This window comes from Lontra canadensis, unplaced genomic scaffold (genome assembly GCF_010015895.1).
Source record: "Lontra canadensis isolate GAN:19392208 unplaced genomic scaffold, GSC_riverotter_1.0 scaffold126, whole genome shotgun sequence".
Classification (NCBI taxonomy): Eukaryota; Metazoa; Chordata; class Mammalia; order Carnivora; family Mustelidae; genus Lontra; species Lontra canadensis.
The window spans coordinates 390134-534312 of NW_022631120.1; the positions used below are offsets into that span (position 1 = coordinate 390134).

The following is a 144179-nucleotide window of genomic DNA, read 5'->3' on the forward strand; positions in this document are numbered from 1 at the left end:
AGCAACCGGTATGGCCTGCCGCTGCTGCTAGGGCAGCTGCTTGCGCTTATGGGCCATGGGGGTGCCTTCTACCTCGAGGTCCGCGAGCTGGAAGAGAAGTGCTTCATCCAGGAGATCCCCGATGGTACCGTGGTCATAGGTGCGCGCGCCGGCCTTTCCGGCCTTGCCCTCCCTGCACCCAGTGTCCTGAGAGGGGAGGGGAATAGGGCTCCGTGGCACCAGCTCAGACCCCACCTCCCCTCCCCTGCCGGGGGCGGGGGTGGGCTCGGGGGTAATGGGTGGACAGTAGTCTGGCCAAGGCATCCTCTCTCTTGCCTGTGCGGGGGCCGGGGGGCACCGAGTCTGATGCAGACTCTAACGAGGGCAGAGAAGTGGTGCTGGAGAAGGGAGGAGAGGCAGAGGGCCGTGGTCAGGCTCCTCAGACTCGAGATCTTCCTGTCCCCCCACCCCCACCCCGGACCACCAAGTCTGAGTCAGGGGGATGGATGGGAATGCACCTCTGTTGCCTCTCCATTAGGTAACTACAAGACTGAGCTATACGACCCTGCTATGGAAAAGTACCAGCCCTCCCCACAGTGGATCAATTTGTTCGTGTTTGTGAAGGACCCCGAGAACAAGGTGAGGCAGGCCTTTACTCCTTGCAGCACCCCCAAGGTCCCAGCATCAATGTGTGGCCTTCTCTGGTCCCTCATTTTTCACAGAAGGATGTTTCCTGACAGGCACGCTAGCTCAAGGAGGGCCATGGTCTTTGCAATCCTGTATTCTGTATTAACGTTGGCATATGGGAATTTCCAGCCAAACCGATCCCATTTCCCTTACACCCACCCCTCTGGCCTGCGGGGATCTGCACCTGGGATTTTCCTGAAATCTCCTGGAAGCAGGTACACGGCTAACTTGTGCTCACTGAAGGCTGCTTCCTCTAGAACCTCCTGGCCCGGCAGTACGGCCCTCAGGGAAGCTTCACCTTCACCTCTCAGTCTCCAGGAGAGCACCAGATCTGCCTCCACCTCGAGTCCATCCGGTTCGCCCTCTTCTATGATGGCAAGCTGGTGAGTGTGGCAGGTGGGAGGTCACCGTCCCCAGGTGTTCCCTTTCTCAGCCTCTATAGAGTGAGAAGGCTGTGGTGGGTGGTTGCCTATTGAGTAGGGCTGGGACTTTACCTCAAGTACGCATCCCAAGAACCTGTCCTGAGGATGAAAGGAGACCTGAGGAGGGAGTTACTCAGACTTAAAATGCTCCCTTGGCTCCAGGCCATAGGATAAAGACCAGGCTTCGTAACAGGAGGTTTAGAGCTATTCTGCATCTGAGCGCTTCTGGGCTCTCCAATGTCACCTCCCAATTCAAAACTTTTAGTAAACTGCCTGGTTCAGAGTCACAGCTCTATTTCTCTGCACATGTTGTCCCATCATTTGTGTTCTGAATATAGAACTCCACACAAGCCAGGTCCTGGTCTGGTGTCTGGACCCCCAGAGCACGGCCAGTCACCGAGTCAGTGTGTAAGGAATGGAACTCCCAGTGTCAGGCCCAGCTGGGGATGTAGAAGCTAGATTTCCGGTAGGTTCATGGAGCTGAGCTCCCTGACTACCCACTCCTGGGTTCCCCATTCCAGGCCATTCACTTGGACATGCAGTTGGGCGAACACACCAATGATTATGCAGAATTTGCGGCCAAGGACAAGCTGACCCAGCTGCATCTGCGCCTACAGCAGCTTGTGGAACAGGTGGAGTTGATCCAGAAGGAGCAGGAGTACCAGAGGGTGAGGGGCTGGGTTGGCCCAGCTGGGATAGGGTACGATGTGTGACCTCCTGGGAAGTGGCTCTTCCAGCTCTGCCCCCAGAGGGCGCTCTAGACAGGCATCTTTTCCCTTCTCTTCTCCCACAGTGGCGAGAGGAGCGCTTCCGGCAGACAAGCGAGAGCACCAACCAACAGGTGCTGTGGTGGTCCATTATGCAGACCCTCATCCTGGTTGCCACCGGTGTCTGGCAGATGCGGCACCTCAAGAGTTTCTTTAAAGCCAAGAAGCTGGTGTAGGTGGGCCCCAGAAACCTAGCCCGAACTCATTCCCTTTCTCTTAACTGATGGCAAGTGGCCTGGCCTGGTGTACTTCCTGGCTTCGGATTCCCACAACCCCACGGGGGTTGGGGTGGGGGTGACGGAGGACCTCTTTGAACTGGTTTCTCAGCTGGCACTTGGGAGAGGATGGGTTCCCTGCCAGATGCTTGGCTGGGGAGCTGCAGGATTCTCTGGGCTGCTGAGGAGGAAGGGGAGGGTGCCCCCACCCGCTATGGCTAACCTCGATGAACTGTCCCAAGATGGAGAGAATTAAGAGTGTCTATAAACTGCCAACTTTCTGACCTGAACATTTATTGCCTCCCACTCTGCAATTCATTCTGGTGTTTTGTTTCTAACCAGATATTAACATTAAGGCTCTGCATGCATTTGGTGGGGACTGATCCCAAAATGGATGGGGTGAAGAAAGCTTGTTCTCCAAAAGCCTTAGCAACTTGTGGAGCCCTTTCGAGAGAAGTTCAATTTGGGCCCATCTTATGGGTAACCTGAGTGCTTGTGCTAATCCTGTGCCTCTTTGTGGGGCTCTGGTCCCCACATGTGCTCTTTTGCTGGTTTTTTCCAGGCAGTCGGACAGGCACCTCTGTTTTCATACTACTCTTCAACCAACCTGTGTCTCTCTTTATGATGTCCCAGGTTGACTTTTTTTCAGGAGATGCTTTCTTTCTTTTTTTTAAATAGGATTTCAAGTAACTGTTTCCATTAGAGTCAGCATCTTGTTAACTCAACCGTCACAGGTGCACACAGGTGTAGATAACCAGGCATCTAGGTACCCAGTGCTTCTGCCTCATCTGAACTCTGTTGGTTGCCCTGTTGGGAGAGTCATCTCACATGTGAATCTGACATTTTCTGTGATAAGGAAATTCACTGGCTGGCACCCTCAACAAAATGAAGTCCAACTCCTCAAGGCTAAGGACGTCAATAAAGGGAGACTCCCCATAAGGAGGGGGATAGGGCAACAGCCCAAGCACTTGGCCCCAGAGACAGACACATCCTCCCCTAGGATACGCTTGAGGAACACTGCAAGCCTTGGGTATTTGCTCATTTGTGGGTGTGGTCCTGACTGGCTTCTGGAAAGTATGAGTGGACTAAACTGAAGGCTGGGGGTGGGGGGAACCACTGGAGAGTAATCTCAGACCAAGTATGTGATCTTAGGGTCCATTACCCTTATCTGAAAGGATGTGTGTGTGAGTGGGGGGGGGGGGGTGCTCTGCTCTCTTTCATAGAAAAAGCAAAATGATCCAGAAAGGCACATTCTCGCACATGTCTGATACCAAATGAGGCAGGGCTCAAACAACAGGTAAAGGTAGTGTGTGCTTCTGAGAAGGATATGCGCCAAAAATGACATGATATAGTGCTGGCCTAGTCTAGATGGTCAGAGAAGGGTGCTTTTTAGAATTGCATTTGTGATGAGGAAGCAGCTGGGGGGAAGTGTGTTCTGGCCAGAAGGAATGGCACATATTGAAGCCCTAAAGCTTATTCCGATCTGGAATAAAAGGCAATTTGAGAAACCAAAAGAAAGTCACTCTATCATAATCCGGACTCTAAGAGAGACCACAGGACAGATCTGGTATTTGCTGGGGGTATGGGAGGTGCAAATGAACCTGCCTTCAGAGCCATACTGCCCACCCAGCATGACCTAGGAAAGGGGGCTTCAGCAAGTGTTACCGGGGGATGAGGCTGGAAGGAAACAGGGCTTCACGCTCTCAGTGCCTAAAAGTTGGCAAACAGAGTCCTAAGCACCTCCAGCACGACAAGGTCCAGAGAGCTGCTCTGTAGCAGTTGCCAAAAGCCTGTCTGAGAACTTTCTGGGGCAGGCGTGAAGGGTCTGAGACGGAGCTGACACGTGACTGCTCTTGGGAAGGGCTCTTTATTCGGAGCTCCTGCCATTTCCGCTCTTTTGGTCTGGTTCTTTGAAATGAAAGGTGACAACTAAGGATTTTTGTTTTTCTTTGGCTTTAATATCCTTACTTGTCGAAATTAAAAGCTGCTCACTCGGTTTGGGAAGCACCCCGTTCTGGGAAATCCTCAAGTCTAGATGTCACAGCATCACAGTGACCGGAATTCTCTGACGGCCAGCACCACAATTAATCCACCAACCACGCCTACCAGACCGGTGACTTTCCATCTCGCAGGCCAGGAAAACCGCGGCGGCTCGGGGCGGGGAAGGGGCTCGGCCGAGTCGGGCAGCAGTCGGGAAGGAGCTGAGAGGAGCCGCTAGCCAGCCCCGCAGCGGCCCAACTGTGGCCTCGAGCGCAAGTCCGGGATTTTCTCCCCAGCACCCAGCTATGCCCAGCAGTGGAGCGGCTGCGGCGAGCAGGAGGGGAAGAACCAGCACCTGCCGGGTCTGGCGGGGAAGGGCAGAGCGGAGGGCTCGGCGGGGCTCAGGGGCCGGCTCACCTTGTCCTCTGGGTCCTTCACCTCCACGAACATGCCAAGGCCGGGGGTGGCCGGCTGGTACTCCTCCCGCTGCTTGTCATACAGCTGCGTCCGGTAGTTTCCTGGAGGAAGTGCGGCGAACCCAGGTCAGAGGAGCGCGAGGTGGTGTGGAGTCGGGCCCCGCCAGGACGCGGCGAGATCCGCTGCTCCCGCGCCCCCCGCCCCCCGCCCCAAGACCAAGGTCTTGTTCCAAACTCCCCCCTTCCACCCGCACCTATAACCATGGTCTGGTCCGGAATCTCCTCAATAAAGCACTTCTTTTCGGTCTCCCCGAAGTGGAAGAAAAGCGCGCCTCCGCGGGCCGCAAAACACCCCTCCCAGACCAGCTTTGCAGCTGCCCTGCATTTGTCACCAGAGCCGAAGGCGGCGGCAGCACGTGACCTTGACGCAGCCGCTGGGCCTGCCGGGATGACGAGTTCCACCGGCTGGACTACAAGTCCCGAGATGCCCTCGGCTCCAGCGAAACAGTACCTGATTAGTGGGCGGATTACGCTCGCAATAGAGTTAGGGCCCTAGAATTGAAAGCTTTCCATTGATTGTCGTGGTGGCCGGCGAATGGTAGTGATTATTAGCTTTTTACGGATGCTGGAAGTATGTTTGTGTCGTATATTATGCTGTATGTTTGTGGTGGCAGAGTGAATTATGGGCAAATACAGACTTAAAACCGAGGATCCCAGACTTTCCTCCACGTGTCTGCATTTAAACTTGGGGCTTGCTTGCATTTAAAAAAACTGAGCTTTGAGGGGGTCTGAGTAGCTCAGTGGGTTAAGCGTCAGGCTCTTGATTTCAGCTCAGGTTTTGACCTCCCAGGTCCTGAGTTTGAAAAAGCAAAATGCAGGGGCGCCTAGATGGCTTCCTCAATTAAGCATCCCCCTCCCGATTTCTGCTGAGGTCATGATCTCAGGGTCATAGGATTGAGCACTCGTCCCACAGGGGTTCCAGGCGGAGTCCGCTTGAGATTCCCTTTCTATCTCATTCTGCCTTCCCCCCGCCGCCCGGCGCCAAGTTCGCGCGAGCTTTCTCTCTCTAGGATAAACAAATCAATCTTAAAAAAAAAAAAAAAGAAAAGAAAAGAAAAGAAAAGAAAAAACAAAACAAAAAAACCCCTGAACTTTGAAAAAGTGACACAAATGGTGCGCCAACTTACTTTGGCGGGAGGAAAAAAAAAAAAAAAAAAAAAAAGCCAAGGAGACTCCCTTTACCTTTTTTGCTCTCCAAAACCCATCCACTCCTAGATCTGGTCTGTATCGTCCCAGGCATCCCCGCACAGCATCAGCACCAGACATCATCCACGTGGGCTTTGCTGCAGGTGCTGGGCGGTGGTGGCTCCTCTCCAGGCTGGGTTTTGTGCCGTAGTGGCCCGCAGGTAAAGGAGTATTGGTGGGGGTCTTGGGGACAGTCGCCTGTTTTGGAGGGCTCTGTGCTCAGTGTGAGATCAACAGAGGGTCTGTGTCTGCCCTTCCAGGATTTTATCCAAATTCCAGTGTATTTGGCAGCTCTTGGAACTTAGCAGTTTCTGACTGTGCCACCTAAAGGCTTCAGAAAAATTGGAGGTTTTCTTTATAATATGGGTTCTCTTTGTTGTTTTGTTTGGTCTTAGGGAGTGACGTTTAATGAGAATGTGTTGACATCCCCCCCTTATTGGAAGTCTTTACCTTTTTCCTAACAGTAACAATAAAACATCATCTTGGTTCATAGAGCACCTTATTTTTAACCATTCCTGAGATGAAAATGGTTAAGATTTCTTTCCCCCAATTATTTTTTTCAGTGATCCGTCTGTTTATTTTGGGGAGAGAGAGAGAGAGAGAGAGAGAGAGAAGACGTGTGCGTGGGTGCGCACAGGCAGGTGAGGGGCTGAGGAAGAAAAGAAGGTTAAGCAGACTCCCTGCTGAGCACAGAGCACAATGTGGAGCTCCATCTCACTACCCTGATGTCACAACCTGAGCTGAAACCAAGAGTCAGTGGCTTAACTGTGCCACCTAGGCACCCCACACCTCATTATTTGCTCTTAAGTATATTACTGCAATAACAATTTGTGTTCATTTTCCAAAAATGCATTACTGTAGGACATGTGGGACTCTGATAAGAGAACACAAAATTCCCCTTTCACAATTTGTACCAATTATAGTTTCACCAGCAGTGTACTATAGTGCTTAATTTCCACACTTTGGTCAAATATTCTCCACCTTTTTAATCTTTGCAAAAGATTAAGTCTTTTGCAAATCTTCAAAAGATTTAAACTTTTAACAGACTCTTTAAAAGAGTTTATCTTTTGCAAAGATTAAAAAGTGTATGAAAAGTTGTATTTCCTTTTATTTTTCCATTTATTTCCTTTCCTTCCTATCCTTTTCATTTTTATCTCCTCAGATGCTGAGGGTTTCTTCTTGGTCATTTGATTTCTTCTGTGAATTGCTGGTTGTGTTGTTCTTTTTTTCTCTTTTTTTCTTAAGATTTTTATTTATTTATTTCAGAGAGGGAGAGTGAGAGGGAGAAGCAGACTCTGCTATGTAGAGAGCCTGACCCCATCTCAGGACCCTGAGATCACGACCTGAGCTAAGGCAGACACTTAACTGACTGAGCCACCCAGGCACCCCTGGTTGTGTTTTTCTTTTCTTTTCTTTTTTAAAAAGATTTTATTTATTTGACAGAGAGAGACAGTGAGAGAGGGAATACAAGCAGAGGGAGTGGGAGAGGGAGAAGCAGGCTTCCCGCCGAGCAGGGAGCCCCATATGGGGCTCCATCCCAGGACCCTGGGATCATGACCTGAGTTGAAGGCAGACTCTTAACCAACTGAGCCACCCAGGAGTTCCTGGTTGTGTTTTTCTTAGTGCTATTATAACTACATGCTGATGTCACCACGATTCAGAATTAACAAATGGCTCCAGAATTAATAAATGATAACATTTTATAATAGAAGTTTCTAGTATTTTTAAACTTGAACTTTTTTTTTTTTTTTAAAGATTTTATTTATTTATTTGATAGACAGAGATCAGAAGTAGGCAGAGAGGCAGGCAGAGAGAGAGAGAGGAAGGGAAGCAGGCTCGCCGCTGAGCAGAGAGCCCGATGCGGGGATCGATCCCAGGACCCTGGGATCATGACCTGAGCCGAAGGCAGAGGCTTAACCCACTGAGCCACCCAGGCGCCCCTAAACTTGAACTTTTTATGTTGAGATAATTATAGATTCACATGCAGTTGTAAGAAACAATGCAGAGACTCAGTGTACCCATTATGTTTCCCCTATGGTAACATCTTGCCCGCATATAATACAATATCACAACCAGACTATTGACATTGATACAGTCAAGACACAGGACATTCCATCACCACAGGGACCCCTCATGTTGACTTATTATACCCACTCTTTACCTCCCCGTTCCTTTACTCCATCTTTCACCCTAGACAGCAAGTAATCTGTGCTCTTCGTTTCTATAACTTTGTCATTTCAAGAATGTTATATAAGTGTAATCACTCAGTATGCAACCTTTTGAGATTCGCTTTTTCCATTCAGTATAATTCTCTGGATATTTATGCAATTTACTGAGTGTTTCCACAGCTTCTTTTTATAGTAAGGAGTAACTATTGCACACAATATATAGAGATATAATTCTGAGATACCCACAACTAAAAGGGTAACAACTGAGCTGTTAAAGGAGCAGAGATTTTGGGTTTTACTGAAGGTAAACTGGTATAAATTCAGATTAGTGTGATATAACTGTAAGATGGTAGATATCATTCCTATAGTAACCACATAGAAAATAACCATAGGGGGTGCCTGGGTGGCTCAGTGGGTTAAGTGTCTGTTTCAGCTCAGGTCATGATCTCAGGGTCCTGGGATCGAGCCCCGTGTTGGGCTCTCTGCTCAGCAGGGAGCCTTCTTCCCCCTCTCTCTTTGCCTGCCTCTCTGCCTACTTGTGATCTGTCTGCCAGATGAATAAATAAAATCTTAAAAAAAAAGAAAATAGCCACAGAATATATACTAAAGGAAATGAGAAAGGAACTTAAATGTTTCACTACTAAAAAATTAACTAAATGCAAGAAGACAGTAAAGGCAAGACATGAGGGACAAAAAAAGCTATAAAGCAAACAGAAAACTAATAGCAAAATGACAGAAGTAAGTCCCTCCTTATCAGTAATTACTTTAAATGTAAATGGATTAAACTCTCCAGTGAAAAGGTAAAGATTGGCAAAATTGGTAAAAGCCATGACCCAAGAATATGTTGTCTATGTACGGGAGACTTGCTTTAGATCCAGACATATAAGTGAAAGAATGGAAAAGGCTATTCCACACAAACAGTAACCAGAAGAGAGCAGGGAGATTATACTAGTATCAGACAAAATAGACTTTAAATCAGAAAAGCTTACAAGATATGGTAATGGCACAAAGAGAGACACATTAATCTATGGAACAGGATAGAGAGCCCAGAAATAAACCCCACTTATATGGTCATTTAATCTACAACAAAGGAAGCAAGAATATATAATGGGGAAAAGACAGTCTTTTCAATAAATGGTATTGGGATAACTGGCAGCTATAGGCAAAAAAAGAAACTGGATCATTTTCTTACACCATACACAAAATAAACTCAAATTGGATTAAAGACCTAAATATAAGACCTAAAATCATAAAATTTCTAAAAGATAATATAGGCAGTAATCTCTTGGGCATTGGCCTTGGAAACATATTTATGGAAGGGAACGGAAGGTAAAGGAAACAAAAGCAATAATGAACTGCTGGGACCATTTCAAACTAAAAAGTTTTTTGCACATCAGAGGAAACCATCAACAAAATGCACAGGCAACCTACTGAATAGGAGGAAACATTTATGAATGATATATCTCATAAGGGGTTGATTTCCAAAATACATGAAGAACTCATACAATTCAACAACAACAAAAAAAACCCAAAACCAAAGCACCCCCCCAAACAATCTGATTAAAAAATAGAGAACCTGAATAGACATTTTTCCAAAGAAGTCACACAGATGGGCAACAGACTCATGAAAAGATGTTCAACGTTATTCAAGATCTAGGAAATACAAAACAAAATCACAATGACATATCACCTCACAGCAGTCAGAATGGCTAGATTCAAAAAGACAAGAAAAAACAAATGTTGGTGAGGATGTGGAGAAAAAGGAACTCTTGTGCACTGTTGGAGGGAATGTAAATTGATGCACCACTGTGGAAAACAGTATGGAGTTTCCTCAAAAAATTAAAAATAAGACTGCCATACAGTCCAGGGGTACCTGGGTGGCTCAGTTGGTTAAGCATCTGAATTTGGCTCAGGTCATGGTCCCAGGGTCCTGGGATTGAGCCTGCGCTGGGTTTCCTGCTCAGCCAGGAATCTCCTTGTCCCTCTTCCTTTCCCTCTCCCCCTCTCCTTGTTTGTACACACATGTTCTCCTTCTCTCTCTCAAATAAATAAATAAAATCTCAAAAAGAAAAAAAAAAAGAAAGAACTTACCATGCAGTCCAGTAATTCCATTGCTGGGTGCCCAAAGAAAATGAAAACACTTTTTTGAAAAGATATACGTACCTCTGTATTCATCAAACTGTTATGTATAATGCCAAGACATGGAGGCAACCTGTGTCCGTTGATAGACAATGGATAAAGAAGAAATGGTATCTATCTATCTATCTATCTATCTATCTTCATATATATTCATATATATGTGAATATCACTCAGCCTTAAAAAAGAATGCAATTTGTGATAACATAGATGGATCTAGAGGATATTACGCTAAGTGAGGTAAGTCAGACAGAGAAAGATACCATATGATTTCACTTATATGTGGAATCTTTTGTTAAAAAAAGATTTTATTTATGTATTTATTTGAGAGAGAGATAGAGAGAAAGAGAGAGCATGAGTGGGGGGAAAGGCAGAGGGAGAGGGAAAAGCAGACTCCTTGCTGAGTGGGGAGCCCGATGTGGGGCTCGATCCCAGGACCCTGTGATCATGACCTGAGCCAAAGGCAGACGATCCACCAATGAGCCATTCAGGCGTCCCTTAAAGATTTTATTTATCAGAGAGAGAGAGAGAGAGAGAGATCTTGTGCATGAGTTGGGGAGGGGCAGAGGGAGAGGGAGAGTGAGAATCCCAAGGAGGCTTTATGCCCAACATGGAGTCTGACTCAGGGCTTGATCTCACAATGCTGAGATCATGACCTGAGCCGAAATCAAGACTTAGAGATGCTTGATTGATTGAGTCACCCAGGTGTCCCTGTAATAAGTCTTTAAATCAGGTAGTGTTGGTCCTCAAACTTTTTTTCTGTTTCCATGTTCTTTTGGACATTCTAGTGCATTTCAGTGTGAAGCATCAACTTGTTAATTAAAAAAAAACCTGCTGGGGGATGCCTGGGGGGCTCAGTCCATTAAGTGTCTGACTCTTGATTTCGGTTCAGGTCATGATCTCAGAGGTCTGAGATTGAGCCTTCCTTATCCATTGTCTATCGATAGACACAGGTTGCTTCCATGTCTTAGCATTGTACATAACGGTTTGATGAATCAGAGGTACGTGTCAGGCTCTGTGCTCAGTGGGGAGTCAGTTCGAGGATTCTCTCTCTCTCTCTCCCCCTGCCCCTGCTCTCTCTCTCTCTCTGAAATAACTAAATCTTTAAAAAAAAGGAGAGAGAAAAAATATGCTGGGATTCTGATAGGGATTGTGTTAAATTTGTAGGTGAGGAAAACTGATATCTTTTTTTTAATTTTTAGAAGATTTTATTTATTTGAGAGAGAGAGAGCGCGAGTGAGCGAGCATGAGTGGGGTGGGGGAGGGGTAGAGGGAGAGGGAGAAGTAGGCTACCCAATGAGCATGGAGCCCGATGAAGGACTTGATCCCTGAACCCTGGAATCATGACCTGAGCGGAAGGCAGACATTTAACCAACTGTGCCATCCAGGCACTAACAACTGATATCTTAACGTTGAGTTTTCTGGTTTCTGAATACTGTATACCTTTTTGTTCATGTAGATCTTTAATTTTTCTGAGCATGTTCTTATGTAGTTTTTGGTTTTTAAATCAATCAATTAGCATCAGATAATTCAGTTTCTTTTTTTTTAATTTTTAACAGATTTTCTTTATTTATTTGACAGAGATCACAAGTAGGCAGAGAGGCAGGCAGAGAGAGAGGAGGAAGCAGGCTCCCTGCTGAGCAGAGAGTCCAATGCGGGGCTTGATCCCATGACCCTGGGATCATGACCTGAGCTGAAGGCAGAGGCTTTAACCCACTGAGCCACCCAGGCGCCCCAGATAATTCAGTTTCTTTATTGTACATGTTTTGCTACTTATTTGCGTTTAATTACAGTGAAAAGTGGAGCCAACAGGAAAATGACACATACCATTTCAACTCACTACGCATTTGCCAGAGCTAATGGTATGTTCCCACCCAGCTCTAAGGGGGCCGGAAAATACAATTCTGTTACCCATCTGGAAAGGAAGAAAACCAGAAATATTGGGTGACCATCACTGAAGACTATCATAACACCCTTTGTGGCCTACCCAATAGCCGTTCTCCATCCTTTATTACTTGCTAAGAGAATCCCAGTCCTGTCTACTCTCTTCTGGATGATATCTGCTTTAGGAAAGATGGGACCTTTCATGGCAATCCCATTCCTCCCTTTTTGGGACTAGGGCATTAACCATGTTCTGGGTAAGAGATATAAGGATGTCTATTTCTGGAACTTCTGGGAAGGTTTTTTTCTCTCCCTTAAAAGAGGACATCAGACAATGAGCACTTATCTTTCATGCCTTGGTGGCGAGTTATGATGTGATTACTTTAGAGCTGCAACCAAGAGGGGGAGTGGTGGACACTAAAGATGACAGAATGGTGAGCTGGACAGATGCTGGATGATTAAAGGCATTGGTGTGCCATGTTGAAATGATTGGTCCTGGAACCACCCTACCGGTAGACTTCTTGTTAGAAGGCAAGAAATGTCTTTCCTTTGGCCTTTTCTGGGCTTGGGTTTTCTGTCAGGTGAAGGTGAGAAGCATCTAAATATACCAGACAGCTGAGTCATGAGTTGGGAATTGTGGTAAGGACTTCATCTGCGTAAAAGTAATGTAATCTCATTTCATTCCCATAAGAACACTGTGCCCTAGGTGTTATCATATCCTTTTTGTAGGTAGAGAGATTAAATCATTGCATGAGGCCACACAACTCTAAGTGGTAAAAAGAAGGACGAAAGCTTTTGGTCTAGTCTATGCAAAGGATAACTTGACATCATTTGTGAATATTCTATACCTTCCCTACTTTCATTTTTCTCTGAAGCTTATGTAAAAAGTAGAATTGCAGTGTTTCACCCTAAGAACTCAGAAATTTCCAGGGGCATGGGAAAATACCAGAGAATGTAGAGCTGATTAACCTTATGATTTATTGTTATCTAACTTTAGGCAAGTATTCTCTTTTTTTTAAAAGATTTTATTCATTTATTTGAGAGAGATAGCGAGAGAGAGAGAGCATGAGTTGGAGGGGGAGTTGTGGGGAGAGGGAGAAGCAGGATCACCACTGAGCAGGGAGCCTAATGTGTGGCTCAATCCCTGGACCCTGATATCACCACCAAAGCTACGGCAGACGTCCCATGGACTGAGCCACGCAGGTGCCCCAAGTATTCTTTTTTTTTTTTTTAATTTGGATGAATGTGTTCTATATTCTTACTAGGCATCAGCAATAAAAGCATTTAGTTATTCATTCAAAAGGAAAGGAAATGAATGATAGGGTGCCTGGTGGCTCAGTCAGTAGCTGCAATTCTTGATCTTGGGATTGGGAGTTCAAGCCCCATGTTGGGTGTAGAGATTACTGAGAAAAATAAATAGACCTTAAAAAAAAAAAAAGAAAGAAAGGAAAGAGTGAAAAAAGGAACACAGCATGAAGTCAATGCTTGATACTTACATATTATGTCATAGTCACAACCATCCTATGAGTATTTTTTTTTTAAGATTTTATTTATTAGGGAATGAGAGTGAGAGAGCACAAGCAGGGTGAGAGGCAGAGAGAGAGGGAGAAGCAGACTCTCTTCTGAGCAGGGAGCCTGACGTGAGACTCCATACCACAACCCTGGGATCATGACCTGAGCCAAAGGCAGATGCTTAACCATCTGAGCAACCCAGGCATCCCCATCCTAAGAGTATTAAATATATCTATTTACAGAGGGGAAATCTGAAGGTTAGAGTAAGTGGTCAAGCCAATAATTGGTGGAACTCTGATGTTTTGGGATAAGATTGAAAACAGTTATGTGCCTGACCCCTTATAAAATGTTTTCTCACTACATACTTGGTATGCTCGGATATTATCTACTATCTGTGGTTTGTCTCGGAATGAAGCTGGGCTTCATCATAGCCTGGGCCAGCTTTCTATCTCTACCTCATTCGTTACTAGTAGCATGGCCTTGGGTCAGTTATTTTATTTTATTATTATTTTTAAAAGATTTTATTTATTTATTTGACAGAAAAAGAGATCACAAGTAGGCAGAGAGGCAGGCAGAGAGAGAAGGGGAAGCAGGCTCCCCACCGAGCAGAGAGCCCAATGCGGGGCTCAATCCCAGGACCCTGCAACCATGACCCGAGCCGAAGGCAGAGGCCACCCAGGCACCCAGGTCAGTTATTTTAATCTCATGCAGCCTGCTTCTTCGTCTGTATTATCTGTATCACGAGGTGATATAACTACTTCATATGGTTTTGTGAAGCTTGGGAAAATAAAGACAGTGCCCCGGGCTCTTAATTAGTGACAGGTATTATATTGGCACAGCTAAGGAAATTATGAAACACAGAGATCAAGGTAGTAGTAAATGTTCACGCAGTTCAGTGATATATCTATGCTGGGGCCAGAATATAAACCTATTTCTGCAACGGGAAGAAGACATGAACAGATATTTTTTTCAAGGAAGACATCCAGATGTTGAACAGACAGGTGAAAAAAATGCTCAGTATCACTCATCACCAGGGAACTACAAGTCAAAACCCCCCTCGGGGGCTCGGTTGGTTGAGTGTCGCACTCTTGATTTTGGCTCAGGTCATGCTCTCAGGATAGTGGGATCGAGCCCAGCCTCAGGCTCTGTGCTGTGTGTGGAGCCTGCTTGGGATTCTCTCTCCCTTTGCTGCCCCAAAGAGATTAGGAGCTCAAGGATTACGAAGTAAGTTTTTAGAGGGTGGAGATGATCAGTCCTGATTCCAGATTCTAAAATATGGCCAACCTATGAATATTTGTTTTTGTGTCTCTGCAGTTTTAGCTGCTGATGAAACCGACAAACAAGATACAAAAGGTTCTGGCTCTTGAGTTTATAATCTAGTGAAAAGAGCAAATTATAAATAAATAAACAAAATAATTTCAAGCAGTGGTAAATCATAATGGATTGATGTGAGAAAGCCTGTCTAGGTAAGGGATAGAATCCTGTCTTAAATGATGAGGAAGTACTGGCAGGAATATTGTCTGGGCAGGAGGAAACTATGCAACTGGAAAGTTCCCTTGATGGTAATGAACTTGGGTGTGTTCATGAGAGAAAGAAAACAGAGCATTTGAGCACTGAAAGTGGGGATGAGAGTGGCGGGAGATGAGATTTCGGGAGGTAGGGCAGAGGCCTGCTCAGTAGGGTCTTGAGGGTCATGGTAAAAAATTGTGGGTTTTTAGGGCGCCTAGGGGGCTCAGTCCATTAAGCATCTGGGGCACCTGGGTGACTCAGTGGGTTAAAGCCTCTGCCTTCAGCTCAGTCATGATCCCAGGGTCCTGGGATCGAGCCCCACATTGGGCTCTCCGCTCCACGGGAAGCCTGCTTTCTCCTCTCTCTCTGCCTGCTTGTGATCTCTGTCTGTCAAATAAATAAATAAAATCTAAGCATCTGCCTTAGGCTCAGGTCATGATTCCAGGGTCTTGAGATGGAGCCCTGCTTTGTGGGGAACCTGCTTCTTCCTCTCCCTCTGCTGCTCCCCCTTCTTGTGCTTGCACACTCTGTCAAATAAATAAACAAAATCTAAAAAAAAAAAAAAAAAAGAGGTGGGTTTTTAGTAGTTGGAATAGGGCGTTACTGGAGGGCTTTATGTAGGAGTGTTAGCCTACCTGGCTTATATTTTTATCTTTTTTGGATTTTATTTATTTTGAGGGGCGCCTGGGTGGCTCAGTGGGTCAAGCCTCTGCCTTCGGCTCAGGTCATGATCCAGGGTCCTGGGATGGAGTCCCGCATCGGGCTCTCTGCTTGGTGGGGAGACTGCTTCCCCCTCTCTCCCTGCTGCCTCTTTGCCTACTTGTGATCTCTCTCTGCGTCAAATAAATAAAATCTTGGGAAAAAACTTTTTATTTATTTTGAGAGAGAGGAAGAGAACATGAGCAGGGGAGAGGGGCAGGAGGGGAGGGAGAAGCAGACTCCTTGCTGAGCATGGAACCTGATGTGGGGCTCAATCCCAGGACCCTGGGATCAGGGCCTTAGCTAAAGGCAGGAGCTTAACCCACTAAACCACCCAGCTGCCCCTATCAGGCTTATATTTTTGGAAGGATCACCCTGGTTGCTCTTTGCAGAAGAGCAAAGACCAGAGTCTTTGGATCATGGAAAGACCAGAGTGGAAGCAGTTAGGGTGGCTGGGATTAGGTTTATGTCTGGAACTGTACGCAAGGAAGAGCAAATTCTCATAATCCTCTTTGACTTCCCAAACAAAAGAGTCCCCCATTTAGGGTCGCCACATAAAATACAGGTGCTCTGTTAAGCTTGCATTTCAGTAGAAAAAGGTGTTTTTTTTTTTTTTTAACTACGTGTTCCCAAATATTGCATAGGAAATTCTGAAAACCTATTCGTTATCTGAACGCAAATAAAAGGGGCATCCTGCCTTTTTACGTGCTACACCTGGCAACTCTACCCCCAGGAGAATGTGAACTCCTTGACGGCAGAACCCGCGTCAGTCTTGTCCCACACCTACGTGGTGGCGTAGTGCCTGCCGGGCACACAGCGGGAGCCCGCACAGACTCACCGAAAGAATTGATGAAGGATTTAGGGAAAGAATAAAAGGAGTCACGGGAGCCCCTTGGTGCGGAGGTGCGGACGGGGGAAGTCGGAGAGAATGGGCTGCGTGGGGGCCGCGACACTGGCAGGCAACTTCGCGGAGGCGAGAAGCGGCCGACGCGCTGAGGTCACCCGCGCCCGCTGCCCTGGTGACGTCATCACGCCCGCGCTCTCTACTTCCCCGGGGCTCTCCGTGGCGCAGGCGCCTCCTCTGCTGTTGTGGTGACGCGGGGGTTTCTGCTGACCCCGGCCCCGCTCAGGCCGCCTGCGGAGCGGTCCAGTCCCGGCAGCGGCCGTCCGTCCCTGTCATTGACCGAACGCCCGCAGGCCTGGCCGCTCCCCCGCGGGGAGAACTTCTCAGGGCCATGTCCAGGCCGAGCAGCGTCTCCCCGCGGCCGCCCGCTCCTGGCGGCGGCGGGGGCGGCCCAGCTCAGTGCGGCCCTGGGGGCGGGGGCCGGGCGAGGGGGCTGAAGGACATTCGTATAGACGAGGAGGTGAAGATCGCGGTCAATATCGCTCTGGAGCGCTTCCGATACGGGGACCAGAGAGGTGAGGTTCCCGACGGGGACCCCGCCGGCTGCCCCGTCTCCCCCACGCCGGGACCCACCGTGTAAAGGGGCCGCCTCAGAGCGGGGCGGGAAGGCTCGGGCCGTCCTCCGGCCTGCGGCGCACTGGAGCCGGCCTCCGCGGTGGGCCCGGGGCGCGATTCGTAGCGCTGGGTGGGAGGCACGGCGTCCTGCATATCCGCCGGGTTGAAGCACTTACCTGGCGTGAGTCAGAAGGTGGAAAGAGGCTCGTTGCTCCCCTGCAGGACACGTTTCTTTCCCCCAGAGAGAGGCCTTCAAGCAGGCAGCTTGGGGGCGTCGAAGCCACAGTTTTTAGGTATTGATCCCTCCCCCCCTTTTTAAAAGGAGATTATGGTAGCCTTAGCTGAGGCACGTTTAAGCTACAGCAGGAGAGCAGAGGACATCAGACGAATAAATGCATTGGCAATATGTAGTGTTTGGTTGAAATCCCGAAAGCATCACGCTTAAACACCGAAAAAAATTAAACCGGTTTTGGTGGATGAAACGTCTTTCATACCCCTTAAGGATAGAAAGCTCCTTGCCTTGGGTCGTCGCGTGAAGAACCCACAGCCCACCCGCGGTGATCTGTACAACATAGTGTCCATTCCGATTTGCTGGCCTAGGTGGAGGCCCTTGACTTTGGAACCTTACAGTCCAGAACAGGCAGGGACTTGAGCAGAGTCCGTTTGCCGTAAACAAAGCCTCAGCAATAGGAAAGCAACACGTCCCCTCTACGATAGTGAAATATTAATTCTAGACAGTTTTGAAAGCAAAGACAATGGAGTTTGACATTGAGCATTTATAATGCTTGAGCATCGCTCATCGCAGAAGGAAACGAACCTTTTGCGAATTAAGCAGGTCAGGACTCAACTAAGTTAAAATAGCAAAATAGGTTCATCAGTTAGTCATCTTACCAAATTGAAGATTCCAGTACAAATAAGAGGAGTAATCTTTGGTGATTAAATTTAGATTTAATATTTATTAATATGGTAACTCTGGTAGACATTCAGCAGTTAATTGAATTAATCACGACTTCACACATAAAATGACCTTTTCACAGAATGTGAAAATGACTTTTCACATAAAATCACATATGCTTAAAGGATTTTTTTTTTTTTTTTTAAGAATGCTTTGGGGAGGGGAAGAGAGAGGGAGAGAGAGAATCTGAAGCCGACTCTATGCCCAGTGTGGAGCCCCACTTGGAGCTCAGTCTCACAACCCTGAGATCATGACTAGAGCAGAAGTCAAGAGTCATGTGCTCAACTGACTGAGCCACCCGGGCGCCCATTTTTTTCACATTTTATATCTGTATGTTTATTGAAGCACCTTTATAGAAAATTGTGTATTCCCAAATGGTCCTTTGTGTGTGTGTGTGTATGGTTTTGTTTTTTTTTTTTCCATGTAGAAATGGAATTTCCTTCCTCTTTGACCAGCACTGAAAGAGCCTTTATTCATCGATTGAGTCAATCTCTTGGTTTGGTCTCTAAAAGTAAAGGGTAAGCTGATAGCTTTTCTTATTTAAACATAATTATTTACCAAAAAAGAGAAATGTTCCTGACTCCATTTAAGTAGTTACTACTGTTTTAGATTCACATCCTTAATTATATTGTAGATAAACTGATTCATGTCTGTACCAAACTCAGCTCTTTGCGTTTTCTGTTAGGGGGTTTAAAAAAAAAAAGTAAAATTTAAAGTGTAAGAAAAATAGTTTAAAAGTTGAAGTTGCTTGCTGGAAGAAAGTGTTTTCTTTTTTCGTAGAAACTAGTCTCCTTTTTAAAAAAGAATGGATGGACTAAAGATAATAAGTACAATTATTTACAGAACTATTTCTTTTAATGTTACTATACTGTAATGGTAACTTTAGAATACATAATCATTGTTTTCTTTCCTATCAGCTTAAGAATCTGGTGATTAAAAATGACTAAATAGGGGTGCCCGGGTGGCTCAGTGGGTTAAAGCCTCTGCCTTCGGCTCGGGTCATGATCTCAGGGTCCTGGGATCGAGCCCCATATGGGCTCTCTGCTGGGCAGGGAGCCTGCTTACCCCTTTCTCTCTCCCTGCCTCTCTGCCTACTTGTGATCTCTGTCTGTCAAATAAATAAAATTAAAAAAAAATTGACTAAATAAAATGGTCCTATATTTGAGGACCACTGACCACAGAGAGAAAAAGTCATTTGAACTATCCAATTTGAAGGGCTCAATTTTAAAATTACATGGAACAATTTCATTTTGGGGATAAGAATGATGGGATTGCTATATATAGCAGGGTTTCTCAATATTGGCACTACTAACATTTCAAACTGGATAATTTGGAGGGCTGCCTTGTGTATTGTAGCATATCTAACCTTACCCAGGAGCAACTCCACTCACCGTTTTAACAACCCAACATGCCTCTAGACAGTGCCAGAGTGTTCCTTAGGGCGCAGAATGACCTCTTGTTAAGAACCAGGGATGGGGAAGAAAGATAAAATTTCAGCTTACCAGGGTTTAGGTTAAGAAGAGAGAAAACAAAAGATTATGAGGTCAATATTTGTAACAAACAGCAGGACAAGTCCTAAGAGGAAAGTGATGTAGGAATGTCTGGTTTTTGAATGCCCACAATGCTACATTAGAGGAAGATGGGCTTTAGCTTAGGTGAACGTGCATTTTGAACATCACTAAGGCCAGGGCTGGAAAACAATGGTAGATTTTGGGCATGCCCATATCATAGTCCTCTGGATGAGTTAAATACTGCACTTGCAGATGAAAAGAGTACAGAGCCATAATCCTTTATCCAAAAACACTTGGAACAAGTGGATTTTGAGATTCAGATTTTAGGGTATATTTGAAATGTGTTATGTAATACCCCTCATAAGGTACAGGCATTACATTTAATCACAATATTTCTTCTGGTAACCATGGATGTTCACAGTAAGATAAATAAATACTAGAAATAGACTCATGTCCATGTAGTCAGGCTTTCCTGACAAATGTAGTTGCTGTCTTTAACCTTAGAAATAAAACTGCCAGTTACTTTGCGAGCAAGAGGTGGGTTTCTTTGGAAGTAGGGGGTTGCAGGCTGGGACAAGCAAGCTACTACAAAACCATCTGCAAGTCCAACAAACAAAAGAGAGGAGCATGATTTTGTGGAGAAGGAGGAAGTTGGGAGGGGTTGTTCTGAACAAAAGTTAGAGAGAAGCCAGAAGGGTGATGACAGTTTCTCATTGGCTGGGTTTCAGGGATGGTTGATTTCTTGTAGAAGAAGAAGCAATATAAAGCTTTCCTGTTGGGGCCCGTAGTAGAAGCTCCTTTTCTTTCCTTTTTTTTCCCCCCAGAGTGGGAGGGAAAGGGGTAGAGGCAAAGGGAGAGGGAGATAGAGAATCTTAAGCAGGCTCAACACCCAGCATGGAGCTCGACACAGGGCTTGATCCCACAACCCCTGAGATCATGGCCTGAGCTGAAATCAGGAGTCAGATTAAATCTTAACCAGACTTAACCAACTGAGCTACCCAGGTGCCCCCAAGTTTCTTTCCTCTTGAGGCTCCTCAGCTGGGTCTGTAATAGACAATTCTTCCTGTAACTGACATGAGTAGTTGGGCTTGTCCTACCAGTCTCCCTTGCTCATGTCCCCTTTCCACTAGTGTGTTTCCACTTAGTGAGGTTTCCCTTTATTAATTTTCACAATGCAGACTTACAGAAATCTTCCAGTTTTCATTGTTGTTTGGGTTAAGAGTTGCTGCTAAAAGGTTGTCTGAAAGCATTTGTTGTAAAGGCACAGTTCTGTAGCTCCATCATTTCTGTGGTCGAATGGGTTGTGAATTCTGAACAGTTAACATGGAAATGACCTTTAGAAATTACCCTTAGAATAGCAGTCCCTTAGAATGGATGACATCTGCTTCTGTCCAGAAGCACGATTGTTTAAGGGATGGTCCCAAATGGAGAAACCTGGGGCAGGGGAGAGTTCAAGATAGAAGTTATCAGGACAAAAAAAGGTGGATGAGGAAACACTGAAAGGAGAGAGGAAAAAAGATGCTGAGGGAAGCCAGCCAACCCTGCCTTCTCATCTAGACTCTAGTCACTATTCCTCGTGCTCTACAAACCCTCTAGGGAATGTCCTAGCTCTTTCCCTCCCCTTTTTATCTTTGATTAAAGGTAGTACAATGTTTATCTAGTGGTCCTTGTGATTTTCAAATGCCTTTTCTTCTTTTCACATATATGAAGAACTTTGAATGTGGTTCTTGTATCCTTTCTTTTCACTTACATGAGAATTTGTACCTGACTTACATTTTTATGTTTTTTTTTTTCTTAGATTTTTAAAATTTATTTGACAGGGAGATGGAGAGCGAACACAAGTAGGCAGAGTGGCAGGCAGAGGGAGAGGGAGAAGCAGGCTCCCTGCTGAACAGGGAGCCCGATGTGGGACTCAACCCCAGGACCCTGGGATCATGACCTGAGCCGAAGGCAGCCGCTTAACCGCTTAACCACCCAGGCACCTGTTTTTATGGGTTCTTTTGTTCACCATTGAGTAGAGGATTTTTTCCCCCACTTCCTTAGTTTTTCTGCCTTTTTTCCCCCCTTTTGCACCTGATATCATGGTTTCTTAATATGTATTTGAGAGAAAGCCTGGTGTGGAGGAAGAGGCAGGAAAGTTGGATTTGACTCCTTGTGTCTTACTGCCTCTTTCTCCAGCTTTGGTCATGGCCCTTAACTTTCAGGGCCCGTTTTCTTAAATGTAAAGTATGAAGGAGTTAAGTCTCTTTGTTTTTAGTTCAGATTCTGTAGTTTATTTTGAGCATCTTACAAGGTCTGAGAATAGATTCTAGGCTTACTGTGTGAAAGTTGACACTTATTTTTTCTCATCACTTTCTCCTTTTTTGCTCTCCTTTCTTTCAAAATTCAACCATGTGTGCTGGATTTTGTTTTTCCTTTCCTCCTGAAGAGTTGGATAGATTTTGCAATTGATTACTTGTTGTGGATTACTTTTTATAATTGCTCATCTTTGGGTGAAAATTCTCTTGTTGGAGTAATGTCCTCATATTGTGCTCTTTAGTGTAGCCTAAAGTTTTGTTTGAAATTGTTGGCAAGCTTCTCCATACTGAAATTTCACCTCCTTATAATTTGTTTCCGTTTTTCCCCAACTGAAATCTGAGTTTTCGTTTTAAGAGCACACTTTTCTGAGTCTCTTACTTGCTCATGAGCAGAACAGAATTTTTTTTCCTATTCTTTCTAGTCTTAGTTACACAAAATGAAATTTACCAAATGAATTCTGTTAAAGACTTGTGGAAAGAGAAACTATGAAGTACGTGGAAATAGGTTTTCCAGGTACAGGTTTCTTACCCTGTGATTGCTGACATTCCTGCTTCCTAGGTATCCATGTGTTCTAGTCACCCTGACTGCAGGTCTCTACCCTGTAAGAAAGCCCCCCTTTTCAGATTCAGGTTCCCACCTCCATCGCCTCTTGCCTGGGAAGATTATGTACTGCACTTTTCTTTTCTGCCCCTACTTCAAATAGGAAAAATTGGTTAAAGGTTACTTAAGTGTCTTACTGACTTTCTGGGCATCCATTGAAAAGAAACAGCCTACGATGCCCAATAGTAATAATAGTGACAATTCATGTTCATTAAGTACTCTTATGCAGCAGGCCTGGTGCTGGAGGCTTTAAGTAGATTAGTTGATGCTGACCATAGTCTTAATCAGTAGATTCTATTAATAACATCCGGTATCTGTCTAATAGGTGAGGCAGTTCGGGGTTGGAGACATTAAGTAATTTTCCCAAGATCACATAGCTAGCAAGGGGCAGAGCCAGGATTTGAACATAGTTAATGTTTCATTACTTTTTGATTGTTTATAGGGGCACAGTAATGTCCTAGGAGCTGTGAGAAGTTAAAATGGAAATATTAGGTAGATCTCGCCTTTAAGTTGTTCATAGTCCAAAGTCACAGAATGAACCAGTGTGCCACCATCATAGTGTCCATGACATGAGAGCAACTTTGTTTAGTGACAGAGTTGATGGATTGGTTTATTAATTTCCACATAATCACAAAAGAAAGTACAAATTAGTGTGATATAAACTTCAATAAATTCACAATTCTAGGGGTGCCTGGGTGGCTCAGTGGGTTAAAGCCTCTGCCTTCGGCTCAGGTCGTGATCCCAGGGTCCTGGGATCAAGCCCCACATCGGGCTCTCTGCTCAGCAAGGAGCCTGCTTCCTCCTCTCTCTCTCTGCCTGCCTCTCTGCCTACTTGTAATCTCTGCCTGTCAAATAAAATAAATAAAATCTTTAAAAAAAAATTCACAATTCTATTCTACAGTATTGGGAAGAAAATGGTTTGGAGTTAGGTTTTTGCATCTTTCTGCCTTAAGGAAGTATAAATTAAGGAAATAGGAAATGATGCATCTGTAAGGCATCGTGTGAATGTGGATTATTTTTTGAGACATTTAGCTCCTTGGTGGCTGTGAGCTTCTTACATTGTCATCTCAGATTTTGGCTCTTTAGCTTATTTTTTTTTAAGAAAAGGATTATTAGAGAGTGTGTGTGGGTGCGTGGACGAGGGGCAGAGGGAGGGGTAGAGTGTGCGTGTGCATGTGCATGTGCATGAGCAGGGGGTAAGGGGAGGGGCAGAGGGAGAGAGAGAATCTCAAGCAGACTCCATGCCCAGCACGGAGCCCCATTGAGGGGCTCAGTCTCATGACCCTGAGATTATGACCTGAACTGGAACCAAGAGTTGGGCACTTAACCTACTGTGCCACCCAGGTGCCCCCTAGCTGATTTTTTCAATTGTTTACAGATTAGGAGAGTGGAGAATAGTAAGGCATATGGTTCTATTCGAGGTAAATGTTCAGTAACATGCTGTATAAATTGACAAGTTAATATTAAAATTGCATCAAATTTGATGAGTTAATAGTTTTTTTTTTAAAAAGGAAGAAGCCATGGAAATGCCAAACTTCCTGATAGCATGTATTGATTACTTTTACACTTTGAAAGTTAGATGTTATGTTCTTGCCTGTAATATTAGCACATTTATGTTTAAAAATCACACGTGGAGCTTGCATTTTATTTTGAAAAAATTGTGACATTAATTTATTTAGCATTGTGCAGCTAGTTTCTAGTTAATTTTGCTTTGAAAAGGAGTCTCTTAACGGTTTTCTTCAAAGAGTAGTGCCACTTCGGAATGAAAACATAATGAGATTTCAGTGTGTTAGTTTACAAAGTAGGACAAATCTCTGGTGTGTTGAATGTTTTCATCCTCACAACAAGATAAATATTTTATTGAACATTTCACTAATCTTTATCATTTACCGGTGTCACTGGTGCTGAATGTGGCAGGAATGAGAGCACTAGGAGCCACAAGTAGAATCTTCCTAAAATATAAAAACTATCGAGTTTTCTACCCTACCATCTGTGTGCAAAATGAATTCAGTAAATTTTAAATGGTAGTGGCCAAGTACTCACACATGCTTACTTTGAAGTTATTTTTGTACTTAAATGCTGTATTATTAGTAGGCAGCTTATGTTAGGAAAGTTTGAATCTGACCCATTTTAATTGTGAGCTTGTGAGGAGAGTATATTCTACTCAACTTTGTAATCCCAGCTTCTAGCATAGTGCCTGTCATACAGTAGGTGCTCAATATATGATGAATGATTGAATGAATGAATGAAATATAATTAGCTAAAGGTGAAATACGGCAGAACTTTCCAGAGACAGTTTTCAAGAAAATTAAAGCCTCTTGGAGCTGATAGATACAGCAGAGATTTTTAAATTAACTTGTGTATGGTGTGAGAGGAATAAAATTTTTTTTTTTTTAAGATTTTATTTATTTATTTGAGAGAGAGGCAGTGAGAGAGAGCATGAGCGAGGAGAAGGTCAGAGGGAGAAGCAGACTCCCCATGGAGCCGGGAGCCCGATGCGGGACTCGATCCCGGGACTCCGGGATCATGACCTGAGCCGAAGGCAGTCGTCCAGCCAACTGAGCCACCCAGGCGTCCCGAGAGGAATAAAATTTTTGATCACATAGCTAGTTAGTTGAACACAAGACTCCTGGCTCTTGGCTCTAGTGCTCATTCATTCCAGGACACTTCCTGCCTTCTGTAGTTGAAAGTTTTATGAAATAAATGGCACAGGAGGGGAGTGAATGATTGTGTCTATAATGACTGTGCTGAGTTTTTAGAAAGGTCCATGGGAGAAGAATCTACTGCAGAAATCATCTCTAGAATCCAGTAATTCTTATTTACCATAGAAATAACCAAAATTCTTAGATCAGGTTAAATTTAGTTATTTCACCTTTATCTCGTAATTTAAAATCACTAAGAGCTTGTTAAGGAATAGATTAGATAGTTCTGAACACTTAATAATTCATTAAAGCCTTCTATAAAGAGTTTCTAGAAATTAAAAATCTTGGTAACTCAAAAGTCTCACTTAAGGCTTAGACAGCTCAAACTGGTAACTGGTTAATCTCCAGTTCGATATTGTTTTTGCTATGAAAACATTGTTAAAAATTTTAAATCTAATGAAAATTAGGAAAAGTGTACATGTACTTTTCATTGTATTTGTGGTTTTGTTGCTGACTTCTGTAATGTGATAGTGACAGTAACAAGTGGTAGAATGTTTTATGAAATATTTTGGGTAACTTTTAAAAATAAGATTTTTTTTTCCAGACTATGTAATAATGGCTTTCATTCATTTAATACTTACTTTGTAACAGATTTTGCCGTTTATATGCATTATCTTATATAGTCATGAGTAATCCTTTGGGGCAGGTATTATTATTATCTTAGGGTCAGAGCTATTAAATAATTTGTTTATAGTCCCATAGCTGATAAGTAGTGGAGCTAGGATTCAAATCCACGTTGGTATGCTTTTAGAGCCTGAGTGCTTTACGAGTACTCTATTGTATTAGATTATGAACATGCATTTCTAAATCAGTCAAAACGCATTTGAGGATTTCCTGTGTGTGTAACATTGTACCTGAAACTCTTGGAGCTACCCAAGTCATAGAAGACATCGTCAGTCCTGGACCAATTGAAGCAACAAATACACTTACATCAAATAATTTGATAACAGTTATAAAGATGTATCAGGTAATGACTTTGTAACTGAAGGCGAGAGCCCAAAGCTTTGAAAAATTTCTTTTTCCCAAGATGCATGTGAAAATACTTATCAGTAATGTTGATTTATGCTTTTTTGGTCCAGCCACTAAGCTTGGTTCTCAACAGGTTTTCATGGGATGTGACATTACCAGCATACTATGGAAACATTCAGCGGGCTATGAAATGTACCTTTATTAGTGTTTTTAGATTCTGTTGTTCAGATTGGTTTTCTCCCTCTGTATGCTTCCAACTGGTGATGTTTCATCCACCATGAAGTCTGCTAAGTCAGACTTTAACATTTGTGGGTAAGTAAGCCACTTGGGAGGTTTAAAATCTGGATTTGCTGCAGTTTGAAATTTTAACTGAATATGGTCTTGTGGCCACTTCAGCACCAAACCCCCTTCTTACAGCCTTTTTTGGGATTTTCAGCATCTTTTTCCAAAGCATTTTGATTTTTTTCAATGTTTTACTTGAGACATGTTTTCTAAGTAGGCATACATCATTTGTGAACAAATTGACTCTATGTAGTAAATAAATGATTTTTATTAATATTCAGAAAGGGAGCAAATAGATACCTAACTGTGAAGAAGAAAGATGGATCAGAAACAGCTCATGCAATGATGACCTGTAATTTGACTCATAATACAAAACATGCTGTTAGGAGCCTAATTCAGAGATTTCCTGTCACCAATAAAGAGCGTACTGAACTTCTACCTAAAACAGAAAGAGGAAATGTGTTTGCAGTTGAAGCTGGTATGTATTTTCTGGGGAGCTTCCTTGTCTATCCTATTACTTGATGACTATTCTTTTACCATTTTAAATTTATTATTTTTTTTTAAAAACTAAGATGTAGTAAGATTTCTCAGTTTGAATCGTTTGTTAGAAATGAGAAAGAACTGTGGAAGTTTTGGAATTACATGCAGTGTTAAGGTGTGTGATGAAGTTAGACAGTCTTTAAGCGTCACAGTGACAGCTGTCTATTGAGCACCCGTTGTGTGCTAGACAATGTGATAAACTCTTTATATAGGGCCTCATAGAACCTTCCAAGGCCAGAATTTTCTCTATTTCAGGGGTGATTAAATGGGTTCAGAGCAGTTAAGTAATTTACTCAAGGCTACTCAACTAGCCACTAAACTGCAGAGCTGGGATTTGACTCCACAGTCTGGACTTTCCTATGTTACACTGCTGAGACATGCTAATCGGTGAGCTTTTGAATTTGGGCTTTAGCTTCTGGTAAGAGGACAGAGTCTTCAGTACACTAACTTGCCAGAAGGTAGATAAATAATATTTTTAGGTTATAAAATGAAGTTTTAATTTTATTATTTGGAAAAATAACTTCTTAGAAAATTATTATTTACCTAAAGTGACAAGTACACATTATTTCCATTGTTGGAGTAGGTTTGCAGAGTGTAGAAAATACATAGTCCTAGGTAGCAAGGAATTTAAGTTCTAAATACATGGCCACAAAAATGTTTTTGAGTTAAAGAAAATGTTTTGAGTTATGTGAAGAATATAAAACACATCATGCCTCTTTTTTATTCCTGTCTACTTATTAATTAAATGTAGATGCTGACTCAAATTCTTCATAAGGAAATTTGTTAAGATTAGGACCTTATATTTATATGTATTCTATATGATCACATAGTCTTACATATTTAACTTTACACATACAGACTATTACTCTTTTCACAAAACCACATGTGTTTTCATATTGTGCATAAAAGACTTGTTATGCACGTTGTTTCCCATTTTAGTTTTTTGTGTCATTATTGATAGAAGCAAGCATGAAAACTCTTTTACGATATCAGAATCCTGTTATATTTTTAGTGGTTACAGAGTGATTGATTTTTGTTCATTTGTAAACATTATGCACCAGAAATACTTTTAGAAATTGGCTTTTTGATTGATAACCGAAATTTGTAACTTGTTTTTAAAGAGTATTAAGCGTAGGAGTACAGCAGTGGTGCATTGCTCGCTAACTTTATGTAGACTGAGTAGAGAAGAAACATTCGAATGGAATTACATTGGAAATTACTTATCTTTGTTTTCTACACTTTTTAAACATTGCTGACCATATTGTTTTTTTGTTCTTTTATTCATTTTCAAAGAAAACCGGGAAATGAGCAAAACAAGTGGGCGACTAAACAATGGCATACCTCAGATTCCAGTGAAAAGAGGGGAATCGGAATTTGATTCTTTCAGGCAGTCTCTGCCTGTGTTTGAGAAACAAGAAGAAATTGTTAAAATTATTAAAGAAAATAAAGTAGTTTTGATTGTAGGAGAAACTGGGTCTGGAAAGACTACGCAGGTTTGTTTCTTCTTTTTTATGGAAAACAATATTTTATCCCACAGGATAGTTTTATATCAAATTTGTACTGAATGTATTTTAACCAAAAAAGCCCCTTTTGGTTACTTAGTGGTTATTTTAGAAATACTGCTGGGAGTGCACTTTGAGAGTTTATAGAAAGGAAATGTTTTAAAAATAATACTTTTAAGCTAGCACATTGGGGCTTCGTTTAAATAGACGAGGGGGGTGGGCGCCTGGGTGGCTCAGTGGGTAAAACCGCTGCCTTAGGCTCAGGTCATGATCTCAGGGTCCTGGAATCGAGTCCTGCATTGGGCTCTCTGCTCGGCAGGGAGCCTGCTTCCTCCTCTCTCTCTCTGCCTGGCTCTCTGCCTACTTGTGATCTCTGTCTGTTCAATGAATAAATAAAATCTTAAAAAAAAATAGACATGGGGCATATGATTGGGCATAAAGGGATATGGACGAGGCTAGTCTTATAACCTCCGTGAGCCAGAGCCCACATTTGTAAAATGGAGCTAATAATTGCTCCCATTTACGGTGAAGTTTAGAGATGTCTGTAATGAGCCTACCAATGTTTTGTATGTAGCAGCTAAATTAACAGCAGTATTAACAATGATGTGTTAATATAAAGTCTACTGTAGACATTGAGGCCTGCGCAGGTCCCAACCTGTTTGTGGTTTGGGGTTGCTATCCGTCTCATAAAACGAAGTAGAGGGTTTGTCTTCTAGGAAAGACAAAGTCGTCTTCTCCTCTGAGAAAGCCTCCTACATCGTTGGCTTCGGCATCTCCCGTGAATAGGGAGGCAGGGATCGAGGCCTCAGGAGTCTGGGTTTTCAGCTGAGGTAGAGAGAGAAGACAGTGCTTATAACCAGAAAGTCCAGAGTCGTGTGTAATTACCTCCAGGACTCATCCCTGTTAACCCAGCCTGGGCTTTGTGACAGGTGTAGAAGGAGATTCCTTAATATTAATGATACAGTGTTAAAAAAATAAAGTTGGCTCGGGGCGCGTGGGTGGCTCAGTGGGTTAAGCCGCTGCCTTCGGCTCAGGTCATGATCCCAGAGTCCTGGGATCAAGCCCCGCATCGGGCTCTCTGCACAGCGGGGAGCCTGCTTCCCTTCCTCTCTCTGCTTGCCTCTCTGCCTACTTGTGATCTCTGCCTGTCAAATAAATAAATAAAAAATCTAAAAAAAAAAAAAAAAGTTGGCTCTAGAATGGAATTAGTATGACAGGTTTGACTTGGATGTTTAGTATCAAAGTGCTTCAGTATGCAATTTCCCTCACTGGGTGATGGATTGGAAGTAAGTATGGTATAGTGATTTGACCTTGTTTATGTTCTTTTCATGTTCACATGTTAAAATAGTAAAATTACCTTGATTTTGATAGATTCAGATAGAATAGTCAATATAAATTTTACATTTTTTTCCTCTTCTTTTATGGACACATAAATTTGCTTTTGACAATCACTTAACATTTCCTATGGTCATATCGGTTGGCGTAATAAGCCTAGTCCATAGGTAAGGTAAGGGGGTAGAGGCAAAGTTGACTATAAAGTTTACCACTTACTCACTTGAAGGACTTAGCCATTTTTACAGAGGTGTAACTATGCCTAAAACATGAACCTCTAAAGCTGGTTAATGAAAAACATGATGAAATTTTTACCTGAGCACAATGTATAAGATTTTTCTTTAGCGTGAGTCCTTTTATGATTAATTGGAATTCCATGGAGTCATTCCAGAGAATCGGTTCAGTTGTTGATTTAGTATTAGAGTAAGTTTTGCCAGTAGGTTTTAATTGTACTCATTCTAATTATATTGAGGAGGGATTACGAGAGCTCACTTTGGCAGCACATATACTGAAGGGAGATTATGAAAGTTTTGACAAATATAATAAGTTTATGTTTTCATTTAAATTATTTGAATATCCTTGCTAAATGATCTTTGTATATGGGCATTAGGTATGCTTATTTTCACAATTATGTGTATCATTATATTAGGTATGATGATACTTGAGAATTTAATTAGAAATGGATTATTTGATTATGGCTTTTCAAGAAGAAACTATTTTGCTAATTTATGGGAGTAGTTTCATAGGGTAAGTTCCTAGGAGTGGAAATGCTTGGTCAAGAATGTGGCAGTTAAATTTTAGTAGCTAGATTAGCTAGTTATTGTATGATAACTCAAAAGAGAGTTGTATTATAATAAAATTGAAGATATTGAAGGTTCCCATTTCTTCGAAGCTTGGGCAGCAATGATTTACCTTTATTAATCTGATAAACAAGAAATAATGTTTTAATTTGTATTTCCTTTCTTAGTTGAGTATCTTTTCATTTTTGCTTGTTCTGTAGGTTGCTTATTTATACCTCATTTTTTGTTTGGCTTAATCATTTTAGTTTATTTTTAATCATTTTAGTTTAATTTTAATCCAGATTAGAAATTTGGATTATTTTTAATCATTTTGGTTTTATTTTTAAATTTTCGTTTATTTAGTATTTTTTTATTTTTTATTTTTTATTTTTTTATTTTTTTAAAGATTTTATTTATTTATTTGACAGACAGAGATCACAAGTAGGCAGAGGCAGGCAGAGAGAGAGGAAGGGAAGCAGGCTCCCTGCTGAGCAGAGAGCCCGATGTGGGGCTCGATCCCAGGACTCCGGGATCATGACCTGAGCTGAAGGCAGAGGCTTTAACCCACTGAGCCACCCAGGCGTCCCTATTTAGTATTTTTTTTAAATGAACCCCATCTTAAGGGAGGTTTGTGGTAGTTAGGACTATGGGACAGTGCCGGCAGAAGTTAGATATTCAGTATATCTGAATTCTTTTTTTAAGATTTTATTTATTTACTTGAGAGAGAAAGAGAGAGTGAGAGAGAGCATGAAAGGGGAGAAGGTCAGAGGGAGAAGCAGACTCCCCATGGAGCTGGGAACCCGATGTGGGACTCAATCCCAGGACTCTGGGATCATGACCTGAGCTGAAGGCAGTCGCTTAACCTACTGAGCCACCCAGGTGCCCTATTTTTGGTTTATTTTTAACTGTTTAATATATGTTTTATATGTTTTGGGTACATGTCTTTATATATTATGGGTACATGTCCGTTGCCTGTTGAGAGATCCTAAAAATGATTTTGTCAGTTTTTGTTTGTGTTTTTAGCTTTGCTTGTGGTATTCTTTGTATTAGTTTCACATTTTTATTTAGTCCAACCTGTCAGTCATTTTTTAGGGCTTTGAGCCATGCTAAGAAAGGCATTTACTACCCCAGGATTAAAAAAACACTTTCCTATAAATATTTTATTCTAGTATTTTTGTACTAAAGTTTTAAAAAGTCCATCTGGAACTTATAATATCATATCAGGTAGGAATCTCACTGTTTTCCTCATGTTATTATTTAGTTGTTCCAATGTAATTTTTATTTAATTATTCTTTCCCCTTTTAGTTAGGGTACCACTTTTGATCAAATACTATGTTTCTATAGTACCTGGGTCCGTTTCTGGAATTTTTTTTTTTTTTTAAAGATTTTATTTATTTTTTTGACAGCGATCACAAGTAGGCAGAGAGACAGGCAGAGAGAGAGGGGGAAGCAGGCTTCCCACTGAGCAGAGAGCCCGATGCGGGGCTTGATCCCAGGACTCTGGGATCATGACCTGAGCCAAAGGCAGAGGCTTAACCCACTGAGCCACCCAGGCGCCCCTGGAATTTTTTGTTTTATCTTTAATTATCTATTTTTGTTCCAAGATCCCTCTTTTTACTTTTTGTAGTTTTATAATGTGTAGCATAGTATTCCTCTTTACTATCTTCTTTTTTTAAACATTTCTTAATTTGGGTTCCTTTGCATTTCTGGATAAACTAGTCAAGTTAAAAAAGATCCTAGAGGCCAAGACGTGCATAAAATGAAGTTCTCTCTCACTCACTGTTAAAGAGATGAAATAAAAAAGAACAATTAAAATTTTCAACTATCATGGGGCGCCTGGGTGGCTTAGCGGGTTAAGCCTCTGCCTTCGGCTCAGGTCATGATCTCAGGGTTCTGTAATCAAGCCCCACATCGGGCTCTCTGCTCAACAGGGAGCCTGCTTCCCCTCTCTTTCTGCCTGCCTCTCTGCCTACTTGTGATCTCTCTCTGTCAAATAAATAACTAAAATCTTAAAAAAAATTTTTTTTTCAACTATCAGATTGGCAGGAATTAAAAGGTTGATGATATTCAATATTTGAGTAGGTGTTGGGGAAACAGCATCTTCTGTTTTATGGGTCTAAGTATAAATTATTTTGGAAGGGCACTTTGGTGATGCTTCTGTCCAAATTAAATTTATATACTCTTTCACTTGACACACATATATATAACGTATATGCAAATGTTTGTGAAGATAGGTATTCACCGCAGCACTTTTTAAAATAACAAGCATCAGTAATAACCTAAAAAACTGGAGATAATTTAACATGATACTTGTTAAATTACAGCACATCTGTAGGATGGAATATGCAGCTATTAGAGTGGAGTGGGTAGATCTGCATGTTAAGGGAAATCTGCAAATTATAAACATTAAATACAGTAATCACTTTATGTGAATAAAAACCTGTTTATATACACAAATACTTTAAATTGTGTGAATACTTTCCCGCCAAAAGCATTCGTAAGAAATAGTAGTTACTTTTTTGGAGACTACTGATAGTGGTAGGGTGGGAAAGACTTGACTTTTTAAGTCTTTCTGACCTGTTTGAATTGAGTGTAGAAAGGTTCCTACAATCCCAGTATTAGGCCATTTTGGTTTTCTTTAGGCTTTTCACTATTTAAAAAATTCCAATGGAATTTGGATTGTTGTTTCATTCATTTCATAGATAATTTGGGGAGAATTGACATTTTTGCAATTACTGATTATTTCCACTCAAGATTGTCTCATATTTCTTTATTCAATTCATGTCTTTTAGTTGTAATTTATTGTCTTCTTTGTGCAAGAGTTAACTGTTTTTATATGAATTTTTAAAATTTTATTTTAGAGTGAGAGGGTGGGGCAGGGGCAGAGGGAGAGAGAGAGAATCTTAAGCAGACTCTACCCCTAGGGCACAGCCCGACAAGAGTGCTGGGTTTTATGCCTCAGATCATGACCTGAGCCGAAATCAAAGTCAAAAGTTGAACGCTTAACCAAGCCACCCAGGTGCTCTGTATATAAATTTGTTTTTAATATTTTAGTTTCTCTTGTAAATAAGATCTTTTAAAACTATATTTTCTAGTTGATTATTAGAAGTTATATCAAAGTTGTTGATTTTATGATTATTTTATGTTAGGACATGTTACAGAACTTCTTTTTTAGTTCCAGTAGTTTTTCCACTGGACTTTCTGGGTGTACAATCATGTTATCTTATAAGACTTTAAAACTTTCATTTCAGATTCCTCAGTTCCTTTTAGATGATTGCTTTAAAAATGGTATCCCCTGCCGTATATTTTGTACCCAGCCAAGACGGTTAGCCGCAATTGCTGTGGCCGAAAGAGTTGCTGCAGAGAGAAGAGAAAGGATTGGTCAAACAATTGGATATCAGATCCGATTAGAAAGCAGGTAATGCGGGTTCTCCGATAGCCTATCTTTGATCGTTCTTCAAAAAGACTAATGTTTATATTTCACTAAATACAGGGGATATGTCGGTTAAAAAATTAGATGATCATTTTACTTCAAGAAAGTCTTTGATAAGATATTGAGGTCATGACTGAACTTAGTAAGGTTTTGAATACATAGGTTAAAAAAGAGTTGGGCCATAGTTACAAATCCTGTTTCATAGTTCTATGATCAAATACTAGTTAAATTCACCTCTTTGAACCTCAGTTTTCTCATCTATAAAATGGGGCCAGTAAAAGCAGCTAGAGCCCAGGTTTGATGTGAAATTTATAGTAAATAATAAATGATAGTAATGGAATTAGTTATTAGAAGTGGTACTAGTAGTACCTTCTTGATCAGTGTACTGTTTCTTTGCTCTCTGTAGTTTGGATGTAGTAATTCAAAAAGCTGCTCATTTATGATATACTTTTTTCCTCTGAGCAAAAAGTGTTAAAGGTTTTTAAAAAAATCTATTTATGGTTCCTTAACAAAATAATCAATTAATTAAAGGCTGTTAATAAAAATTTTGTAAGATTATCAGGTATAAAAGACATATTTCACGTAACTTGGGTCATAAAGCATGCATACCAGTTTGCCATTATATTAGTAACCTTAAGTAACCCTTATTAAAGTACATATGAGACTAACATTTAATGTGATTATGTTTTCATTACATGTAAGAGTTGTAATTGCACGCTTTATTTTTATTTTTTTTTAAAGGGTTTCTCCAAAGACACTTCTGACATTTTGCACTAATGGGGTATTGCTTCGTACGTTGATGGCAGGAGATAGTACATTGTCAACTGTGACACATGTTATTGTGGTAAGAATATTGCCAGGTTTGCCATATACAACTCAGATTGCTTAGAATGTTGAATATGTAATGACATTTTTAGGATAGAATATGCGTGAGAACCAATTCTTTTAAACAGCTGTTATAATCAGGTTGCTTTCTATTGCCTGTAATTGTTAGACATAAATACTTGTATTAAGTGAGATATTCTTACTATCAGTAAGAATTTAGGTTTTATGTAAGTAAGGTTTTATGAGGGCAAATAAAGTAAGTAGGAAAGTTTTTCCAAAGTGCTTTTTGTATGAGAAAATGATACATGTGTTTAGCATTTCCCAGAATGGTGAAAGTTTCCTTTTCCCTGTGTGCTTAGTCATCTGATTCCTCCTTTAGCTAGTGTGTATTTCCTAGTCTTGGAGTACACTTTTTTTTTAAAAAGTTTTTATTGATTTATTGGACAGAGAGCGAGAGAGGGAGCACAAGCAGGGGGAGTGGGAGAGGGAGAAGAAGGCTCCTTGCTAAGCAGGGAGCCCGATGTGGGGCTTTGGGGTACACTTTGGAGTCCTTTAACTTCATAATTAAGCTGCTAAATTAAGTAGCTACTGATGAAGTGGATGAATTACCACCTTATTAAAAAATTCTAAAAAAAAAATAAAATTCTAAGTTTTTATCCAGTTTGTCAGAAAAACATTAGATTAAGTTGTATAGGGTTGCAGTAAGCAGCTTTTGGAAACTTACTAGTTGTGTGCATTCAAACCAAAGGGTGCACCTATCCCCCAATGCTAATGGAAGCTTATTTATTTATTTATTTATCTAAAAGATTTTATTTATTTATTTATTTGTCAGAGAGAGAGAGCGAGCGAGAGCGCACAAGCAGGCAGAGTGGCAGGCTGAGGTGGAGAGAGAAGCAGGTTTCCTGCTGAGCAAGGAGCCTGATGTGGGACTTGATCCCAGGACCCTGGGATCATGACTGAGCTGAAGGCAGCGGCTTAACCGACTGAGCCACCCAGGCATGCCTGGAAGCATATTTAAATACATTTTCTATGTATTAAAAATACATTAGGCTCCAGTACTTCAGAATTTGTTGTAGTTTGTCCTTTATATCCTCTAGGAGGTGGTGCTTTGTTACCCATGGTGGTTGTTGATGTCTTATTATTTCTGCATTATCCATAATACAAAATTTTCATGAATACTGATTGGACTTATTCACATTAAATTTGAATTATTATGAAACCTAGTGGCTCTGTACTTTTAAAGACTTCGTCATCCATAATGTTTTAACTATTCCATGGTTTTATTTGTTTATTGCAGGATGAAGTACACGAAAGAGATCGATTTAGTGATTTTTTACTTACAAAGTTAAGAGATCTGTTGCAAAAGCACCCAACTTTGAAACTTATTCTTTCTAGTGCCGCCTTGGATGTAAATCTTTTTATAAGATATTTTGGAAGTTGTCCAGTGATACATAGTAAGTTAAATGATCAGATTTCTTCTAGGATTTTTATAAAAGTACACTTTTTTGGCCTGATTATATTTATTGTAATAGGAGCTGGGGAATGATCTGAGGTAGGAGCATACATTTCTGTTTTCTGTGAAGTATGCCTCAAAATCTCTCTAGATTTTTGTCTTCTCCTTTTCCATCCACACTCTGTGGGACTGTTGTGAGGGCAGTTCTCTAGTCAAAAAGACATGTGCTTTATTTTGGTCCTTTATCCTCCTTTAATTCTGTCCTCCCGTTTCCCCTTTGTTGCTAGACTCCTTGAAAGAGTAGTCTGTGTTCCCATGTTTACTTCCTGTGTACTTCAACATAGACTGCCTTTTCACTTTTGTCCTGTCCTTTAATCCGAACTGGTTTTGACACCAATCTTTAAAAAAAAATTATTAAATTCCTCCTTAAAAATTGAATAAGTTATATGTGTTTACCTCAGTGATATAGTACAAGTATATATAGGAGAGAGGTTCAAAATTGCCCCATCCTCTTTCCAGTTTATGGCCTACTTTGCTGATATTACTTGAGGTTAAAGCCTCGTGTATGTCCTTTCTTATGCTCCCCATGCTCATAACATATGCAGACACATCCATGTACATGTGTCTAAACTGGTTTTAGAGAAATGAGCACATGCCTTCTACATTATTTTGCAATTTGCTTTATTCATATGACGTTACATCCTGAAAAGCCCTCCAGTGTCATAGCTGCAGATGTCGTTCATTATTTGAAGCAGCTGCTTTAATATTTCACAATACGAATGTACCATGATTTATTTAACCATTTATCTTTGGACACAGATTGGTCCTAACTCTCCTCTCCCGCCGACCATAAATAGTGTTGTAATAAACATCCTTGCGTGTATATCCTTATATACTGGTGCTCTTAATCCTAGGGAGAGATTCCTGAAAGTAACATTGTTGGGTAAAAAGAGTGTATCTGTTTTTAATTTTCACAGAATTTGCCACTGTACTTTTTCAGAAGAGCTGAAATGATTTATATGTATTTCTGTAGTGCATGGGGCTGTTCATTTGTATTCTTACAGGTGTTGTTTGATACTGATTTAATTGTCAATCCTACTATTTCAGTTTTACACAAAGATCTTGAGTTTTGTGTATTTCTCATGGTTGGCTTCCCCCTTTTTTGTGTGTGAAATGCTCTCATCCCATAATTTACTTGACAGTACTGCCTCCTAAGTCTTGTATTCTGCATTAGGGTCCATACTTTCATGGTCTCCTTTGTGTGCTTGTATGTTGGTATTTTATTGGCATTCTTACCTTGACCCATTTTTTTTCGCTTCCTTACTCACCTTCCCTTCTTTTCTTTCTTTTGTTTTTCCTCTTTTTTCCTGCTCTGTACTCCTAGGTACTGGAGACACACCAGTGCTTTCCCTGGAAGCTCTCATTCATGCCCTTGGCTTCTGCTTTCTTTGTCAAACTCATGACTCCTAAATCCTCATTTCCAATTGAAGCTGTTCTCCAGAGCTTTGGGTTTAGATGTCTTATAAGCAGAACATTTTTTAATAAGTTCCAAGCTAAATATTTAATCTGTTCTACAAAATCTACTTCTCATGTGTTGCCCGTTTTAGTAAATCATACCATCAACCTAGTCACCTAAGTCACAAACTTGTCTTTCTTCTCATAATGTTCTTAGATGATGAGACACATAAAGTGTGTGTGTCTGCTAACTGAAAGCTCATTTTGGCGTCTCATGTTTGACACATCTGAAACCAAACTCCCAACTCTGACCGGCCAACCTGTTGCTTTCAGCTTGTCTTGTTACCTCAGAGAATGACCTTGTCATCTACCCAGTTTTGTGAGCCAGACATCGAAGAAACATGGTTGACGCTTCGTATTGATCCCTCACATCCAATTTAGTGCTGAGTTTGTGGATTTTACTTCCTGACTATCTCTAGAGTCTGTCTCATGTTCATTTTTATCATCACCAGTTTCATTCAAATGTTGTTCTCTTTCATATGAATTATTGGAATGATAACCCAGTCTGTTCCATCCCTTCTGCTCTCTTTTAAATCTTTGCTCTCCATTGCAGCTAGAGTGGTCTTTTCTGACATGGAATTCTGAGAATGTTGAACACTTTCTTGATCTGAAGACTTTGGATAACTTTTACCTCAGGATGAAGACCTAAATCCTTAATAAAACTTACCTGTTCGGGGCACCTGGGTGGCTCAGTGGGTTAAACCTCTGCCTTCAGCTCAGGTCATGGTCTCAGGGTCCTGCGATCGAGCCCCACATCGGGCTCTCTGCTCGGCGGGGAGCCTGCTTCCCGCCCCCCTCTGCCTGCCTCTCTGCCTACTTGTGATCGATCTCTCTCTGTCAAATAAATAAATAAAATACTTAAAAAAAACAACAACAACTTACCTGTTCATCCTGCCTCATCTAAAATTGCAGTCCCTTCTTTACTCCCTGTCTGCCGCCATGTTCCAACTAGCTTGGCTGTTTAGTTTCTTTCTCAACATAGGATGTTTGTGTGTGCTTTTGTTTTCCTCATTGTACACCCTTTCCTCTCCTGTTAGTTCAGTATTTTGTTTACCCTTTCTTTTGGTCCTCATCTTCTCTAAGAGGATGATTTTCTTAACTCCTTCAGGCCCCCCTTTATGTCATGGTATCTTGTCCTTCTCTCTGAGAGGACTTATTACAACTCTGTTTTTACATTTATATTCTGGATTTTTGGATTGATGTTTGTCTCCTTTGCTAGCATGTAAGCTTTAGGAGATTCGGAGGCAGCTGTCATTCTTACGATTTGTATTCCTGGTGCCTAGCATGATGGCAGACACATACGCCCTGGAAGAAATGAACAAATGATCAGTTCTGTAACATAAAAATCAGAATTAGGTTTAAAGGACAATATCATGAGGATCACTTGCCCTGTGGAATTGCTTTTGGATTTTATACTCAGGTTCATTAACTCAGGATTTTCATGTTTTTGTGTGCATTATCTCTAAGATGCAAATTGACTCTTTAAAGTATTCCTGTCGTTTAGTACAGGGAAGACCATTTGAAGTGAAAGAAATGTTTCTGGAAGACATCTTAAGAACTACTGGATACACAAACAAAGAGATGTTAAAGTACAAAAAGGAAAAACAACGAGGTAAGCTTTTTATCAAACAAATACTAAAGTACTATTGATACAGTTTTTAGAGTCTTAGACTGTGGAGGTGCAAGGACACTTGAAAGTGTTTTTCCTTTGTATATAATCGTATAACAGTATATTAGAATTCTGTCGCAAGTGTACTTACTACATTGTGGTTTATGCCCATAAATTGTAATCTGTGGAGAGGAATTGACAGTGGATGCCAGGGTTGAGGAGGAGGGTGTCTGTATTCAGAAATGCAACCAATGTTGTAAGGAGGCAGAAGGGTAGGTGCTGCCCCATCTGTGATGGGCCACGGGAGGTTAAGAGTGCAGTATGCCATGGTAGAGCTCATGGGATGGGAGTGGGGAGTGGGCGGGAAGGATAGAAAAGGATAGCATGTGAGTAATGACAGTCTCATCTTTCATACAAATGTCAAGTCTTCAAATCTTGATTTTTTTTTTTTTTTTTTTTTCTGAGAGAGTGATCCTTAGTGAGGGGGCGGAGGCTGTGGAGGGGCAGAGGAAGAGGGAGAGAGAGAATCCCAAGCAGGCTCCACACCCAGGTTGATATCTCACAACCCTGAGATCATGACCTGAGTGGACATTGAGAGTCAGATGCTTAACCAACTGAGCTACCCAGGCGCCCCTCCATTTTGTTGAGTTGCATCTGAACTTAGAATTTAGCATCATTTGTCCATTCATACATCTCTTCCCATGACTTAATAGTATCTCTCAGCTTTTGAGTTAGGGTGAGATTCCTCTTTTGCCAACTTGTAACTACATTAGTCATGATAGAAGATTTGGCTTCAAGCTTCGATTCCTTTGTTTAGTCTGTATGACCTTGGCCAGATATCTTAAGTTCTTTGGATTCTCCACCTGAAAAATGCAGTTAGCAGTGCCCGTTTCACAGAGCAGTGCTGAAGTAGTAATATGCAGATCGTGAAACTAGTAGTTCTCTAAATTTTTGAAGGTGAAGACGGTGGATAACTTTTATCTCAAGCAACTGGCATGGTGTAGAAGTTCAGTAAACTGGTTTTCACAAAGTGCTGTATGAATGTTAGTTGCTGATTTAAGCAGTATTTAGTGTATGGCTAATACCGTTATTTGAATTTGGACTCACTTAGGAGTAAACTTCTCACTAATAACGTGAACTAGATGTTTTGAAGCAGTTTCATGTGTCCTTAAGGATCAGCGTGACAAATTTTACTAAATGTTTCTTGTTAATGTATTTTGAAAAAGTAACTTCAAAATTAGGCCAACGTTTAAGTATTTTTCAAATTCACTTAATTTTTTTTTTTTAAAGATTGTATTTATTTATTTGACAGAGAGAGATCACAGTAGGCAGAGAGGCAGGCAGAGAGAGAGAGGAGGAAGCAGGCCCCCCGCTGAGCAAGGTGCCCGATGCGGGGCTCGATCCCAGGACCCTGGGATTCATGACCTGAGCCGAAGGCAGAGGCTTAACCCACTGAGCCACTCAGGCGCCCCTCACTTAATTTTTTTAAACAAAGGCATATATTCCCCCAATTGAAGCTCTTATGTGCTTACTCTTTCTTTTGTTATTAATTTAGAAGAGAAACAGCAAACCACCCTTACAGAATGGTATTCGGCTCAAGAGAATACTTTCAAGCCTGAGTCTCAGAGGCAGAGAACTGTTCCCAGTGTGACTGAAGAGTATGATTTATTGGATGACGGTGGTGATGCTGTCTTCAGCCAGTTGGTAAGACCTCGTTGGTTTCACATTGATATTTTTTTTTTTTTAAAGATTTTATTTATTTATTTGACAGACAGAGATTACAAGCAGGCAGAGAGGCAGGCAGAGAGAGAGGAGGAAGCAGGCTCCCTGCTGAGCAGAGAGCCTGATGTGGGGCTCGATCCCAGGACTCTGAGATCATGACCTGAGCCGAAGGCAGAAGCTTTAACCCACTGAGCCACCCAGGCGCCCCTCACATTGATATTTTGAGTGAAAATCATACAGTTTAAATTAACATCTTATGAGATTGTAATTGTTACTGGATTACTACTGTGTGATTCTCTTAGTTTATCTTAGGCTACAACATATTTTTCAGAACAACTTTTTTTTTTTTTTTTTAAAAGATTTTATTTATTTGAGAGGGACAGAATGAGAGAGAGAGAGCATGAGAGGGGGAAGGTCAGAGGGAGAAGCAGGCTCCCCGCTGAGCAGGGAGCCCAATACAGGACTCGTTCCCAGGACTCCAGGATCATGACCTGAGTTGAAGGCAGTTGCTCAATCAACTGAGCCACCCAGGTGCCCTCAGAACAACTTTCTAATGTACTTTTTTGGGGCAATTAATGCAGCATCTTTTATTGTTTTATTCTCAGTTTAAATTATTTCAATAAAATACATTTTTTGAGGAAAATAGTTATAGATATTATGCATATACATTATCATTGTCTGATATTTTGTCATCTCAAAAGTTTAAGAACCTGTGAGCTAAACAATGGCTGATAAGCTCAGTTAAGAGAAAATTAAGGAAGGACGGTTGATACTAGAGCATATAATCCACCAACCTGCTGTGGGACTTTGTAAAATCAGTTACACACTACAGACCTCAGTCTCTTCTCTGCTCCTTTTCTTTTTTCTGTTTGGCTACAGAATCTTTTACACATGAAATATTTCATGGAAGCCGTGCGTGCTCACCCTCAGTGTCCACCCCCATCGGTCGGTGGGGCCTCTGCTACCTGGGGTTTCATGGAATCGGTTTGAAAACTGGAACTAGCTGGTTTCCTAAGCACCTTCGGGTCTTGCATTTTGGCTTAGAATTCTTTAAAAGGCATTGGTGATGAGTGTGATGCAAACTATTGCTGGGCCCGTGGACTTTTTAGAGAATGTTTAACTGTTTTGAGCATGTGAAGGTACACATGCAGGCCCCTAAACAGATATGTTTCAAGTTCTAATGCGTCCAAATGAACTCTACATGTTCCTAAAAACCCTTGTGCAGAATGTTTAAAAGTTGTTATGTAGTATGGGGAACATCCTTCTGGCTCAGTGAATGGCATTTTGATCAATAAATTCGTGTTTCTTAAGCCTGGCTGTGCCTGATCATCACCTCAGGAACTTATAAAGCCCTGTAAAATGTGGCCTGCATCAGCAGAGGTTCTAACGAACTGGCCGTGGGGTGGGACCTGGCATCAGTGTTGAAAAACACAAGGGGTGGTCCCTCTGGTGTGCAGCTGGGAGGGGGAACCACTGGGGTAGGTATGTTTCACAGCGTTCTGCCAGAAGCACATTTAGATAATATTTTGACTGAATCATACTCCTTTGTTTACAAACCCATTCTCAGATAAAAGATAAATGTTAGAACAAAATACCGTGTTATAAGTGGAATGTTTGTGTTGAGATGAGAAACTTTTATGGTAAAGCTGACGTTGTAACATGTGGTTAGTAGTTCTTGAGGCCATTGTGGTCATCTCACATACTTTGCGCATAAAGGTTAAGCTGTTAGGTAATTTATAATCTTTGCTTTTTTTTTTTTTTTTAAAGACAGAAAAAGATGTGAATTGCCTTGAACCATGGTTAATAAAGGAAATGGATGCTTGTCTCTCTGACATATGGCTGCATAAAGATGTTGATGCCTTCGCTCAGGTCTTTCACCTTATTTTAACTGAAAATGTTAGTGGTACGTGTAATTTCTTAAAACATATTTTTATTACTTTTACGGTTATTTATAGTGGAAGTGTAATTTAATTCAAAGTGTATGTACTACATTTTTTTGTTCATAACCAATAATTTGTTCTTTTGGAGTACTTATTCTCGTGGACAAATCAGGATCTTATTAGCATAGTAGAATAAATAAATATTTGTTGTGTTAAATCAGGGATTCTTTTTTTTTAAAGTAAGTTCTATACCCAATGTGGGGCTTGAACTCATGACCCTGAGATCAAGAGTCCCATGCTCTACCAGCTGAGTCAGTCATGTGCCCCTAAATCTTGGGATTCTTAATCCAGTTGTCTCCAGAAGGGTTATATGGAGTCTGTGAATATATGAGTTATGTGCAGAAGTATTTTTATGTATATGTATTTTGCATATAAATATATTCCCCTTCCCTCCCACAGGAATATCTTGGATTTTTTAAGTAATTTGCAATTTCAAAAAAGGAAGGAAAAGAAAGGTTAATAACTTTGCTTTGGATTTTGTATTTAGTGAATGGAGAATTTCAGCCTACCTTTAATTATATAACCTCAAGTACAAATTCATATGCATATGCTTTATGTCATATGATGTGTTTTCACTAATGACCTATCCTGATTTTATTAGTTGATTATGGTGGATATTGGTAACCAGAGGTCAGTTTCAGAGCCCTGAAGGCTTCTAGGCAGAAGACAGAATAAAAGACCATAGAAGGTCAGTACTGAAAAGGATTTAGATGTCCCCTCACTTAAACTTCTCAGCATTATTTTTATTAAAATTATTATTGATCACACCTTTCTTGAAACATTTTCTTCAGGGGCACCTGGGTGGCTCAGTGGGTTAAGCCTCTGCCTTCAGCTCAGGTCATGATCTCAGGGTCCTGGGATCGAGCCCCGCATCGGGCTCTCTGCTCAGCAGTGAGCCTGCTTCCTCCTCTCTCTGCCTTCCTCTCTGCCTACTTGTGATCTCTCTCTCTCTCTGTCAAATAAATAAATAAAATCTTAAAAAAAAAAAAGAAAGAAAGAAACATTTTCTTCAGTTAACCTCTAATATTCCATGCTTGGTTTATTTTCTCCTTTCTTGTCTCTCTCGCTGGAACTTCTTGGTTTCTTTGGCAGAATTTCCCCCTTTTTCCTAACTTCTAAATATGAAATGGCCCAGGCCTCAATCCTTTGGTGTTGCTTCTATTTATACTTACATCTTATGTGGATCTCATCTAGTTGTTGTTTTTAAATATTTATTCAAGATGACTCCTAATTTTGCTGTTCCAGTCCTGACCTCCCCCTGACCTGAGTACACCTGATCACTTGACATCTCCCCTTGGGGGTCTGTTAGGTGAATAAAACTAGATATGCCCCAAACAACTTTTGGTTCCCTTCTCACTTCGCTCCTGACCTGCCTTTTCCTTAGTGTTTCTTAAGTGATCATAATCGGATTTAGACTTCTTTAAAAAATTCATGTGCCTGGCCATCCCAGACTTTTTGAAACTGAATTTTCACCTGGTTGCTGAGGCAACAAAACATGAAATAAGTCATTTAAAAAAAAAGGATTTTTCTTATTTAATTTGAGAGAGAGAGAGCTCATGTGCTGTGCATGGCTGGGAAGGGGCAAAGGGAGAGGGAAAGAAAAACAGACTCCGCACTGAGCCGGGAGCCTTATGTGGGGCTCCATCTTCACGACCCTGGCATCATGACCTGAGCTGAAGGCAGACGCTTAACCAACTGAGCCATTCAGGTGCCCCATAGAGCCGTTCTTGACTTTGTTTTCATACTCCACACATCCTTTTGCAAGTCCTGATGGTTTTACCTTCTAATTAAATCCTGAATTTGACCCCATTTCACTCCTCCTCCTGCTGCCATTCTAGTCCAAGCCAACATTTCCCTCCAAGGACGATTACTGAAGCCTGTGAACTGCTTTTATTCTTAAGTCATTCTGGTCTGTTCTCCAGAGAACAGTCAGAGTTACCCTTTCAAAAAAACTGGCATCATGCTACTTCCCTTCTTTCCACTCTCCCGTGGCTTTCAGTTACACTTTGAGTAAAAATCAGATCTCTTTCCCTGATTGGGTCTCTCTAACTGCCTTTTGGACCTCATTTTCTACGACTTTGGACCTTTTGCCACTATTACCTCCTTGCTCTTCTTCACGTATCAGCACATTCCGACCTGGGGGCCTTTGCTTTGGTTGTTTCTTGTGTGTGGAGTGCCATCCCCACAGATGATCATGCGGCCCAATGTCTATTTCATGTAGGTCTCTGCTTGGGTCTTGCCTTCTCAGCAAGGCCTCTTTGGGGTCATTTTACTGAAATTGGGCCCTTTCTCTCACTCGTTCTCCATTCCCTGCTGAATTATTCACTATTGTACTTTCATTGCCTGACAGTGTATATTTTTAATTTTTCTTACTCTCTTACTCTCTCTTACTCTGTCTCATCCATTAGAATGTAAATGACACAAGGGTGGAAACCTCGTTTGTTTTACTCATCTCTTATCCCCAACGGTTTTTTAGCAAGTGCTCAATAAAGATTTGTTGAAAAATGATACAACTTCTAAGGATCCTACCAAATGATTCATCTATTTGAATATGTGATAGGAATATGTGATAGGAAGCTCACTACCTTCCTTTGGGACACTTTTTTCAAATTTGGTATCTTTTAACCGCTAATTTTTTTATATGTTCTGAAGAGTGAAGTGAAATCTACCTATATAGCGTCTACCCTCTTCTGCCTTTGGGGTGATATTGAGGAGATTTAGTATCTGTTTATGCCTGACAGACCTTCAGGTATGAAGATAGTTATTCTTCCTGCTTTCTCATTTTCTGGGCTGACCAGACCTGACTTCGTCTGTTTGTCTTTAACGTGAGATGCAGTTTAGTCTTCTCCTGCCATTGTCTGCCTTCTCTGGTTATGTGGAGTTTGTCCATTTTAAAAAGCATGCTGTCCTTTCCTGAGTGTTAATCTTAATGACTACCTTCAGGTTGAGCAGGTCCATCAGCCTAAAAACCTCTACTTTTTACCTACAGTAATTCAGCCTATGGTCAGTATAGCTCTTTGCCATCCACATTGTCTTACTGATTCATACCGCCTTTGAAACTTGTAGTTCTTTTTTTTTTTTTTTTTTTTTTAAAAACTTTTTTTTATAAAATAATCCCCCCCCTTATTTACTTGTTGTTCTGATTTTTTTTTTTTTTTTAGTTTAAGACTTTCTGTTTGTTCTTTTTAAATCTCATAATTAGATTTGGCCCATTGCTTTTGTTTCACAACTCCTCCCCCCCCCCGAGTCTAATTGTTACCTAATATATTAATAAACTTTCTCAGTTTATGAACTCAAGAGGCCTGGGTCACTGACCAAGTGCTGTGGATGCTTTAGGTCAACATTTGGTTGTGGTTGTTCAAGTGGTTATAATTGCATTCATCTACTAATCTAGCAAACCTCTTAAGAAGGAAAGGAAGATCTTTTGGCCTTTCTTGTTTTTGTTTTTTTTTTAAGATTTTTGTTCATTTATTTGACAGAGAGAGAGTGAGAGCACATAAAGGCAGAACAGCAGGCAGAGGGAGAAGCAGACTCCTGATGCAGGGAGCCTGATGCAGGATTTGATCGCAGGAGCCTGGGATCATGATCATGACCCTGTGCCGAAGGCAGATGCCTAACCGACTGAGCCACCCAGGCGCCCCATGGTCTTTCTTATTCTTTGTAAATTTATTTTAGTTTCTATTACTCTATTTTTTTCTAGCTTATTGGTTATTAAATAATCTATCTGTATTTTGAAATTTTTTGTATTTGGAAACGTTGATATTTGTTCATCTCCAGTTTTCTGGCAGTCTTTTTTTCTCCCACAGAAAAAAGCTTAGCCATCTTAATTGAAGGTTAAGAAAATTTGAGCTCTGAGGCATGTTGCTTTAAAATATTTATATATTTATGAAGCATTAATGTATTATTCTTGACTTTTTTTTTTTTTTTTTTTAAAGAGAATGAGAGAAAGAGAGCATGGGGAGGGGGAGAGGGAGAAACAGACTCCCCACCGAGCAGGGAGGGAGTCCGATATGGGACTCCATCCTGGGACTCCAGGATTATGACCTGAGCAGAAGGCAGTTTCCCAACCAACTGAGCCACCCAGGAACCCTATTCTTGACCTTCTTCCTAGATATTTCTCTAGTGTATACTAGGCTATTACTTTGATGTCATCATCCTATGGATCCAGGTTCCTCATCTCTTTTTTCTCTTTTAAAGATTTTGTTTTTAAGTAATTTTTTTTTAAGATTTTATTTATTTATTTGACAGAGATCACAAGTAGGCAGAGAGGCAGGCAGAGAGATAGAGGAGGAAGCAGGCTCCCCACTGAGCAGAGAGCCTGATGCAGGGCTCTATCCCAGGACCCTGAGATCATGACCTGAGCGGAAAGCAGAGGCTTTAACCCACTGAGCCACCCAGGCACCCCTGTTTTTTTTTTTTTTTTTAAAGATTTTATTTATTTATTTGATAGAGAGATCACAAGCAGGCAGAGAGGCAGGCAGAGAGAGAGGAGGAAGCAGGCTCCCTGCTGAGCAGAGAGCCCGATGCGGGGCTCGATCCCAGGACTCCGAGATCATGACCTGAGCCGAAGGCAGCGGCTCAACCCACTGAGCCACCCAGGCGCCCCAAGCACCCCTGTTTTTAAGTAGTTTCTATACCCAGCATGGGGCTCGAACTTACAACCCCGAGATCAGAGTCACATGCTCTACTGACTGAGCCAGCTAGGTGTCTCTGGGCCACTCATCTTTATAAGTGTTTCACTGGACATTTTCTTTATCCTTCCTTCCTTCCTTCCTTCCCTCTTGCCTTCCTTCCTTCCTTCCTTCCTTTTTTAGATTTTATTTTTTTATTTGTCAGAGAGAGAAATAGGAGAAGCTGAGGAGGCAGCAGGCAGAGGGAGAAGCAGACTCCTCACTGAGCAGGGAGCCAGATGTGGGGCTCCATCCCAGGACCCAGGGATTATGACCTGAGCTGAAGGCAGACACTTAACTGACTGAGCCACTCAGGCCTCTCTCACTGGACGTTTTCTAGAGTGCAGTATTTTTTTTTTTTAAAGATTTTATTTATTTATTTATTTGTCAGGGAGAAAGAGAGAGAGATGGAGAGCACATTTGGGTTCCCTGCTGAGCAAGGAGCCCAGTGTGGGACTTGATCCCAGGACCCTTGGGATCATGACCTGAGCCGATGGCAGATGCTTAACCCACTGAGCCACCCAGGCATCCCTAGAGTGCAAGATTCTAATGTCTGAAGCTGTGTGAAGTAAACAAAATGCTATGGTAGCTCTTTGAACAGTTAATGACTTCCCATCTTTTTATTTCTCTTCTAAAATCTCAACCCTTAATTGGCACCAGAGTTGAAAATACTTCATGTAATCCAGGAAACCTCCTACTTTGCAGGTTTCTTTCTTTCTTTTTTTTTTTTTTTTTAAAGATTTTATTTATTTATCTGAGAGAGAGGCAGTGAGAGAGAGCATGAGCGAGGAGAAGGTCAGAGGGAGAAGCGGACTCCCCATGGAGCTGGGAGCCCGATGCGGGACTCGATCCCGGGACTCCGGGATCATGACCTGAGCCGAAAGCAGTCGTCCAACCAACTGAGCCACCCAGGAGTCCCTGCAGGTTTCTTTTTAATGCCATCAATTTCTCCGTGGAATCCTGTGGAAGCAGCTAGCAATTAGTGAGACAGGCATTCTCTGTCATGCTTACTGTGCTAGTCCTCTATTGTTGCATGACAAATGAATGATTCCTAGCCTTAGCAACCTCAGTCATTTGTTGTCTCACATTGTTCCTGAGACTCAAGAATCTGAGACCGGTTCTGGCTTCTAGTGACTGATAAAGTAGTAGTGGAGCTCTTATCTGAGGCTTTGGTCGTCTGAAAGTTCACGGGAGCTGCAGGGTCTGCTTCCGAGAGGCTCACTCATGTGGCTGTTGGCAAGAGGCCTCAGGTCGTCTCGTCTCCTCTTTTGGCAGAAGGCTTCAGGTCTTGCCATCCAGACCCCTTCGTAGGGCTGGCTGTCTTAATCTTCCCTGGATGGGGCAGCTGGCTTCTTTCTGAGTGAGTGAGTCAAAAGAAGGAGAGAAAGCAAGCAGGAAGCCATACGTACCTTTTAGAGTGAATCATTTGGTTTAGCTCATACTCAAGAAGGGAACTTAGACTCTACCTCTGGAAGGGAGGAGTACTAAAGAATTGTTGGGTGTTTTAAAACACCCACACTTAGTCATACCCTGCTGCTCAAAATACACACATTTTGGTTCTTTTCTCCACGGCTATCAAATGAATATTCAGCAGAAGCAGTAATTCTCATATAGTGAGTACAGATCATAATCTTTTCAGTCCATTTTAAAACTACGTGTTCCTGGCCATCTCATACCTACTGACTCTGAATCTAGGAGTCAGTCCTGGCTGTCTGTGGTTTCAGAAGTAAGGAACCTGAGGTATTTCTCTTGTAAGTCCTCCCCACTTGAAAAACCACTGACTTATATTAATAATGGTTACCAAGTTTTAGAGTATTATTAAACACTGAGGATGATTGGGTATCTATGGAAAATTAAAATTGCCCATTTGCCATTATCTTAAATTTTACTGCAGAGTTTTTTTTTTTTTTTTCAATGATGATTTCTTTTTAAAATTACCAATTTTGTAATTTAAGCAGACCAGTGCTAAGTGATTATAATAGATTGCATTTCTTGAGAAATATATTCTAGGAAGGAAATTAAATTCAGTAGAACTTTAATTATTTTTCTTATGGAGGGCTTTTATGGGAAGTAAACTTTCTGCCAATGTTATTTCCATTAAGCATCTCAGAAAGTAACAGTCTGGAATGATGGGGGAATAAAACCAAAACAAGAACAACAAAAAATGGTCTTGGACTTTGCATATGCAGTCTTAAGCATTCTTTTCCAGTGACTGATGAACCTTAACTTTTAATTTTTTAATTATATCTTGTCATTTGGTGATCAAGACAATATCTGGGCTAGGAAGATTATTTAAGGGTTCTGCAAGTTACTAGCCTTCCTCTTCCGTTCTCATTACCCTGGTGAGCTTGAGACAGCTGAACGACTATCTCTTGTTCTCCTACCTTCCAAATGGTCATCCCTCTTTCCACCGTTTAGGCTAAGGGTGCGTTAATAATAGATCTGCGTCCAGGGTAATGTAATACTGTTACAGTGTTGTTGGAGCCAGTCCCAGGTTGATTGTCCTGATACTCATTTCTTTCATTTAAGTTAAAAAGGAATGAAAATGATAGAAAAGTTTGGAAATATAACCTGCATTTGTCTTTTCCTTGCTTTAGTTGATTACAGGCATAGCGAAACCAGTGCAACAGCCCTCATGGTTGCTGCAGGGCGAGGTTTTTCAAGTCAAGTAGAGCAGTTAATTAGCATGGGAGCCAACATTCACAGTAAAGCATCGAATGGCTGGTAATTATAAACCACATCCCTTCTTGCTGTGTCTCTGTACAGCTCCACATACCGGTTTTGATTTCTTGTGTTTGTCTTTGTACTAAAAGCTATTGTGTAATAATTGCTGGTCCATCTCTAATGGGTGAATGAATCCTTTGACTCATTTTATAAATTTGAGAACATTATTTCTCTGTCTAAATTTGATCTCTTTTTTACAAATTTTTTATTTTATTTACTTATTTATTTATTTAAAATTTGATCTCTTTGAATTTTGGCAGGATGGCTTTAGATTGGGCCAAACACTTTGGACAGACTGAAATAGTGGATCTTCTAGAATCATACAGGTAAAACTTTATACTGTGTTTAATTAACCCTAATTTTTTTTCAAAGGCTTAACCATGTAAATGACAGCGTATGACAAGGTAGGCTATAGTCTCTTCTGCAGAGATTTTCTTTTTTCTTTTTTGAATTCTAAGGAACTTTTGTCTGATTTTGTTATTTTTTGTTTTTGGTAGGGTGCCAGTAAGATCCAGTGTTATAATACTTTATTTTATTTCAGTTTGCAAAGCAGAAGGGGGATTTTCAGTTAAACATTGTAGATACAATACATGTAATTTATCTTTGCATTTTCCTAAAACCTCATTGAAATGTTAAGGAAGGATTATAAAATGTGTAAGCTAACAAAGTCGAAGAGATTGGAACAGGACATAGCAACTGGTGGAAGGTAGGAGTAAACTTTTGGGTAGTAAAAGGCTAATGGATCAGTGGTGTTTGACTTAGCAGAGCTGAGAAAATGGAAAGCTCAGTGCAGGGAAGTTAGTGCCAGTGAGAAACCAGCTCATTTTAGCTTCTTAGAGGTTCAAAAACCCCACCCAGAATTGATTGAAATTCTCTCCGAGGAACATTCAAAATTCCAGATTTCCACCTCTCCTGCCATTAGCTGAGATCTCCCTTCCCTACCTTGGCAGAGAGTGGGAAGTTTATTAAAAAATTAAGCCACATGAAGCTTTGGACTTGGGGCCCATCAAGCACAGAGGGAGAATGGGAGTGAGGTATCAAAGAGTGAGGTCCCCCGACAGACTGAAGGTTGAGATTCCATCCACTCTCTTCCACTGCTGTCCCTGTCGCCGTTTCCTGTTAGAAGCTTACATTCTTCAGCAGAAAATGGGAGAATTCTTTCCTGGGAAAACAGACCAAGCCGACAGAAAAGAATTAGAATTATGGAAGTTTTGGTATTCTTTTCATTGAAATGACCATCTTTAAGCCACATAGCTTGACAGTCGCTGCCTGTGCACATGGACGTTTTGTGTGCATTCTCTTTGAAGATTAACAAACTGCCAGGCATCTTTGAGGGGAAAAGTACCCACGATCAAACAACAATAGCAACAAAAAACCCTGGAACTTTGATGGGCTGTGCATCAGTAATCAGAAGAAAACTTCAAAAGCTAATAGAAAATACTCATAAAACAGAAACAATGTGTTATAAAACAGGAACAGAACACAAATCTTTGTTCAGATTTTATCTTCATGAAGGTTACCTAAATTTATCCTGTTGTTGTAGTTTACCTTCTTGTGCTGTTGATCCTTCTTAACCTACTCTATTTTTCCTTTTGTCTGTAGGACCTGTCACCCTCTGACACATTTTTTTTTCTTTTTTTAAAAATTAAAATCAATTAATGAACATACAGTGTATTTTTAGTTTCAGAGGTAGAGTTCAGTGATTCATCAGTTTTTTTTTGTTTGTTTGTATTTTTATTTTTATTCTTTTAGAACTTATTCATATTTTCAAGATTTTATTTGAGAGAGAGAGTGTGTGTGCGCATGTCTCTCTAGTGAGAGAGACAGGGAAAGCGAGCGTGAGCAGGCGGGAGGGACAGAGGGAGGAGGAGAAGCAGGCTCCCTGCTGAGCAGAGAGCCCGATGCAGGGCTCAGTCCCAGAACCGTGAGATCATGACCTGAGACAAAGGCAGAGGCTTAACCCACTGAGCCACCCAGGTGCCCATCATCTTATTTTTCTTTTTTAGTTTCTTTTTCTTTAAAAATTTCAATTCAATTAATTAACATGTAATATATTATTAGTTTCAGAGGTAGAGGTCAGTAATTCATCAGTCTTATATAATATCCAGTGCTCATTACATCATGTGCCTTTCTTTCTTTTTTTTTTTTTTTTAAAGATTTTATTTATTTATTTGACAGAGAGAGATCACAAGTAGGCAGAGAGGCAGGCAGAGAGAGAGGAAGGGAAGCAGGCTCCCTGCTGAGCAGAGTGCCCGATGCGGGACTCGATCCCAGGACCCTGAGATCATGACCTGAGCCAAAGGCAGCGGCTTAACCCACTGAGCCACCCAGACGCCCCCATCATGTGCCTTTCTTAATGTCTGTTACCCAGATACCCTATCCTGTAAACCCCCTCGCCTCCAGCAGCCCTTTGTTTTCTATGATTAAGAGTCTCTTATGGTTTATCTCCGTCTCTGATTTCATCTTGTTTTATTTTTTTCCTCTCTCCCTATGGTCCTCTGTCTTGTTTCTTAATTTCCACATATGAGTGAGATCATATATGTATAAATTTGATTAAAAAAAAAAGATTCGGACAATACTTTCAAATGCAATGAAACAAATCGTTTATTTAGGTAATTAAAGGTTTTGGTGAAAGTTAGGTTAGATATTTAGATAGATATGTAGATCTTAGATTAAATATCTAAAGAAAAGAAAAAGGTAATTTTAAAAGAAAATATATCCAAAGAACATATGTTTTATAATACACTATAAGAATCAACCTATAAGAATCAAAAAAGATAAAAATGAAACTGAAGTTAAAATATACTAAAATATCTTTTACACAAGAATATAAAAATGTTTTATTTGACTTGAGGTTTTGGATTTTATTCTATAGATAATAGTCTCAGGTGAAGTGAATGTTTGAAGTATGAAGTTAGTCTTGTTATTTTAATTTCATTAAATGATAATGAAGATTAGAGTCACAAAGTTCTTAACAGACCCAAATGCTAATTATGGTATGCCAGATTTTGTTGTCATTTCAATAATAGCACCCAGAACTTGCAGTCCTTTTTGACATTGATGGTTTGAATGTTCCAGACGTTCTTAGGGTGCTGGGAATAGCTCAGTAGACACTACAGATTATCAAGTAGCAGTTATCTGGATAGTATTCTAATTATCCTGCCTAACTGGGCTTTCTTTTTATTCTGCAGATCATGACATCATCAATTACAAATTTCAAATATTTAAAATTAAATTTATGATGTTTGCAGGATTACTGATAATTGATAAGTAAAGTTAGAGCTTTATTTTTTTTTAAAGATTATTTGAGAGAGAGAGGAAGAACACAGAGCAAGGGAGAAAGTTGGGGGGGGAGGGGTAGGGGGAGAGGGAGAAGTGGGGTCCCTGCTCACGGGGCTTCATCCCAGGACCCTGCTGATCATGACCTGAGCTGAAGGCAGATGCTTAACTGACTGACCCACTCAGGGGCTCCTAAAGTTAGAGCTTTAAACAAAGGACATTGTACCCTCTTCATTTACCTGTTAAGAAGTAAGAAAACAAACAATTTGGAATGTTTTAAAATGAATCTTAAAATTTAAAATAACTGCAGTTAGAATTTTAATATTTTAAAATATTAAATATTAAATATTAGTTATTTTTCTGCTAAGCTCTTTGGAAGAAATTGGGCAGAACTGAACTTCTTAGAAATCTTAGTGATAGTTACTAGTGATGGCAGAAGGTTACATTTTTACATGTGGGATGAAAAAGCAAGCTGTTATTTCAGTAATTTATGCTGATTTAGGGCTTTTGGAAGATAGCATAATCAATCTGCTTTTAATATGGAATAACCAAATTGGCAGTCATGTTAAGCTGGCACCTGTAGAATTGTTTTAAATGTAGACTTTGCTTCAGAGTATTGTTTATAAGAGTGAACAATTAGAAACAACCTATTAAAAAAGTGCAAATGATGATCAAAGGTTTGTGTGTTTTAAGTTTTATTGAGATAAAGTTTTATTTAATAAAAAATAAAAAAAAATTTAAATAAAAATAAAGTTTTATTTAATAAAAAATAAGTTTTATTGACAACCATGTAATTCATCCTTTTGAGTGTACAATTCAGTGGCTTTTAGTGTGTTTGCCTTGTTATGAATTTTTTTTTCAAGATTTTATTTATTTATTAAGAGAGGGCAAGCAGAGGGAGGGGAGAAGGTGAGGGAGAGGGAGATCTTAAGCAGACTCTGCACTGAGTGCGGATCTCAATGACCCTGAGATCATGATCTGAGTTGAAACCAAGAGTTTAACGTTCAACCAGCTGAGCCACCCAGGTGTCCCCATGTTATGCAGTTATTATGATAATAATTTTGAGAACATTTTCATCACCACCGCCCAAAAATTCCTGTAATCATTAGCAGGCACTCCTCATCTTCCCCAGCTCTTCCAGCCCTAGGCAACTAGTCTGCTTCCTGTTTCTATAGATTTGTCTATTCCATACACTTGATCTAAGTGGAATGATATAATACATGGTCTTTTTAAGATCGGCTTCTGTCACAGCATGATGTTTTCAAGGTTCATCCATTCATGTTCTAACATCCTTTCTGACTTGAGTTATACTCTGCTCTGTGGCTAGATCACAGTTTGTTTAACCATTCTTCAGTTGATGTACATTTGGGTGGTTTCCACTTTTTGGCTATTATGAATAATACTAGTGTGAACATTTGTGTATACCAGTTTATATAAACATATATTTTCATTACTCTTGTTTATAAACCTAGGGGTGGAATTGCCGGGGCATCTGGTAACACTGTGTTTAACATTTTGAGGAACGGCCACATTGTTTTTCAAAGTGACATCATCATTTTATGTTCCCACTAACAATGTGTGATGGTTACAATTTCTCCACACCCTCTTTAACACATATTATCTTCTGTCTTTTGATTATATCGTCATCCTACTGGTGTGAAGTGGTATCTCACTGTGGTTTTAATTTTCATTTCTCTGATACGTAATGATGTTGAACATCTTTTCAATGTGTTTATTGGCCATTTGTATGTTTTCTTTGGAGAAGTATCTTCAGACTGTGTTTTCGAAAAGCACTTATTGATAGATTTTACTTTGGATAATGTAGGTGTAAGCCAAAACATGAATTGTAGCTAGGATGTTAAGTATCATTTACCCTCCTTAGGGTATATTCAAAATTTAAAGAAGGACATCATGGGAATCATTGACTTTAAAGGATTACTGTTTTTGATGAAAATTGAGTTGGTCTTTTTTTTTTTTTTTCTTTTTTTTAAGTGCTTCACTGGAGTTTGGAAATCTAGATGAAAGTTCTCTGGTTCACACAAATGGAAGTGACCTCAGTGCAGAAGACAGAGAGCTCCTGAAAGCTTATCATCACAGTTTTGATGATGAAAAAGTAGACTTGGATTTGATCATGCACCTTCTTTACAATATCTGTCATGGTTGTGATGCTGGTAAATGAGTATTGTCTAAAATAACTTGAACAGCAAAGTGTACTTCAATTTCCAAGATAATATTTTGTGTGTACAGATTTTTACAGAATTCCATTGGCAGTACTGCATAAGTAATCTCTTAAGTGTCCTAAGTATTACACTTTATCAGTATTTCAAAACTAGTGATATAGCTCATCATAGCTGGGCCTGTCGATAGTTTCTGGTTTGTAAAGCCAGAGATTTAATATTTTATTTTATTTTATTTATTTTAAAAGATTTATTTATTTGAAAGGGAGACAGAGAAAGAGAAGGAGCAGGGGGTGGGGTAGAGGAAGGAGAAGCAGGCTCCCCCAGGATCATGACCTGCACTGAAGGCAGCTGCTTAACTAAGCCACCCAGCTGCCCCGAGATGTTATTTAAAAAAAAAAATCCTTGTTTTCCAAGGTGCAATATTAATTTTCCTACCTGGATATGATGAAATTGTTGGACTGAGGGATCGCATCCTGTTTGATGACAAGCGGTTTGCTGACAACACACATAGGTAAAAGCTAAAGTTTTATATTTGTTGCTCTAAGTAACTGATAGGTACCATAGTGTATTTTCCCTTTCCATTGTCAACAGATACCAAGTCTTTATGCTTCATTCAAATATGCAAACGTCAGATCAAAAGAAAGTATTAAAAAACCCACCTGCCGGTGTTCGAAAAATAGTAAGCTTCATACAATTTTCTTTCGTCCATTTCAATAGCCATTGGTCCTGTATTCATATTAACTGTGATGTCACATCCCCTTGCAGATCCTTTCCACCAATATTGCTGAAACCAGCATCACAGTCAACGATGTTGTTTTTGTTATTGATTCTGGTAAGGTGAAAGAGGTATGTGTGGATAAGTTGTATTTTGTTTAAATGAAGAGGGTTAAGTTACATTCCAATAAATGGTTTTATGATTCATTTTAATGAGAAGATGGTTCTGCATGAATTTAACATAGTAATTGTTGATTTCCCCCAAGTGAATATTTTGCCATAAGCCGTTCAGAATGTAGGATCTAGTTATTGTAACAGATTATACAAAAATAAAAAATAAAACAAACTAGCTTCTGCTGATTAAATACTAGGAAGAATGTAAAGGGTTGGCTAATTACACTGAAAGTTTTGTCACTGTATGGGAATTGGATTACATGTTTTTTATGCTTTCCTTCTTTCCTTCTACATATGGGCATGGAACATGTCCCTCTTGTTCAGAGTTAATCTCCAGGGCTCCACATGTAGTGGGTATTCAAAAGACATTTCGTTCAAGAGAACTTCTCATCCTGAGACAGTGCCAGCAGTCAGACCAGACTTCAGCAGATGCCAGTTAGCAGGCACATGGGCCCAGCACCTGCTTTTATAAAAATAAATATCACTGAACACTGCCCTGTTCACTCTTTTGTCTCTTGTCTGAGGTCACTTTCACACTGCAACTGGAAGAGTTGCAACAGCGACCCTCTACAAAGGCTAAAATATTTACTGCCGGCCCAGATATAAAGAAAAGACAATATTTATTTTCTGTTAGCACTGGGATGCTCAGCAGTTCTCAATATCCTTCACTTTGGTGGATCCTTTCATGGAAAGAATGGAACGTGATAGAGGTGGTTGATTTTCAAGGAAAGATCCTATCTATATTGTGGAAAGCAAATGATGTCTGTTATAGTGGATAGCGATGATCATGTTTTAATGTGGGAAAATTTGTTAATTGTTTTTTAATGTTTTCAGTGTAATTTTTAGGAATATCTTACAGAAAACAAAATTTTATTATGAAATTTGGACATTTCAGTATAGTTAGGTACTATAAAGAAGAGATATGTTTTATTTTTTTTATCAGAGGTTAATGATGAATATTATCACAAAGTCTGAATGGTGAGTCAATGAAAATTCAGATTTTATTACCCTGATTATCTAAAGCTGATGAAGTAGATTTTGAATATCTTAGAAATTAATTCCTATAGGTGTCTTTTATCAAGTAAACCATGGTTTGGAACAGGATGGTAGTGTCAGAAGTTATTTTACATACAAAACTGACAAATATGACATTTTATTAAAAACCACATAAGTAGCATCTTTTCTAAAAATCCCATAATTAAACTATTATAAGAAAACATTTGTATTTGCTCTATTTAGTTATTTTATGGAAGGGAAAGTAAAAGTCACTGATTGATTAAGTGTATATTTTAGTTAGGAATGCATTTGTTTAAAATCTCTACAGTCAATTTTAGCTTTAGATTGTTTAGGGAATCTAGAGGTAATCATGGTTCTTTACTTTCTCTTTTACTGCATTCTGGTTAGGCTAACTGTTCGTTGCTCAGCAGGGGGTAAAATGAAAAGGAGTAAAAATTCTTCACTTTGGGGATAGGATTGGTTCAGTGATTATTGTTATTCCTCCATATCAGCTCCCTGGCACATATTTTAGAAACTGTCTTTCTCTGATCATTCCTATTCTTCGTGGTGATAGAAATCTGATAGGAAATGACCTCAAGAGAATAGATTTTTCTTCAGTCTTGATGTGTATGAGTACTGACTACTGTTATTCAAGTGTAGCAGAGAGGAACAAATAACTAAACAAGGCAGGGAATGAGGAAGTTTTTATAGCTCTTCTGAGTTTATTTTTCATTCTTTTTACTTAGAATGTTTGTAACCAGAGATGGGGATTTTTTTTTTTTAATCTGTGCCCCATCCTAAATATCTAATCAAAAGGGGCCTCGAATTAAACTTGGCATGTTAAAATATATTCATAATACTTCTTGCTATTTCTTCTTAAACACCTTTTATAAAAGTTTTAATATGAAGATAACTTAAATATTACAGAAATCCTTTGATGCACTGAATTTTGTTACAATGTTAAAAATGGTGTGGATTTCCAAAGCTAGTGCCATACAACGAAAAGGCAGGTAATGTATATTTAATGTACATTCATTCACTCAATTGCCTATAAAATGGAAACATTTTGATATGTATTACATATTTAATGTATATTCTGCTTTCTATATAAAATGTTAACATTTTCATGTTAGTCTTAATTCTTACCTTTTTTTTGCAAGGCAAGCCATTTCAATAATTTCTTTAAAAGTTGAATTCAGGTTATGTTAAAAATTTTTGACTAGTATAATCTGTCCTCAGAAGATGTAAGAAACTTAAAAAACAAAATTGAAAGGAAAATAAACATTTGCAGTATAGGACAAAGGGCTAATTGCTATATTATGCAAAAAACTCTTTAAAATCAGTTCATAAAGACCAACACATTAACCTCACATACACCACCTCATATATGCCAGAATAAGTGCAAATTAATGAGGAAATTTTTTTGCTTATCACCAGATTGGCATTGATGAAAACGTTTAATGGTACCTACAACAGAGTTGGCCAAAGCGTGGGCCAATAAGCTTTCATAGTTTGCTGATGGGAGTGTAAACTGCTGTGACTTCTTCAGAGGACAGTTTGAAACTGTTTATCCGAATCTCCCCTTTGCCGGTGGATTCCACTTCTTGTAGTTTATCCTGAGTGTACCTGTGCATGTGCCCAGACGTGTGTTGAAGAATGTTTTCTGCAGCACTGTTTGTAATAGTGAACTCTCTGGAAGTTTTGTAGTTAAATAAATTATGCGATAGTTGTGCAATGGTATATTAGACTATGACAGTGAAAGATGTGGATGTATGTATTGTTATGTGCAATGAGTTCTCTGAATATATTATTAATTGAAAAAAGTAATGTGTATAACATGCATCTATAGTATTTGTACTTAATATATATGTATAGTGCTAAATAAATATATATGTATGCATATATATATTTAGGGCAGAAATGCACTGACAGATTTGGGAGAAACATTAAAAAACAATTGTTGACTCTGAGAAGGAGGATTTATGGAACTCTTTGAAGGAAGGAGGATTTAATTTTCTTTTTTTTTGTAGTTTGGTTATTTATTTTAGTATGTACTTGCATTACTTTTTCTTTTTTAAAAAAGATTTAAAAGTATCCTATTTATTAGTAATCATTTGACTAATTTTTCTTGCATTTTTTTTAAAGATTTTATATATTTATTTGACAGACAGAGATCACAAGTAGGCAGAGAGGCAGGCAGAGAGAGAGAGAGAGGAGGAAGCAGGCTCCCTGCAGAGCAGAGAGCCCGATGTGGGGCTCGATCCCAGGACCCTGGGATCATGACCTGAGCCGAAGGCAGAGGCTTTAACCCACTGAGCCACCCAGGCGCCCCTTTTTCTTGCATTTTAATAGGAAAATATCTGATACTGACTTTAAAGCAGTGGCTCATGTGCTGAAGCTGGTGGATGCATTATTTCTGTACTTTATAATTTCATGGAATGTTCTTGAAGGCTTTTGGTATTACCATACCAGTTGTTTTCCTATGACAGGGTGTGGCTTGATAACACTAGCTAAAGTTAGTTAGTAATATTCCATCTCTTCATCGTGTTTACCTCTTAATCGTGTTTACCTCTTAATTGTATATTATCCGGGAGGAAAATCAGAAATTGTAGGAATTTTCCTTGTCATTTTTTTCAGCCTATTTCTTTTGACAGCCATTACTGTGCAAGTATTAGGGATGCAATGATGAATAAACTGTAGTCTGATAAGTCAGGTTTGTGGTGGGGGAATGGTGCAGTCCATCCTGGAATTCAGTAAATTAAGCAATTTTAATACCATGTGATTTGTGCTACAACTGGATAATGCTTCTGGAGGAGTGAGGGTAGAATCTGAGATAAAAACAAATGAAGAGGTGTTTTGAAAAGGCTTTTCCAGCAAAGGCGAGGCACGCACAAAGGCCTACAGGCAAGAGTGAACAACAAAGTTGTCTGGATGGAGTTTAGTTTAGAGGAGAATAGTGAAAAAAATGAGTAAGTTGTAGACATGTCCTTAAGGATCATTTTGTGTTTCCTCTCTCTTTTTCTTCTTAATAAACCAAAGGATGGCATGACTTTAGTATTCTTTCATCTCTTTGAAGAATGAATTGGTAGAGACAAAACTGATGGCAGGAGGACCCAGTAAGAGGCTCTTTCATTAATACTTGGAATTTACAAAAAGGGAGAGGTGACAATAGTCTGGATTGTGATAGCGGTGTTAGAAGATACTAAGGAGAGCATTATAGGGGCGAGAGTGTGTCCAGGGGCAAGGAATAGTGTGGAGTCAAGGATGTCATACAGGTGTCTGTCTTAGAAACTTGTGTGGATGGATGGTGGTGCCCTTGTTGGGGGAAATGGGAATAGCGGTTATGTTGGTGATAAGAATTAATCTTTGGTTGTGTTGAGCTTGGGTTGGCTAGAAAATCCAAGTGGAGCTAAGAGGCTTCTGAAGTATGGGTGTAGGGTTAGGGTGAAGAGATCTCAGTGGATGAAAATTAAAGTCAGGAGGATAATTACGATCCCCTTGGAGCGGGGATGGGCTAGGAGAGCAGAGGGCTGAGGTCCAGCCTCACAGGAACGTTGACATTTAAGGACTGGCGAAGGATGGATATGTCTCAGAGAAGGCTGGGTAGGAGGGAAAGCAGTTGGGTTGATAGTGAGGACAGTACTGATGAAGAAAGCAGTGCTCCAACGTCTCATTTTGTCACTGGTAGCACAGTGTGTTGTAGCTTTGTGACAGGAGGGATATTTCTGGATCTTTATCGCTTAGCGTGTTCAGCCTGGCCATTAGCTGATACAGTGACTCTGGGGGAAATGAGGAGAGGCTGCTTTTCTTTAAGATATTTCTCTCCTACTTCCCAGAAAGTGATACAAGTCTCTCTGGTGACAGGAACTGCCACTCCCTGGAGTTATGTAATGCTTACTTTGCACAGCTCTGAGCTGTGGGCTTGTGCACGGTGCTTGTGTCAGTTGAGTAAAGCAGATGAAATGTCAATTACTGTGTATTTTTTCATTATTTTTACTCACTTTCATGTGTATGTCACTTACAAATTTGTTTTTATCATGACCTTAGTAGGTGTATCAGGTAGGTGTCATTCGTAAGTTTTTATGAATGATGCCTAGACAAGTGACGTGCCTTCTGGAAAGATTCAGGAGGGAATCACAGTCAGCTGTCCTGACACTGGTCCATTGCTCTGTCCCCTAAAGCGCACTGCTTTTAGAGTTGCCGTGGTCTAGTCTTTATTCCTTGTTTGAAGCTTAATTTTTTATTTCACTTTTAAGGGCGGGGAGATGCAGACCTGGAATTTGTTTCCGGCTGTTCAGTAGACTCCGATTCCAGAATATGTTGGAATTTCAGACTCCAGAACTTTTGAGAATGCCATTACAGGTAGAAATGTACTGAACTCTGAAAGGCTGCTTTAAGGGTGAGGGAGGAGAGGGACCACTTCAACTTAATACCAGTCGAACTTATAGATGGTAATTCCTAAAACAAAATTATGAAATATATATGATGGGAGGTGCTTATGTATCTAACTAATATTTTTTTTCTAGATAAGAACATTTAATCCAGGGAAGCCTGGGTGGCTCAGTCAGTTGGGCGACTGCCTTCAGCTCAGGTCCTGATCCCAGGGTCCTGGAATGGAGCCCTGCATTGGGCTCTGTGCTCAGTGAGGAGCCTGATTCTCCCTCTCCCCTTGCCTGCTACTCTGCCTGTTTGTGCTGTCGGTCACATAAGTAAATAAAAATTCTTAAAAAAAAAAAGTTTAATCCAGGGGCGCCTGGGTGGCTCAGTGGGTTAAGCCTCTGCCTTTGGCTCAGGTCATGATCCCAGGGTCCTAGGATCGAGCCCCGCATCGGGCTCTCTGCTCCTCGGAGGGCCTGCTTCCTCCTCTCTCTCTGCCTGCCTCCCTGCCTGCTTGTGATCTCTCTCTCTGTCAAATGAATAAATAAAATCTTTTTTTTAAAAAAAGTTTAATCCATAAACCTCCAAAATTTTATTTTATTTTTTAATTTTTATTTTTTAAAAGATTTTATTTATCTGACAGACAGAGATCACAAGTAGGCAGAGAGGCAGGTAGAGAGAGAGGAAGGGAAGCAGGCTCCCTGCTGAGCAGAGAGCCTGACGCAGGGCGCGATCCCAGGACCCTGGGATCATGACCTGAGCCACAGGCAGAGGCTTTAACCCACTGAGCCACCCAGGCACCCCCCAAATTTTAAAGGATTATTTGAGTTCATTTAAATTATGGTACAGTTTATATATATATGTGAAAAGCAACATTTTAGAAGTCTGTCAACCATATAATAGTGTTCATCTTTCACATTCTCATTGAGGATTAGAAAACAAATTATTTAAGTTCCAAAAGATAATAGCAAAATTTCAGTTTAAGATGCTAAGATTAATCTTGGTAGTCTGGAACTCAGTCCACTGAGATTTCCTGACCTTTACTAATTGTTTTGAAAAATGGTTTTCTGACTTCACACTAGCCAGACATTGTGGTTTCTAGGGAAAACTACCAGAAATACATTAATTTGATTCTCTGGTGTGCTGAGCCAGATGCTAGCTTCCAAACTTTTAAAGATTTTATTTCTTTATTCAAGAAAGAGAGAGAGGGCATGGTAGGGATGGACAGAGGGAGGTGAGAGAGAAACTCTAACTAGACTCCACTCTGAGAGCAGAGCCGCACTTGGGGCTCGATGTCATGACCCTGAGATTAGGGCCTTGGCTGAAAACAAGAGTCAGACATTTAACAAACTGAGCCGCCAATGTGCCCCCCCACACTGTTCTTTTTATTTTTTTATTTAAATAATTTTTAAAAAAACATTTTGTTTATTTATTTGACAGAGCTAGAGTGAGTACAAGCAGGGGGTAGAGGGAGAGGGAGAAGTAGGCTCTGCACTGAGCAGGAAGCCCAATGTGGGGCTCGATCTTAGGATCCTGGCATCATGACTAGAGCGGAAGGCAGATGTTTAACTGACCAAGTCACCCATGTGCCCCTCTACTGTTCTTTTTTTTTTTTTTTTTTTTTTTTTTAAAGATTTTATTTATTTCTTTGAGAGAGGGAACACAAGTGGGTGGCCGTGGGAGGGACCGAGGGAGAAGCAGGCTGAGTAGGGAGCTTGATGGGCTTGATTTCAGGACCCTGGGATCATGACCTGAGCCCAAGGCAGACATTTAACCGACTGAGCCACCCAGATGCTCCTCTACTGTTCATTTTAATCAGAAGACTCTACTAGTCTGTTTGGGGACTATGTTTCCCATGATTTCTTTCTCTTTTTTCTTTTTTTAAGATTTTATTTATTTGAAAGAGAGAGAGAGAGCATGAGCAGGGGGAGTGGCAGAGGGAGAAGCAGAAGCAGACTTCACGCTGAGCAGGAAGCCCATGAGATCTGGGGCTCAGGCTCGATCGATCCCAGGACCCTGGGATCCTGACTTGAGCCAAAGGCAGACACTTAACGACTGAGCCACCCAGGGGCCCCCGATGATTTCTTTGAAAGTCAAAATCAACATAAATTTCAACATTTCAAAATGATTTGCTGTTCTTGTTTACAGGAACTTTGTTTACATACTAAGCTGTTAGCTCCAGTGAACTGTCCTATTGCCGATTTCCTTATGAAAGCTCCTGAACCCCCACCAGCTTTAATTGTAAGAAATGCTGTACAGATGCTTAAGGTTGGTGTCTCCACAGTTTTATTTTACCTGTTTTACTTGAAATTTAAACACAGCGAGGATACATCTTACAGAATTTTGTCCTTAAAAATGTTATCTTAAATAATCATGTACTCTGAATAATACTCTCATGGTAATTATAGTAAAACAGTGGAGTTCATAGTTCTTTTTTATATAAAATATGGAAAGCAGAATATGTTTTTTATAAGATGTGGCAGAAGAAAATTTACATTTTCATTTCCTGATGACTTTTTAGGTATGTGATTTGATTAAGCATAGTTTTTGGTCATGTCAGATTCTGTTTTGTGTTCCTTTATTTAGACAATAGATGCAATGGATGCCTGGGAGGATCTCACTGAGCTGGGATATCATTTGGCTGACTTGCCCGTAGAGCCACATCTTGGTAAAATGGTCCTGTGCGCTGTTGTTTTAAAGTGTCTGGACCCCATCCTCACAATTGCCTGCACGCTAGCCTATCGAGACCCTTTTGTCCTGCCAACCCAGGCCTCTCAAAAACGGGCAGCTATGCTATGTAGGAAACGCTTCACTGCAGGGACTTTCAGTGACCACATGGCCCTTCTCCGAGCATTCCAGGTATGGTTTATTATTGTCATTTCATTTCTGAACATGGTGCTGCCTATACACGTATCTGGGGCAAGTGTAATGAATTCACAAAGAGACACGATTCCATTAATTTTGTTTCATTGTGAAGTCATATTTTATTACTAGCTTTGAAAAATACCTTCTTACTGTTAATGTGCTGGAATTATCAGTTTCTACCTTTTTTCTCTTTCATTTTCTCAGTTTTCTCCATGTAGGAATATGTGAATGCATGTATTTACGTTTATTTACTTGTATTCATTTTCTAATACTCAAGTTCCTACTCTTTTAATCATATCTTGGGTAGGGAGTGCACTAAAATTTTAGTTAAGAAGCAATGTATATTACTCAAAGCATGTAGAACAAACGTTGGAAGAAAATTACCTTGAATTTAGTATCAATTTATTGATTTTTTTTTAGAGTACATCTTTTTCTTATATGCTCGCAACACTGCACTAAGAACTTAATTTTATAAAGTAAAATCCAAATATCACTTAAAACTTTTCAAGATAGGAGTAGTGAGAAATTGAGGAATGCGATAAATGAGAAAACAAAGATAAGGAAAATGGGATTCTGAGGGAAGGAAGTGATACATAATTTAGAATTTCAAATAATGTGAAGAAGATGATGTTACTTCCTGAAGAGGTAGACATGTTATTTATCCTTAAATTCTCTAGAATGTAGGCTGTGACTATACTTTTTTCTTTGTTACTATACATTAAAAAAAAAAATTCATTTTGTTTATGCAGAAAATACTCTTTTCCCAGGCATACAGGATTTTTCTGATATATATAGGTTAAAAAAAAATAATGGCAAGCTGTTTTGTGAGCATAATTGAACAATGGATGATGCCGTGCTATTGAGTTCATTAGATACCCCATGTTATAGGAGATTAGTTGAGTGGATAATAGAGGGAGATTTGGTGTAGAATTCCTATGCATTCTTTGCTTTTTCCCCAGCTCCTTCAAAAGCAGAGAGGATAAAGTACTGCCTTGGTCTTTTAGTTATATTCCAAAGTAGGAAAAGTCATTTTCAAAGAGGAGCTTTCTTATACTGCATATAGGTGGTTTCTAGAAATCTTGCTTCCCATTCTCAGATAAATTAAGAAGACGTTGATATAAAGGTTTTTTTGGAGGACAGGAGTGGTAGAATCCTTACATATAAACGGTGTTATGGTGGCTTAGTTAAAAACCTCCAGTACGTTAGTGGAAGAAAACTAGCAGACACATCTGAAAAGGCAGGTGTTTTTACATAGCTGGTCATTTAGGTTAATGGATACTTTATTCTCATTAGGATTTTATAAACTGAATGGCTTTCATAGCATTTGAGTATAAATTAATGATAAATTTTATTTAATCATGAAGTCTTAGATTTTTCTTACATTTAATTTTAAAATTTATATTTTTTAAAAATTGAGATGTCATTGACCTATAAGATTAGTTTTAGGTGTAAAACATAATGATACTATAATTGTATATATTGGGAAATGATCTCCATAGTAAGTCTAGTTAACATCCATCACTGCACATAGTTACAAATATTTTTCTGTTGTGATGAGAACTTTTAAGATTTACTCTCTGATATGTTAACTAGATTTATTGTGATCATTTCATAATATATACAAATACTGAATCACTATTTCATAATAATCACTATTACCTGAAATGAATATAATGTTAAATGCCAGTGATATCTCAATTAAAAAAAAAGTTTACCAAGAAAAAAAAAATCTACTCTTTGGGTACCCGAGTAGAGCAGTTGTTTGGGTGTTCAACCCCTCCTGCTCAGGTCATGAGATCGAGCCCTGCGTTGGGCTCCGCACTTAGCATGGAGTTTGCTTGAGACTCTCTCTCTCTCCCTCTGCCCCTCTGCAGACTCTCTTTTTCTCTAAAACAAATAAATCTTTAAAAAATATCTATACTCTTAGCAACTTCCAGATATACAATGTAATGTTATCAACTATGGTGACCTTGCTGTAAGTTACAGGACTTACATATTTTATATCTTTAAGCTTGTATCTTTTGACCCTCTTCACCCCACCCTCCTCTCCTCCCCTGCCTCTGGAAACTACCAATCTGTTCTCTGTATCTTTGAGTTTTGGGGTTTTTGTTTGTTTGTTTGTTTTAAGATTTTGTTTATTTATTTGACAGAGATCACAAGTAGGCAAAGAGAGAGGAGGAAGCAGGCTCCCTGCTAATCAGAGAGCCCGATGTGGGGCTAGATCCCAGGACCCTGGGATCATGACCTGAGCCGAAGGCAGAGGCTTTAACCCACTGAGCCACCCAGGCACCCCTGTTTTGTTTTTTTAATGAGGGCCTAGATTTTATCAAATAATTAGAAGGAGAATTGACCTTGAGTAGCTAATGTAGAGGTTTTCAGTTACTTTGCAGCCTAACTAAGGAATTTAGTGAATGTATCTTGTTATATAATTATATTTTCATAGGCATGGCAGAAAGCACGAAGTGATGGGTGGGAGCGAGCCTTTTGTGAAAAGAATTTTCTTTCACAAGCTACCATGGAAATAATCATTGGCATGAGAACTCAGTTGCTTGGTCAGCTTAGAGCATCAGGTAAAATTTTCCCTAAAAAAATTACTTAGACTACTAAGAGCACCTTACTTATACCTATTAGTATTTTTAGTGTTAACTGATGCCATCTGATATTATTTTTATGACATTTTCACATTGTTTTATATCTTGTATATAACAAACTGCTTTGTAGACTCCTTTGTGATTTCAGCTTTTGTTTGTTGGTTAGAAAAATGATATTGTAGAAGCTGTAGCTGAGAAATCTATGAGTACCTTTTGATACTATAGGCAGTGAGCAATTTATAATACATTTGTTGGCAAAAAGCAATTTAGATGTTGTAGTTCTGTTTTATCACTTTAATAAACAGCTGTTTAGCTCTATAATAGATTTAAATATATAAGTAGGTTGATAGAAATGTGGTCTTCATATTTTTAGAACATAAAACACTAGTAATCTCTCTTTAAGGCACTTAATTTTTTTTTTTTAAGAGAATGCCAGTATTGTTATGTCAGTTTGGAATTACTTCTTTAAATTTCCTCTTGTTAATTTTTTAATAAATTTCCTTTTGAGTAGCATAGTACATTGAGAATATAGTCGAAAAGTACCAGAGCCCAGATGCATGGATGAGCTAAAGTGCCAAAGTAATAAAAGGAGTGAACCAAAAGGTTTTAGAGTGGTCTCAAATATTAGGAAATATGAAGGGCTTTGGAAATTCAAGCAAGAATGTATGTATTGTCTTCACTCTAGAATTCATGTCTGTCATAACCAAAATGTTATTAATACCAGTCAGAAGAATGGTTTAGATTTTCAGCTATGATTTTAGGACATTTCTTTTTTAAAAAAATTTTAGTACATTTCTGATAGCATCTTACAAAGAACTTTATAGCAAGGATGTGTATTCTTTAGAAGTCCCTAAGTCTCCCATACTTTACTTTAGCCTGAGCAAACCTAAACTTTCTTAGAATGTTGATTCTGTATTTTAAACTTTACAGAGGAGATTTTATTAATTATTGTGGAATTTGAATATCATGAAATGTACATGGGTTAGTACAATTTTTGTAAAAAACGCACATGTTTGAAAGTATATTTTGTGCAATAGTGTGTTGGTGTGTTTTTTTCCCCTCCGTCTAGGCTTTGTTAGGGCACGAGGTGGTGGTGACATTCGAGATGTTAACACAAATTCTGAGAACTGGGCTGTTGTCAAAGCTGCGTTGGTAGCAGGCATGTATCCTAATTTAGTCCACGTGGACAGAGAGAATGTCGTATTGACAGGGCCGAAGGAGAAGAAAGTTCGGTTTCATCCCACTTCAGTTCTCAGCCAGCCTCAATATAAAAAGGTAAAATATTTTTAATGCTCTCAGGCCTTGAGGTGAAACTAATCTAATTTATATAGTTCAAGAGCAACAAAAAGATGCTCCACAGACCAAGCAATTAATTGACTATATATGTATAATTAAACATTGGAACAAAATTTTGATGACATCTTAGCGTTGGAAGAGGTCATGTGTTAGGTAATGAGGACTTGTGTTCCAGCTGCGTGAGCAGTGACTTGCTTTACTGTTTGCCTGACAACTAATATCTGTCATCTGTTGTGCTGAGGGACGTTCTGCAGGTTAAAAGTATGGCCAGTAAAGTAGGTGGTAAATACAGTTAAGATTTTGATTTCTTTTTCTGATAGATTCCTCCAGCCAATGGTCAGGCTGCAGCGATTCAGGCACTGCCTACAGATTGGCTTATTTATGATGAGATGACCAGAGCCCACAGAATAGCTAACATTAGATGTTGTTCGGCAGTGACCCCCGTCACCGTGTTGGTATTCTGTGGACCAGCGAGGCTGGCAAGTAATGCTCTTCAGGAACCTTCATCGTTTCGAGGTAAATGGATCATAAGGAAATACAAATCTGTTTGAAATGAAAAAAAAATTTTTTTTTTTACTAGACCAAATAAAATTTGAAATTCCAAACACGTATGTAGGAGTAGCTCTCTTTTGATATATTGAGACGAATTAGAAAATACTAAAGTATACCTCAGTTCTTAAAATTGATTTCTAAGGTAACTTGTTACTGGTTTGTGCATTTTTGGTTAATCTTGCTGATAGGAAGTTTACTTTTCTCTCCCACTTGAAGTTAAATAATAGTTTAACATAAAGGTAATTGTTTAAGGGAAATCACCAGAGTGACCCATGACCCCATTTCTCTTATGCAAGCAAACACTTTTTTTTTTTTTTAAGATTTTATTTATTTGACAGACAGAGATCACAAGCAGGCAGAGAAGCAGGCAGAGAGAGAGAGGAGGAAGCAGGCTCCCCGCTGAGCAGAGAGCCCAATGCGGGGCTCGATCCCAGGACCCTGAGATCATGCCCTGAGCCGAAGGCAGAGGCTTTACCCACTGAGCCACCCAGGCACCCCAAGCAAACACTTTTTATATTACGTTAAGAATATTGGGGCGCCTGGGTGGTTCAGCTGGTTGAGCATCTGCCTTCTGCTCAGGTCGTGATCCCAGGGTCCTGGGATCGAGTCCCACATCGGGATCCCTGCTCGAAGGGGAGACTGCTTCTGTCTTCCTCTGCATCTCCCCCAGCTTACTCTCTCTCTCTCAAATAAATAGAACTATTTAAAAAAAAAAAAAGGATGTAGCCAAAAAAAAGATTATATGATTTTTAAAAGTTATACATATTTTGTTTTATATCTTGCTATTTTCATTATGCAGAATATAAATTTTCAAAAATATTTATATTAAAGGTTGCAAAATATTCTCTCAAAAGTGGCATAATACAATTAAAATGTTCCTTTGCACTTGCTTTTTTTCAGTTTTTTGCTGTTCAGTGATTTAGCAAATATTCATTGGTCAACTCCTATATATCAAGGATGCTAGGCATTGAAGATGTAACAGAAAACAGTATAGACAAGGTGTTTTGGTCCTTAGGAGTTTACATGGTAGTGGGGGGTAGACAGAAAAAAAGTAAATAATCTGCATGCTACTATGAAGGAAATAAAGAGGACTGCCTTAGGGGGGTGACCTGCTTTAGAAAGAGACCCTGGAACAAGTATCTCCGAGGGGGTGTGATTTGAGTATAAGACCTAAAGTATGAGACGCTGTTAGGAAGAGAAGCAGATTCAAAATGATTCTGGGAGTACTGCTAATTGCTGGATTGAATGGGTGGTGAGTGGAAGGGAGGAGTCAGTAACTTGCAGGATTTTGGCTGTGGTAGCTTGATGGAGTAACTTCTTAAAATTCTTTTTTCTTCTTGATGTTCACCTTGGGTGGTTTCTACCACCCTGTCTTCCAGATCACTGATCCGTTCTACTCATCTAATCTGATGTTCAGTCCTTTTAGTTTATATTTCATTTCAGTTCTTATATCTCTCAGCTTTCTCCTCATATACTGTTTTAGAAAGGTTACATGAATGTATATCACATTTGGCATCTTTGTTTTTTTAAAGTATTCATTTATTTAAATCATCTCTACACCCACCATGGGGCCTGAACTCACAAACCCGAGATCAAGACCCGAGATGAGATCAAGAGTCAGCCACTTAACTGAGCCACCCTGGTGCTCCATCTCCTTTTCTTCTTTTAAATTTGAAACTATGAATTTACATGAGCTTTTCTTGATTTATAATGTTTTCATTCCCTTCTTTATGTTCTTAGTTTTCTTCTCTGTCCGGTTAATATTTAAAGATTGTGTTTTGATTTTTAAGTTCTTGTCTTTTTTTTTTTTTTTTAAGATTTTATTTATTTGAGAGAGAGAAAGAGAACACAAATTGGGGGTGAAGAGGGGCAGAGGGCGGAGGAGAAACAGACCCCGCTAAGCAGGGAGCCTGATGTGGGACTCGATCCCAGGACCCTGAGATGATGACCTGAGCCGAAGGCAGTCGCTTAACTGACTGAACAACCCAGGCTCCCCATTCTTGTCTTTTAAAAATTTCCTGCATTTTGATTAGAGATTATAGTCTTTAAAATGCCTTCCCCCTCCTTTATATAAATATGAGACTTAAGTTGTGAACTCTTGGATTTGAAGAGCTCCCCATCCAAACTGTTAGTATATCAGGTAGATTTATGTAAATACAGAGTGTCTGTGTTTACTGACTTCTTTTCTGTAAGATGTTAAAAGTGAAATTTTTTGCTTTCGATGTGTTTGAACAGCGGATGGTATTCCTAATGACAGTAGTGACAGTGAAATGGAAGATAGAACTACTGCTAATTTAGCAGCTTTGAAACTTGATGAGTGGCTCAATTTCAAACTAGAGCCTGAGGTAAGTTGCTCTTCTGTAGTGTGGTGAGTTTCTTTCATTCAGTGAGTATGAACTGACGTATGGTATGTCACGTGAGCCCTTAGCATTAGAGAATATAGTTTGTGTTTCAGTTTTCACGGGGCCTGTATGCATTCTCTGACATTCTAGGGTGTATTCAAGTAGAGGATTTGAAAAGCCTCAGTGTGGCTTGTATTTAAGGACAGTGATATTTGAGTGTTTCTGTGGGTGGTACACAGGAACTCCCTTTGTTTCGTATAACTCTGTTTCTGAGAGAAAGATATGAGTTCATTCTGTTTTCTCTTTTTGTATATTTCTGAATTGGGAAAGATGAATGTCTTTTTTTCAAATTAAAAATGTTCTTGACGAAGCCTTCCCTTCATTCCATCTCCACCTTTATGTATTTATTTTTTTTTCAAGGTATCCAAGTCTGTATTGTTATTGTCCTCCTTTATCTTTCTATACAGTTTTCTCCTTTTGGAACGGGAATAACAGAGGAAGTACATTACTTTCTAATCTTAAATGTTTATACAGATGCTCAACACATTTAATTATAGAAAATCAATTTGTTTCGAGTTACAAAATTGATGTGGATATGTAAATAATGAAAAAAAGATGTTAAAAAGATAACTATAAGAATACCCAGATACATGCTGTATTCCCATTTATATGGCTCTGATTCATAATATATCAGTACATTCACTTAAATACTAATTTAATCCATGTATCAAGGCTGTGTATTCAAAGGATGCCAGGACCCTTCAAGAGCTGGAGAAAAGTGTTTGGGAACAGAATATGCTTTATTTAGCCAGTGAATAACTAGAGTAATAAAGTTTTATCTCATGATAGCAGTCAGACTTGCAAACATGCAGAAATAGGATTTAAGTTTTTTTTTTTTTTTAAGAGTTATTTGAGAGAGACTTATAATACATGTAAGTAGGAGGAGGGGAGAGGAGAGAATCTCAGGCAGACAACCGCCCCCATCCCCGCCTAGTGTAGAGCTTGATGTGGGCTTGCTCTCATGTTCCTGAGATCACAGTTGGAGCTGAAATCAAGAGTCAGATGCTGAACTGACCCAGGCACCCCAGGAATTAAGGGTTTTCAATGTAGTTATAAAGTTCATGAAAAAGCAGACCGAGGTACATTTACTCAAAATGTTGAGATTCAGTAAGTGGTAGCAAACAAAATAATTCCTCAGACAAATGCACATTTTCCAGTATATTGGGGGAAGGAAGGGAGAAGAATGTGTGTTAAGTAGTGAAATCCACCAAGCTGTGTATCAGTATTCTGTCACACCAAACAGTTTGGAGACAAGGAAAGTGGTCTAATGTAATTTCAGATGATGTTTCACTTGGCTAAAATAGAGCTTAAGGGGGCTTTGCCATATTAAAATTGACTACAGTGAATTTTCACAGAAGGTTATAGACTTGAACTCCGGGACTAAATATGGCATGATTATTTTGCTTTTAATCTGTCAAATAGCTAAAAATTGACAATTCTAAAAACTACTACAAAGAACAAGTTGAAGTGATGTGACTCTTGTGTCATTGAACCACTCGTAACGGTCAACTGTTAGTATTTAACCAAGTCAGAGAATTAATCCTGAGTTAATTCACTCAGTCTCTGCCTTAGCTGGGACACGTAATTACAAAAGATAGCTACTGGTTAAAGCTTCGTCTCTCTCTCTTTTTTCTTTTTTTAAAGGTTTTATTTATTTATTTGACAGAGAGAGACAGAGAGAGGGAGCACAAGCAGGGGCAGCAGGAGAGGAGAAGCAGGCTTTCCACTGAGCAGGGAGCCTGACTTGGGCCTCGATCTCAGAACCCTGGGATCACGACCCGAGCCAAAGGCAGCTGCCCAGTGACTGAGCCACCCAGGTTCCCGCTCTGTCTGTATTTTTAAGAGATCCTACTATTTCCTTTTTTGTTGCTGTTGAAGGGGGAGGGTGGTCAGCAAAGCCTTCAAAAGTCGACAACTGGCTAGGTTTACTTTTTTACTCTCTGTTCACTTGTCACTTCAGTCCCATCCCTGGAATCCCTCTTCTATTTGCACCAGCCCTTCCCTTCCCTGAAACGGCCTTTGTCAAGGTCAGCATGTCTCCCACATTGTCAAGGGCCGCCCACTGTCCTTGAGTTTACCCTTTCTCTCATGTTTGGCACTGTTTTCCATCCCCTTCCTTGTGTTATACTGCCCTTCTCCATTTTTCCTTCTCACCTGTCCCAGCTTTCTTAGTCACAAGTTACTATGACATTAGTCTTTCCTGATTCTTCTTTCTTAAAAAGTCATTCCTTCTTAGGTTCTTTCATTGACTCTGCCCATATGTGTTTGTGCCTTAAATGTTAGATATTCTCCAGTACTCTGGGCTTTACTGTGCTCTTTTCATGTCTGTGTACAATCTCTAGGGACCTTACCTCAGTGTGTAGGTTTAGTAACCATTGATGCATGGATGACTCCCAAGTCAGTCTCTATTTCTAGCTTTGGCCTTTCTCTGGATCTGTGAGACTAGCTGCTCTCTGGGTCATCATGTGGATGTTCTATAGGCACCAAAATAAAATATAAAGGAAACGAAATGTATTTTTCTTTATTTACTCTGCTGTTACTGTTCCAGTTTTAATCACACTCTAACCACACATTATTGGCCGTCTCTTCCATTGGACTGTGTCATTTGACTTTGTGTCTCTAGTCCCCATATGTGGTCAAGAAGAAATGTTATCTCATTCATGCAACAAAAAGAGTGAAATACGTTACTTCCTGACAAGTTGCACAGTGTCCTTTGGAAACAGTCGCAGAGCTTCACTAGTAAATGGGTGTCTTGCAAGTGGTTCGCCATCTTGCTTGGCTCGCCTTGAACTGAGGAGCCCATTCTATTCCAGGCAGCCAGTTTGCTGCTGCAGCTCCGGCAGAAGTGGCACAGCTTGTTTTTACGCCGAATGAGAGCGCCATCTAAACCCTGGTCTCAGGTTGATGAGGCCACCATAAGAGCCATCATCGCTGTTCTCAGCACGGAAGAACAGTCTGCGGGCTTACAGCAGCCGTCGGGAATAGGCCAGAGGCCAAGGCCTATGTCTTCAGAAGAACTTCCTCTGGCATCATCTTGGAGGTCAAATAACAGCAGGAAAACTTCGGCAGATACTGAATTTTCGGATGAGTCTGCTGCTGCAGAAAGGTAAATTGGTAACATTTTATCAAAACTGGAGACATTTTTCCCCCTAGGAAAATGAATTATTTATCAAAGAATCATGAACTTTTGTAACATTTAAAAATTACTTATAATAGAAAAAACATAGAAAGGTTACACTAAAATGGGAAGAGTTTTTTACTTTTTTTTTTTTTTTTTAAAGATTTATGTATTTATTTGAGGTGGGGAGGGACACAGGGAGAGCGAGAGTGCATCTTAAGCAGACTCTGTGCTGAGCTGAGCTCGATCTCACGGCCCTGAGATCATGACCTGAACCGAAACCAAGACTTGGGCACTTAACCGACTGTGCCACCCAGGTGCCCCAAGTTTTTTACTTTTAAAACATGGTTTTCAGTAGTCTTAGGATAAAATGAGGGATTTTACATTCTTGGTATTTATGAGTTATTTAATGAGGAAATTTTTTTATCAGGAAAATCTCAAATGTTTAAAGAATTGACAAGTTTAGCATCTGTTAAAAAGCTACCATTATTTTAAAATTATATATTTTTGTTGCTACATGTCAAGTAATATCTTTCCCAGACATGCAAGAAGCATGGGCTGTGGCCATTTAAAAGAACAACGTTCCCACAAGTCTTACCTAAGTATCAATATTGCTGATTGTATTGTATTCCTATAGGAGATCAATTATTCATTCATTGATTCAGTGATGCGTTACACGTGCATTGTTCTTGGTGTAAGAGATACAGCAGTGTACCAAACAAAGATCTCTTCCTTCAGAGAGTTTATCTTTTATCCAGGGGAGGCATATAATAAGCAAATTTACTGTAATAGCAGAATCTGTTACCCTTTAGCCAAATTCTTCTTTTTCTTTCCAGCATTTAGCAATTAGATGTGATATTTTTATTTACTATATGATGATGATTAGTAATAAGAGAGCTCTTCTATTGAATTATTTATCCAAAAATGTCTTCAATTATATAATAATGATTGTAATGAATCATTGGCCATGATTCAAAAATATTTGTAGTGTAACAACATTTGTTAGAACCATATTTGTTTCTTTATATCCATTAAAACATTTCTTACCCTGCTAGAATTGATAACAAAAACAATATTCTTGTCTGTGATGCTAATTTTGGCAATATTGGTAGAAAGTCTGTGTGTTAAGACTATTTCATTGTTAAAAAAAGCTGAAAATACAGTGAAAACATGAAAGTTATGTAATGTTTACTGTTTTTTAAGGATCAGATGGGGCTGTTAGTGTCTTCTTTTGGTCAGATTTGCATATTTGAATGAAACATACGGCTTCATCAGGTCAGACTTCAGTCAAGGGGTGTGTTCCATACTGGTTTCCAAGTTCTTCAGATATTACACTTGAGGAATAATTCAGTCATTTGTCAAGAAAATCTTCTCATGTGTGTTCCTGAATGTTTCTGATGTAGGCTCTGCTGGGCAGTAGAAGAGTAAAAGGCACATTTTCTTCTAGACACTAACTACTTTTTGAAAAGATTTTTCTGAAAGCTTCCTTGAACAATGGTTTAGAATGTGCGAGTAGATTTCCATAGATACTGTTATGCGGTAATGTTATTCCGAGGCCCATCCATAAAAACCCGTTAGGTTCGTCGAGACTGTGTGTTTTGTGTGTGTGTGTGTGTGTGTGTGTGTGTGTGTGTGTATAAATGCAAGTGTATATGTATGTGTGCATCTATTCGTATATACACACACACATTTTTGGAAAATGTGTAATAGATGCTTATTTAATAAAAGATAGAAATTTAATAAAATTAAGAAAATCAAAATGATAAAATGTAATATTAGTTATAATTCAGATATTCATTGTCTTATAAATTTAGTTTTTCAGGGACGCCTGGGTGGCTCAGTTGGTTAAGCAGCTGCCTTCGGCTCAGGTCATGATCCCAGCGTGCTGGGATCGAGTCCCACATCGGGCTCCTTGCTCGTCAGGGAGCCTGCTTCTCCCTCTGCCTCTGCCTGCCATTCTGTCTGCCTGTGCTTGCTCTCTCTCCCTCTCTCTCTCTGACAAATAAATAAATAAAATCTTTAAAAAAAAAAATTTAGTTTTTCACCGGTGACACTGGAATCAAGTATTTCCATTTCCTTACAAGTTGTAGCCTGGCAGTCTTCATTTTCTTACCTGTTGAATGGTGAGATCTGGAATTTCATCTACCTTCAGAATTTTGGTAGTATTAGTAGATAAGGCCTGGAGTTGGTGGGTTTGGTGGGGAATGGGATGAGGACGCTTAGGAAGATTTATTTTTAAAGGGAGAAATTAACAGTTTTTGTGAGACTACTTCTTGGAGAGAAACTATAGTTAGAGTTTTCCTCTGCAGTGGTAAAATACATTTACTTTTTTTTTAACATAAGTACTTTTTTTTTTTTTACTATATTTTCTATTCTTTTAATAAAATCATTTTATTGAAACTTTTAAAATAGTTTAAGAAACTATTAAAATATTAGAAATTGCCCATCTTCCATCCTAAATCATACCAGTCTATCTTTTGCTTGTCATTTTGATAATTGGTTGGCAGAGGACAGGTGCATCTTTTCTATAAGAGAAATGAGATAAAATGAATTCAGTGTCTGAACTTCTTAAATGAAAAGGTGGGGGCGCTTGCGGAGGGCTTTGTTTCCATCTTTATGAAATTTTCCAGGGAAGCCAAGCATAAGAGAGAGAAGCTAGAATGGAGCTCAGATTAAAAGATCAGTTTGAAAACCAAAAGGTAGACCAGAAAATACATTTTTATTTTAATGAGGTTTTACCCTCATTAAGTTCTGTTGCCTAATTTTCAGGTCACTGAGTTGCCAGGGTAAGAACGATGTGATTTTAGGGGGGTCAAATTTACATAATGCATTGAACATCAATTCATGAGAGAAAAAAACCCTGGAAAGGTCTTTTACACTTCTTAGCAGGTTGTTAATGATTCAGATGTGCATTCATTATATAGTCTTTGTTAATATGTTTAGGCTTCACTGCTTTTATTTTATTTGTGAAAGAAATAATCCTGGATCTGAGATAGTTACTCTTGAAGGAAGAGTAATTATAATTGTAGGAGTCTATGGTAGTTTATGAATTATTAAACACATCCTTTTTTGTTTTAAACTCGTTTATTATCAATATTGTTAAACACAGCAAACTAAATGATACACCATAATGAACTCCATGTCCCACATTCAGCAGTTACCCAGATTTTTACCGCTTGCTGTATCTAACCAGATTTTCTTTTTTCATTCTTGGCTTTCTTATTTGGTTTACATATTTCCAGAAAAATTCTACACATCGTGTCATTTTACCCTTCCATATTCAAACATACATCTCTTAAAAATAGAGGAATTTGGGGGCACCTGGCTGGCTCAGCCGGTTAAGCATCTGACTCTTGATTTTGATTCAGGTCTTGATCTCAGGGTTGTGAGTTCAAGCCTGGTATTGAGCTCCATACTGGGCGTGGAGACTGCTTTTAAAAAAAAAAAAAAAAAAGGAGGAAATTTTTCTACATAATTAAAATCCAATTATCAATCCCAGTAAAATGATCATTTCCCCAGTTGTCATACTATATACATTTATTTGAATTAGCATCCAGGGAAGACTCATCAGGGCGTCATGTTTCTTGAGGCTCCTATGATCTAGAGTAGTTCTTCTGTTAACTTTTGTTTTTTTTTGAAGATTTTATTTATTGGAGAGAGAGTGAGAGTGAGAGAGAGAGAGAGAGTAGTTCCTTTGTTAACTTTTGTTTTTTAAAGATTTTATTTATTGGAGATAGAGCAAGAGAGAGAGAGAATGAGAGAGAGAGTAGTTCTCTAAATAACTTTTGTTTTTAAAAGATTTTATTTATTAGAGAGCGAGAGAGAGCGAGTATGAATCGGGGTGCGGGTGGGAGGGACACAGGGACAGGGAGAAGCAGACTCCCTGCTGAGCCAGGAGCCTGCTGCTGGGCTGTATCCCAGGACACCTCAGGATAGTAACCTGAGCTGACTGGGCCACCCAGGTGCCCCCTCTATTGACTTTTTTGAAGAAAGTGGGTTGGTAGTACTGTGAGGTATATCACATTCTGGATTTGTCTGTTTCTTCTTGGCCTTCTTTGTTGGCATACCATGTGTATTTCGTCTAAACTGGTAGTTAGCTCTCAGGGTTTGATTTGAGCCAATATTTTGGCAAGTGTATTTTATAGGTGGTGCTGTGAACTTTGTATCACATGACTTTAGGAAGTACTCAGTGTCGGTTTTTTTTTTAAGGTCTGGTTGTTCCACAAAGACCTATACTTTTAGAAAAACTTCAAAGTTTCTGACTGCCAGCTTTGCTGCATTTATTCATAGAATTTTAGAATGGAAGAATTTTACAGTTTAGTATAATCCTTTTATTTAACACGTAAGTAAATGAAAGCTCAAATAATTTAAGAGACTTGCCCAGGATCAAATACCTTAGTTGTAAATTTAGTACTGTCCTAGAAGTCTTCTTTCCTGACTGTAGTCCAGCAGTATTTTAATACTTTATCATATTTTTTTGGTATGCTTTTAAAATATATTTTACTTGGCTCTAAGATATTTTGTGAAAGTGGAAGGGAAGTAGAGTGGGTGATATTTTAGTAAGGGCCATTAGCATAGATGTATTTAAAACTATATAATGTTAAAGACCTCTCCAATAGCATCATACAAGAGGTTAGAAATTTGTTTTTTAGGATTTTATTTATTTACTTGAGAGAGAGAAAGGGCAGAAGCAAGGGGGGCAGTAGAGGGAGAGGGAGAAGCAAACCTCCTGCTGAGTGAGGAGCCCGACAGGGGGCTTGACCCCAGGACCTTGAGATCATGACCTGAGCTGAAGGCAGACGCCCAACTGACTAAGTCACCCAGGCTCCCTGAGGTTAGGAATTTTGTAAGGGAAATAATATTTTGAGTATTTGTTAACATTAAGTTAAGAACTTACATAGATTTTTAAAAATACATTTTTACCGGGGCGCCTGGGTGGCTCAGTGGCTTAAGCCGCTGCCTTCGGCTCAGGTCATGATCTCGGAGTCCTGGGATCGAGCCCCGCATCGGGCTCTCTGCTCGGCAGGGAGCCTGCTTCCTCCTCTCTCTCTGCCTGCCTCTCTGCCTGCTTGTGATCTCTCTGTCAAATGAATAAATGTCTTTAAAAAAAAAAATACATTTTTACCTATTGTTTGTGTAAATGCACCCTAATATCTCAGATGTTTTTTCACTCTAAATGTGAGGTAAATGAAATTCCCTTAGTATTACTCCATATATCATAATGCTACTGCAACTCTGGTTTGAAATGGAATCTGCTTTGTATTATGAACTTGTGTGTCACTGATCTTTGTTTCCTCCTTCCCACTCAAGAGTATTGACGAAATCTCCATCTCCAGCACTGCATCCCCCTCAGAAGTACAAAGATAGAGGGATTTTACATCCTAAACGAAGCACTGATGACCGATCAGATCAGTCTTCTGTGAAATCTACGGACAGCAGTAGCTACCCAAGTCCTTGTGCCAGCCCTTCTCCTCCATCCTCAGGAAAGGTACAATATTTACAAGTTGATGTAGCAAGGACCAGATTGCTAGCACATTTCACATTACATAATTAAGCAAAATGACAATACAGTTCTATCTTTGGTTACTAATCGTGGTCTTTGTTGTAGATATAAATGGAATCTGGCAGACTTGAGACACCTTGCATACATTTTTTAGTTTTTCCTGCTTGGCAGAGATTTCTAGTTAGCACCATTTTAGGATGTTTTAAAACTAACAGACCGTTTACCAGTGGCATGTAACTCAACCGTCCGCCATGTCCTTTCTGTATCGTTAGAACCTTTTTTGATTAAGTAACAAGATGATCTCAAATTAGTTTAGGTTTATAATTTCAGAGTTGCAAACAATGGTTTCTTTTGAATTATGAATTGATTTCTCCAATTCATTGGTTGTATTAAAAAGTACAAGATAGGGTGGGAATTAGGAAGGTAGGGAATGTTGGTAGGGAATTGAGAACTATGTATCTTTGAAAAAAATTTATAATATGAATGATTTCAAATATTTAGAGTACATTTACTTCTTATTTCCTGTGTTGTTGGTACTAAATATTCAATTAGGGTTATTTAGCTATATGTTGTGTTCTGGGACAAATGTCTGTTGAAACACTCTTGTTAAATAAGAGGAATATTAAGAAATGTTTTTTGTGTATTTGCATTCTTAGGTTTTAGGGTGTTTTATTTTAAAATATATTTATTTAGGTATAGACATAATAAAATTCACCAGTTTGTACAATTCAGTGAATTTTGACAAATGTATATAATTATGTAAACATATCCCAGCCATGTACAGGATATTCCCACCAGCCATGGATCATGATGACTACTGAATTGCTCTCTGTCCCTAGAGTTTTGCCTTTTCTGCAGTTTGCTCGAAATGGAATCTGTGTATGTGGTTTTTTCGTGACTGGCTTATTTCACTTTTGAAATTCAACCAAATTATTAAGTGTATTCTTAGTTCATTGCTTTTTATTGCTGGATAGTATGGCTAATATCATAGAATGTTTATCCATTCCCCAGTTGAGGGACATTTGGATTGTTGCCACATTTTGGCTATTACAAATATTCGAGGACAAGTCTTTATGTGTACACATGGTTTCTGTTCTTGGGTAAACATCCCAGGAGCAGAAGTTTAACTTTACAAGAAACTATCCAGCTAATTTCCAAAATGGCTGTACTTTTTTCCATTCCCTTCAGTCATCTATGAGGGTCCCATATGCTCCATATTCTTGACAATACTTGACATTATTAATCTTGACATTATATAATACTTGACATTATTAATCTCTTTAACGTTAGCCATTTTGGTAGGTACATAGTGATACCCCATGGTAGTTTTGATTTGTGTTTCCCCAATGACTAGTGATGTTGAGCATCTTTTCATGTGCTTACTTGCCGTTCCTGCATTTTCTTTGGTGTGAAGTATCTGTTCAAATTTTTGTTCAACTTTTCTGGTTGTTTACTGTTTGTCTTTTTTATTCAATAGTAAGATTTTATAAAATGTATTCTACATACAGATCTTAATTATATATGCTTTGCAATTTCTCTTACAGTCTGGGCCTGCATATTCATTTTCTTAACAAGTGTTTTTTGAAGAGAAGTGTTTTTAATTTTGATGAAGTCCACTGGAGCTCTTTTTTCCTGTTTTGGTTTCATCTATTTTTCTGTTGTTGTTCATAGTTTTTGAATCCTAAGAAATGTCTGTTTAACTCTGGGGCGCTGGGATGGCTTAGTCAGTTGAGTGTCCGATTCTTGTTTTTGGCTCAGGTCATGATCTCATGGTCTTGAGATCAAGAACCCTCCATGGGGCTCCTTTGCCTATACAATTGTTCTAGCACCATTTGTTGAAAAGGTTAAATTTTCCCTTGATTTATTTTGGCACCTTTGTCAAAAATCGATTAACCATAAGTAACGTGGTCTATTTATTGAACTCTCTTCGGTTGCATTGATCTTTACACCTCTCTGTTTTGCCTCTGCTACAGTGAGTTTATTATAATAGCTTTATACTAAGTCTTGAAACCAGTTAATTTTTTTCTCCAATTCTGTTCTTCTTTTTAAAAATTGCTTTGGTGTTATGGGTGTGCTAGTGTTCTTTCATATGAAGTTTAGAAAATGCTTTTGTCAATTTCCACAGAAACTTTTTTTGGTATTAAGTGGAATTGCATTGATTCCGTAGGTCAGTTTGAAGAAAACTGACAACAGGTTTTAGTTTCCAAATCCGTAAGCATAGTATACATCTGCATTTCTTTTATCAAAATAAATTTTTCATACGTGTTTTGTAAATTTCAGAGTTCAGGTGTTACACATTTTTTGTTAAGTTGATCTCTAAGTATTTTATACTTTTGATGCTGTTCTTTTTTTTTTTTTTAAAGATTTATTTATTTATTGGGGTACCTGGGTGGCTTAGTTGGTTAAGCGACTGCCTTCGGCTAAGGTCATGATCCTGGAGTCCCAGGATCGAATCCCACATCAGGCTCCCTGCTCGGCAGGGAGTCTGTTTCTCCCTCTGACCCTCCCCCTTCTCATGCTCTCTCTCTCTCTCATTCTTGCTCTCTCTCAAATAAATAAATAAAAATCTTTAAAAAAAAAGATTTATTTATTTATTTGACAGAGAGGGATCACAAGTCGGCAGAGAGGCAGGCAGAGAATGGGCGGGGAAGCAGGCTCCCTGCTGAGCAGGACCCTAAGATCATAACCTGTGTTGAAGGCAAAGGCTTAACCTACTGAGCCACCCAGGTGCCCTGTTCTTTAAATTTTTAATTTCCAGTTGTTCATTGCTAGCATATAGAAATACATTTGACTCTTGTTATATTTACCCACTATGCCACAATCTTATTTCATTTATTAATCCTGTTAGCTTTTTATGTAGATTTCTCAGGATTCTCTGTATATATAATCATTTCATCTGTTAATAAAGGTAGTTTTGCTTTTTTCCTCTCTAGTATTGATTCTGTTCCTTTCTTTTCTTGCTTGTTCTCTCTGATTAGAACCTCCTTTAAAATGTTTAATAAAAAGTGTTGAGAGCAGACATCTTTGCCTTGACCTTAGAGGGAAAGCTAGCCCCTAGTTAAATCTGTCACCATTTATGATAACATAACCATGGGACATTTCCTTTTAGTTTGCTGAGAGGATTTATTAGGAATAAATGTTGAATTACGTTCAGTGCTTCTTTTTTTTTTTTTAACATCTACTGAAATGATAACATAATTCTTTTTTTCTTCTATTAATAAAGTGGATCTCATTGACTGTTTTTCTAATGTTTATGCCTCACTTGGTCACAATGATTATTGTTTTAAATATTAGTGGATTTGATTTTGCTTAATCAAAACTTCTGTTAAGTTTGGGATCTTTGTTCATGAGGGATATTCTGTAGTTCTCCTTTCTTGTGTTGTTTTTGTATAGTTTTAGTATTAGGGTGATGCTGGCCTCATAAGATTAGTTGGGACGTCTTCTTTCCACTTAAGGTTTTTAGAAGAGATGCCTAGAATTGATACGATTTTTTTCCTTAAATGTTTGGTAGAATTCGTACCTAAAGCCCTTTTTAACTCTCCTTGGTGTATTTTCAATCAGTATTATGCGCTTCAGGTATAGTTTGAGAAGCTTGCAACAGTGTATTTTACCCCCCAGTCTTTTTGTGTTACTGGTCTCATGTTAAAAATGTCAGTGTAGTATTTTTACTTCATAGTAAAGTGTCTTCTCTCAAAAGTCAGAAAAATGTCTTTTATATTTACTCAATATTTACCATTTCTTGTGCTCTTTATTCTTTTGTGTTGATGTGAATTTCTGTCTTGAATCATATACTTCTGTCTGGAAACATTTTACCATTTCTTTTAGTACAGATATTCTAGAAATGAAGTTGTTAAGCTTTTGTCTAGAAAACCTTTTTCACCTTTATTTTTGGAAGATATTTTTACTGTGTATATAATTCTAGGTTGACAGTGGTTTTCTTTAATTTAGCCAAAGATGTCATTCCATTATCTTCTTGTTTATAATTTCTGAGGGAAGTTTACTGTGATTCTTATTTTTATTTTCCTGTATTTTTTTTTTCCCCTCTAGCTGCTTTTAAGATTTTCTTTTTGTCACTGGTTTTCAGCAATTCGATTTTGGTATGTTAACTATTTGTAGTTCTTATAATCTTCGTATTTATAGTTTACATCAATTTTATAAAATTTAGGACCATTATTTCTTCATATATATATATGGCTTAGTTGGTTAAGCGACTGCCTTATATATATATATATGCATATATATATATATATTTTTTTTTTTTTTTTTTTTGGTCTTACCACTTCCCCCTCCTTTATGGGACTTTGGATATGTAAGTGCCGATACTATTCCACAGGTCACTGAAGCTTTCTTCATTTTTTTCAGTTGTTTTCATCTGTTTGTTTCATTTGTGATGGTTTCTCTAGCTATGTGTGTAAGTTCACTGAGCTTTTTATTTGTGGTGTCTCATCGGCTATGTATCCTTTCTACTGTATTTTTCACTGCCTTCATCTCTAGAGCACCCTTTGGGTCTGTAAAGAAATACCTTCCATTTCTCATTTCAGAAGGCATGTTCGTGTTCACTTTACTGTCCTGAGCACAGTGCGTGTATTGGTGATAGCTGCTCTGACATTCTTGTCTCCTAATTCCATCATCTGTCAGACCTCTTTCCCTATTTGTTCATTTTTTCCCTAGGTTATGGGTCATTGTTTCCCATTTCTTGACATTCCTTATAGCTTTGTTTGGCTGCTAGATTTTTGTTGTGTTCCTTTAAGTACTGTCAGACGTGGTTCTGGTACAGAGCTAAATTAGTTGCTGTCGGTTTAATCTTGTTGAGATTTAGTTTTACGTGATGTTATGGTAGGTCCAGAGCAGTTTTTATTCTGGTACTAATTTAGTTTCAGTACTAAGGTGTGAGCCTTCTGGGGGCTAATGCCGTCTGTATTAACAGTTCTTTCCATCATGGCTGCGCATAATAGGGATTGCTCCCAGCCCCGTGTGAGCTCCGGGAATGGTTTTAAGTCTACTGCTTTCCTCTGGATCTTTCCCTGGTGTTAGGTCAAGTTTTTGTAAGCCTGTGCAGGTCAGTACAGCGTCAGAAACTCCGTTTCTGTGGGGACCTGTCTTCAGTTCTTCGGGAACTCTGTTTCTGTGCAGCTCTCTTCTGTCCAGCCCTCTGCTATGCACACTCTGACTAGTGGGTCTCTCGACTCCAAGCTCTGTCTCCGCAGTTCAGGGAGACTGGGGTTCTGTTTGTTTCCCTCTCCTGCACTGTTGCCTGGAAACTGTATTCAGGCGGTAAGCTGAAGCAATTTTTGTTTTGTTTTCAGTGTTTGAAAGTTTATTAAAATATTTTCTGAAAGTACATTTGGATCATAAATCAAAGTTTGTAATCCAGGATCCTTTCTTGATAAGGGATTTTGAATGCTCTTGAAAACGAGTGTTTGATTTTGGCTCTTTAGCCTCATTTTGATCAAGTCTTATGTAGCTTTTTCAGGCATGATGGAGCTATTTACATTTGTTGAATATTTGATAAAATATTTTGATTTATATGTTTATGAAGATGTTATTTAATGGAGCCTATTGATTTCGGAAGGTCAAATTACCTTTCAAGAATTTATGCATTCTTTTATAGGGCTCAAAATCTCCTTCACCAAGACCAAACATGCCTATTCGATACTTCATAATGAAGAGTAGCAATTTGAGAAACCTTGAAATTTCTCAACAGAAGGGTATCTGGTCTACAACCCCTAGTAATGAGCGGAAGCTAAATCGAGCCTTTTGGGAAAGCAGCATGGTTTACTTGGTATTTTCTGTTCAAGGATCTGGACATTTCCAGGTGAGCCATCCTGAACCAGTAAAATGGGGTTGTTCTGGCTGCACGTTAGACCACACAGATGAAAACAAAACCCCAAAACCACCCTGGCTTTTTATTGTATCGGGATGTAAGAATGCATTTTGCCTGACTGAGCATGAGGGATGTAGTGTTACCTCTTCAAGGGACTGACTCTAGGGATCCCGTTGTTTTCCTCGTCTTACCAGAACCTTTCTAGATAAGCCATTTCTCCTTCTGAGGACAAGTTCAGATTTACTATTTCTCAGGTGGATTGAGAGTAATGAGAAGCTTGACTTTTTGGTAAAATGTTTTTTTAAAGAGATAAGGAAGTTAGAATTGGTAATCCAGAAACTGAGTGTGTTTCTTAACTCCTCTTGACTCGATGTCCATCTGAATTTAGAAACTAAGGAATTTATTATTTGATATTATTATAATTTTTGGAAGTAAAAACTATTGGGTTAGATTGTATCTGTTTATCATGGAATAAGTGTGGGTTTAAGGCTGTTAATACATTATTTAGAAAGTATCTGTTCATACTGAAATTATGTTAGAAGGCTGGAATCAGTCTTCCCTCTAAAATTTGCGAATACTTCTTTTTTATGAAAAACAGTAAGTAACTAATTTATGTTTTTGTGAGGTATCTATTATTTTTATATTACATTTTTACCTTAAAATTTAAAAAACCTCAGAGCTTTCTCAGATAAATTGAATTCAGACAATTTTAATATCATCCTCACCTTTCCCCTTGCCCTCATTTTACCCACAGGGATTTTCTAGGATGTCTTCTGAGATAGGAAGGGAGAAGAGCCAGGACTGGGGCTCAGCTGGACTGGGAGGAGTATTTAAGGTGGAGTGGGTCCGGAAGGAAAGTCTTCCCTTTCAATTTGCTCACCACTTACTCAATCCCTGGAACGACAACAAGAAAGTTCAGATCAGCAGAGATGGGCAGGTATACAGTGGCATTTAATATTTGTCTTCTGCTTTTCTTTTTGTTTTGCTTTGCTGTTATTCGGTGGTTTGAGGAGGAGACATAAGAGTACAGAATGTGTGTTCCATATGCACACAGGAGATGGTTCCGACGTGTGGAAGAGCTAGTGAACACCTGCTTGCACAGGTGTTTGACAGAGCTCGTGGCTTTTTTAACATTTTGTAACCTGGGCTTCTCTCTGCCATTACATACATATAAAATCTTTCATAAGTTACTTCACGGAGGCTCCTGTTGCCTTACTAATGGGAGATTTGCTAAAAACCGAGTGTAATTCTGAAGTAATTTCACCAAAGTCTAAGGATAACAACAGTATCTGACTTCTTTGTGCTTTAACTAATTATATGACACAGATAACAGCCTTTTTATATTTTTGTGGCTTGTTTTATTTCTGTTGCATTTACTTGGGCTTTATCATGATAGCTGCTGACATGCATTTTGAACTAGTTAAGGAGATGGGAATTACCGTATATATGGACCACAGTGCTAGCTGCTGTATATGAAGTAGTTTAATTCAATGCATGTTGAGTTATTAGCCCAGTTTTAGTCAGGAGAAACAGGAGAAATTGTTCTAAGGTCACACAGCTAATAATTTATTTAAGCTAGTGTGACTTAGTTTAAATCACCATACATAAAGTGTTTGGGTTCTCTTTAAATGCACATCATATCACAAGAGGACTATAAATGACATTCTTTTCAGTTGTATCAGAATATTTTAATTTTTATTCTATAATAAGGATTTTGAAATAAGTCTAATTCCTAAGATAAGAATATCATATACTCTTGATGATTTCCTTAAAACCCCCAAACATCTAATATGCTAGGTTTCATAGTAAACCTTTGAAAGCTGAAGCTGAGTGCCGTTGGCAAATCCCCAATAAAAACGAAATTCGCTATTTCCAGATAGAAGTTCCAGGAGAACTCGGTGGAAATTACCATTTTGTCACACATTGTTGCCATATTCGCAGGCTAACTCTAATCTTGAAGTCTGGAAGTGAACTTCACAGACCTGAACACAGAGAATCCCAGAGCAATACATACCATGTGATTTTATTATGTCCTGGTAGAAAAATGAACTTGAATGGACTTGTCCCACATTTTTATCAGCATAGGTTTTGGTGATTTAAAAAATTCAGTCTAGTTCCTTTCGTGTTTATTCTGACTTCTGCTTTATCTAGGAACTAGAGCCTCAGGTTGGCGAACAGTTGCTGCAGCTATGGGAACGCCTTCCCCTGGGAGACAAAACCGCAGCCGACTGACACTCAGGTTATCTGCTCCTTGACTTTGAGTATTGGCAGTATTTGTGATCACTAAGGATATCTTTCAAATTATTTATCGTTTTTTTTTTTTTTTTTTTTTTTTACTCGTTTAGAGCTCTTAGCTACGGGAGAACACTGTACCTATTTAAAGCCACCGAATGCACTGACTTCTAAAAACCGAGGTGGAGATGTTTGTTAGGAGTGGATGGGCTTTTCTGGTTGAGAGTTTCTCTTAAGACCCACCATCTTCATAAAAAAGAGAAAAGGGTAATTTACATTTTTATAGTGATCGTAAAGAATGATTATGTCATGTTTGTTAATTATACGTTTATAAGTGAATAAAATAGTAGTAGTTTCATTGTTTGGCACAACAGCAGTTGTTTGAACCATACTTAATTTTGAAGTTAAACATTTCATTTGTTGAAAACACTGACCTATGACTCTTAATTGACCTATGATTTTTTTGTAATGCAAAGTAAATTGTTTTAAGAAAAAGGCCTGAATATGTCAGTACACCTGAGCACCATTTTAGAACCATCAACTCTTAAGGTTTGTTGTTAAAAAATAAGCAAACAACCCAATTCTAAAAATGTCCCTTTTGAAAATAGTGTGTGCTGATTAAGGACTATTCATTCTGCCATTTTAAACCTGAGATGCATGAAGAAAAAACGGAGAGATGTTCTTTTTCTTTGATTATGAAGTGCAGTAACATCTGAAGGAAACGAGAGAGTTCCTCACTCCCTGCTGTCTTTGCTCAGATCAGATTTAGTGCTTAGTCTTATTCCTGGTCCTCCTGCCTCTTAACCCAGTGTACTGCATACCCGTCTCTTCCTCCCGTGTTACAGCCTTCACACCTCTCTCACGTGAGTGCTGTAATTATGTCCTCTTCGTTTTGGCTAGAGAAGCTTGATTTAGACAAGTTAAAAATGGAGACAAATGAAACATGTTAAAAAAAAAAGTGCCCAATAATTAGTGAGAGCTTGGTTGGTGTATGTCTTTCAAACTAAGATCCCCAGCACCACAATTCTGAACGCCTTCTATTTGTTTTCTAGTACTTTCCATCCTACTTACATTTTTGGATTTCTTATTTTTTTGCATTTATGGTTTAATAAATGGGGGGTAATTTTTTAAAAACCTGTGTAGTGCCAACTCTCCTATTTTTTTTTTTTTTTGTCATCTCAGGATTATTTGATAACTTTACCACCACTGTCTATAATATAGTTTCCCCGGAGGCTTTTTGAAGGGAAATAAGGTACAGGGAGAAATGAAAGAAATGTCTTGGTTATTGAGCTCTAAATAGAGCAGCTTTGATAGCACGTCTCATGATATATTTGGGTTATTGCTGTGTGAAGAAAAACCGGCCTGAATCTAATTTAAAGACAAGAAGACAACTCCTCTAAGTTTTTTGCTTCTGCATTTGAGAACAAAGAAGTGAAAAGTTAGGGTCACCATAAGATCTTGAAAATCCTCCTTTCTCTTGGAAAGCATTGTATGTTGGCATAGTAGCTTAGAATGGCAGCTGTGATTTTTTGCCTATTTTTGCCTTTTTGTAGTTACTGGTTTTTGTTTGTTTTATACTTTGAGAGATACACCTGTAAATTGAGCCTGTGTGAATTATGTTCTGCTGTATGTGTATTACAGTCTTTTCCTATTATAGAAACTTGTGTTTTTTTCTGATAATGTATATATACTTTGTTGAGGTATATATTTAGCAGTTTACGGTGTTCTAAATTTGGAAGTGAGGACTTTTAAAAAAAATAAAACTTGTTTTAATTTCCTTCTGTTTTCTAATATCTAGCTCTGTATGTAAATGATGGGTTTGTTGATATTTAAAATGAACACAATTTAAATGTAATTAAAATGCTGTTTTTGGAAGAGATGAACTTTAAATACACTCATTAAATGAAATTCTGTTAAAATATCTAGATCTTGTTATTTCTGACCCTCCGTAATAGGGCTAAGGTAACAATGACCAATAATACCCCTTGAGATATTAGGGAATTTCAAATACCTTGAAGAATACTAAATTGATAGAGAAGGTGATGATTCCATATCAGAATCTCCTCATTAAAAAAATTTGCCTTATTACCATAAGGGAAGGAAAAAAAACTCAAGACACATGTTCAATAGGAAATCTTTTAAATGTGTTCCCTGTCAGGACACTGGATCTTGGTAATGTGCCCTTCTATCCACTGCACACCCCAGCCTTATTCTACCAATTACAGCAAAGCTTGCCAGCGAGGGAAGTACAGTCTCAAATGTGTACTTCGAGAAAAGACCAATTTATTTAAGACTTTGTCTTCACAGACTCCTTCTTCACCATAGAAAGCCTTATTTCCTGCAACAGGGGAAGTCTGGAGGACCAAGTCAAATGAGCTTCACCTCTGCGTCAACACCGGGGCACAAATCCTGCCCCTGAACTTGTCATTGACAGGTGATGACACCTTCCTGTCTGTGTGCTTCCCACGGCACACATGCTCACTGTGCTCCAGAACCTTGCGCAGCTCCTCTCCACGCACAGGCCCACCACACAGTGCACTCACATCTGCCCAGAGCCCCTGGGCGTGCCTCGGTCTTTGTAGCCAAGGGTGAAATTTCCACTCAGCTGTCTCATAAAATCACAAATGCTGCATATTGAAAATGGAACAACTGTTCTTTCCTACAGCCTGCTCCACCCAAAACTACTCTCTTCAGCGGCCCCCGTTTCCATCACTTGTGGTTGCTCAAGGCCAGAAAACTTGTAGTCATCCCTGATGTCTTTCCTTCTCTCAGTCTCCTCCAGCAGAGAATCTTCTTGGGTCTACCTTCAAAATAGACCTAAACCCCAACTGTTTCTCCCCACATCTGTCACAACCACTCTGGACTAAGCCATAGTCCTCACCTGGGTTACCAAAATTGCTCCCAGTCTGTTTTCCACACAGAAACCGGTGGTCCTTTTATTATTATTATTATTTTTTAAGATTTTACTTAAATTTGACAGAGAGAAAGCACAAGCAGGGGAGCAGCAGAGGGAGAGGGAGAAGCAGGCTCTGTCCGTGGCAGGGAGCCCGATGCGGGGCTTGATCCCAGGACCCAGAGACCATGACCCGAGCCAAAGGCAGAGGCTTAACCCACTGAGCCACCCAGGTGCCCCTCCTGGTGATCCTTTTAAAAGTTTGCATTACTTGGCTGCTCAGAACCCTGCAGTGGCCCCCCATTTCTCCCAGGAGCCGAGGTCCTTACAATGGCACCAACGCGACATGATCCAGTCCGCTGTTCTACCTCTGGCTGTCTCAGCTTTCCTCTGCTTACTCCACTCTAGCCACACCAGCCTCCCCACTGTTCCTTGAATATCCTAGGCCTGTTCCAGCCCAGGGACGTGAGTGAGCTGTGGACTCTGCCTGGAATGCTCTTCCCAGAATATCCGTGTGGCCAACTGGTTGTCACCATGTAGTGTGAACTCTGCTGTCAAGTTTTCTGTAAGGCTTATTTAACTTTTAGAAGTAACATACAGTAAAGCCAACTTTTTTTAGATGTGCAACTCTGAATTTTGACACCAACACAGATTTAGGAACTTCCATCTCCATTAGGAGCCTGTTCCATCACCCTCAAAACGTCCTCGTGCCACTTACCCCCCTGTAGTAACAGCTTCCTCTCACCGCTCATGCCGTCCCACCATAGATCTATTCTCTGACATGCTAGTTTTCTCCTTTTGAGAAGTCAGATAGGTAGAATCCTTCAGTATATAACCTTGTGGGGCTGGCTTCTGTCACTCAGCATAAGGCCTTTGAGACTGATCAGGCTGTGTATATCAAAGTCCATTTCCTATTCCTGCCAAGTAATATTCTATTGTATCGAATGTGCCTCATTTTTTTGGAAGCCATTTACCTGTCGGTTATACACACGTGCGATTGTATTTGGAACAGCTAACCGTTTGTGCACAGGTTTTTGGGCAGAAATATGTTTCTGTTTGTTGAGCAAATAACCAGGACTGGAGTCGCCAAATCATATGGTAAGTGTATGTTTTATAAGAAACTGCCGAACTATTATCCAGAGTGGCTCTACCAGTTTGCATCCCTATCAGCAATGCTTCAGAGTTCCAGCTGACAGCACTTAACTATGGTCAGTATCCTCTTTTTTCTCTTTTAAGTTGAAAATGCACATCAATTTTATGAAATTGTTGCTAAGTTCCACTGAAGAATAGTATAACTAACGTCCTACAGAATGTGTGTTCTGCATGTTATTTTGTCGTATTTGGTACAATAACTTCATAAATATGAATACACTGTAATTGATCAGTTTAAACCGAGAGAACTGCTAGAGTTAATCCAGCGTATCTATCTAAGAAGGATATGTTCATAACCTTTCTCCATTCCTTTTTATTAATTTTTTCATCATGATGAGTGTTTTCCTTAATCCCCATCACCTGTTTCCCCCTTCTCCCACCACTTCCTTGCTGGTAACCATCAGTTTGTTCTCTGCAGTTTAAGAGTCTGTGTCTTGGTTTCTCTTTCTCTTATTTCCTTTGCTTCTGTGTCTTACTTCTTAAATTCCATATATGAATGAGATCATAAGGTATTTGTCTTTCTCTGGATGGCATATTTTGTTGTGGTTTATAGTCTTTAGCTCTATCCATGTTGTTGCCAATGGCAAGATTTCATTCTTTTTTATGTCAGAATAATGTTACCTTGTATATACATGCCCACTTCATCATCACCCATTCATCAGTTGATGGATAGTTGGGCTGCTTCCATAATTTGGCTGTTCAAACAATACCGCAATAAACATAGGGCTGATGTATCCCTTTGGATTACTGTTGTTGTATTTTTTGGTTAGATAGCCATTAGTTGCAATGACTGGATCATAAGGTAGCTCTATTTTGAATTTTTTGAGGAAACTCCATCCTGTTTTCCAGAGTGGCTGCACCCGTTGCATTCCCACCAACGGTGCATGAGGGTTCCTTTTTCTCCACATCCTCGCCAACATCTGTTGTTGCCTGTGTTTTTTATTTTAGCTTTTCTATTGTCAATATCTTTTGTTTTTATCATTCTTTTAGATGTGCAGTAGGATCTGATCATGGTTTTAGGTTGTAGCTCTCTCATGTCTCCTAATGTTGCTCATCTGTTCATGGGCTTGTTTTTGTTTTTGTTTTTTTAAAGATTTTATTTATTTATTTGACAGACAGAGATCACAAGTAGGCAGAGAGGCAGGCAGAGAGAGAGGAGGAAGCAGGCTCTTCGCTGAGCAGAGAGCCCGACGCGGGGCTCGATCCCAGGACCCTGAGATCGCGACCCGAGCCGAAGGCAGAGGCTTAACCCGCTGAGCCACGCAGGCGCCCCTGTTCATGGGCTGGTTATATCACGTCTATTCAGGCTGCTCTAACCAAATACCACAGACTTACACAGCTTACAAACCACAGAAATTTGTTTCTGACAGTTCTGGAGTCTGGAAGTCCCAGATCAGGGTGTTGCCGTGGTCAGGTTCTGGGAGCAGCCATCTTCTCAGTTGCGGACTGCTGGCTTCTCGTTGTGTCCTCGCATGGTGGAAGGGGACACAACATTTATCCTCTTTGGTGAAGTGTCTCTCCAAGCGATCTGACCACTTTAAAATTAAATCCATTGTTCTCTTACTGTTGAGCTTTGAGAGTTCATTATATAATTACCCCCCCCCCCCCGCCTTTATGTACATGGCTACATTCTAGTACCCCCCGAGGATGCCTGAAATCATGGATAGTGCTGAACCCTATATACTGTGTTTTTTTCTTTCCTCTATATACACACCCACGATAAAGTTTAATTTATAAATTAGGCCTAGTAAGAGATTAACAGCAACTAATAAAATAGAACAGTTATGGGGCATCTGGCTGGCTCAGTGGGTTAAGCCTCTGCCTTCGGCTCAGGTCATGATCCCAGGGTCCTGGGATCGAGCCCCGCATCGGGCTCTCTGCTCAGCGGGGAGCCTGCTTCCTCCTCTCTCTCTCTCTGCCTGCCTCTCTGCCTACTTGTGATCTCTGTCAAATAAATAAAATCTTTAAAAAAAATAGAACAGTTATGACAATATACTGTATTAAAGGTCATGTGAATGTGGTTTATCTCATCATACCTTACTGTACTGGACTCACCCTGTGATCACGTGAGATGATGCATACGCGATGACATGAAGGGAATGATGTAGGCATTGTGTCATAGCGTTCAGCTACTCCTGACCCGATGATACCTGAGAAGGAGGACCATCCACCTCCTTCTGGATTAAGAGTGACTGTGGGTACTTGAAACCTTGGATAGGGAGGGCTGCTGTATTTGGAGTCCAAGTTTTTTGTCAGTTATGTGATTTGCAAATATTTCTTCTCTTCCTATAGCTTGTCTTTCCATTCTCTTCCCAGTCATTTTTGAATTTTTTTTTTGGTGGGTTTACTTTTTTTTTTTTTTTTGTAGTTTTAAATTTTTTAAATTGACAAGTTGCCATTTTTTTTTCTCTTATGGATTGTGATTTTGGTGTCATGTCTAAGAATTCTTTGCTTTATTCCCAGTCACGAAGGTTTTCTTTTGTTTCTATAATTTTTAATTTTAGATTCATGATTCATTTTGAGTTAATTTTTGTCCAAGTTGTGATAATTAAGTTGAGGTTCATTTTTATGCATGTAGATATGCAGTGGGTCTAACACCATTGTTGAAAAGAGTGCCCTTTATTGAACTGTTTCTGTACCTTTGTGAAAAATCAGTTTGCCATGTTTGTTTGGCTCTGTTTCTGGACTCTTTATGTTCTATTGAACTCTGTATCTGTCCCTTCACCAACACCGTAGTCTTGATTATTGGTGTTTTAGAGCAACTTTTAAATATTGGATAGTGAAGACTTTCACTTTAAAAAAATTTTTTTATTTGCTTAGTCTCGATATCCAAGGTGAGACTCAAACTCATGACACCAAGATCAAGAGTCACACACTCTTTTGGGGGAGTCAGCCAGGAGCCCCAAGAAGTTGACTTCTAACTAAAATGAAGTAACATGGACCAGATTTACTTTCTTCCCTGAAACAACATATATATAAATACATGGAACACTTGTTTTCAAAACACTGGTCATCCGGCAGTGAAGGACAGTAATCCCTGAGAGATGAGAAACAAAGACACCTGCCCAAACCTACTGCCTTGTGAGATATCTAGGCCATGACACAGGGAGGGGGAGGGGAGTTGAAGCAGAACTTGACAGCATCCAGAGCTGAGGCAACACAGTTGAGAGTGGGGAAACCAAACAGCTAGAGTTCATAGAACAGAATACCAAAGGGAGAACTGCATACAGAGAGAACCCCAGAGATGCGTAGACAGTATCCCTGGACTATTCAGCAGAGTGCTGAGGCATGCATGCATGTGCAGAAATGGTCAGGAAAAGAACAATTTGAAAGGATTAAAGGGAATAGTACCTGTTCCCACCAGCTAGACTTCTAAAAATCCAAAAGAAGGCAGGAAAGAGGAAAAAAAATTGAAATAACAAATAGAAACAAACAAAAAAAGGAACAAAAATAAAATAAGTAGCAAGATGACAGACTCACATCTAACAGAATCAATAATCATATCAAATGTCTAAAAAATCCCAACTAAAGGGCAACTGTCTGGCTCAGTCAGTGGAGTGTGCAACTCTTGATCTCCAAATCTCCAGGTCATGGTTTTGAGCCCCACATTGGGGCTTTTTTGTCCTTTTTTTTTTTTTTTAAGATTTTATTTATTTATTTGCCAGAGAAAGACATAGAGAACAGAAGCAGGGGGAGTGGGAGAGGAAGAAGCAGGCTTCCCACTGAGCAGGGAGCCCAATGTGGGGCTCTGTCCCAAGACCCTGGGATCATGACCTGAGTCAAAGGCAGATGTTTAATGACTGAGTCACCCAGGTGCCCCAGGTATAGAGATTTCTTAAATAAAAAATTTAAAAATCCCAATTAAAAGTCCCAATTATTGTTAGGTAGAATAAAAAAAATCAAGTCTCAATTACATGATGCCTATAAGAAAGATACTTAAATATGAAAGCACAAATAAAAGTTAAAAAAAATGGAAGGAGTTACCCTTGCTAGCATTAATGGAAAAAAAAAAAAGCTAAGCTTCTGGCTATATTAATATCAGGCAAAAGAGAATTCAGAGCAAAGAATATAATCAGGGATAAAAACTATCATTTAGTCGTAATAAAAGGGTCAATGCATATAATAATCCAAAACACACAGGCACCTATAAAAAAGCTTCAAAATACTTAAGTAAAAATTGATAGAACTGAAAGGAAAAATATACATAAGTCCACAATTATTGTCAGAGAATTCAATACCCCCTCTCAATAATTGATAGAAAAAATAGGCAGTACATCAGAAACGATACAGTGGGCTGGAAGAATGCTATCAACCAACTTGATCTAATTAACATTTATAGAAGGTATCGCCCAACAACAATGCTGCAGTGAACATGGAATGCATGTATCTTTCTCAAATCCTGATTTCAATTTTTTTGGATATATACCCAGAAGTGGGATTGCTGGATCAATATGGTAATTTTGTTTTTAAAGAATCTCAGTAAATTTGGGGCACCTGGGTGTCTCAGTCAGTTAAGCTTCTGACTCTTGATTTCAGCTCAGATCACGATCTCAGGGTCATGGGATCCCTGTGTCAGTCTCTGAGGTCAGCGTGGAGCCTGCTTGAGATTCTCTCTCTCCCTCTCTGCCCCTTCTCCCAACTTGTGTGTGCTCTCTCTCCAAAATAAATAAAATATTTAAAAAAAACCTCAATACACTTTTTAAAAAAGATTTTATTTATTTATTTGACAGACACAGATCACAAGCAGGCAGAGAGGCAGGCAGAGAGAGAGGAAGGGAAGCAGGCTCCTTGCCGAGCAGAGAGCCCGATGCGGGGCTGGATCCCAGGACCCTGAGACTATGACCTGAGCCGAAGGCAGAGGCTTTAACCCACTGAGCCACCCAGGTGCCCCTCAATACACTTTTTTAAAAGGTTTTATTTGGGGCACCTGGGTGGCTCAGTGGGTTAAGCCTCTGCCTTCGGCTCAGGTTATGCCCTCAGGGTCCTGGGATGGAGCCCCGCATACCACTCTCTGCTTAGTGGAGCCCGCTTCCCCCTCTCTCTCTGCCTGCCTCTCTGCCTACTTGTGATCTCTCTCTCTCTCTCTCTGTCAAATAAATAAATAAATCTTTTTTAGATTTTTATTTATTGATTAGAGAGCACAAGCAAGGGGAAAGGCAGGGAGAGGTTATTTGCTTACACATATTATTGCAACAAATGTAAGTTAAAATGAAAACAATACCATTTATAATAATATAAAATATATCAAATACCTAGGACTAATAGCTGACAGAAGATGTAAGAGGCTTATAGAAATGCAAAATACTGCTGAGAGAAATGGTAAAGCATACCTAAAAAACAAATAGATTAACCTTGTTCATGGATTGGAAGATTCAGTACTGTTAAGTTGTAAATTCTCCCCAATCCCAGTCAAAACTCCAGCACCCTTTTTCTGTAGACACTGACAAACTGATTCCAAAATTCATATGGAAATGCAAAGGATCTAGAATAGCCAAAAGACCTCTGAAAAAGTACTGGTTTGGAGGGCTCACACTACCTGATTTCAATACTTACAAAGTCATGGACCACAAAACAACTTGATATTGGCATAAAGATAGACAAATAGATCAGTGGAGCATAATGGAGAGTTCAGAAGTGACTCCATCATCTACGGACAATTGAATTTTTTTTTTAAATTTCATTTATTTATTTGAGAGAGAGACAGTGAGAGAGAGCATGAGAGGGGAGAAGGTCAGAGGGAGAAGCAGACTCCCTGTGGAGCTGGGAGCCCAATGCAGGACTCGATCCCGGGACTCCAGGATCATGACCAGAGCCGAAGGCAATTGCCTAACCAACTGAGCCACCCAGGCGCCCGGACAACTGAATTTTTTTTTAAACAACAACATAAAGGCAATGTGATGGAGGAAGCCTAGTCCTTCCAAGAAATGGTGAAGGAACCATCGGCTCTCCCTACACAAAATAATGAACTCAGATCTCTGTCTCATGATATACTAACATTAACTCCTAATACATCATAGGCTTAAATGTAAGAACGACAGCTGTGGAACTTCTAGGAGAAAACAGGAGAAAATCTTACCTGGGTTTATGCAGAGATTTCTCAGATCTGCTATCTCTAAAAGAGTAAAAAGGTAAAATCGCCTTCATCAAAATTTCAAACTTATGTGCTTCAAAAGACACTTAAGAGAATGAAAACACAAGCCATACACTGTAGGAGGCTATTTGGAAGGCATGTAGTCAATAAACCATTCGCATCCAGAATACCTAAAACAATTCTCAAAACTCTACAGTAAGGAAAAAAAAAAAAAGCTAGTTAAAAAAATTGGGCCATTTGAACAGATATTTCCCCAAAGAAGATAGAAGACAAGTAAGTACATGAAAAAATGGTCAGCACCAACAGTCATTAGGCAAAGGCAAGCTAAAACCCACCACAAGATACCACTGCGTATCTAGTAGAACAGCTGGCGTGAGAAAGACTGCTCGTGCCAAGTGTTGACAAGGATATCCAGCAACTGGACTTCCCACCCACGGAAGGCGGGAATGTAATATGATAGAACCGCTTTAGAAAGTAGCTGGACACTTTCTGAAAAAGTTAAGCATATACTTAACCACTTGCCACTCCTCAGTACTGACTTAGTTTTTTCCTGATTTGCATATTTTCTTTCTTTCTCCTTTTTTAAAGATTTTATTTATTTATTTGACAGACAGAGATCACAAGTAGGCAGAGAGGCAGGCAGTGAGAGAGGAGGAAGCAGGCTCCCTGCTGAGCAGAGAGCCCGACGCAGGGCTGGATCCCAGGACCCTGAGATCATGACCTGAGGCAAAGGCAGAGGCTTAACCCACTGAGCCACCCAGGTGCCCCTGATTTGCATATTTTCATTGTAGTAATCGCATTCCTTGTTTTCATGTCCTGCCTCCTTCTTCACAGACTATACACTTCTTGGGGGTGGAGAAGCTTTCGATTTCATAGACTGGGTTTCTTGAACAATGTCCAGGAGGCATTTAATACACAACTGTTTAAGAAGTTAGAGGAATAAAGAAAATAACAATGAAAAAAAGCTCATGATTGAATATGAATTTTACTTAGTTTCTTTTTAGTATGGTGTAATATTTTAGTCTATTTATGTTCATTTATTTTTTTTAAGATTTTATTTAATATTTATGTTCATTTAAAATTATAAGATAATGTTTCCCCCATGCTATTGCAGATTGACTTCCTGATTCTTTCATAGTAATGGATATATGACATTTAATAAATTTCATGTATTATAATAAAATCCATAATTTTATTTTTTTTCTATTATAAATAGTATTATTGCAAATATTTTCTTATTCTAAATAATCTCATTAGGACAGATACCCAGGAGTGATATTACTAGATGAAAGGGTATGGGCAATTGTATTACATTATTTGAAAGTATACTTAGTTACTAAGTATAAGTACTAAGAGCGTATGCTTAATATGCTTAATTATGCTTAATAGCATAACATGCTATTAAAGTGGGGTGATTTGGGTATAGAAATGGTTGTAGCTATACCTGGGTCAATTTTATTTTATTTTATTATTTTTTAAGATTTTACTTATTTGTTTGACAGACAGAGATCACAAGTAGGCAGAGAGGCAGGCAGAGAGAGAGGAGGAAGCAGGCTCCCTGTGGAGCAGAGAGCCCGATGTGGGGCTCCATTCCAGGACCCTGGGATCATGACCCAAGCTGAAGGCAGAGGCTTTAACCCACTGAGTCACCCAGGTGCCCCTACCTGGGTCAATTTTAATAATTTATTTTTATTTGTTATTTAGAAGTTTTTTAGCTTTATTTATTTTAAATTTTATTTTTTAGAGAGAGAGCACATTGAGGGTGGGTTCTGGGGAAAGGTCAGAGGGGGAGGGAGAAAGAGAAACCCAAGGAAGCTCCATGCTCAGTGTGAGCCTGGTGCAGGGCTCTATCCCACGATTCTGAGATCATGACCTGAGCCGAAATCAAGAGTCAGATGCTTAATCGACTGACTCACTCAGGCACCCAAAATTTATTTTTAAATGAGGAAAATAATCTTTATATTTTTTTCAACTTTTAAATTTTTATTTTTTTTTAAAGTAGGCTCCACGCTGTATGGGGAGCTCCAACTCGGGACCCAAACTCAACTGTGAGTTCAAGACCTGAGCTGAGATCAAGAGTCAGGTGCTTAACCAACTGAGCCACCCAGGTGCCCCAGGAAAATAACCTTTAAAAAAAATTGGGCCTATTATCTTTGGGTTTAAAAAACACACACCCATTTTAACTGCTGGTGGTTCTTTCTCTTCCATGTGGCAATAATTTTTTAAAAACAATTCCATAGTTACAATTTATTTTTTTCTAAGAACATGTTTCATCCACTCTTAATATATCCTGGCTAACTATCAGAAACCCTTATGTGAGTATGTAAGTATGTAAAATACTCTGTCTTGTTTCAAAAAGGATTTGAGATTGTATTAAATTCTGGTGTGAAATGTTGGGGAGAATAACAACACAAGAAATGATTTCTTGGAGGACTGTATAAACAGCATAGTGTAGGGTCCTCCGGTGAGGAAGGGCACCGATAATGGGCCAATACTTGGGTCATCTTTAGAGATGTGGTTCATGGATTTTTTTTTTTTTTTAAATTTTGAGGGAGGCGTGCAGAGAGAGAATTTTTTTTTAAAGATTTTATTTATTTGTTTGACAGAGATCACAAGTAGGCAGAGAGGCAGGCAGAGAGAGAGAGAGGGGGAAGCAGCTTCCCTGCTGCGCAGGGAGCCCCATGTGGGGCTCGATCCCAGGACCCTGGGATCATGACCTGAGCTGAAGGCAGAGGCTTTAACCCACTGAGCCACCCAGGCACCCCCAGAGAGAGAATCTTAAGCAGACTCCATGCTCAGCACGGAGCCCAACATGGAGCTCTATTTCACAACCCTGAGATCATGACCTGAGCTGAAATCAAGAGTGGGTCACTTAACCAACTGAGCCACCCGTGTGCCCCATTTTCTGGAAATTTTAATTAGTTTTTGGTCTTCTGCTTTAAGTAAAAGTGCTATTAAGTACATGATTAAATATGTTGGATTGGGGAAGAGTTACTTTGCTTGTCACCCTTATGAACTGGGCATGTGTATCAGTCACAAACTTTGGTGTTACTTAATTGCAGGTAACACATTCTGACTTTAAGTGGTAAACAGATTTATTGGACAGGTGCAAAACAGTTCCCAGAATTGATGGGATTGAAGAACCAGGTATGGAAATAGGGAGGGGGAGATGGAATGAGAGCCAGAGAAAGTCTGGGTCGGGACCTTGCCCCTGGCTTTGCTGCTGCTGCACCCTGCCAACGCTAGATTCTCCTCTCTTTTTCAGCAGTTTTCCAGCCTCTTCTGTATCTTTGTCACACTCTCTGAAGAATCAAGGTTGGTGGGAGCAAATGACTGGTCAAGTGGGTACCCTTCCTGTTAGACAGTAGGACAGGGAAGTTTCCACGGGCAGAGAAGGGGAGGGGTCCCTGGCTGGCTCAGTTGGTAGAGTGTGTGACCCTTGATCTCCAGGTTCTGAGTTCAAGCCTACTTAAAAAAAAAAAAAAAGGGTCTGGCTTCTTCTGCCTTCCACCAGTTATAAAACAATAAAGTATCCCCTCAAATAGAAGGGACGTTTGGGTTATGGTTAGGTTAAAACAGAAAGTCATGAATCTGTTATATGTATTGATTCCTGATGATTATAGGATCAGTTTTCATTTTTCTAATAACGTTTACAGTTATTAGAACCACACATGATTGGGGAGGGCTGGGGAAGGCCACATATTCCCTGAAATTATACACAGAATTTTGGTATGAGTGCCTTTTGCATTGTTGGGTGGCAGGAGGACCCATAACCTTTGATAGCTTATCCAGGAGGCCCACAGTCTACAAAAAGTTAAGAGATCCTAACTGGAATGTTCTTCATAATTACTTTCTCACTGGGAAATTTGAGTTCATTTGTATTAACTGTCGCTGGTATTACTACCTTCTGCCGCTAGATGGCGCTGTGGTGCGCCTTTTCAAGCACCAATCACAAGGTTCATTGATTCATCAAGCGAAAAAGCATCCTGGTTTAAATAAATGGCAAGTCCTCCGAGTTCATTTTAGGCTGGAAGGAACTTCCGAAATCACCTAGTTCCATCTCATTGTTTTACAGATAGACACCTGATGAGTTTGACTGGGTGGGACCAGACCTTTATAAAAGTCAAAAGGATGCCCTGAGCGGTGGAAGGGTGGGGGGAGGGGGTAGGATTCGGGGGAGTGGGGGGTAGTTGTGGGGAGAGCTGGGGCTCTCCTCCTACCAAGCTGTACTTGAAGGCTGTGCCTCTGGTCTCTGGAGGACTGGGGGTAGTACGCCTTGTGGACTTTATAGAGTCTTTCCTTCTGAAACATTTATTTCACTTACAGTCTTGACGTGAAGTGTGGTTCTTCTCCCCTGCCCGAGGGTGGTATTGCTGAGAAAGGCTTTACTTAGTTAGGGAGGGAAGTTGTACCAGTCCCACGCCCTTGCCTCGTTGGCTTTAGACTTGGCTCACAATTATGTGCATTGTGTTCCTTCTAGAGCCAGTGGTGACCCTATAAAAATAAATGTTAAGCAGTATCGATGACACAAAAGGGACACGCTAGGTTGAGTGGAGGGTTTTATAGTTAACAGTTTTTAGGCATTTACATAATAGTTGAACATTGACATTTTTATTGTATGTATACATATATATATAGAGAGAGATTATTTGTCACAGAGAGAGAGTGAGCACTAGCAGGGGGAGAAGCAGTTTCCCCCCAAGGAATCTGATGTGGGACTCGATCACAGAACTCTGGGATCATGACCTGAACCAAAGGCAGATGCTTAACTGACTGAGCCACCCAGGCATGCCTGTAAGTGTGTTTTAAAACACTCTCATAAGAACCCATTACTTCCTGCTTGTCATAGTTTCTGTGATGAACACAATGATTAGTTACTCAAGTGCCCCATGGGGAAGGAAGAACTTTCTCCCCCAGTACTGGGTGGGCTGTGGGCAGAGGCCCTCAGCTGTCAGAGACTCACAGGTGTTGCTCCTCCTGAAGAGAGCTGCCTTGCCCAAGTCATGTCCCCTTCCTGGGGTGGCCCATCTCTAGTGGCTGATTGATGTTTGGGGCATAAATGTTCAAGCCTTCCCGTCCCAACTCCGGACAACTGCAAAGAGTCATCTCAACCTCAAGACTTCCCTGAGGGAGGACAGAGAGCACCAGGGACACTATGGTGGCTTGTCTTCTCCCTCTGCCAACTCTGCTTCCCTGCTTCCCCCTTTCTGGTGTCTGCCACTAAAACACTCCCACATGCCATTCTCCTCCTCAGAGTTGGACCCAACCTGTTGATATCTGGTACCAGAAGTAATTCCAAAATACAGATGCTGGGAGAAGATTTTGGATCTGGATCATGCATGAATGGCTTGACCATGAGGACTACCATCAGCAGTGGCGAGTAGGGTGCAGAGGTACAGATGGCACGAGGTACAGATTGGGGTTGTTGAAATTTTTGACCCTGCGTGTGTCACTTGACCACTTCCTCACTGTGAGAAGGGGCCTGACCTGGGTCGTGTACTTGGCCGCCAGGGATAGGCAGGACATCGTGATGGAGATTCCGCAGAACCACGTGGGGGTGGGTGGGAGTTCACCAAAGAAAAGGAAGACATGGGGCGCATGGGTGGCTCAGTGGGTTGAAGCCTCTGCCTTCAGCTCAGGTCATGATCCCAGGGTTCTGGGATCGAGCTCCACATCCGGCTCCCTGCTCTGCGGGAGCCTGCTTCCTCCTCTCTCTCTCTGCCTGCCTCTCTGCCTACTTGTGATCTCTGTCTGTCAAATAAATAAAAATAAAATCTTTAAAAAAAAAAGAAAAAGAAAAGGAAGACATGGTGTCCAGTGCAGTTGCTAAAGTCCTTATTATGGCCCACAAGGCTCTACTCCACCAGGCCTTTCTAAACTTCCTGTCCTTCCACCCCCGCCACCTCCCTCAACAGGCAATGCTAGCCTTCTCGCTGTTCCTTAAATAAGTGGAGCATTTAGTTCCTGCCTTGGGGTCTGTGCAAGGCCTTTCTCTTTGCTTGGGAAGCTTTCTACTCACCTTACCATGATCACTCCCTCACTCCATTGGTGTCTCTGCTCAGTGACATTGGTGTCACTTACTTAGAGAGGTCTTCCCAGACCACTTCTGGAGTCATTTGGTTCATCTTATCCTTTACCTAGCTTAATTTTCTTCACATCATCAAATTGCACTTGGCCTGAAAATTTTTTTTTATTAACATATAATGTATTATTAGCCCCAGGGGTACAGGTCTGTGAATCACCAGGCTTATACATTTCACAGCACTCACCATAGCACATACCCTCCCCCAGTGTCCATCACCCAGCCACCCTATCCCTACTATCCCCTCCCCTCCAGCAACCCTCAGTTTGCTTTGTGAGATTAAGAAGTCTCTTATGGTTTGTCTCCCTCCCAATCCCATCTTGTTTCATTGTTTCCCTCCCTACCCCCCATGATCCCCTGCCCTGCCTCTCAAATTCCTCATATCAGAGAGATTGTATGATAATTATCTTTCTCTGGTTGACTTATTTCACTCAGCATAATACCCTCTAGTTCCAACTACGTCATTGCAAATGGCAAGATTTTGATTTTTTGGTTTTTTGATTGCTGCGTAGTATTCCATTGTATATAGATACCACATCTTCTTTATCCACTCATCTGTTGATGGACATCTACGTCTATGTTCTTTCCATAGTTTGGCTCTTGTGGACATTGCTGCTATAAACATTCAGATGCATGTGCCCCTTCGGATCACATTTGTATCTTTAGGGTAAATACCCAGTAGTGCGATTGCTGGGTCGTAAGCTCTATTTTCAACTTTTTGAGGAACCTCCATACTGTTTTCCAGAGTGGCTGCACCAGCTTGCATTCCCACCAACAGTGTAGGAGGGTTTCCCTTCTCCATATCCTCGCCAACATCCATCATTTCCTGACTGGTTTATTTTAGCCATTCTGACTGGTGTGAGGTGATATCTCATTGTGGTTTTGATTTGTATTTCCTTGATGCCGAGTGATGTGGAGCACTTTTTCATGTGTCTGTAGGCCATCTGGATGTCTTCTTTGCAGAAATGTCTGCTCATGTCCGCTGCCCATTTGTTGATTGAATTATTTGTTCTTTGCGTGTTGAGTTTGATAAGTTTTTTATAGACTTTGTATACTAACCCTTTATCTGATATGTCATTTGTGAATATCTTCTCCCATTCTGTTGGTTGTCTTTTGGTTCTGTTGACTGTTTCCTTTGATGTGTAGACGTTGAAATTGTTTTTGATCATTGCTTTGTATCAGCAACTTGAAGATGAGCTCCTAGAACAAGCATTGTACCTTTTTTCAGCACTGTAGCAGTGCTCCTGAGAATAGGACTTGGCCTATAGTAGGTGCTGGGTAGTGATTACTGAATGGATGGAGATAAAGTGCAGATGGTAACACAGAGAGGCAAAGTAGGGAAATTAACCTGTTTTGACTAAAGAAAGCGATGATAGGGGCTTCCCAGAGGAGAAAGCATTTGAGTTGGATGCGGAGGGTTGGGTAACATCAACAGGGAGAAAGTTCAGGGAGAAGGATGTTTGTGGGCCCTAGAGAGGAGCGAGTAGCCCATTGTGTCAAGGGCTATGATGTAGTTTGGTGACTCAGACCACGTGGTCTTGGGGCTGGTTCATAGTGTGGTCTAGGTTCCTTTGATAAGCAGTGTCTAACTATGGAATTCATGCTCAGAAATTCATTTCTGCAGTTCTTCAAATAATTCCTTACTAGGTGGCATGCAAACCACCCATTTGTGTTTCCTGCTCACAGTTCAAACTAATTTATCTAACTGTTCACCACCCCATTGTTGATACTTATGCATAGTATTCAAGTTGAGTAGTTACTCTTTCCTGGGGTGTGTCTGGGTGGCTCAGTGGGTTAAGCCTCTGCCTTTGGCTCAGGTCATGGTCTCAGAGTTCTGGAATCAAGCCCTGCATCGGGCTCTCTGCTCAGCGGGAAGCCTGCTTCCCTGTCTCTCTGCCTGCCTCTCTGTCTACTTGTGATCTCTGTCAAATAAGTAAATAAAAAAATTAAAAAAAAAATAGTTACCCTTCCCTGCCATTTCCGTGTTCCTGCAGTGTCCTAGCACAATGCAGAGAGGACCAGTACTCCTGGCAAGATGGTGGTCGAGAGGGAGCAAGTGACATGATTTCTTAAGCCTGTCAGAGGTTTACACTTGAACAAGGCTTAGGTAAGTCCTCTCAACAATGACTATCAGGAGAGGTTTCAGGTGTTTGCATGTTTGTGTCTTTTCTTGATATTCAAAAATGTATAGCTTCCTTTTAAAATATGCAATATCTAATGAATATTTTGATGGATAATCAATTATTTTATCAGCTACTTAAATATTCAAATTGGAGAAATTTCTAGAAAGATGATAAAATCAAAGCAAGTTTACTTTATTCCTCTCCCTGAAAACTACAGAAATGAACAAAAATAATTAAATGTAAGGAGAAAAATATCTATAATGAAATTAGGAAATAGCTCAATGCCACACCACAGGTTAAAGAACATCTTCTAGATACAACATCATTTGAATCCAATCAAAGAGGGTACTCAGAGCTGACTCCTGTATCCTCTGATATTGGGAAGGGATTAATCTTGTGGGTGGATCAAAGACAAATAGGGGGGACCATGGGAACATTTCTGTTCCAGAAGATGTCAAGGGAGATGATGGTGAAAGGGATCATGTGGCCATTTGATCTTGTCTGTGACCTGTCCCCAGAATAAGATAGCTTCCTGAGTAGCAAGACCTTGAGAGAGCACCCTCACGAACCAGTATGTTTACATAACAGAGGAATCTTCAGTTTTGTAAGAAAAGAGATTATATGAAGCCAAGGTTTCAGTGGAAAGCAACCCCTACCCCCAGATTTAAAAACCCAAAGGCTAAGAATGAAAATGAAGATTGTAGCAGAGATATTCTAAAGCAAGTGGTTTTGACAATAAAATGATCAAGAAAGAAAGTCATTGTGAAGATGTGGTACTACTCAATGCTCTTTTTTCTGTCTTTTGGAAATGTCTAATTCCTGGTTTGGACGTAGAGAAAGAAGGAGATTAGAATAATTTTGAAGTCATTTGCTTACATGCGCTGTTGACTCCCATTCTATTTGACTGTTATTTCCCTATAACTCAAGTTAATGTTCGATCTTTGTGCATTAGTTCTTTGCAGCCTAATCTAACTTCTTCTAAGTCAAATAAGAGAAGGAATCGGTAAAGCAAATTTGGAGCTTTCCCAAGATTTCCATGGTTTAGGTCTTTTTCTGATTTTTGTATCCTGATGATCAAGAATTGATTGGAGGTGAAAAACACATTGAAAAATTTTGTCATTAGGTGATTTCTTTTCCTCCCTTTAAGATTTCTAATATATACAGGTTACCAGTTGCTCCTTATCATTATTTCCTGTAGTGGTTCTGTAGTCCGAAGACAGGGCATTAATTTACGGCTCTGCTGTTTACTTATGGCCTTGAGTTGGGGCAAGTTTCTTAATGTGTTCAGGGTTTGCCTTTGTAAAACACAAGTCATATGCACCTCATAAGTTGTTGTGAGGATTAAACAAGATATCGTTTTGTTGGAAAACACCTGACTCAGAGTCCGGGACAGAGAGGGCATTCCAGTAATGTGTTATTGTTTCTTATTTGATAATAAGAGCTCATAACTCATGAAACATGATAATGCCAAAAAGAATGGTTCCTTCACTGAAGGATTTTGTCCCTCCTAGGTAGTAGCTTGCCTATGACATCTGTTACATTATTCTATATTCTTAAAATTAGCATACCCTAGCATTCTGCTGGACATTTTATGGATGGAAATAATGAGAAATTTTATTTTTGGTTCAGATAATGGCCTCTGAGCATATGGAAGCCTCCTAATTCATTGGCAATGAGTTCATAAACTCTGTTGGGTCTGCAGCTGTGAACCTACAGGACCCATCCCCTGGGTATTTTTAACAGGTTTTTGCTCAGTGATAATTAATAAATTAATAATTGGTGCTAAGAGAATTTAATGTATCATGCAAGGAGAAGCAGAAACAGCAAGTAAGAAACGCATGTTTCTATAAGGGACATGCTATTAAAACAAAAGGAAAGCTCAAAGGGTGGCTTGACCTTGGCCAACACGCTGGCTGGGTAGATTGCTTACCCCCCATTCCCTCGTGATGGTAAGATGAATGTCCATATTTCAAACACTGATCATTGATGTTATGAAAGTCATCAAACTTTGTTCAAATAATGGTATGATGGGAATTCTTGAATTATTAATGATCAGTGCCTAAGTATTACATTCATATGGAATACATCTGTACCCTTTAAAGGAAAAGTGATCCACATGTTGTCTTTGTTGTAGGCAGTCATATTTTTCTACATAATTGCTCTCTTTTGTAAGAAAGAACTCTGTGTACAGTCTCATTGCCATTCATGTTCAGTACGATTGTAGGAGGGGCTCCTGGGTGACTCAGTCAGTTAAGTGTCTGCCTTCAGCTCAGGTCATGATCTCAGGGTCCTGGGATCAAGCCCCTGTTTCAGGCTCCCTGCTCAGCGGGGAGTCTGCTTCTGTCTCTCCATCTGCCACTCCCCAGCTTGTGCTCTTTCGCTCAAATAAATGAATAAAATCTTAAAAAATACCCAATATGATTGGAGGCACCCAATAATATGAGCTCAGAATCTATACAATGCTCTTTAAAGAGCTTCCTCAAGTATTATGCTGAGCCAAATTAGTCAGTCAGAGAAAGACAATTATCATATGATCTCCCTGATATGAGGAAGTTGAGAGGCAACGTGGGTGGCTTGGGGGGTAGGAAAGGAATAAATGAAACAAGATGGAATCAGGAGGGAGACGAACCATAAGAGACTCTTAATCTCACAAAACAAACTGAGGATTGCCCCGGGGAGGGAGGAGGGTAGGGAGAGGGTGGTTGGTTATGGACGTTGGTGAGGGTATGTGATACGGTGAGTGCTGTGAAGGGTGTGAGCCTGACGATTCACAGACCTGTACCCCTGGGGCTAATAATACATTATATGTTAATAAAAAATAAATTATTTAAAAAAATAAAGAGCTGCCTCAAGTTGTTTTGAATTAAATTATTTATTTATTTATTTATTAGTAGTATTAGTTAGTATTAGTTAATGTCCAAGGATTGAGAATATTTATTTATCAAACATTACAGGCCATAATGCCCTTCAGATAGAGTCATGGCCTAGGAATGAGACTGTCCTAGTAAGAATAGTGCCTATTAATTTTCTTAGAAACTGGAGAAAGGGGGTGCCTGGGTGGCTCAGTGGGTTAAAGCCTCTGCCTTTGGCTCAGGTCATGATCCCAGTGTCCTGGGATCAAGCCCTGGTATTGGGCTCTCTGCTCAGCAGGGAGCCTGCACCTCCCCCCCCCGCCCCCGCCACCTGCCTCTCTGGCTACTTGTGATCTCTGTCTGTCAAATAAATAAATAAAATCTTAAAAAAAAAAGAAACTGGAGAAAGGAGTAAGAAACGTACATGAAGAGAATATTGTTTTTGTGCTTTTTTTTAAAGATCTTATTTATTTATTTGACACAGAGAGAGAGAGATCACAAGTAGGCAGAGAGGCAGGCAGAGAGAGAGAGGGAGAAGCAGGCCCCCTGCTTAGCAGAGAGCCTGATGTGGGCCACCCAGGTGCCCCTGCTTTTTCCAAAATAATAAACCCCCGACTGTGATCAGAACCCACATGAGAGGCTGACAATCCACACTGCCCGCTCAACATCTCCATCGGACATCTTGAACGAAAGCTAAATCACCATGTCTAAAACTGTACCAAGCTCGCTACTGGGACTCCCTCATACACATTCTTTTGGGTTTCCTAACTCAGCAGATGGCACCGCAGTTACCCCAGATGGGTATGTCAGGAATTGGGCATTGTTCTTAATCTGAGTACAGCCTTTTGGCTTTAACCTCCACAACCACAGCTGACCATTTTATTTCTCAGTATCTTCCAAATTGGTCCTTTTCTCTCCACCTTCATTGCCACTGCCCTAGACGAGCCAGGAGTACCGCAATGGCCATGTAATGGGTCTGTCCCTTTCTGCTTTTCCCCGCCAGTGCATTCTCTTGCAACTCAAGTAACCATTTAAAACCTAGTTGGATCACATCACTGGCCCATCTTAAATACTTGCAGCTGGGATAAAGCCTGTCCGGTTTGTCTGATTGCTACTGCTATATTCTTAGACTCCTTCAGCTGTGACGTGATCCTTCCAAAAGCAGGAATCTCACCTCAGTTAACTCCTTCAGACCTCAGAGCAAAAGCTACTCTTGGGAAGATCTCAGATACTCCGGACTTTTTTGTTACCAGGCACTTTTTCCTTGAACATCAATTACACACATTCATTGTGTGACTGCTTGCTCAATATTTGCCTATGCAGGTACCATTGTCAGGTCACCATTGTGACATTGTTGCCTGTCCCGTGCCCTTCTTTTTACATTAATTCCTTAGCTCCGTTCATTTTCAATATGTCATCTTCAGGACTGGTTTGGGGGAGGAAGCAAGAGTCTATGATAATTAGCCATCTTGACAGGTGTTCCAGTCCTTTTAATTTTCACAAATAGTATTTCAGTGGCTTCTGTAATCACTATGATGGACCACAATATGAGATGTTCAGAAAGGCGGGGAAAACGGAACTGTAGTATTGAGGACCATACAGAGGTAATAAAGCAATGAGGTAGTTACCATAAAAATTGGGATAGATCTTAATTTCATGGGGAGAAAAGGGATTGTAACTGGGAAGGGACAGGCTAGAGGGGCTTCTGAAGTATGACTTTTTAAAAAAATTTCATTTATTTATTTGAGAAATCGAGAGAGCATGAGCAGGGGAAGTGGGAGAAAGAGAAGCAGACTCTCTACTGAGCTGGGAGCCTGATGTGGGGCTTGATACCAGGATTCTGGGATCATGACCTGAGCCGAAGGCAGATGCTTAACTGAGTCACCCAGGTGCCCACATTTGTTTATTTCTTGACATGGACTTTGATCAGGATGGGCAACATAAATTGTGGAGTCTGTAAAACATGGAGACGTGGGGCCCCTTGTTTTTAAAATTATTAGAAATATCAAAGTGTTGACAGCAGGTCAGCAGGCCAAGCATGGCACCCTTCTAGGTGGGGGTACCTGTATGACTGGACAGGCTGCATGCCCATGAATTCAGTTTTGGGCGTGATTGTATGAGAATTCACTCTGTAATGATTTGTTATGTATTTATATTTATGTTTTATGGATTTTCCTCTATGTTTGCTGTGTTTCACAATGAAAGAGATGAAAATAGTTGAATACAATGAGAAGTCCAAAATATGAAAAAAATAAATTAGAACCCTATATGATTACTTTGAGGAACTTCCACTGATAGGAAAATGTAAAAGGGTAGAAAATATGAACAAAAAGTCAAGAGATAGGAATAGCAAAAGAAACTGTACTAGCATCTGCATAAAAATAGGAAGCCTCAAAGGAGATGAAAAAAAATAAGCAGAGAAGTAAATACTTTAAGGAATAATGACTGAGAACTTTCCAGAATGAGTGAAAGTAGAAAGAATTCATAGAGTACAAAACAGGATAGATAAGAAGTCTACACCTATGTTTACTGTCATGAAATTGAAGAACAAAAACCATTTAAAATTCTAAAAGCTTCCAGGAAGAAAGAACAGATAACTCATAAGGAACAAGAATAAAATGGATGCTCGCTTCTCTTCAATGGCATGGAATACAAAAATATAACATAGAAGTGTTTCTTTTTTTTTAAAGATTGTATTTATTTATTTGAGAGAGAGACAGTGAGAGAGAGCATGAGTGAGGAGAAGGTCAGAGAGATAAGCAGACTCCCTGTGGAGCTGGAAGCCCAATGTGGGACTCGATCCTGGGACTCCGGGACCATGACCTGAGCCAAAGGCAGTCGTTGAACCAACTGAGCCACCCAGGCATCCCCCTTTTAAAAAAAAATTAATTTTATTTATTTATTTTTTAATAAACATATGATGTATTTTTATCCCCAAGGGTACAGGTCTGTGAATTGCCAGGTTTACACATTTCACAGCACTCATCATAGCACATACCCTCCCCAATGTCCATATCCCCACCACCCTCTCCTGTTCCCCCCTCCCCCCAGTAACCCTCAGTCTGTTTTTTGAGATTGAGTCTTTTATGGTTTGTCTCCCTTCCAATCCCACCTTCTTTCATTTTTTCTTTACCTACCCCCTAAACCCCCACATTGCATCTCCACTTCTTCATATCAGGGAGATCATATGATAGTTGTCATTCTCCAATTGACTTATTTCGGTAAGCATAATACTCTCTAGTTCCATCCACGTTGTCGCAAATGGCAAGATTTCATTACTTTTGATGGCTGCATAGTATTCCATTGTGTATATATACCACATCTTCTTTATCCATTCATCTGTTGATGGACATCTAGGTTCTTTCCACAGTTTGGCTATTGTGGACATTGCTTCTATAAACATTCGGGTGTACGTGCCCCTTCGGAGCACCACGTTTGTATCTTTAGGATATATACCCAGTAGTGCAATCGCTGGGTCATAGGGTAGCTCTATTTTCAGTTTTTTTGAGGAACCTCCACACGGTTTTCCAGAGTGGTTGCACCAGCTTGCATTCCCACCAACAGTGTAGAAGGGTTCCCCTCTCTCCGCATCCTCGCCAGCATCTGTCATTTCCTGACTTGTTAATTTTAGCCATTCTGACTGGCGTGAGAAGGTATCTCATTGTGGTTTTGATTTGTATTTCCCTGATGCCAAGTGATGTGGAGCATTTTTTCATGTGTCTGTTGGACATCTGGATGTCTTCTTTGCAGAAATGTCTGTTCATGTCCTCTGCCCATTTCTTTTTCTTTTTTTTTAAAAAAGATTTTATTTATTTATTTGACAGAGAGAGATCACAAGTAGACAGAGAGGCAGGCAGAGAGGGAGAGAGAGAGGGAAGCAGGCTCCCTGATGAACAGAGAGCCCATTGCGGGACTCAATCCCAGGACCCTGAGATCATGACCTGAGCTGAAGGCAGTGGCTTAACCCACTGAGCCACCCAAGCACCCCTCTGCCCATTTCTTGATTGGATTATTTGTTCTTTGGGTGTTGAGTTTGCTAAGCTCTTTATAGATTTTGGATACTAGCCCTTTATCTGATATGTCATTTGCAAATATCTTCTCCCATTCTGTCAGTTGTCTTTTGGTTTTGTTAACTGTTTCCTTTGCTGTGCAAAAGCTTTTGATCTTGATGAAATCCCAATAGTTCATTTTTGCCCTTGCTTCTGTTGTCTTTGGCGATGTTCCTAGGAAGAAGTTGCTGTGGCTGAGGTCAAAGAGGTTGCTGTCTGTGTTCTCCTCAAGGATTTTGATGGATTCCTTTCTCACATTGAGGTCCTTCATCCATTTTGAGTCTATTTTTGTGTGTGGTGTAAGAAAATAGTCCAATTTCATTTTTCTGCATGTGGCTGTCCAATTTTCCCAGCACCATTTGTTGAAGAGGCTTTTTTCCATTGGACATTTCTTCCTGCTTTGTCGAAGATTAGTTGACCATAGAGTTGAGGGTCTATTTCTGGGCTCTCTATTCTGTTCCATTGATCTATGTGTCTGTTTTTGTGCCAGTACCATACTGTCTTGATGATGACAGCTTTGTAATAGACCTTGAAGTCTGGAATTGTGATGCCACCAACTTTGGCTTTCTTTTTCAATATTCTTTTGGCTATTCAAGGTCTTTTCTGGTTCCATATAAATTTTACGATTGTTTGTTCTATTTCTTTGAAAAAAAATGGATGGGATTTTGATAGTGATTGCATTAAATGTGTAGATTGCTTTAGGTAGAATAGACATTTTCACAATATTTGTTCTTCCAATCCATGAGCATGGAACATTTTTCCATTTCTTTGTGTCTTCCTCAATTTCTTTCATGAGTACTTTATAGTTTTCTGAGTAAAGATTCTTTGCCTCTTTGGTTAGATTTATTCCTAGGTATCTTAGGGTTTGGGGTGCAATTGTAAATGGGACTGACTCCTTAATTTCTCTTTCTTCTGTCTTGCTGTTAGTGTAAAGAAATGCAACTGATTTCTGTGCATTGACTTTATATTCTGACACTTTACTGAATTCCTGTACAAGTTCTAGCAGTTTTGGAGTGGAGCCTTTTGGGTTTTCCACATATAGTATCATATCATCTGCAAAGAATGATGGTTTGACTTCTTCTTTGCCTATTTGGATGCCTTTAATTTCTTTTTGTTGTCTGATTGCTGAGGCTAGGACTTCTAGTACTATGTTGAACAGCAGTGGTGATAATGGACATCCTTGCCGTGTTCCTTACCTTAGCGGAAAAGCTTTCAGTTTTTCTCCATTGAGAATGATATTTGCAGTGGGTTTTTCATAGATGGCGTTGATAATATTGAGGTATGTGCCCTCTATCCCTACACTTTGAAGAGTTTCAATCAGGAAGCAATGCTGCACTTTGTCAAATGCTTTTTCAGCATCTATTGAGAGTATCATATGGTTCTTATTCTTTCTTTTATTAATGTATTGTATCACATTGATTGATTTGCGGATGTTGAACCAACCTTGCAGCCCTGGAATATATCCCACTTGGTCGTGGTGAATAATCCTTTTAATGTAGTGTTGGATCCTATTGGCCAGTATTTTGGTGAGGATTTTCGCATCTGTTTTCATCAAGGATATTGGTCTGTAATTCACTTTTTTGATGGGATCCTTGTCTGGTTTTGGGATCAAGGTTATGCTGGCCTCATAAAATGAGTTTGGAAGTTTTCCTTCCGTTTCTATTTTTTGGAACAGTTTCAGGAGAATAGGAATTAATTCTTCTTTGAATGTTTGGTAGAATTCCCCTGGGAAGCCGTCTGGCCCTGGACTTTTGTTTGTTTGGAGATTTTTGATGACTGTTTTAATCTCCTTACTGGTTATGGGTCTGTTCAGGTTTTCTATTTCTTCCTGGTTCTGTTGTGGTAGTTTATATGTCTCTAGGAAAGCATCCATTTCTTCCAGATTGTCAAATTTGTTGGCGTAGAGTTGCTCATTGTATGTTCTTATAATTGTCTGTATTTCTTTGGTGTTGGTTGTGATCTCTCCTCTTTCATTCATGATTTTATTTATTTGGGTCCTTTCTCTTTTCTTTTTGATAAGTCTGGCCAGGGGTTTGTCAATCTTATTAATTCTTTCAAAGAACCAGCTCCTAGTTTCGTTGATTTGTTCTATTGTTTTTTTAGTTTCTATTTCATTGATTTCTGCTCTGATCTTTATGATTTCTCTTCTCCTGCTGGGTTTAGGCTTTCTTGTTGTTCTTTCTCCAGCTCCTTTAAGTGTAGGGTTAGGTTGTGTACATGAGACCTTTCTTGTTTCTTGTTTCTTGTACCGCTATATATTTTCCTCTCAGGACTGCCTTTGCTGTGTCCCACAGATTTTGAACCATTGTGTTTTCATTATCATTTGTTTCCATGAATTTTTTCAATTCTTCTTTAATTTCCTGGTTGACCCATTCATTTTTTAGAAGGATGCTGTTTAGTCTCCATGTATTTGGGTTCTTTCCAAATTTCCTCTTGGGATTGAGTTCTAGCTTCAGAGCATTGTGGTCTGAAAATATGCAGGGAATGATCCCAATCTTCTGATACCAGTTGAGACCTGATTTAGGATCCAGGATGTGATCTATTCTGGAGAATGTTCCATGTGCACTAGAGAAGAATGTATATTCTGTTGCTTTGGGATGGAATGTTCTGAATATATCTGTAATGTCCATCTGGTCCAGTGTGTCATTTTAGGCCTTTATTTCCTTGTTGATCTTTTGCTTAGATGATCTGTCCATTTCAATGAGGGGAGTGTTAAAGTCCCCTACTATTATTGTATTATTGTTGATGTATTTCTTTGATTTCGTTATTAATCGGTTTATATAGTTGGCTGCTCCCATGTTAGGGGCATAGATATTTAAAATTGTTAGGTCTTCTTGTTGGACAGACCCTTTGAGTATGATATAGTGTCCTTCCTCATCTCTTATTAGTCTTTGGCTTAAAATCTAATTGATATAAGGATTGCCATCCCAGCTTTCTTCTGATGTCCATTATCATGGTAAATTGTTTTCCACCCCCTCACTTTAAATCTGGAGGTGTCTTCGGGTCTAAAATTAGTTTCTTGTAGGCAACATATAGATGGGTTTTGTTTTTTTTTATCCATTCTGATACCCTGTGTCTTTTGATTGGGGCATTTAGTCCATTAACATTCAGGGTAAACTCTTGAGAGATATGAATTTAGTGCCATTGTATTGCCTGTAAGGTGACTGTTACTGTATATTGTCTCTGTTTCTTTCTGATCTACTACTTTTAGGGTCTCTCTTTGCTTAGAGGACCCCTTTCAATATTTCCTGTAGAGCTGGTTTGGTGTTTACAAATTCTTTCAGTTTTTGTTTGTCCTGGAAGCTTTTTATCTCTCCTTCTATTTTCAGTGATAGCCTAGCTGGATATAGTATTCTTGACTGCATGTTTTTCTCGTTTAGTGCTCTGAATATATCATGCCAGTTCTTTCTGGCCTGCCAGGTCTCTGTGGATAGGTCTGCTGCCAATCTAATGTTTTTACCCTTGTATGTTACAGACTTCTTTTCCCGGGCTGCTTTCAGGATTTTCTCTTTGTCGCTAAGACTTGTAAATTTTACTATCAGGTGATGAGGTGTGGACCTATTTTTATTGATTTTGAGGGGCGTTCTTAGCACCTCCTGGATTTTGATGTTTGTTCCCTTTGCCATATTAGGGAAATTCTCTCCAATATACCTTCTGGTCCCCTCTCTTTTTCTTCTTCTTCTGGAATCCCAATTATTCTAATGTCGTGTCGTCTTATAGTGTCACTTATCTCTCGAATTCTCTCCTCATGATCCAGTATTTGTTTGTCTCTCTTTTGCTCAGCCTCTTTGTTCTCTGTCATTTGGTCTTCTATGTCACTAATTCTTTCTTCTGCCTCATTTATCCTAGCAGTAAGAGCCTCCATTTTTGATTGCACCTCATTAATCGCTTTTTTGATTTCAGCTTGGTTAGATTTTAGTTCTTTTATTTCTCCAGAAAGGGCCTTTACCTCTCTGGAGAGGGTTTCTCTAATATCTTCTATGCCTTTTTTAGCCCAGCTAGAACCTTGAGAATCGTCATTCTGAACTCTAGATCTGTCATATTACCAATGTCTGAATTGATTAGGTCCCCAGCCTTCGGTACTGCCTCTTATTCTTTTTTTTTTTGTGGTGAGTTTTTCCACCCTGTCATTTTGTCCAGATAAGATTTGCTTTCTCCTCCTCTGGAATTCCGCTGTTCTCCTTGGTGAGTGAAGTTGGTCTTGGCTAGGTTTCTTGTAGATCTTCTGGGGAAGGGGCCTGTTGTAGGGATTCTCAAGTGTCTTTGGCCCCGGCGGAGTTGCACCGCCTTTACCAGGGGCCGGGCTGAGTAATCCGCTCGGGTTTGCTTCGGGAGCTTTTGTTTCCTGAGCGCTTTCAGTAGAGTTCCAGAGGACAGGAATGAAGATGGCGGCCTCCCAGTCTCTGGCCCGGAGGAGCCGAGAGCCTGGGGCCCCACTCCTCAGTGCGCCCTCAGCGAAAAGCGCCCAACCGCCGCCGTCTCCCTGGCCTCTGGTCACGCTTGTAGGAAAGCGCGCAATCAGTTGCACTTGGAGAAAAGCGCCGTGTCGCTTCCATCTCCGTGGCCTCCGGCCGCGCTCCGAGCTGACCGAGCCTGCGACCGGTTCAAGGTAAGCCCAAGCTGAGAGCTCATTCCTCGGCTTTGTCGCTGTAGCTGGCTTCCCTGTTCTAATACCTGCAAGCTCTGCGACACTCAGATACCTCTGGTCCTTTTGTGACTGCGTGGGACCTGGGGTTATGCTGACCCTGTGTGGGCTTCCCCCCGGTTTAGCCTCTGGAGTGATGTCCCTCAGCAGAACAGACTTTTAGAAGTCCTGATTTTGTGCTCCGTTGCTTGCCGGGAGCCAGCCCCTACCCTCGCGGTCTATCTTCCCGTCACTTTGGATTCACTTCTCTGCAGGTCCTACCTTTCAAAGTGATTGATTTTCTGTTTCTAGAATTGTTGCTCTTCTTCTCTTTGATTTCCCGTTGGATTTGTAGGTGTTCGCAATGGTTAGATAAGCTATCCAGCTAATCTCCTGCTTCCTGATGTCGTTTCAGCCTGCTACTTCTCCGCCATCTTGCTCCCCCACCCCCGTAGGAATGTTTTTGAAGTGTTCCTAGGGTCATTCTAGAGGCTTCTGAAATAAGAATGTGGATAATAAGAGGACAACAGCATACCATAACATGAGGCTTCATTCCCACTTAACCTAAGAGTTCAGGAAACAAAAGCAAAGGAAAGAAACCAGCCAATCAGTTTTAAAGCAGAAACCTGGACTCCAGGGTAGAGTAGAATCTAGGACAAGAGCGTTTTAGAAAATAAGATCAAGAAAAATAAATAATGCTGAAAGCACCCAGGAAATGAAGCCTGGGCTACTGCTCAAAGCCAAAGGGCTACATCAAAAGTAAAAACTTGGGATGTCTGGGTGGCTCAGTCAGTTAAGTGTCTCCCCTTGGCTCAGGTCATGATCCCAGGGTCCTGGGATGGAGTCCTGCATCGGGCTGCTTGCACTTCGAGAAGTCTGCTTCTCCCTCTACCTGCTGCTCCCCCTGCTTGTTCTCTCTTTCTCTCTCTGACAAATAAATAAATAAAATCTTAAAAAAAAAAAGTAAAAACTTTCAGGTGTCTTAAGTGACATAAGAAGCAGGTCAGTAAGCTGAGCAACGAGGAATTCAACATCTACTGGCGAAAGTTTTTCCATTTAGGCTCACAAAATGAAGTCCTGTCATGTACAGGGTCATCCTTTGAGAAAGCAAGCCTTCATCCACACTGTTGTCTTGGTTTGGCACTTCTCTTTCACTCTTGAGAGTGCAGATTATGTGCAAGGAGCCTATGACTCTTTCCCTAAATCCATGAGGTAAGTTAGTCATGTTCCCATGGGGTCTACTGTACCCTTAGCATTTTTAATCCTAGTACAGATAAGCCTAGAGAGGAGGGAGAATGGATGCATGTGATTTTTTTTTTTTTATCCTTTTGTTCCATCTGGACTTGTCCCGTTCCTGAAGCATTACCATTTTTGGAGGTTAGGAGAGAGAATTGAGTTGAGGTCCACTTCCTGCAAAGTTGGTAGGGTATAGGAGCCTTCCCTCGCATGCCCAGGAGCTCCATGTATTTGAGACCAAGGCAACCAACAGACAACCGCTATTGTGTTGACAAAAAAATGCTTTATCACTGGTTGAATGAAAGAAATGATTACTGTTTCTCAAATTCAGCCAGGTGCGGACATGGTATCAGGCACAGCGCTAGGCACTTACGCATCTATTATTTCATTTTATTCTTAGTATCGTTGTTCCCTCGAAGTCCCAATGGGAAATTCAGCGATACTGCAAGCCATTTGTGGGGGAAATGGCTGCCAAATGCTTAGAGGAAATTCAGAGCTTTAATGAACGGTTTAATTCAGGCCTGAGTTGAACCAATCCCAAGTGCTTTCCTGTCCCCATTCAAATTGTGTGGTTTTTGCCTCTTCCCGTGAATCTCCCACAAAAGGTCTCAGGTCCCAGACCTTGTCGCTGTGAGCCCTGGAACACGCAGGCAGATTTGAGATGAATGAGCTCTGCTAGGAGAGCAAGACTGACCGACTCTTGTCAAAAGGTATATTTATTTTAAAAAAATGTCTTTATTACATTGATCCAGCCAAGAAGTTTGCATTCAATACTCAGGGTCTCCTGCTCTGATGAGATGCTGACAGAGGGGCCAGAACGCAGACCAGGCGGGTGAGGCTGTCTGGATGGCAGGACCTCAACAGGTCAACCTCAATCTACTGGTCGTAGTCCAATTCCAGATAGAAGGCATTTTCTAAATGCCACAGATGGAGTTGCTGGTTCAGTTTTTAACCCTTACTCCAACTCACTATGTGGCAGGCACTTGAGCTCAGAGGTAATACGGTGCTTCCGAGCAGGTCAGGGTCCAAGCTGGAGGGCGTTCATGGGGTCTCATGCAAGGTCAGGAAGAAGAGGAACCCCATCAGGACCCTTCCCCTTCCTTCCTCAGTCAGGAGCTAAGGTGAGACCTGGGAGCTCCTGGCTGTCCTCCCTCCCTGCTTCTCACTGTAAAGTTTCAACCTGTTCTGAATCTTTATTTATTATTTATTTAGTAAAAGAAAAAAAATTTTTAAAGATTTATTTTTTTGACAGAGATAACGAGAGCAGGAACACAAATAGGGGGAGTTGAAGAGGGAGAAGCAGGCTTCCTGCTGAGCAGGGAGCCTGATGCAGGACTCGATCCCAGGACCCCAGGATCATGACCTGAGCAAAAGGAGACACTTAACTGACTGAGCCACCCTAGGTGTCCCCTGTTCTGAACCTTTAATGGACGTTCAGAAGGATACCTGTCACTGTCAGGCTGTTTTCTGAGCTGGCAAAGAGCCCTTTGAGGTCAGCTATCACCAAGAGTGGTAGCTGTCACCTGGGGGAAGCAGAGGGGTGACAGAGATGAAGCAAGATGCTTTAGCCTGAGAGACTGAGGTCTCTCGGAGGAGGTGGAGGGGAGCCCCGGGACCTCAGTCTCTCAGGCTAAAGCAGGTGACAGCTACCACTCTTGGTGATAGCTGACCTCAAAGGGCAGTTGTCTTTCTCCGATCGACTTATTTTGCTCAGCATGATACCCTCTAGTTCCACCCAAGTCATTGCAAATGGCAAGATTTCATTTCTTCTGATGGCTGCATAGTATTCCATTTAATATATATATCACCTCTTCTTTATCCATTCATCTGTTGATGGACATCTAGGTTCTTTCCATAGTTTGGCTATTGTGGACATTGCTGCTATAAACATTCAGGTGCACATGCCCTTTCAGATCTCTACATTTGTATTTTTAGGATAAATACCCAATAGCGTGATTGCTGGGTTGTAGGGTGGCAAATGGGGAGCAATGACCCTAGAAAGATATACACTAACCAAATCAGAAGAGACCTGAAACCAGGGGGAGAAGAAAGGAAGAGAAAAAAGAAAAAAGAAAAAAATATATATATTAAACCAGTGAATAGAACAGAACCATACTCTTGATTTTGGGTGTATTTTGGTCTGTTGGAAGAAACTAACTCCCAAAATTTTAAAGAAAGAAAAACTTAAATATATATACACAAAAATAAAGGGAAACAGAATGAAGGGATGGAATATTATTGTAAAGATGAAAATTAAGAAGATTCTAAAAAAGCAATTGGTAAGATAAGAAGTTGGTTGAAAAAAGAAAAAAAAGCTGAAAGAATGTGATAAGAAGATGAGACTAGAACAAAGCCATGCACTAGATTTTATATATATTTTGATCTATTAGAAGGAGCTGTATCCCAAAATTTTAAAGAAAGAGAGACCTATATGTATACAAAAAATAAGGTTAAATACAATGAAGGGATAGAATATGACTATAACAATGAAAATTTTAAAAAAAGATTTATAAAAAGGTATCGATAAGATAAATGTTAAAAAAGGGTAAAATGGGAAAGAGGAAAAATTAGAAAAAAAAGAATGAAAAAATAAAACTTAAGAAATTCAACTTTGGGGGCACCTGGGTAGCTCAGTCGTTAAACATCTGCCTTTGGCTCAGGACATGGTCACAGGATCCTGGGATCGAGCCACACATCGGGCTCCCTGCTTGGCAGGAAGTCTGCTTCTCCCTCTCCCACTCCCCCTGCTTGTGTTCCCTCTCGTTGGGTCTCTCTCTATCAAATAAATAAATAAAGTCTTAAAAAAAAGAAATTCAACTTTGAAAGACTAAAGAATCATGGGAAAAAAGCCATGATTTCTATGTGCTGTATTCTTATAGCTGTGAAGTTTTACAGTTCTCCTTGATTGGTGAACTTGGTTGTGGCTGGATGTTCTTGCTGATCTTCTGGGGATGGACCTGTTGCTGTGATTCTCAAATGTCTTTGCCTGGAGGCAGAATTGCACCACCCTTGCCAGGGGCTGGGCTAAGTAATCTGCTCAGGTTTGCTCTTGGAGCTTTTGTTCCCTGAGCACTTTCTGTAGAGCTCTGGAGGACGGGAATGAAGATGGCGGCCTCCAGATCTCCAGCCTGGAGGAGCCGAGAGCTCAGGGCCGCTCTCCTCAGTGCGCCCTTGGAGAAAAGCAGTCACTCCCTCCTGTCTCCCTGGTCTTCAGCTGCGCTCTGAGCTCACCCGGCCTGTGACCGAGCATTTCTGTCTCTGGTGCACGGCCCCATTTGGAGTCTCCAAACCCCACAGATTCCTGCCGTGTGCTCCCACCACTCCTCCCAGGGGGAAGGTGAGTCTCCTGGATCTGCTACTTGTGGGGTCCCTGCTCGAAGAGTAGTGGCATGACTGTGCTGGGGATCATGGTTTAAGGTGACCCCAAGTTGAGAGCTCACTCCTCAGCTATGTCTGTGTAGCTGGCTTCCCTGTTCCAATACCTGGGGGCTCTGCCGCACTCAGACACCCCCCGTCTTTCTGTGACCCCAAGGGACCTGAGGCCACATTGTCCCCTCAAGGGCTCCACCCCTGCTTAGCCTCTGGAGCGACGTCCCTTGGTGGAACAGACTTCTAAAAGTACTGATTTTGTGCTCTGCTGCTCCACTGCTTGCCGGGAGCCGGCCCCTCCCCCCACGGTCTGTCTTCCCGTCACTTTGATTCACTTCTCCGCACATCCTACCTTCCCAAAAGTGGTCACTTTTCTGTTCCTAGAACTGCTGCTCTTCTTCTCTCTCCTGTTGGGTTTGTAGATGTTCAGAATGGTTTGATAAGTAACTGAACTCCTGCATCCTGATGATATTTAGGTCTCCTTCTCCTCCACCATCCTGCTCCTCTCTATTGGTTTATTTTGGAGAGAGAGAGAGAGAGCGAGAGAGCAAGAGCGGTAGTGACAAAGGAAAAAGGAGAAAGAATCTCAATTGGACTCCATCCTGAGCATGGAGCCAGACAGGGGGTTTCAACTCATGACCCTGAGATCATGGTCTGAGCTGAAAACAAGAGTTGGATGCTTCACCCACTGGGCCCCCCAGGAGCCCCTTTTTTCAATTTTAGATTATGGGCTGCTGAAGTGAGCCCACTGGCTTGATCTCTTCAAGGTCATCGACTCCCTCAGTTTTTGTCTATAGTTTTTCTGTTAAGAAAAAAAAAAGCAACCTCCTTTTATTTGTGATAAAACCATCTCTCTCAAGCACAGTGTTTTCCTTTGTTCTCTTTTCAAAGAAATGAGGGAAGACATGTTTTTATTTCAATGATGCAGACTCATCTTTAAAATGAGATCCTTTGGGGACGCCTGGGTGACTCAGTCAGTTAAGCCTCTGCCTTCGGCTCAGGTCATGATCTCAGGGTCCTGGGATTGAGCCCCGCATCAGGCTCTCTGCTCAGCCTGGAGTCTGCTTCTCCCCCTGCTTGTGCTTTCTCTCTCTCTCTCTCTCTGACAAATAAATAAAAAAAAAAAATCTTTAAAATAAATAAATAAAATGAGGTCCTTTGAATATGACCTGGCAAATGAAATCAACTATTTATAGTAGCACAGAGGACCCTGTTCTTTCTACCCTAGTAAGACAATGTAAATGGTTTTTATTAATTTTAAAAATTTTTTATTATGTTATATTAGTCATCATACAGTACATCATTAGTTTTTGATGTAGTGTTCCAAGATTCGTTGTTTGCGTATAACACCCAGAGCTCCATGCAATATGTGCCCTCCTTAATGCCCATCACTGGGCCAACCCAACCCCCCATCCCCCTCCCCTCAAAAATCTTCAGATTGTTTTTCAGAGTCCACAGTCTGTCATGGTTCATCTCCCTCTCCAATTTCCCCCAACTCTCTTCTCCTCTCCATCTCCCCATGTCCTCCGTGTTATTCCTTATGCTCCACAAGAAAGTGAAACCATATGATAATTGACTTTCTCTGCTTGACTTATCTCACTCAGCATAATCTCCTCCAGACCCATCCATGTTGATACAAAAGTTGGGTATTCATCCTTTCTGATGGCTGAGTAATATTCCATTGTGTATATGGATCATATCTTCTTTATCCATTCATCTGTCGAAGGGCATCTTGGCTCTTTCCACAGTTTGGCAATTGTGGACACTGCTGCTATGAACATTGGGGCCCTTCTTTTCACTATATCAGTATCTTTGGTATAAATACCCTGTAGTGCAATTGTAGGGTCACAGAGTAGCTCTATTTTTAATCTCTTAAGGATTCTCCACAGTGTTCTCCAAAGTGGCTGTACCAACTTGCATTCCCACCAACAGTGTAAGAGGGTTCCTCTTTCTCACATCCTCTCCAACACTTGTTGTTTCTTGTCTTGTTAATTACACCATTCTAACTGGTGTAAGGTGGTATCTCAGTGTGGTTTTTATTTGAATCTCCCTGATGGCTAATGATGATGAACATTTTTTCATGTGTTTGTTAGCCATTTGTATGTCCTCTTTGGAGAAGTATCTGTTCATGTCTTCTGCCCATTTTTTGACAAGATTTTCTGTTTTTTGGGTGTTGAGTTTGAGGAATTCTTTATAGATCTTGAATATCAGTCCTTTGTCTGTAGTGTAATTTGCAAATATTTTCTGCCATTCCATGGGTTGCCTCTTTGTTTTGTTGACGGTTTCCGTTGCTGTGCAGAAGCTTTTTATCTTGATGAAGTCCCAAAAGTTCATTTTCACTTTTGTTTCCCTTGCCTTTGGAGACGTGTCTTGAAAGAAGTTGCTGTGCCCGATGTTGAAGAGTTTACTGCCTAACATAGATGATTTCTTAAAATGGCTGCATGCTGTCTCTCACTGTGAAACATGAAGCTGTCTCTGAAGAGCTAAAGTCTGGGGATCATTGTCTGGGACAAAATTTCCCAGCAAAGCTTCTGTGCTTTTTTGAGACATGGGTAAGCACAACACCAAATATGGATATTTTGGTCCTTACTTTTCCCTGGCAAATTAAGGAAACAAGCTTAGTAATTTTTAATTGAGTGGCTGGATACACAGCATCCTTCCTGGGAAGAAGGAAGGGAATAACAAGAGAAACAGGCAGACCGTATTGGCAGACAATTTCCCCCCATGTCTCTTGTGTATCTGCCTGTCTTATGAACAGAGGCACTGAGCGGCTTTGTCTTGGGCTGTCTTTTCTGTGATGTTTGTACAGCAACTGCCTTGGAAGATGGAAACAGGGTCTCCCTCTGGAACAGAGAGTTGGCAGGTTTACTGCCCTTCTAAAAAGCTGGGTTCCTGCAACACACCTGTTCACCTGAAAATAGAGTCCCAGTGAAAGGTGAATGAGCGCTCATTTGGGGATAAGAATTGCAGTTCATGGAGCAGGTAGAAATCCAAATAGAGTCCCACTTGTAGGGTGAAAGCTAGAGGTTTTTTTTTTTTTATTTTTTTAAAGATTTATTTATTTCAGAGATGGGGGGAAGGGGCAAAAGGAAAGGGAGAGAGAATCCTCAGGTAGACTCTCTGCTGAGGTTGGAGCCCGACTCAGGGCTCAATCTTGTGACCCTGAGCCGAAACCAGGAGTCAGATGCTTAGCGGACGGAGCCACCCAGGTGCCCTGAAAGCAAGAGGTTTTTATGAGGAAAGGGTAAGGGAGCCGCTACACAAGTTGAAGAAAAGGAGGAAAGAAAACCGTTTTTTATGGGCACTAACAGCTAAGCGACTCTGGGTTGTACATTGACTGGCTACTGAGTCTATCTTCAGACAGTCCACAGCTGTCAGCCTTGGGAGCAGGACATCTGTTCTTGAAGGCTGGCTTTCCCAGCAATTGCTTAGAATAATTGCCCTTTTGCCCAGTCCAAAGGTGGGGAAGGCAGTCTCTCTGCAGTGCCAGCTCTTACTCTGTTGTAAAGATTTTATTTATTCATTTGACAGACAGAGATCACAAGTAGGCAGAGAGGCAGGCAGTGAGAGAGGAGGAAGCAGGCTCCCCGCGGAGTGGGACTCGATCCCAGGACCCTGAGATCATGACCTGAGCTGAAGACAGAGGCTTAACCCACTGAGCCACCCAGGCACCCCTCATGTTTTTTTAATAAAGATTTTATTTATTTATTTGACAGAGGTCACAAGTAGGCTCAGAGGCAGGCAGAGAGAGGGGGAAGCAGGCTCCCCACCAAGCAGAGAGCTGGACATGGGGCTCCATCCCAGGACCCCAAGATCATGACGTGAGCCGAAGGCAGAGGCTTTAACCCACTGAGCTACCCAGGCACCCCTCTGGCTCTGTTTTAAAATATCTGCCGTCATGCCACCTTTTCACACACTTCCCTCTGTGCAGGTGTCCCCTGACTCCCTCTGCATTGACCTTCAGGAACTCGGCTCAGGGAATTGGCAGAAGAACATGGGAATAAAGTTCCCATGTTCCCATGTGGCTCAGTTATTTGAGTATTTGACTCTGGATTTTGACTCAAGTCATGATCTCAGGGTTGTGAGATCAAGCTCCAAGTTGGCTTCCCGTGGAGCCTGCTTAGGATTCTCTCTCTCCCTCTTCCTCGGACCTTCTTCCTATCCTCCCCACCTTGCCCTGCCCAACACCCCCCCCACTAAAAAAAATAAATGAAATGCAAACATTTTGGCAGCTGCCATTTTGCTGTGAGTAGCCATGTGTTTTGACCCTGACCCGGGAGTTTTGTGTCTTCTTGTTACTGCTGTGAGAGTCTGTTGTGTGAATAGTGGTCTTGGTTCTTGGATTCCCCATGAAAGCTTTACATGAGGATCCATGTTCAAATAAAGACAGCTAGAAGGAAGGTAGCAAGCACAAAGCAATGAATTAAGGCCAGTACGCTCTCAAGAAGGGGGAGTGGGCATAGGGGGCTGCTACACCGAGGTTAGGGGTGTCTTTTTCTTATGTCTGCATAGGTTATGAATTATAGCTAGGGCAGTGTCCGCTGAGGGTGCTTCCAGTGGTCTCAAGGGCTCCTCCTGCCGCTTGGAAGGGGGAGATTTTGCCCCTACCAGGTTCTTGCCCGAACTGTCCTGACCATCTCCCCACCCCCCCCACCCCCAGGGGGCTGAGACCACAATGTAAACGTATTCTAATGCAGCTCTATCTGTTCCCCTGGGGTACGGATGGAAGAGGAGAGAGTTGTCACCTGTTCTTCACTGCCTTTGGCTCCAGCTCTGTTAGTCTCACTAACTGCTTCCTCTATCACTCTGTCACCATCCCTAACTGTGGCCACTGAGAGTGGATCTTCCTAGAGATGTTGTAGGCGGTTGCCTGGAAAGGATGTTGTGGATGTGGGGCAAACTATGACCAGACATCTGCTCCCAAGACATGGAGTTCCATATCTGTGGCCCTTCCCTCTTATGATTTTCTTGCTTAGAGACCTAGTTATTACTCTTGTCCTCGCAGATCTCTCCCACCCGGGGAGGGGGGAGGGCATTGGGCCTCTTGTTATCTCACTCCTGGAAAAAGGCATTTTATAAAGTAGGCACACAAGAAATAATGGCTGTTGACAACTTCGGTCTGAGTTCTCCTCTATCCTCTGGCTATACAACTTGGCGAGACACTAGGATATCTGGGATTCTATTAAAGTCTTAAGCAAATATCAAAGTATGATGTAAAAGTCTTATTAATCTAATCAGTGCACATTAAGATGAACTGTGTTGGTAACTCGGTTTTTACTGGTGTCAACTTTTTTTTTTAAAGTTTTAATTTATTTATTTGACAGAGAGAACACAAATAGGCAGAGAGGCAGGCAGAGAGAGAGGAGGAAGCAGGCTCCCTGCTGAATGGGGATCCCAATGTGGGGCTCCATCCCAGGACCCTGAGATCATGACCTGAACTGAAGGCAGAGGCTTAACCCACTGAGACACCCAGGTGCCCATACTGGTGTCAACTTCTAATGTGGGGGAAATCACTCAGTAATATAAAATAGATTTTAAAAATGGATACAAAATCCTTCTTTTGGTAAATATAAATGGTGTTCTAGTCTCTGCTGGGCCTTTGGATCATGCATCAACTTTTGGTTGTACCCTTGCCGAGAACTTTAAGATTTAGAGAGGTGCGTATTAGGAAATATTTTTACCTAAAATATTTGACTAGAATGATGGCAAATTTAATTTAAAAATTAATAAGAAGTATGGGAAGTGGGTGATATAAGAGCTAGTTTAACTACATGTGTCTCAAGGTAAACTTCTATTTTTTTTTAAGATATTATTTATTTATTTGAGAGAGAGAGTGAATGGGAGAGAGAGGGAGAAAGCACAAGCACTGGGAAATGGCAGAGGGAGAGGGGGAAGCAGGCTCCCTGCTGAGCAGGGAGCCCAAGGCAGGACTCGATCCTGGGACCCTGGGATCATAACCTGAGCTGAAGGCAGATGCTTAACAGACTGAGGCACCCAGGTGCCCTGCAAACTCCTATTGGTACAAAGAAACAAGGTATCTTCCTGAATGCACTCAGTCTCAGGACCAATGCTGTGCCCAAAAATTCTCTTGAAGATCAGGGACCCATTTAAAAACATTCCAAACCATCTCTCTCGAAATAGAAGGAATAGGAGTATCTCTTCTCCACACTCCTATCAAAATTTCTTCAAAACTCTATCCCTACCTTTTCTTCTCTGGGGTTCATATTTTATAGACTTTAAATGTTTACGCATTCCTTTTAGGAATTTAAACGTTGAATCACTCCTTTTAGGATTTAGAGCAATTCTTTGAAAATGGTATGTAATTCAAAGGGGTCCAAAGCGTCACTCAAAGGAATTCAATCCAAAGCAACTTGCCTTTGCCTTTGGCAGAGATGTGCCTACTTGAGGGAGAGGGACAGGCAGATTTGTGGGTCTCTAGAGTGAAAGCTCTTCTTAGTTCTTAGAAACACAACCATGGGGAAAACATAACCAAATAGCCAAGAAGATGCTCTTTTGTTTTGCTTTTGTAAAATGACTTAATTTTGATATAAGAAACCACAAGGGAAACATTTAAGTCTTAAGAAACAAACAGAAAAAGTCGACTGGAGAATTTTGAACTGGAGAATGAGTGAAAAAATACAGAAACAAAGAGCTGTTAAGAAAACGTCTCCCGAATTTTGTTGCGTGTCAGAATGACTTGGGGAATCTTTATTTTATTAAAAATTATTTATTTATTTGATGGAGAGGAACACAGCAGGAGAGGGAATACAAGCAGGGGGAGTGGGAGAGGAAGAAGAAGGCTTCCCGCTGAGCAGGGAGCCCTACGTGGGGCTCAATCCCAGGACCCTGGGATCGTGACCTGAACCGAAGGCAGAAGCTTAACTGACTGGGCCACCAGGTGCCCCTCAAAAAAAGCAAAACAAAACAGGGTCTAACTGGCATCCCCCAAAACTGGTAGATCAATGATTGACTGAGGGATCCTGGTGGAAGGTACAAGACTTAATTAGGGGATCAAACTATGGAAATGGGGTAGAATTTCTGTTCATCCGCCAGCTCTGTCCTTTGTGTCAGTGGGGATGCAGCTACAGATCGTAGGTCTTCACAACCATATCACCTCTGACTCCTGGTGCTTCACTGTGGTGTTGGGGGGGCGACGCCAAGAGGCGAATCACTGATTGATGGCCGTGGTCAGCAGGATACCAGGTATGGATGGCTTTGGGCTGGTGTGAAGAGGACATGTATCTAGATATGCTCCTAAGGGTTTGATTCTGTTTCAAAGCCAAATTTTCATGATTAGGGGTTCTGATTCATGGTAGTGTCTTCTAGCAGAATACCCTGTCTTTTAGTCTTGCTGGTCTTTAATTAGCATTCAGGAACTCTTTCTGGGGACATGAATTTGGCTTTTTGGGGCTTTGTTCTAAGATCCCATATATAAGTAAGTTAGTACAGTGTTTGTCTTTTGCTGTCTGACTTAATTCACGAAGCACGATGCCCTCGAGGTCCATCCATATTGTCAAAAATAGCAGGGATTTCTTTTTTTATGGCTGCATAATGCTCCCGTTAATATTTTGAAGACAGTATTCAATTCTCGTGAAGCTTCCAGTATTCCTGGGAAGTTCTGATATCTTGATTCCCTAGCCTTTGTTTATGACATTTTTCCTTTCTAGAGAATTATACTTGTGTGAGTCCATTCTACATGGAAAGTCATGTCATTTATCTCTGGGAAAGCTTTTTTAAAAAATTATTTCTTTAATATTTTCATCTTTAATGTTTTCTGTTTCTTTTGTTTTATTTTGTTTCTGTTCTGTGTTTTGTTCTTAAAGTCAGACACTGCACCTTCTAAACCAGGCCTCCAGATGCCTTTCCTCTCCCTGGTTCCCATGATTTTCTGTTTTGGCTCTATTTTCTAGGACATTCTTCTCAACTTGATTTTCCAACCTTCTATTGATCTTTCAGAATTTTGTTTTACATTTTCAAGTTCTTTTGTTTCTTGAAGCAACCCTTCTTTGTTTCTTGAAGCCATCTTTTACTTAGGATGTCAATGATTATTTTGTTTTTTTGAGTTTTTCTTTTTCTTTCAAGTTTCTCTTTTTTTTTCCTCCATGACCTTTTTCTTGTCTGTTTTGCCTGTTTTGATCTTATCTCTCACACTGAAAGCCTTCTCCAAGCTGTCTGTACATCTCTAAGTGAGGCAGTAACAAGTTCTGTGCATGGGCAAGGCCTAGTTATTGGTAGCTTCAAGGTAAGCCCATCTTGGGGGTCTGGGGTTATTTATTAGGGGACTCCCAAATGTCAGGCTTTCCTCCTTACTTTACTGGTTTCTCCAGAAAAGAATTCCACTTCCTGCCTGGAGTGGGGTGATATGATCCCAGATTCCTGGTTGCTGAATGAAGGTAAGGGGTAGAGAGGCTCTATAGATCAGTACAGTACATAGGCTTTTACGACTTTTGTTGTTGTTTTTAAAGATTTTATTTATTTATTTGACAGACAGAGATCACAGGTAGGCAGAAAGGCAGGTGGGGGGCGGGTAGCAGCAGGGAGCCCGATGTGGGACTCAATCCCAGGACCCTGAGATCACGACCTGAGCCAAAGGCAGATGCTTAACCCACTGAGCCACCCAGGCACCCCTTTTGTTGTTGTTTTGTGCCTTATTTTTATCTTCTGCTGTTCAGGATAGACCCACATCCAGAGTCTTTCAAGTTCGATTCCCCAGAGTAGGGGCTTTCAAAGTCTTTGGTTTCAAAATCCTTCTACATGATCTGAAACATTATGGAGACCTCCAAAGAGTGTTTGTTTATGTTGATTATATCCATTGATTTTTATTGTGCTAGAATTCGAAACAGAAATTTAAAGAGTAGTTATTAATTCATTATTAACTGGTGGTTAACCACCATTAACCCACTGGTGATCCAGCCCTGCATCAGGCTCTCTGCCCAGCAGGGGGCCTGCTTCCTCCTCTCTCTCTGCCTGCCTCTCTGCCTACTTGTGATCTCTGTCTCTCAAATAAATAAAATCTTTAAAAAAAAAATAAGAAGCACATTGTGTTTTAATATAAACACATGTTTATGAAAAGCAGTTAAAATTTCCAAAACAAGCAAACAATTTAGTGAGAAGAGTAGCATTGTTTTATATTCTTGCAAATCGTTTAAGTGCCTAGCTTAAATAGAAGACAGCTGGATTCTCATATCTGCTCCATGTATACTCTCTGGAAAACTGCACTCTAGACTAATGAGGGCAAAAAAGACAAAGAATATTCTGGCATTATTGTAAAGATAGCTTTGACCCTGTAGACCCTGTCTTGGGGATTCCACACTTTAGAACTACTGCTCATGGAAGCAAACTTCCCCTCGTCCTGCTGGGATGGGAATGGGTTGGTGGTCTGTCTGTGCAGGTTGGGGAAAGGACCTGGGGTTCTAAGTGTTCCTTATGTAGAGACTCCCCCAGACTTCCTGTTCCAAGCTTCACTCCCATCCCTGCCTCCGGTCCCCTCACCTCGGTATCGGGTGTATCTAATTCCTGGGACTTAGTGGGATTCTGCTGGATTGCTTGCCTTGTTTTTATTTGTGCCCTCTATTTAGAAAGTTCCAGCCTTTTCCCACTTGGCTAAGTCAGTGTGGTGCTTTTAAAATTTTTGTTTTATGTATTTATTTTTTAAGTAATCTCTACAGCTGACATGGGGCTTGAACCTACAACCCTGAGATCAAGAGTTGCGTGTTTCACCAATGGAACAAGCCAGCTGCCCCAAGTTGGTGCTTTTAAAACATGTCTGCAAATACCTTGACATTCCCGCTCATGAAAGGTGGTGGCAGTGAGGTCTGTGTTTTCTCTTCTTGAACATGGGCCAGCCTCCATGACTGGTTGACCAGTAAAGTACAGTGAAACAGTGTGACGTGTTAGATCAGAAAAGGTAGACCCTCTGCTTGGTTCTCTTGAGACGCTCATCTTTGGGTCTCTGAGTTGCCACGTGAGAAGTCCTGGGCTGTCATGCTCTGAAGAAGCCCAGACCATATAGACGTGTCCTATGCAGGCATTCCAGCCAGCAGCCCAAACTGAGGTTCCCACCGGCAGTCAACTTTTGCCCCCCGAGACATGAGTCACAAAGCCTCCTGATAGTTCCAGACCCCAGTTGTCCAATCACCCCAATTTGAGTCTTCCCAGCTGATGCCTCTGACCTGGTTGAATGACAAGCTGTCCCTGTTCCTGCTATGTCCTTTCTAGATTCCTGACTTCCATAATTGGTAAATGCACACGCACGCGCGCGCGCACACACACACACAAAGTTGCTTTAAGTCACTAAGTCTTAGGGTAGTTTGTTATCCAACCAAAGATACAGGGCAGTTAATGACCCCTCATTCCTCTGCTCTCCATCTTCTAGAATTTTCTTGTCATCATTCATCCACTGTTTTGTTATATTCTGTCCTTCTGTTTGTTAACCCCTTTATTCTTTAATGTTATTTTGAGGATTTTGGCAGATGGTGGAGAAGAACACCTGTTCAATTTGCGGTGTTTTGATTGGGTGACTTTTCCAAGTGTCTTTTATCCCACTGAAATACATTTCAAGATTGTTTCCATTTTAATCGTAGTCTGGCTATAACTTTTCTCTGTGAGTGGGTATGCCTGTGGACTCATGAGATATATTTATTTGACCTTCTGGAGGAAAAGTTAGAAGACAAGTGACGCCCACCACATAAGAACAGTATGCTTCCTGTCAAGCATGCCCACGGTATTCCTCCAAAGCTGAAGAGCTTTAGACAAAACATGTTTCCCCTCACCTTTGGGACTCAAGGATGGTGTATTCTTTTTTTTTTTTTTTTTTTTAAGATTTTTCTTTATTTATTCGACATACAGAGATCACAAGTAGGCAGAGAGAGAGAGAGGGAAGCAGGCTCCCTGCTGTACAGAGAGCCCGATGCGGGACTCGATCCCAGGACCCTGAGATCATGACCTGAGCCGAAGGCAGAGGCTTAACCCACTGAACCACCCAGGCGCCCAGGATGGTGTATTCTTGAGTTATTACACAAAGAGTTACAGAAATCCTCAAAACCCCTGACAGGAAAAATTAGTCAATAACATATTCTTAAAAAGATTTTATTTATTTGACAGGAAGAGAGCACAAGCAGGAGAGCAGCAGGCAGAGGGAGGGAGAAGCAGGCTCCCTTCTAAATAGGGAGCCCAATGTGGGGCTCGATCCTGGGACCCTGGGACCATGACTTGAGCCAAAGGCAGATGCTTAACCGACTGAGCCACCCAGGTGCCCTAGTCAATAACATTTTTATGCACCAAACTGTGTGTCCTCAAAATTCCCATGCTGAAGTCTGAGGCCCCCCAACCCCCTCAACCCCGGACTTCACAGAATGTGACTATATTTAGAGACAGGACCTTTAAAGAGATAGTGACCAAGTTAAAAGGTGCCTTCTAAGGCATGCCCTAATCCAATTTGACTGGAGTCCTTAAAAGAAGAGGAAACTGAGACACACAGGGAGATGCCAGGGATGTGTGTGCACAGAGAACAGCCCAGGTCAGGAGGCAGTGAGGTGTGAACATGGGGAGAAGGCTCAGGAGAAAACAAACCAGTTGGCCCTTTGATCTTGGACTTCCACCCTCCGGAACTGGAGCAAATACATTTCTGTGGTTTAAACCCACCCACTCCCCCATCTGTGGTGTTTTATTACCGTAGCACAAAACAGAATTAAAAATTGATAGCAACATTAAGCATTGCTGCTTTCTCTGTAGGTTCCAACACCTGACAGATAACGAAGGATCAGATTAAATCAGCTGGGATCCAACGGAATCCAGTGGTGTTTGTTGAGCTCTTTGGGTGGAGCAGTGAGCAGGAGGACCTCCCTAGTGGTGCTCAGGGGAAATCAGCATGGAACATTCTGCTGCCCCTGCCGGTAGGATTGGGCCTTTGGGGCTGATGCATCCTGTGTGATCATGCTTCTTTTCCCCGGTTTAGGAAGAGAAGAACGTCCACACGGACTCTATAAACAGATGGATTTCACTTTCTCTAGTTAGTATCCAAGGCACTTCCTTTAAATTTTTAATTCCATCAAGATTTTGCTTCTCCAGAGCCAGGGTATACTCTTGAGGCAGTAGCACTTCTGAATTAAAAGAAGAATCCAGAGTGTGAATAAGCAAAACCCAAGGAAGGAAAAGCGTGGAGATGATCTCAGGAGCCTAGGTCGTGTCTCCTACAAGGGCTCTTCCCTCCATCTTGCAGGTAACACCATTTCCACATACAAGGACCCGCTGCCAAGAAGGTCTTCCCGTGACTCCATCTTGTCCACACGGTAGAACTTTTGTCCGTCTCCGTCCGTGGATCTGATACCACTTTGTGAAGCCTTCTCAGCTCAGCCACACCACCCCTTCCTCAAGCCTTTTCTGGAAAGGATCAGACAGTTACTTTCCTGACGGTTGGCATCGTGTAGTTTTTAAAGACACTGTCTGTATAAAGTATAACTGTATATTTTTTTAAACAAAATTTAACATTTAACTTGAGCCCCATTCAGTGAATTCTGAGTGGTCCTGCTTCTTTTTATAGGGAGCGGGAGGCATATCCTCTTCTTGGGTCATCAGTCCCTATTGGCACGTGTCCGTCTCAGTCACAATGGCTCCCTCCTGCCTGTCTTGGTCATCAGCTTCCGTCCTTGCCGGCCTCCACGAAATGTGGGCTTTCCCAAATGGATTCAAGTGCAAGTTCTAGAAGACAGTCCCTGCTTCTTCAGTCTGACTCACCTCAAGTCTTCCTTAGTTTCTTGGGCTCTCTGTGCTACACAGGGTCTCACCAGGGTCAGGTCAAGGAGACTTGGGATGCTCTTTCAAGCCACAGTGGGTTATGAGAACTCAGTGGGGGCTGTCTTAAGTTCCCTCTTCCCCGTCACCATATCTTCCCCACCACTGCAGAGTGTGAGTGAATGCTAGGATTTCATTTAGGAAGCAAAGCTCAGGTTTTATCTGATTACGCATCTCCAAACTCAACGGTGGATCCTTTCAGCTGAAGAGGGCAGAGGTAGTCACCAGGGACATGGTTACTTGCTTCCCTTCTGACTACACTCGTGAAGCTGAGACAGCCCCCAGCCCCCATCACGGGTGGGAGATGCTTGCTGTAAGTATTGACTTACAGATATGAGTTTCATATCTGGACTTGGAAGCGCCAAAGCCAATATTTGAATCCTTTGTTCTTGGGCTGCCTGTGACAGACTTCTTCGTGTCCCTTCACTCCCCGGGACAGCAGGCTCAAATTGTAACTTCTATTTCTGTCAAGTATATGGCGTGTGTGTAGGTGAGAGTGGCTTGTTGTCCTCATTTTTTGACGTTTTTATTTTTGGAGATATAGGTGTACTATTTTTGCTCCTTTTCCTGTTTTTTTCTCTCTGGCTGACTATAATTCATAGATGACAACGGGGAGCAGCTGTAAGATGTCCTTGGCCGTGGAAGTCAGACTCTGAGGCTGGCAGGAGCAGGAGACAAAGAGGAGCCTGGGCTGCTGATAACTTCCTAGAGCTAAAATCTCTCCCCTGGGCTGCCTGCTGCAAGACAAACAGCCCTAAGCTCGGATTGTCTTATGTGAAAGAATCCTCTGTTTTTGTGTGTGTGTGTGTGTTTAAGCTCCTAGTCTTTTTTTTTTTTTTTTTTTAAGATTTTATTTATTTATTTGAGAGAGGGAACACAAGCAGGGGGAGTGGGAGAGGGAGAAGCAGGCCTCCCGCTGAGCTGGAAGCCCAACATGGGGCTCCATCTCAGGACCCAGGGATCATGACCAGAACTGAAGGCAGCCACCCAATGACTGAGCCACCCAGGTGCCCAGTTTTTTGTCTTTAAGTAGAGCTAAACCTACTTCTAACTGATACCTGCTCCCCCAGTCATTTCAAACTCGAGTCTGTAAGTAGGGGGTAGACACAAAGGGAAACAGGACCTCATAGCTACTCTCAAGGAGTCCCTGAACCAGTGCAATGGGCAGAAACCTGCACAATTTGTGCCAGCACAAGGTCAAGTTGGAGAAATGCAGAAGGATGTGCAAAATGCCCAAGGAGCTTGGAGGCAAAGGACATATAAGTGTAGCCTGGGGCAAATAAAGGGGAAGACTCGGCAGAAGATGGGTCTTGATAGAAAAGGAAAGATTGGTTTGGGTTTTCGCTAGAGACAGGAAGGGAAGGGGTTTCCAGGCAAAGGGGGAGTTGCATGGCATCTGTTCTAGAAATGCTCCCTTGTCTAGTCTGGTAACATTCCTATGTGGAGAAGCATAGGGAGAAATGAGGTTGGAGACCTAGGCTGAGGTTCATTGAGTCTCCATGTAGCAAGGTCAACTGAAAAAGAGTGATGAGAATTTCTCTTTTTTATTCCCATGTTGTTGATGTTCCCTGCCCTCCACCAAAGCCTATGATTTCTCGGGAGCAGAGACGTTAGCGTTCTGAAGGTTAAGATGGAAATGAAAAGCAGTGTTAATATATTTGCTAATTCAAAAGAGAATTTAGCAGCAAGACCATGAGCTTGGAAACCCAGTTTTATCTTAAAAGGAAGACAACCTTCTGATTTCCTTTATCAGGCACAGAAGAGAGGTCAGAGGCCTCAGATCATAGGATTCTGCTACAGTGTTGAATAGATTTCCCAGTCCTTTAGGGCCTGTCTGGGCCCGGAGGCTTGATGTCCACATAGGAATCAAGAATAAGACAGAATGGAGCTTCCCAGCCTCTGTGGTTCCCGTGGGTTAGAGGCATCTTCCAACCCTTGGTCTTCAGGAAAAGTCGCCATGTTGCTTGGGCTGGCAGCTTCTGGACATGAACTTAAGCAAAAATAGAATCGGGCACTCTCTCTGCGCTTGGCCTAGGAGGTGATCTACACTGGTGCGTGGACTCCAGCAGCGAGCGGAGGGATCTGGTGTGTTGCTGTCCATTGTGGACAGCCAATCTCTGATGCTGCTGGGGATTGCTCTTCTTCCACGATGATCTCAGGAGCATGGGGTGTAATCTGAAGGCCTGTGGTCAAGGTTCAGAGGAGAGGGAAGCCTGGCGGGAGTGCTGGTAGACCCCTTGAAGTTGTTTATCTATATATCAGATCCTTTTGCCCTTGGGCAGCAGAGGAAGGGAGTGGGGGTGGCTGGTGGGCGTGCTGGTAGACCCCTTGAGGCTGTTTATAATCAGATCCCAGATCCTTTTGCCCAAGGGCAACAGAGGCACTTTGCTACCTAATGCCTGAGCTAGCAAAGCAGTGGCTGCTCTCACAACGCATGTGCCTCTTGCTTATTAACTTTACCGTTAGTGTGAATGCCTGATGTGGGGAAAAGTGTGATTGGAATTCAAGCGCGTTTGTGTTCTTACCAAAACGTTTGAACATACATTCGCCCACGCAAGAAAAGAAAACGTCCATAGCATCTTTAAATGTCATGTCAGCTACTGTCAACTTTGGAGTTCTGGAAAATTCCAAAATTTCACATGTTTGGAAAACACTAGGGTGTTGAAAATGGTTTTAAATTTATCTCCCCTTTGTGATAATAGAGTTTCTCCTCAATATCAACTCTCTGGAATTTGCACAGCTCATCATTAAAAACTTGGCCAGGAATTGCTTGGGGGCCTATTTTAGGAAAAAAAGCTGATATGCAATTTATTTTTTGTTTCTAACATAAATCAGTAAATAAGTGAGTTAATGAATTAATTAATTTACATTCCAGTATAGATGACATACAGTGTTACATTAGTTTCAGGTGTACAATACTCAACACTTTGTGCATTTTTCAGGGCTCATCATGGTAAGTGTACTTTTAATCCCCTGCACCTGTTTCCCCCATCCCCCTCACCTCCCCTCTGCTGACCACCCGTGTTTTCTCTATGGTTCAACGTCCACTTTTCGTTGGTCTCTTTTTTTTCTTTGTTTTGTTTTTTAAATTCCACCTCTGAGTGAAATCATATGGTATTTGTCTTTCTCTGATTGACTTATTTAACTTAGCGTAATACACTCTAGTTCCATCCATATTATTGCAAATGGCAGGATTTCATTCTTTTTTATGGTTGAGTAATATTCCACTATATATCTGCCTCTTCTTTATCCATTCAAGTACTGATGGACACTTGGGTTGTTTCTCTATTATGGCTATTTTAGGTAATGCTGCAGTAAACCAAGAGGTGCATAGATCTATTTGAATTCATGTTTTTGTATTCGTTGGGTAAATACCCAGTAGTGTGAGTTACTGAGTCACAGGGTAGTTCTATTTTTAGCTTTCTAGGAACCTCCATACTGTTTTCCACAGTGGCTATACCAGTTTGCGTTCCTACCAACAGTGCAAGAGGGTTCCTTTTTCTCTGCATCCTCGCCAACACCTGTTGTCTGTTGTTTTTTGTGTTGTTGATTTTAACCATTTTGACAGGTGTGAAGTGACATCTCATTGTGGTTTTTGGTTGTATTTCCCTGAGGGTCAGCGATGTTGAGCTGATACACAATTTATGTGCATAAGATCAACCTCAGGTTTCTCTTAAAAGATTAGAGGGGCGCCTGGGTGGCTCAGTGGGTTAAAGCCTCTGCTATCAGCTCAGGTCATGATCCCGGGATCCTGGGATCGAGCCCCACATCGGGCTCTCTGCTCCGTGAGGAGCCTGCTTCCTCCTCTCTCTCTGCCTGCCTCTCTGCCTGCTTGTGATCTCTGTCTGTCAAATAAATAAATAAAATCTTAAAAAAAAGATAAGAAAATATCTTGTGTGTTTCATAAACACTCAAAATTTAGTAATCTTCCTAACACTTGGCCTTTTATTACAATCGTATACCATGAAAACAATGTGATCCATTTTTCAGAAGGCCCCCCTGTAGGTGTCCGCACATCTCCTCCAGTTTACTCCAGCGCGCAGACCAAATAGCACCACATTTTGTGTTTGTTATGAAAAAGGATTGGAAGCACTGATGAAGAGGAAGAAAAGTCCGAGGTCCCCCCATCCCCTCCACAGAAGGGGCAAAGGGGAGCCACGTAGGTCAGGCGTCAGGGATTATAGACTGGTCTGGATGGGTAGGTCCCTAGGAGCTAATGGCAGTCTGATGTGAGAATAGAGCAATTACCAGGGGTAGGGCCCTCCACACGGGGGACAGGTAGCTGGGGTCAAGACATGGATGTTCTCACATCACTCCAAACAGCCAGATGTGGCCAGTGATTTCTCAGGGGTTCAGACAATTTCGCCTCTTTGCAGCAATGATCAGAGTGGATCCAGAGGCAAGCATGGGGGCCTAAGGACCCGTCCCTGCTGCTGCCAAGAGGCGACAGTAATAGTCTGTGGCTGTCTTGGGGAAGTTGGAGGCGAGGAAGCAAAATCCGAAAGCGTGAAAATTTGGTTGAAGGGTCTGTGTCCTCCAAAAGAGGTCACGGAAACTCACGGTCCTTTGAATCCACAGAGTATTTCAATGAAATCATTTAAACCATTTCAAACGAAAACAATTAAAATATTACTAATTGATGGGGCGCCTGGGTGGCTCAGTAGGTTAAGACACTGCCTTCGGCTCAGGTCATGATCTCAGGGTCCTGGGATCGAGCCCCGCATCGGGCTCTCTGCTCAGCGGGGAGCCTGCTTCCCTGTCTCTCACTCCCTGTGCTTGTGTTCCCTCTCTCCCTGTGTCTCTCTCTGTCAAATAAATAAATAAAATCTTAAAAGAAAATATTACTAATTGCAAATCTAAATTATCTAGCTAGGTGAGAGCTTGAGGAGGAAGATCAGACCGGGCCTTCCGGAAACAAGAAATCAAGCTTTCTGGCCACATGTGAAGGCGGAGTGAGTAAATAAGGAGCCAGAGCAGCTAAGAAGTTAGACTTCATTTGGTCAGCAGCAGCGGGGCGGGGGTCCGGCATTGGCTGGCAGAGTTGGCTGGCTGTGCTATAGATTGTGACTATACCTTCTTTTCCCTTTTACTTTCCAGTTTGTCCAAGCTGGACTCACTGGTCCCGGAACAAGACCCATTTTTGCTCCCCTCAAAAACCCAAAGTAAAATTTCCTGTTAAGGAAAATCAGAAGTTTTCTGGTTAGGAAAGAATCTGGTCCAATGAATATGCTCATTGGAGTTTTTCTTTCTGTTCTCACTATCTACCTTGTCTTCCTAAATCCTAAAATCTGAAGTACATTAAGTAACAGAATGGTGATGAATCTCCTCTCACAGAAGTAGCTAGAAGTAGAGACTGTTGAAAAAACTTGCATGGAGACGTCACCAAAACCATCTTCTTGGGTCTATGGAAAGGATTTTGGAAACGGCATGTGATGCAGTAATTCTGACTTACTGTTTCCCACATACCTTGGAATAATTTTTTTTTTAAGCCGAAATTATTGGATGATTCTTTCTTTCTTTCTTTTTTTTTTTTTTTAAAGATTTATTTATTTGACAGATCACAAGTAGGCAGAGAAGCAGGCAGAGAGAGAGGAGGAAGCAGGCTCCCCGCTGAGCAGAGAACCCGATGCAGGGCTCCATCCCAGGACTCCGGGATCATGACCCAAGCCGAAAGCAGAGGCCTCAACCCACTGAGACACCCAGGTGCCCCTGGATGATTATTTCTAATGTGAAATGTTTTCCCATCATCAGACGTGCATTGTGACATACCTGTCATGTGTGTCTGTTTGGTTGGTAATCCCAGGGATGAAGGCAAATAAACCGGAAGGCTGGAAAATAAACGGGGAGGGGGGGCACCTGGGTGGCTCAGCTGGTCAAGGCTCTGCCTTTGGCTCAGATCCTGATCCCAGGATTCTGGGATCAAGCTTCAAGTCAGGCTTCTTGCTCAGCAGGGAGTCTGCTTCTCCCTCTCTCTCCAAACCTCCCCCTCAGGCTTTCTCTCTCTCTCAAACAAATAAGTTAAAAAAGAAATAAAAATAGATGAGGGAGTGCCGACATTTCATTGATGATGTTGGTTTGTCTTGGCTTCCTCCCCTGCCTGACGTCATACTTTTGCTGACGATCTTGCTCTTCCTCCCTGCTCCACTGCTTCTCCCTGGAATGCTGCTTGCCCTTTCTCTCGGGACACTCACATTTTATCACACCTCGTGTGGGAGTCATCTAGGAGATGTGGTTTTGTGCTTTTAAAAATGCTTTATTGGGGGCACCTGGGTGGCTCAGTGGGTTAAAGCCTCTGCCTTCAGCTCAGGTCATGATCCCGGGGTCCTGGGATCACCAGGCATTGGGCTCTCTGCTCAGCGGGAAGCCTGCTTCCCCCTCCCCCTCTGCCTGCATCTCTGCTTACTTGTGATCTCTCTCTCTCTCTCTGTCAAATAAATAAATAAATAAATAAATCTAAAAAAAAAAAATGCTTTATTGTTTTCTTTTTTCAAAAAGGAAGGGTCCAGTTAGGATGCCCAAACTTGAATTAGGCGCAGAAAAAATGCGAATGTTACTCAGTTAAAATACAACTTCTCTACCATTTTTTTTCTTTCTGCTTCCTAATTACACTGCTAGTTTATATGTTACAAAGAAAAGCTGAGTTATGAAAGGTGAGGAAGTTATGAGTGAGGGATGCTCAGCTTGGAAATTAAAAAAAAAAGTTAGCTTTTCAGTGTCTAAGGGTCTTTTTTTTTTTTTTTTTAAAGATTTTATTTATTTATTTGACAGACAGAGATCACAAGCAGGCAGAGAGGCAGGCAGAAAGAGAGAAGGAAGCAGGCTCCCCACTGAGCAGAGAGCCCAATGCCTGGTGATCCCAGGACCCCGGGATCATGACCTGAGCTGAAGGCAGAGGCTTTAACCCACTGAGTCACTCAGGCGCCCCTATTTCTTAAACTTATGAACATATAATGTATTATTTGCTCAAGGCTTTCCTTTATTTTGACATTCTTACCCTTGAAGAGGGAAGGGATACTGTGTCCACTGTTCACATTAATTATGAGCCGCCTTCCTTTTTTTCCTCTGAGAAGACGGAAAACATTAAGGTTTTAGATGGTAATTGTTCCTTGACTCTGGGCACGAGTCTTTGGAGAAGTTCCCTCTGGTAAAGGCAGGTCACCCACGTGCATTGGAAATGACGATCAAAGGCTTTCCTAAAGAAGCTAATAGTACCGACTCCTAAAGACTTGCGAGGGCAAGTTGGGGGAATTCATCAGAGAGGTTTTGCAAAGGGGTTTGGAGACGAAAAGTGCAATATAAATGCTAAGCAGCCACAAATTTTTCTGGAAAGAGGTGGAGTAAATGTAATCAGGGCTCTGCTCAAGCAGAGCAGCCTGGTGGCCACCTCCTCACTCATATTTAATGTTGATGGAATCACTGGCAGAACTTCCAACAGAGACGGTCTTTCCTCCTACCGTAAGGTAAGTAATTTCCACACAACTCAGGGCAATCCAAGCTTCAGACGCGTAGTGCAGAACCGAGGGAAAAAAGCCAGGCGTATGGTATTTCTATAGTAGGTGCTCAATAAGTATCTGTTGATTTTTATGTTATTTTACCCACGGTTTTCCAGACGCCCCTTACCCTTCTCCCCACGTGCTTTAAAAGGATCTCGCCACTAGATGGCGCTCTGTCACCGCGGAAGACTGGCCCCTGGGGTGGGTGGTCAGGGACGGACCCCTCTCATTTTGTTAATTCGTGAAGAAGGCAAGGGCTTTATTTTAATTCATTTCCTCCTGATTTCACTTGAAAAGAAATCACGACCTTTTTATTGTTTGAACGGTGGGTTAGGGGTCCACCGTGTGGTTTTCCCTCTGCATAAAGCAAGTTCACTTTTTTAAAGATGTTATTTATTTATTTGACAGAGAGACACAGCGAGAGAGGGAACACAAGCAGAGGGAGTGGGAGAAGGAGAAGCAGGCTTTCACTGAGCCCCTGAGCCCAATGCAGGCCTGGATCCCAGGAACCCTGGGTCATGACCCGAGTCCAAGGCAGACACTTAACGACTCAGCCACCCAGGCGACCCATGCAAAGGAGAAAGTTAAGAAATGAAGCCAAGAAAGGTACTCATGAGGCTAGAGGTAGCTGGATCCATGAGAAAGCAAAACTTTTTTTAATTTTTAAAAGATTGTATTTATTTATTTATTTGGGAGAGAGAGAGAGAGAGAGCAGCGTGCTCATGTGAACAGGGAGGGAGCAGAGGGAGAGGGACAAGCAGACTCTGCGCTAGCCAGACTGGGGCTGATCCCAAGATCCCAAGGTCATGACCCCAGTAGAAATGAGGAGTCAGACATCCAACCAATGGAGCCACCCAGGCACCCTGAGAGAGAAAGGAGTTTA

The 144179-nt window shown here is 40.8% G+C and overlaps 2 protein-coding genes across 6 annotated transcripts in view; both read left to right on the forward strand.

Annotated features, from left to right (window-relative positions):
- The window catches only part of LOC116857828 (transmembrane emp24 domain-containing protein 9-like), a 2238-nt gene extending 134 nt beyond the window's left edge, over positions 1-2104 (forward strand). The window contains exons 1-5 of the mRNA XM_032842282.1: positions 1-139; positions 518-618; positions 924-1049; positions 1610-1756; positions 1882-2104. The exon at positions 1-139 is cut by the window's left edge and continues 134 nt beyond it. Coding sequence (XP_032698173.1) covers positions 1-139; positions 518-618; positions 924-1049; positions 1610-1756; positions 1882-2031 — 663 coding nt within the window. The 3' untranslated portion in view covers positions 2032-2104. The remainder of the gene's footprint in view (positions 140-517; positions 619-923; positions 1050-1609; positions 1757-1881) is intronic.
- Positions 2105-16694: 14590 nt separating this feature from the next.
- On the forward strand, positions 16695-90461 carry YTHDC2 (YTH domain containing 2). Of its 5 annotated transcripts, XM_032842256.1 has the most exons (30): positions 16695-17036; positions 18459-18549; positions 26675-26871; positions 28227-28426; positions 33798-33964; positions 34721-34823; positions 36102-36258; positions 39277-39384; positions 40937-41085; positions 42871-43006; positions 50311-50437; positions 50698-50763; positions 55709-55887; positions 56311-56407; positions 56488-56575; positions 56662-56742; positions 58708-58790; positions 62037-62142; positions 64306-64425; positions 64744-65016; positions 67466-67592; positions 68683-68888; positions 69230-69425; positions 71697-71806; positions 74677-74969; positions 80292-80469; positions 86096-86299; positions 87063-87245; positions 88460-88547; positions 88654-90461. In XM_032842256.1, exons 1-29 carry the CDS (start codon positions 16853-16855, stop codon positions 88538-88540), a joined length of 4290 nt encoding a protein of 1429 aa, XP_032698147.1. In that variant the 5' UTR covers positions 16695-16852; the 3' UTR covers positions 88541-88547; positions 88654-90461. The 5 variants fall into 5 exon arrangements, with proteins under 5 accessions (XP_032698147.1, XP_032698148.1, XP_032698149.1 ...); XM_032842257.1 differs by lacking the exon at positions 88654-90461 and having other exon boundaries at positions 71700-71806; positions 88460-88637; XM_032842258.1 differs by lacking the exons at positions 87063-87245; positions 88654-90461 and having other exon boundaries at positions 88460-88637.
- The last annotated feature ends 53718 nt before the right edge of the window (positions 90462-144179 follow it).

Coding starts and splice junctions, on each gene's coding strand:
- YTHDC2 (XM_032842256.1), top strand. CDS start 16,853: ATGTCCAGGCCGAGCAGCGTCTCCCCGCGGCCGCCCGCTCCTGGCGGC. Junction 50,764..55,708: donor GATCTTCTAGAATCATACAG/GTAAAACTTTAT, acceptor CTTTTTTTTAAG/TGCTTCACTGGAGTTTGGAA. Junction 58,791..62,036: donor GCCATACAACGAAAAGGCAG/GTAATGTATATT, acceptor TTCACTTTTAAG/GGCGGGGAGATGCAGACCTG.